At 39.3% G+C, this 144,179-nt stretch overlaps 1 protein-coding gene across 1 annotated transcript; it reads right to left on the bottom strand.

The window, feature by feature from the left end:
- Window positions 1-50,509: 50,509 nt before the first annotated feature.
- On the bottom strand, window positions 50,510-143,236 carry TMEM245 (transmembrane protein 245). Its single transcript, XM_064443269.1, has 17 exons — window positions 142,488-143,236; window positions 131,244-131,361; window positions 129,905-130,006; window positions 128,844-128,951; window positions 121,273-121,485; window positions 115,566-115,735; window positions 104,154-104,258; window positions 102,772-102,854; window positions 100,509-100,599; window positions 99,610-99,708; window positions 96,149-96,280; window positions 88,623-88,745; window positions 81,793-81,938; window positions 63,538-63,638; window positions 61,510-61,684; window positions 58,489-58,683; window positions 50,510-57,546 (listed from the first exon to the last, which is right to left on the bottom strand). Exons 1-17 carry the CDS (start codon window positions 143,106-143,108, stop codon window positions 57,501-57,503), a joined length of 2,628 nt encoding a protein of 875 aa, XP_064299339.1. The 5' UTR covers window positions 143,109-143,236; the 3' UTR covers window positions 50,510-57,500.
- Between the last annotated feature and the right edge of the window lie 943 nt (window positions 143,237-144,179).

The raw sequence follows: 144,179 nt of genomic DNA, 5'->3' as shown, positions 1-144,179 counted from the left end.
AATTAGGCAGCTCAATTCAGAAAAAAAAGGATCAAATTCAATTTAGGTGGGATTTGCTGCTTGAGGTAATTATCCCTTCAGGAGCTGAACTGCTAGCGCAGTAATGCATTTGGGGGAACCTAGTGGAGAACAGAGAAAGACAAGTTCACGTTTCTTTACTAGAATGACCCAAGAAGACTTGCGGTCAGTGACACCTGAAAATAAAGCAAACAACAAAACTACATAAAAACCTTGCACATCTCAACAGCTTTTATCTTAGAGCCTAAAATTTTTCATCAATTATGCACTAGACGTAACACCTTCATAAGGCAGCAGGGTAAACAGCTAAATAATTCACGTTTGCATAAGCAGTGCCCTCTCTGTCACTGGCAGTGTTACACAATTGAGAGGAGGCAGGATGGACATTTCTTGAATACACATTGTGATCCTGGGATTCAACCTCAAACAAACCAGGGAAATGGAAAGTCACTTCAAAACTAAATCTCACAGGAAGTGTTCCTGGCAAAAATTTTTTCTACTCTACATCATGGCAATACAGCCAGGTTAAAAGTAAATGAAAGTCTGCAACTTGTTTGCTCCTGTATGTGGTACAAGAGAAAGAAATTATTGCACATTTAATACACATTCCCCTTTGAGAATGATCGTTTGAGAGGGCATTAATCAGATCTCTTTCTAGTCACATGCAGGCTACCTAGTATTTTATGCACAATTAGCACATTCTAGAATCCAGGTGGCTCAACAGGACTTGAAAAATTTTGTTTGCAATACTTTATGTTGCAGTGTTTCAAACTAATGTGTTAGTGTGCTGTAAACAGAAATACAGTGTCCATGAACAGCAGCATTATAAGGTAACTGAAACACAAAAAACCAGACAGAGATTTAGAGATTTTGAAGTTGGAAAGGGACTGTTACCATCCTCTAGCCTTACTCGAGCACTATTACACAACAAAAAATCAAGATGTTTTGGGGTAGTAAATAACCCCCAGTTTGATGACCTGATTGTAAAGGCAATACACATTTCACTATAGTTAAAGCAGCAGATATCTGTAGAACTTACTAAATTATAAATAGAGGATACAATAAACTGAAAATAAAATAACAGATGGTGTATAAGTCATTAAGAAAGCCACCTCCTTAAACTAATGGATTTCACTGAAGATCATCAAAACCAGTGAAGTGGAAAGCAAGGCAAAAGCTGATGAAAATGCAATAATAAATGCAGAGTAAAGACTGAGAGCAGACACCCAGCTCCAATACAATTACCACTGCTTTTGTGTGTGAAAGGATTCACACACAATGGAAAATAGAAAAAAAAATGAAACCAATAGTAAATACTTCCACGCCTTAATCAGAACAGCATGGAGGAGGGGAAGGCAAAAGGATGGAGAAATTAGTTGAGAAAGCAATAGCAGAATCAAAATCTCTCTTGGTTCCCATTTAGTCACAAACACTACAATGCATGCTGTGGATTCCCCACGCAGCCCACATACTGTTCTGATGATTTGCTGCCATCTAGAAACAGAACTCCATTTATGTAAGCGCTACTTGGCTGGTCAAAGACTTCGATCTCCAAGCAAATCAGTTGAGCTCCTTTTATTAGTGTTAAAGTCTTTTGTCAACAAAGTTGAAGTGTTATGCATATTAAAAAAATACAACCAAATAAATTTAGGCATGAAGTTAAATTCTTCTAAAACAACGTATTAGTAATAATCCCTGAGCTTTACACATTGTTCATAACTGATATTCACTTGCTTAGGTATGTCTTGCACCTGCTGTGTGTCTTCATTGCACCTCCTCCTCACACTTTAGAGGACCTTAGGCTTCTCTACTCGGGCACGTGGCTTGTGCTGGGTGCTAACTGCTGAATTATTAACCAACTCAGATGTGCATTTCCAATGTGAAACGGAACTTATTTCTTAGATAACCATCATACATAGAAAATGTAGAAAGGATTTTCTGTTTAGAAAGTAGCCCCAAGGCTCCCCCAAAGTCACAGAGACAAGTGACTATTCCAATGGATTAGCACCCTGTTAATTTTTTTTCTTGAAAGCAAAGCTCAGATTGAACATTAGCAGTGGTGTTTTCAGCACAGCACAAAAGCATTAACATTGTACTTTAAGGACTGCTCTGTACTGGCAAACTGAAGTTAATTTTCTCCCCTAGCTGCAAGATACTTTGTAATGTGGATCTTATTAATGGAACAAGTTGGGTTTGGTCTCTGCTGCCAAAGCAGAATAATTCCAATGCAGCATATTTCTCATTCCTGGTGTTTTGTGGAGGTTAGAAACAGGCTTTTAGTGTTTATTAAGCAGTGAAGAATGACATTACTCAGACAGCACTGTGACATAAGTCAGCCCAATTTATGATCTAGAAGCCAGCCTGTTCCAAATCAGAAGTTATCTCTGTTCTTGTCCCAGCTGCGAGAGTCTTACAAGAACAGCACTTCACTCTGCTAAGCCATTTCTTAACCCATCCTTACAGGGAGAAAATAGTGAGCTCCCTCGGGGCAGGCCAGGGGAGAAGTCTGCATTTGGGAGTAATTCAGCTCCTCCTGAGGCAGAAAGAGGGATTCATTCGATCTAACCCAGGCAGCTAAAAAGGCATGTAAGTGTGTGCTTTTCCCAAGCCACCCTTTATAGTCAAAGGAGACAAAAAGGTACCTGAAGAAGGAAAGTAATTTCATCCTCAAACTGGTTTCTAAAGCAAATCCATGGAACGCCTCCCTGGAGGTGCCAGTTTCTCTCCAATGACAGTAAATACAGGCTAGGGTAGCTAGTCACTTAGAGGCAGATGTGTAATTTTCAGCTATATAAAGTCAGAAGATATGAATACCACCCTAAGTGTCTGAAAGAAAACCATAAGACTTCTGAAAACAACCACTGAATTACGTTACTTTGGAAGACCAGACAGTGGCGGCACCACCCAGAAACAAAGAGCCTGAACAGAAGGTTTTTTTCTGCAAGTGCTGCTACTTCTCAGCACCTCAAAGATTTCCATAACTTTTTTCCAACTCGGCTTCAAGGCCTCCACTATGAGGACTGTGTCCAATTGCTCAAAGAAAAATCTATTTATTTTATCATGCTGCAAATTAGTTTCATAAGGCTGTTTCTTTCAAAATATTTTTACATAAAGTGCTTCAGAGTCCAGAGGAAGGAGGACAAATAGGAATGCCCAGCTGAAAACATTCAGGCAATAACTGGTGCTTTTAAATAGAAACTTCAATAGTTAGGGAAACTGCTCTTTAACTCTTATCACCAGATTATTTATTCTTATTCACTAGAGCATGCTTCAGACTCAAAGGGAACACTTGTAATAAAAAAAATTGCATAACTCTCACTTTGCTATAAAGATAATTTCTCTTTATTCGTTATACCCTTTAATGAGTTTCAAAATATTTCAAAACCAGTAACAGATGTTAAGAATGTGCTACATCAGTACTGTACATAATTCCTTCGAAGTATTTGTTTTCCCATTGTCCCTCCACAGCACATTCACTAATTACACAAAGTACATGTTACTAGATCTGCTTAACAGTGCACTGTCCTTCCTCTGCCAACTCCAACCCAACTGAGGGTCAAAAACAAAAACCCCAAATCTAAACTACTTCAATTTCAGAGAAACAAAGCAGGGTATCTGATGCTAATGGAGAATCTTGAGATGAAATGGTTTCTAATTATGCCACAATGTTTTAATGAGACTAAGCAGGCACCCAACAATGTCTACGACATTTTCTCTACCTAGAAAATTTTCTTACCTTCTACTTGAACGATTCCCATACTTCAGCTGAAGAACTGAAGTAACAAGGCAGATTAAATAGCACTGCTAGCTCTCATTATATTTTTCAGGTATTTTTAAAACACCGTCCCTACTAGCTTCCATACTCCAGCAACTACATGAGAATCACATCTCACTTCATGGCTACAGAGGCCTTGAAAAGGTGGATTTAAAGCTTGTACAAGTTTGTGAATATAAAAATTTTTCATAATCCTTGAGAAACCAGTTAGATATTTTGATAGGCTTGCAGCAAAAAATAAAGTGAGTTGTCTAAAGTCATATCACAAACCTGTGCAAAGTCCCCAGGGCATCTAGCCAGTGCTCTGCCTAGTGGCTCTCCTGATCTGCTCTATAAGGACAGCCTCTCCAAGACTGGGCACTCGATCTGACTAGCAGTGAGAGCTTCAAATCCCAGTCAAAGGATCCACAGAAAGAGCAGAAAGAGCAGACTAAATTGGCTGTGTTTTAGGAGGAACACCTTGAAAAAATTAGGATAGCTCTGGATCTGATAGCCCCCATCACCTACAGGCCATGTTAAAAATTTATCGCACTGCCTTTCAAGGGACTGTACCACGCACTGAAGTAGTTTTAAAACACAATGAAGAGCACGCACAATAGTTTTGCTTACAGGCACCTAGATCAATTTATAATTGCTACTTCAAAGAGCATACAGCAGGACACCACAGCTATTACAGCTATATCCATGCAAAACAAACAAAAGAAATTGAAAAAGCTAAAGCAAATTAGACATAATGTGAAACTGTCACACTAATAGCAAATGCTCACTTACAAGATTCGATGAGAACTGACTGTTTTATCTCAAAAGTTTCCCCCTCTTCCCTGTTTTCCTTCTCCACTGAGAAAACAGTGGAACTGTTTTACTTTTGGTAAAAGAACTTTTAAAAAAAAGCAGCCAACAGACAGACAATATTCTCCAACAACTGAATATTAACTATGCATTTCTAGAGTGATGCAAAAGCACTTTGTCCTGAGAGTGCTATGTTTAAATAGCTAAATACAGAAATGTGAAAGCAGAGCTTTGTACTCCCAGATCTTCCTGTTACTTCCACTGCAATAGTTACCAGCAAGCACTGCCTATACAAAATGCCTCTGATAGCCGCTACCTTTGAGAGGCAGAGTAAAGGCCCAGGAAAGCTGGAAAGAGGCACAAAGGTCTGAAGACAAGAGTGTGTTTTGAGGAGTATAAGCTAGCATTAGTAAGATATGTTTTTCACAGATGTAAGCAGCCATGCTTGGTTGGTGCAAGAGTTTTAAAATTCTGTAACTCACTGGAATTGTAGTTGCCATTGGTTACGTGGTCACTTAAGCAGCATTTTGCAGTTATGGCACCATAAAAATCCCCAGTGACTCCCTGCTCTGGCAGAAGAGAAAATTATGTTTCCTTGTGTCTTTATTTGATCTCAGAATCCATTTTTTTTCCAGTAAAGTGAAAGGACAGGCCATACAATACATCTATAAGAGATGACAACCTACGTGTTATGAAGTTTAGAAACAGAAGCCATTCATGGTGCAATTTTATGTAGACTGCCACTGCACAAAGCTCTTTCTGCCACCACAAAACAGCAGTTTATGTACAAGAGAGTAGAAATCAACCTCTCCATTTAAGCAGGGATTATTGCTACTGGCTGATACTCACTGACAGCAGAAGAGAGGGCTTCCTTAAGTCCTGGCATTCCAAAGCAATTGTATCATAAAAACCTAAGGTACACCCTTTCAAATATTCAGGTTCCATAAAACATATTTAAAGGCTGTGTTTTTTAAAACTAACTTGCTAAATTCTGCAGATCTCTCTGTGATGCAGTGAAGTTCCTGGAATACTTAACTGGCCCAGAAGCCCTAGACTCTTAAAACATGCATGTAGCAGGTTTAAATCTAAAACAGCTATTTGTTGTAATGACTTTAACAATAACTACACTGCCAGAACAGCTACTGAAACCAGCCAAGATTAGACCCCAATACACAACATCAGCATTATCCTCCCATAAACCCAAAAAAGTCAGGGGCTTAGGGACTAGGAAACTAAATTCAGTCTTCTACCATCACTTTATTAAATGGCTTCTGAAGTGATCAATGCAACAAGGCAAATAAAAACAATTAACTAAACTACTATTTCTGAAAAAGCAGCTGACAGAACTGGAGATAGTGCTCTCAGCACTCAAAAGTTTTTCCTCAACACAAGTACTAGAGTCAAATAAGGTTGTTGAGGCCAAAGTCTCCCATATTACTACACATAACAAGAAGGGACTTCCAGAAATTATGCAGTGTATTTGAGTGTAGATGTCAGAGGTATCAAAAGGAAAAGTCACGCTAGGAAAAGTCACTCAAAACACAGGTCCTTCTAAAACATCATGAATATTTTGGCTTTTAAATCAATTCATATTGAGTGAAACCCCTTTAAATACCCTGGCTGAACCCACATAAACTCTTAACAGTCAAAGTGATCCAAGACCAGCACAGCCCCAGAAGCAGCAGCCCTATCCTACCCCAGATTGATGCATATGCCCCCAACAGCCTAGTGTCAGCACTTCAGTTTTCAGGGTCTGTGGCCCAAACCTGACCTGACTGGAAATTAGCATTTTATTTTTTGTTTGCTTATTTTCAGTAGAGCTATTTTTTCAGCAGTGTCAACTCATATCTATGAGAGAAACAAGTCTCTTAAGCAGACACTATTGCTGCCGGCTAAATTTCACTGACAGCCAGACAGGAAACTTCATCAGCTTCCAGAGCAACCACATAAGAAGGATGCTACCCATACCTGTCAAAACTTCATGACTACTAAGAAGGAGGGTGGGAATAGGCACATACCTTTGATGGAGATGAATTTCACTCTGGAAATTGTCCTTTATTTCCATTTGCTATAAAAGGAGGTGAGAGCGAGCAGCTCAAACATACATGTCTAACTTTGAAAACCCACTTTCCCGAGGTTGGCAAATGAACAGACGATAGGGTGGTATGTCTCTTTTCTCATAGTGTTCTGCTTTGTTCTTCTTCCCAGTTACACTTCAGATACCTTCAGGTTGGATCTATCTGTCCCCATCTTTTTTAGGTGCCCACACCGAGCAGAAGTCAAACATGTGACCAGCTAAAAGTCAGATATGCAAGTTTGAACTGTTCACCATCTCCTCTCCTCGCAGATGGAAAGTCTTCACAAAGAGGAAAAAACCCAAAACCTCAAAATGTATTTAAGCAACAATATGTTTCTTAAAACCAAGGTTGTCATAATACAAAAATGCCCAAGAAACAGAGAAAGATCAAGGTACTTGGTTCTGATACAAAGGAACCAAAAGTCCTATGTGGACAGGCTGGGAAAGAAAGGCTGCAGATGTGAATTGTGATGTAGGCATATTTTTTTTTCCTATGGGATGGATATAAAAGATAAAGCATTTAATAGATTGAGGGACCCATTAATGCTAAAATAATGAATGTTTGCAGCAGAAATACTCCCCCTAGCTATGGAAACTAAAATAAGACTGGATTTGGCTCAGTAGCCAAATGATGACTGAGTGAAGACGGATAAAAACAAGCCGGATTGAATGGTGTGGTAGATTTACACAGCTCAAACACAGGTCAGGCAGCTAGAACAACTGGAAATTATCAGTAAAATTTTCAAAAACAATTTTGGAGCAGACACAGGTTCTTCAATCATTTGCATTTTCTCATGGCCTGAATATGAAGCAGCAACTTTAGCTAGAGACAGAAGCACAAGCCAAGGATTTTGCCACATCAGGCATAATAAAGGTAATACATAAGCCAGCTTATTTTTCCTTTACAGTAGTCAGATTTTTACGGGATGTGTTTGAGGAATTGCTGTAGGACCTGAATTAACCTGGTACTAGAGTTTTCAATCAATGTACCCTTCTCCAAGTCTTCCAAAGTAAACTTCAGGGGCTCTTTTTAATGTGTTGTTCTGATGTGCCAAAGGAAAGAAAAGCCCCAGAGAATTTAAACCGAGTAAATGTGAGGCTGCACAAGCCAGGCAAATAAACCAGAGAATCTCCTCCTAAAAGCTGGAAAATCTCTACAAAACCAAATTGATGATGACTGGAAATGAGACCAAGACAGTAATTGTGAGTCTGTAGAGTGTTATATCGTCTAGCAAAGACACAGAAACATTGTAAGTCAGAGGGATTCCGGGGGGCCTGAGCAACACCGCAGCATTTACAGTGCTTGAGCAGCAAGGCACACCTTTGGAGACTCAGAGGCACAGTAACATCTCTGATCAAATTTACTCTCAGCTGGCCATAATTAGATTCTCCATCAGAGTGCTGACAAAAAGAAAAACGTTTTGGAACCTAAGACAGAAAAGCTATACATGTCAATAGCCTGAGGGCTGGATCTGATAAAGGCTTAGGCGCGTATGGACTAGAGGTTACAATCTCTAACTTCAAGTGCCTGGCTCCCAAAGTGGGAATGAGAGCAGAATGCAGTTTGACGATGGACTTGGAGCAATCTAAGATCGCAATGCTGCAAAACTGGCTGCCCCTCTACCATCCTTCCAGAGCTTCTCCTTTACACAGTCATGTGTCCACTATTCCTATCCTGTCTCACAAAAGAATTAGTAAACCTACGACCACAGTCACAAAAAAAAATGCATTCCCACCACAATCTGTCATCTGATTTCCAATCAAAACAGGGAGTCAATGCTACTTCCCACACATAAATATCACTAACCACACTGATAGAAGAGAGGAAGCAAAAACTTACCAAAACAGAAGTATCAGGGAGCAGCAAGGGCTGACTACTCTCTTAGCCGAGGGTGACCCCAGCGCAGGCAGTGCCCTCACCAAACAGAACCACAGTCCCACAGAAGCTGAACGCAGCAGGCAGAGCCAAGTGCTGGTAACAGACATCACTGTCAGCCCCAGACACTGTGAGGGAGCAAACCAGGTGCAAAGTCTGCCTAGGGATCCAGCCAAAAACAAAAGATGAGGCAGAGACAAGTCTGCAGCCAGATACACCTATAACAGCTCAGGACAAGAATGAAAGCCAGGCATGAGCTGAAACAAAGCTCTTGGATAGAGCTCCCAGGTGAGGCTGGTAAGGGTAATTAATGCCTAGTCGTCCCTGAAGGCCCTGACAAGGACCTCTGCAGCAACAGATCCTGAACACCTGTATGGTACATAGGTGGCAAGATTTTCGTAGGGGGGTGCTGTAGGAGTGGCCTCTATGGAAAGAGGTCAGGGGCTGCCCTGTGCTGAATACAGCCAGCTCTGCCATGGCCTCACTGCTGGCCAAAGCTCAGCCCATCAGCCACATGTGTGGTGCCGGGAAAACATAATTAAGGAAAGGCAGAAAATACCAGACACATGTGCTTCCTCATCCACAAATGCTTTCCGAATTTACCAGCCTTCTTCCCCAAATCCTACAGTTTGTGCAAAGAGCTAAAAAGAGCTAATTTACACATAATGATGAGCAAAACAATTACTCCCTTGGAAAATGGAAATAAAATAAAATGTAATTATTTAAACTAATTAGTTAATATAATTTAATTTATAAATTAGAATAAATGTGTTCCTGCCAATTAGGCTGTAATATAAAAGATGTGTAGGTGGACTGTCATACCACTCTTGCAGCTTTGGAAAGGTTGTGGTCAAATCTGCTTCTTGTGAAACATTATCTGTAAGCAGGCATTAACTGAAATCTGTTTGATCTGATTAAGGTCCTGGAAGTTGGAAGAATGACTGCTCATTTTCTGAATCATCATTACACTCAGGGGACCTTGGTGCTAACAGATCCAGCTTGGGGAGAGCAAAATTCAAAAACAACTCCAGATCCCCATTGATGTGGCAGTTTCAGGGAGCTACCCGTAGGGAAAGACACTTGAACTCCTAGCTCTGATGGGCTGTGCTTTTGAAAAGGAATTGACCCTTATGATCTGTGCTTCTCCAACACTGAACTGGATGATTCCGTTCAGTTTTCAAGCTGAAAAAACAGAGCTTAACTTCTTTGACTAGTTTATCAAACAACTTATTTGCAGCTTTATCCAAGTATAGTGATTGTTTATAAGCTTTCTCATCTGTCACATATTAACTTTTCTGCCAGGCAGTTTGACTTCCAAAGTTCTTTAAAAAATGCATAGTCCTCATTCAGAGAATAAATTATACCACATAGCATTCATGATAAGCAGTATGCCCACCTGCATAGAAAAAAATCTCAGGGTTAAACAAACAGCTCTTTTATTCAAAGCAAAGAGCAAACAATGAAAACTTGGAATGTCCAAATAATGAATCAGATACTTCAGCAGGAAGCCTGACCCTAGCCTTTCCCTCAACATGTGCAAATTGCTGCTAGGCCAGCATTAGCAGTTCATTAGAAGACTTCTCTCCTAATTATATCCCATTGACCAGACCTGAAAGAGTCTAACTGCAGGCAGGCCTGTCCCTTAACACAGAGGAAGCCCACACTTTTTAAGTATTCTATTACCTATCCCAGCAGAAGCTATCACAGCTCTGACGCTGAACAAGAAGGCCCTTGTCTGCAGGATGTTCTTAATGATGCCAGTATAGGCAGCAGGCTCAAGGTCTTCACAGTAATACCAGTCTCCTCATGCCACCCACCACTTCAATCAAAGCCTTTTCACTTCAGCTTATCAACCACAAAAACACCTTCCTAGAGACTCGGGCTTTTAGGCATGCAGAAGTGCCAGTCACTTAAATGACTGTCCCTAAATTGTGGGAGAGGTGCATTCCTTTGGTATTTCATAGAATCATAGAATAGTTTGGGTTGGAAGGGACCTTTAGAGGCCATCTAGTCCAACCCCCCTGCAGTGAGCAGGGACATCTTCAACTAGATCAGGTTGCTCAGAGCCCCGTCCAACCTGGCCTTGAATGTTTCCAGGGATGGGGCATATACCACCTCTCTGGGCAACCTGTTCCAGTGTTTCACTACCCTCATAGTAAAAATTTTTTTCCTTATATCCAGTCTAAATCTACTGTCCTTTAGTTTAAAACCATTACCTCGTGTCCTGTCACAACAGGCCTTGCTAAAGAGATTGTCCCCATCCTTCCTATAGTCCCCCTTCAAGTACTGGAAGGCCGCAATAAGATCTCCCCACAGCCTTCTCTTCTCCAGGCTGAACAACCCCAACTCTCCCAGCCTGTCCTCGTAGGACAGGTGCTCCAGTCCTCAGATCATTTTTGTGGCCCTCCTCTGGACCCGCTCCAACAGCTCCATGTCCTTCCTGTGCTGAGGGCTCCAGAGCTGGATGCAGCACTGCAGGTGGGGTCTCACCAGAGCAGAGCAGAGGGGCAGAATCACCTCCCTTGACCTGCTGGCCATGCTTTTATGATGCAGCCCAAGATATGATTGGCCTTCTGGGATGCAAGCACACACTGTTGGCTCACGTCCAGCTTTTTATTCACCAGTACCTCAGCAGTTTTTGGCTTCCAGAGCTGCATTCTTTACCCATATCCACATAGCACATCAGGATGAGACCAGGATGCGCATCCTTCCTTCCCACTCCCTGGTATCCCTTGAAGGAACTCAGTGGCATAGGCAAGGAAGGAGCCACATGCACTCCAAGATCTCTCCCCTGATCCCATGCAGGGTGTTTAGGGATCTGTGTTCTACCGTCCTCACACTGCAGAAGATAGTACAGGACAGTACGTCTGACACGCCTACTGGTTTTCAAAGCAACTTCATCCTACCACTTCAGCCTGTGGCAGAAGGGAAGAACTCTCCACTTGGGTATGTAAGGAAAGCCCAGAATTGTACCAGCCTCACCTTCCAAATCAAACAAAGTTCTAATAAGAGTGTCCCAACTATTTAGATCTGCCAGAATCCTAAAAGGCACCTGGCACACTCTCTTTGATCCCCAAGCTGGTTCTTCATCTATGTTTGGCTGGAAATCTCACTCATTTTTGTCTGTACTCACCATTAAATCTCAATGCTGAGTTTCCCATATTTTCCCCACCTATGTTTTAAAGGAATGCTACAGCTAAATACAAGTTGCTGAGGCTCTGTTGCCTATGTATTTGTCACTGTTTTACTTGGAATGGCTGCTGTTCTCTGAATAAGAGTTTAGTTTAAACTGGCCACTAGGTTCACATGTGCCCATGTTGCTTGTGGACTAAACTGCCAATTCACGATCAGAACCGGGATGAATGATGATGTTTCCAGTTTTGCCTCACTTCAATTCAGGTTATCTTTTCATGAAAGTGCAGTTTACCGTGCCTCACTTCAGGAAGTAGTGTATGGAGATCAAGGATAGCAAAAATCTCTGGAGAGCCTGGGTACCGTAAAACATGGTGCAGGCACTGCAGTGGCTGTACACAAAGCCAGCTTGTGTACTGAGCTGTGCACCGACCCTCTCAGACCTGGACTATCTCCACAAGACGCAGTGTTGTCTCTGCCCCAGGCTAGTTAACTTCTCCACTTTCTAGCAAGACCCATTAACTTATACACGGTACTGGATGAGGCCCTTAGCTAACATGCAAACTAGACAGCCCACAAAGAATGAAAAGCTCCCTTTTACGCTAGTAGGCAGAAACCATGCTAACTGAACAGTTAACCTGGACAGTATCTCACTAAAATTTTAGGTGGTTTTCAGACAGCTAAAGAGGAATATCTTGGCTTTTTGCCTTTTTCCCTGGGCTTCCTCTTTTTAATAAATAATTCACTGCTTGTACAGTATTCAGTAGAAATTAGTCTTTAATTAAAAATGAACAAAATACATTCCTTATGCTGGCTGGCTGGACTTCCCTAAACAGTCTTCTTATCCTTCCTTGATGGAGTAAACAGCACAGCTACAAATTTCAGGAGCAATTTAATATATTTGCTTTTACTACTAAAGGCGCCTTCATGTTCATTTCCTAGCTTGGAATCAATGCCTGCACCACAAAGACAATGGAACTTTCCTGTAATAAGGTTAGTTGTGCTGGTGATTAATTACTTTTGAGTCTTAATGACTCTCAGCATGGAGTTGCTTTTCCTCCTGCTTCACTGCTTGGAACATTTGAAGAATTTTTTTTTCTTTTTTTCCATTTCAACTGATGTCAAATATCACTGCTTTGGATCTTAATAAAAGCACTTAATTGTTGATCTGATTTTGTTCCTTGCTAAGGTGGGACAAGATACTTTTGGCTCATTATTATTTCTTTCTTTCTTTTTCTTTTTTTTCTATCTTATGCCTTTTAAGAAAGAACTTTCTCACTGCAGGTATTTTACTAGGGTTTTTTTTTCCTACTGGGGGTGGGTTTCTCCCTTTATCACATGTCCTTTCCCGTCTTTCCAAATATATTGTCTCTAATCTACTATCTGGCATGTCTCAATCCTCTGTTCAAATTACTTCAAAAATGATTCCAAGCAGAATATTCAATTAGAATGACATGACTGAAAAATAAAAGTGGAAGTTTAATGATCTAGTCATAGCCCATGGCTACCTCAGCTAGGTTATCTTCAGTTCTGCTTTTGTGAGCCCAACTGTATTCACTCACGTGGGCCACAAACTGTTCTTGCTGTCATCTCTTCATTAGTGTTTTTTTTTTTTTAAAAAAAAAAAAAAAAAGAAAGAAAGAAAGAACAGGAGAGAAAATAAAATGCAAGATGTCTGATCGTTGGTCTAGAAGAAGCTGTCTTGTAGAAGCAGCAACACATCCAGTCATAAGAAATGACGATGGCATGGGGAAGGGGACTTTACATTGATCAGTGTTGATGAGTCAAATGAGAGTTAATTCCTCGCTTTTCAGCATACTGGCTCTTTTAAATCAGTGCCAATGAATCACTCAGTAGTCCCTGTCTTAGCACATGACGTGAGTCACTGCACGGATTCTAGCTACACTTAAAAATAGAGGGGACTGAAACACTATTCGCCAAAATTGAAACAGAGGGACCCCATCTCACAAATTATTTCCTTTTTGTGACCAGCAGCCTCAGAAGACATAGCACACAGACCCTGACCTGGTTATCAGTTGACTTTCATCTTGCAAGGTGGTTATGATTATCTACCAGATTACACTCTGGCAAGAAATTGGAATGCAGAGCTGTACATCTACAGGGCTTGTAGCAACAGTTTACAATGGAATCACCAGGGAGAATAAAAGTACACAGAAACGGAAGAAGAGGACTTTCTCCCATGACTAACTGCATATCTTACAAATACCCAGCTATCATTAGAAGCTATAAATATGACTACTCAAAACAAAAGCAGAAGAGTTCAATATGAACCAGAAAAAAAATGTTTAACATGTTGGTAGTTAGAAGACAGACCAAATCACAAAAAAATTAAATATGGGGGTAAGGGAGAATTCATTAAATGCCTGAGACAGGCGAGTCATCCAGTCTGTGCTATGTTCTGAGGTTTTGTGAACAAGGTGGAAAAAATCTCAGCTGAAATAAAGTACCACCAGGGCCTCCCGCCAAATATAACAAACAGTGAAGGCGACAGTGGGAAAATCACTCCTCAACAACAGGATACGTGCAAAATGTCCAGGGCATGATACCAAAAAAGCTGTATGTGACCAGGAAACCCACAGGAAGTAAAACAATCTACCTTGCTAGAAGATGTTAAAATTTCAGCCTTGAAAGAAAGTGAAGGAGAACAATTATCATTACGGACACAAGAAATTGCCTGACACCAGCTTTCACACAGTACAAGGAAATTAGCTTGCCTAGCTTCTTTCTGTATTTTATTCACATTGGTTATTCTAAGCAAACTGGTTCAAGTGTTATTTAAGGCATTGCAGGGATAAAGGTTAAAAGGATACAGCATGGGTATGTATGCCAAGCCCAAAAAAGCCAATGGTGCTGCCAGAAGGAGTGTGGGACCACAGCAGGGAGCTCTGAAGGTATAGTAGGTAGTGAGAAGGTATAAGGGTATCCCATAGGCATTACCAACTCTTACTACAACTCTGTATTATGGAGGCTTACATGGGCTCCCAAAGTGTTTACATCAAGAAGATGAAACTCAACACTGAAGGAGGAATTAGACAATTAGGCTATGCTAAGCAAGGGCTTCCTGAAAATGTTTGATTTTAACACTGCAATGGCAGAAGATATCATACATGCTATTGCAGAATCAGTTCATAAGCTTAGGAACTCAATGGGATGAAAGTAGGAAGAACTAGTGGGATGGACTTTAAAAAAACAAAATGAAACAAAACAACACACACACACAAAACCACCAAAATCAAACAACAAAAAAACCCCAACTTATTTAAATGCTGTATGATTTTTCCAGAAGTTTGTGTACATGGACACAGGACAGGTACATCAATAAAGTGGGAGGGAGGAAATAAGTAAGATTTTTAAGGCTCTGGCACTCATGAAAGAAGTCGTTAGGGATCAACTACATGTTGCTGCCGGAATATTATCCATGTTGCAGACAATATAGAAATTTATACCAACAGATTCAACAGCCAGACACTGACTGGGGTAATTCACCAGCAGTTTCAGGCTGCAGCATGCAACAGTGTTTAGTATACATTTGCCTTCTTTTGCTATACAGATTTTGTCTATTTGGGTTTTTTTAAACCAAGAGGAGGGCAAAATACTTTTAAAGAGCTCCTGCTGAATATGGGAAATAGTTTTGGCAGGGAGAGAGGAAGAAGTACATTGAGCTCAGTGTCTGTAGCAACTTTGAGAAATCACAGCACAGACGAAAACCTGTTCAGAGTGGTTCTAGTTTTGCCTCCCAGCAAGGTTCTGTGCTTTCCACTCTGCAATCAGTCATGCCTTCAGACGTGAGCCTTTAATGTGTTAAGATCCAGGCTACTTCTATTTCTGCTAAAATACAGGATTTGAAATATACATTTGACTTTTCTGGCTGTAAATTCTTTCTTGGCATCTTTTTCAACATTGCTGCAGAGCACGGGAAACTCTCAGACAGCCTGAGTGGCAAAATACCTCTGATTTCGCTAATCCTTGTGTTCAGTGTGGAGAGGTCACACTGTAATAGTAAAAACGTGCTGACACGTAGGAAGAAGCTATGCTAGAATTAAATTAGAATTCATGCTCATCCTCTCTGAAGCAACTTGATGGCTTCTCTTCTCCTTCATTAGCAGAAAGAGGCTGAGAAGAGAATGTAAGTAAGCGATGGTATAATTTAAGCAGAAAATTTGAAGAGGAAGGAATATGATAAACACAAGTAACCATGATAGAAGGTGACTATACAGAAAATGCCAGCATACAGTCATTTCACTTTCATACATTTCCCTTAAGGAAAACAATACAAAAATTAGATGTTCAAGGAATTTGCAGTTAGAGGAAAAAAAATGCCTTTTGGAGTAGTCACTCTGAACATGTACCACACAACAGAAAAGCTATTCCAAGCATTAGCTTTCAAATTTTACACTGTCTGCACCTAAGGGAAGCCTGGAAAAGTAACAGTGGACTTCTTCCTGTCTAATCACCTACTTAGAAACCATGACATACAGCAAGGGATGTCTAGGGAACACAACCACACACACTATTTATATGTTATTTTTCTAATGAGAACATATCCACAAGGAAAGGGGCACATTTCTAGATTATATTTTGCTGTGAACTTTGGGCATCTCTGATCCCTTTCAGTGTATGACAGGTTGTTTGCTGGGAATAGAGAAGATTGCTTTCAAATGTAGAAAAATGAGTTTGCACACTGATCTGAATATAAAATGGTGAAATCCAACAAGGAATACCCTGAAGAAATTCTTGGGAGTCTATTAAGAAGCCAACCCACCTGGCCTCTTCAAAAACTCCTCCTTCTCCTTGATCTCTATAGGGAACTCAGATGTCTGCTGGCAAATACCTCTGAAGGCCATACTGCCAAGCCTCACAGTTGGCAGCTGCGGGGTTCCTACAGGGCCATTAGAATTTGACTCCAAGCTTGCTAAGTGCTGCACAAAAGGCCATCAGCTGTCTGGCCAGCATATGGGTCACAAGGACTTCTCATTTTAGGAAGAGAAGAATAAAATTAAATTTAAAAATGTGATCTGCCACAAAGCTTTTGAGGAAACAGCTTCCCTGATGTGCAAATCAGAACTAAAAGGATAGCTCTTGCGTGTCCTTCTCCTGTTCTATCTGTTCACTAAGAGGACAGATCTGTATCTTGTGAAAGGAATAGGGAGACCTTTGTAAAGTAATATCAGCATATTCTCATCTGTCACTAGTTTTCAACACATGTGGTTGAAACAAAGGGATGAGCTACTTAATAAGGGATATTTACACTTTTCAGGTAGGAGTATGCTTCATTTCTCACCGGAAGGATGGCTGCTTCCTTCAGACATGTCATGGATGCAGCTAATTGAAACCTCTCAAGTAAGAGTTTAATAGCCCTGTTGCTCTCTCTCTCTTCACACACAAATATATATATGTGCTATATAGATGCTGTATACGTTTTTATAACATATATATGTATATGTTGCTTTGTTGTTTAATAACTACAGTTGCTTTAGCTCTGTAGTACTTCTTGGACAACTGACAGGATCATTATGTGTATTTCACCAGCAAGGAGATATAGCTAAGCATCTGCACAAAGTCATGAACAAAGTCTGTGGCAGGGCTGAGAACTGAACTCTGGGCAGAAAAATGCCTGTTGAGGGAAAACCCAGAACGTTCATTTTCCTAACTCTTAGTGAAGAACAGGTGTTTCACTGATGCAGGTTTGATAGACCAATCTATGCCAGGAATTACAATAAGATTCAGATCCAGGCCAGGACAAATCACGTCCTGTCTACAGTTGTCAAGGTAACAGCAGCCGTAGGTGTTCTAGCTACAGAGGAGCTTTGGTAACTCCAAATTTTTTCCTTCAGGAAGTACTGCTTGGCTGGTTTATGGTCACACTGTGAAATACTCACTGATGCTGCTCTGAAGATGCTAAGTATGTTCAATTTGCCAAAGAATGACAGCACTGTTGGAAAATAATTCACAGAACCTATAGCATAGCTCAAATATCCTACACAATGAAGCCAAGAGTTACATGTATATTTGAGCAGCAACATGAGGGAGTGCCTTTCTTGTTAGGAAAGCCTCTAGTCCCTTTCTATGTATGCAATGCCAAGGAAGGATCATGAAGCTGACAGAAAAGTTACAAGGCTAGTCCCCTCTATAGTCAAGGAAGAGAGAGCTTTCTTTTTCTTTAGAGTATCATTCGGAAGTGAGGGCAGACACTGATGAAATGGAGAAATGAAACAAAGGGTAGCAGCACCAGGATACCAAGGGTAGCCATCCCTTGCAGTAACAGTATCTAGCACCATTACCAAGTCTCTCGGCTTTTTGAAACAGGAAATTACAGCCTTGATATTTTTTCAAAGCTTTATTCACCTAAAAGACATGAGAATTTGCTAAGGGAAGAGACTCTCAGGTAAGTGTGAGGTCGGAAGATGGTAGAAGGGCTACATTACTAGGTGGTGACTAAGGCACATACTGTAGCCTCAAAGGATTTCCTTGAACCTGGGTCTTGGAGTGGAGAGACCTCTCCCCCGTCCTAGTGCTGCCCTATGGTCCATTCCTCATCTCATAACCAAGCACAGCTGCTCAGCAGAACATAGATCAAACAGCAACTAACACTGAGCTGGGCTACAGCACAGTTATTGGCTTTGCAGCAGGATAAAAGACCAGGGCTGACTATGGAATGATGATGCTCATGCACAGCATCTGGCTCATCCAAATCACATGGATTATGGGAGGGGTCTACACCACTGATAGGACCATTCATAGGAAATAGGATTTTATTCATAAGCTGCCATATTCCACATTCCCTGACACCCATAGAGTGAGACAGGACTGGGACACTGCTGCAGAATAGCAGTGGTGCTCAAGCCTTGTTAATCTCCAAAAGGAAGTATTTTCTTCTTTTTTTTTTAAAAAACTAACTGCATTTCTTTCAGCACAGAGAGAAAATTCATTTCACTTCTGTTTACACTTACTGTCAACACAGGGTCAGTCTTTTGTGCTTTGGGTTTTCACACAATCCAGGGAAATGCCTGCATCTTTTGTGTATTTTAAAATGAGAAGGTTTCCCCCCCTTCAGGCATAGTATTTTTTACAGCTTATTTATGCAAGATGTTAATGATGGGTAAGAATTAAACTGACAATGTCTTCTTAAGTTAAGGCTAGTTAATTCTATAGTCTAATAAACTTCAACATTCCTATAAATATATAAACTTCTTCATGTTAGGTCTAGCTTGACTTTGGCAGTCTTTGAGAGAAGGTCATCAGGTCCTTTTACAAAGCTGATACAGGAATGGAGAGCCATCCAAAAACTGGACCACACTTTGAGGGGGAACTCACTAATATGACGAAAAGCACCTGCTTTCCAACTAGCATCAGTATGAATATTGTCTCCTTTCTTGCCAATAGAATGGCAGCAACATTGGTAATATCATTCTTTAAATGGAGATAATTCAGCAGGTCAACAGGGAAACAATGCTAAAAAAAAAGTGGCTTAAGAGCTAGCAAGAGTATGACTGATTAGAGGAAGACCAAGTTACTAAGATACAGCTGCTGTTTAAATATGCCTGAAGAGAAGCTTTCTGGGGAGTATCTTTATGCTTCTGTAATGCTAACAGACTCTCTTAGTTTACTGCCATCATCACTGGCAATGGCATTATTGCATTCATCCGTCATCCATGGACCTTTCACAGAGGAAGAAACTGAGACAGACAGGTCATGCAAGGCCAGCATCAGCAATGTAAACAACTTAAGCACCTTGTGTCCTCTTTCTGTTCTCTATCTGCCTGGTACACTCCATGCCTCTGGTAAGAGCAAAGAGGGGCCTGAATTACAGGCTCATGGTTACAGGGTGCATCGCCTTTCTTTGCATCATCACACAGAGCAGAAAGGCTACCACTGCCTGTTACTTCTTGCCATGTAAACATTGAGATGCTATCCTTGGTTATTTGGATGTAAACTGTTCAGGTGATGGTGCCCTTTGGCTGAGTCCTAATGTTATTGCATTCAAACCTGTCATTCCAGTCTAAATTTTATGTGCAGCTGCCTACTTCAGAATGAGTCGTCTACTTTAACTTTCCAAAAATAAGTATTCACATCCTTTAAAAACATCCAAGCTCTTCGCACTGCCAAGGTCTTTCCCTGTCTCCTTGACATCTCTTCCTGCATTGGGATGTAGGATGAAATTCTCTGCTCCTCAGAAGGACTGGAAAGAGCTAAAATGCAAGGAGAGGAAGAGGAGTTGCTTTAAAGGAGTGCCCCACAAGTGTCTGTAATTTGTCCTCGGATCTGTCCTTGTTCTTTGCTTCCAGTCCCCTCTGGCTTTAGCAGAGCTCTGCTGGAGAGCTTCCAATCATTTACAGGAATGAAAAGTTTAAAAATAAAACAGGAGCTTTGATCAAGAAAGAAGTTCAGCTAGGAAGGAAAAAGGGAAACACAAGCACTGACAACTCAGGCGGAAAGCAAGGCAAAAGCAGGTTCATTATGAGCTGACAGACATTTCTATGCCTGCTTGCAAAGCCAAAACACTCCCTGCTGCTCATTCTTCTTCAAAATGCTCCACATTAACAGTGAAAAATATGTTTTGTTTGCACCTCTGGCTTTCCTCCATGTGCCAGCATTCTTTGCTTTTTCAATTGCAAAATGTTATTTTGCAGGAGCTTTCGACTGTACTAACCTCTGTGTGCGCGCGCGCATGTACGTGTATACACACAGGCCCATACAAGCATCAGTTCTTCAATTTGTATTTATTCATAGCCAATGCTCACTCCCTCTCCTCCATGTATTTATGTCTTAGTTTGCAATAGCCATGCCAGCTGCTGCTAACGGAGAGATGTTCACTATTTTTCTGTTATAAAGGAGGTAACAAAGCTGATGTGGAAAGTTAGACTATCAGCCTCCTCCTAGATTTTTCATGATACACACAACCTAGTACATTTTGGATGACATATAATTGCAAAACCTTCCCTCAAATTCTAAACATCCAAAACAACCTCCACACAAGCACCTTGTTTGTGTTTGTGAAAAAGACTGAAAAAGCCTATTCCTACATGCAGTCTGCGTCATTCAGGACCTCCAAAAATATCAGTGCTCAGGGCATGCCCTAAAATGAAGATGGGGTGAATAGCAGAGCAGCTCTGGAGAGTGCACTTCCAGTAGCTGGGGTATTTATACTGTGTTCACTATGTGGGACACAGGTCAACTGGCTCTTGGTGGGAAGGTGGTGAACATCTGCAGAACAGGTCTGACAGAGACACCTTTGGGCAACAGATAAAAGCACTCCTACCGTTTTATATTAACAACAAAAATATAACCAAGGTTATTGTCATTCTAATCTTCATATTTTCTTAACTTAAATGAAAAATCTGCAAACGAACTCTGGCTACCCCGTCTTGAACCCTTAATTTTTTTTTTTTTTAAAAAAAGCGACAACACAATAAAATTACTGCCGCATCAATTAAAAACACAAGTGAGTCAGAGGAAGATTTTCCTCAAATTCATAAAAGTACAGGGCTCATGTGACTAATTGTTTTGTTTGTTACACTTTCAGATCATGTTTTGATATTGAAAGGAAAAAAGCACACATAATCCAAAATGAACACACTGCCCTTCAGAGTCACAGTCTTGAGACACTGAAAGAGTCCCCAGAGGGATGCCATTTCTTCAAATTCAAATACATGATTTGACCTGTGGGTTGTTTGTTTTCCCGCTTGTTTTTGTTTTTTTGACATTATCATGAGAAATCTAAGACAAAAAGAAAAATTACTGCAAAAATATCAATGAATGCAATTATAGATGGTGGGAATATGGGTGGATTTGAGCAATGCCACACTTCTATTTTGACAATTACCTTTATACACAAAAGCAAATATATTTTACTCCATATGTAAATTAAATCAATTAAAATTGCATGTGTCGGCTCTGGACTATGTATTTTGGAAAAATGTTAATTATTGTGGAAGTATAATCTACTCGCATAGTTCAGTATTTACTATTTTAAAATTACTGCATGCACACGTATGGATAAATGGACCTGTGAAGTACATAGAGCTCTGTGTTTAAAACCAGAAATGACTACTAGATCATTTACTTCAATCTGCTATACAATAAAAGCCTGTCAAGCCTGCTTCAACCTGACAACTTATATTTTGCTATGGTACATCTTGCAGCAAGGCATCACATTCTTTCTTGAAAATTTCAAGAGCCTGTCAGTTTATACCAGTAGTTAATCACTCTCACTGTTAAAAGCACGTGCACTGTTTCTCAAACTCAACTGTTTCTCTCAAATGGAGTTTGCCTATCTTTGACTTCCAGCCTTTGCTTCTTGTTATGCTTCTCTCTGCATGATTAAAGTGCCTTTTAAGAACCCAGAATTTTCTCCTTATAAAAGTACTTGTGAAATTCACTCATCTAGTCACTGGTCCATTCAACAAAGCTAAACAAGTGGAGTTCTGGAAGTCTTCACCAGAAGATGTATCTTACAGTTTTCCAGTCATGTTTTGCAACCCTTTCTCCACTTTTTCAATGTCATTCTTGACGCATACACAGGAGAACCAAGCATGCCATTATTATGGCATCTACTTTCCATTTACATCCTATATACCACATTCCACATCTTACAATTACCTGATTATGAAGCCATTATAATCTTCCACATGTCAATAAATTGCTTCCTATTTTAAAAGTGACAGAACCAAAGCACTGAACAGGATTGGCCCAACTCTTCAAAGAGCAAGTATTAGAATCAGGGTACAAATAGAAGAATAATCTGCTCACAGACCTAATTCTCATGCCTTATATATACACCTAAAACTCATGCCTCCACTACAGCAGCTACGAGGCAATCTGGTACAGTGGTTCTTTCCAGCATTTGATGGGTCTGTATTATGGACAGTAGCAAAGAAAGGGTGGAACTAGAGAGTGCATGACTTTCCCTCCTCCTTGCTAAGCTGCTCAACAGAAAAGTGCCTATATTAGTGACAGACCAGGTACATTGGGCTAAAGTTCAGGAGCAGTTAAGACAGGTGGTTAAAAACAAGAGCAGCTCATTCCCACACCTCCAGCAGGTACCATGACCCAGCTTTCCCCTTCTTGTGTGCTTCAGTTCCCATCTCCTCAGCACCTCTACCTTCCTGCCCTACAAAGCAGCACGAGACACACCACCCTGTCACATTCATCTTCATGCCTAGACCCCACCAGTTTCAGTCATCTATATCTAATCAAGACACAACCTCAAAGTACAATGAGAGCAGACTATTTTCAAGCAGGTTTAAATGGCAATCATTCAAATCTCACCCTTATCTGGATTTACACACGGTACAGAGGAAGTTTTCCTAATAAAAATAACCAACAAAATTACTTAACATTCAAATAACAAAAAAAAAACCAAGTAGGAGGGAGGAAATTGTGAATGGGAAAACTCCAGCCTAATTAATTATCCATTATAAATAAAAGTGAGGTAGTCATAAAACACCTCATAGACTGTCATTAGACGTAACTTGAGATTAAGGTAACAGGAAATGGCACATGTATAGACAGCTGCCTGTATGTGACCATCCATGGCCTGGTTACATTCACATACTGTTTCTGTTTGGATCAGGTGGCTTCCACAAGAGACTGGAGAGCTGCTAGAGGAAGCTCTCACAGTTGAGGGACAGCACCCAGTTCCTGCACAGCGTTACAGAGGGTCACAAATGCAGCAATTCAGATTCCTTGGGCAATCAGTCTTGATTGTTCATGTTTTCCCTTCAGCAGAAAATGATACTGCAAGGTAACAGTGCCCTGGTGCAGGAATAGCCAGAACATCTACCCACGGCCCTGTTGCTCTCCAGTTTTCCAACAGAAAAGCCCACACCGAACAGAAATTAGTTGGCAGCTAAGTATGTGCATGCCAGTTATAATGTATTAATTCCTTAAGCTGAGCAGCTCTAATACCGGGGGGTTTGTATGGTGTTTGTTTGGGTTTCTTAAAAAAAAAAAAAAAAAAAAACAAAACACACAAAACCAAAACATGGCCAAGTTTTCATTCCATACCAGCAAAACAAGAATGTACATAATATTCTCACTAACTTTTTGCTACTGGCACTCACAGCTTGCATTGGTATTTATGGCTGCAGTCTAGAAATTGCTCCTGCTTAACAACCATTCAGCTCTACAGAGAGCTGATAATCAATTTGCTTTCAGAACCTGTTGGATTCTTTACTCACACCTATGGTAATTGCTGTGGAAATCTAGAATGGGTCATTTTACCCTACCCTCCCTCATCTGTCTGGCACACAGAAAACATGGTTGAATCTTGCAATTTAGAAAAGATTATGAAATGGATTGTAGGGGTTTCTTTGTGAGAGTGCATCTAAATGGTGGAGAGAAAGACATTTAGAAAATCATTAGCTTCCTTTTCCTTTTAGATGTCACAGGGTCATAGCAAAGAATCTTGGGAGTTCGCTACTTGCAAACCAGAGATAGGACCAGCACTCCAGGGCAACGGTACAAGTCTTTGTAAGGCAGGACAAGCCACGGGAATTTCAATCTTCTGCCAAACAATACCTGAGAAATTTTTTTCTTGTGGGGGTTCAGAGAGGTAAATAAAGCACAGAATACAATATGTCACCACAACGTGTTATTCAGCCTCTGAGAAGCAAAAGGCAACCAGTTAAAAAGACAATGTCATGACAATAATGACACGCTGCAGTTCCTTGCTTTCCATTGAAAGGTCCCCATTAAGATGTCACCCTGGATGTTCTGGCCTCATTTGTACTTGTTTATGGGGTTCAGTAGTCAATGTCTGATGGAAGAAAACAACATTTTTCACATTGGAAATTATCTCCCTAAATAACTGCCTCCAGCCTAGGGAGGAAGCCAAGTATCCTTACCCAGTTAACACTACAGACTTGTATAAAGGCCTCTGTATAGCTCATGGCACGTACTTGAATGAGGGCTTATATGTCACTCTCCAATGGTGTCTCACTGATTTTCCCACTCAGACAAGTGAGGTGTTGCCCAAAGGCACTCCACACATATTGGAAACAGAAATGAGACTTAAATCTAATTACTTTTGCCATATTATTTTCAGAACAAACAGGCTAAGCCTACAGACCTGCATATGCTGCAAGTCTGCGTGTAAGCACTGCTTCAGCCACCACACTACACCTTGCCAGAAAGTGAAGCTACTGTTTATGATACAGTGGTTGAAAATATGCTGGCTATCAGAATCCCTAAACTTAGAGCCAAAGTTTAGAGATACGTCCCCTACAGGTACCCCACACATGGGAGGAACCATGATCTATTACCATAGTTATTTTAGGTCAAGTGATAGAAGCCTCGGGCAGCTATGTGGAAAACATGGTGTGTTCTCCTATAACTAAGGGCTGTGGCTATGCAAGTTGATCCATGTTTGAATAAGGCTTACACAAGTAACTTGTCCTCTTACATTCACAGTGTTCAACTACACAATTTCAATGTTCTTTGAAAAGTTTTCAGTGTTGTCCCAAGGGCACAGATAAGCACCTCAGAGCCAACTGTCTGCGCCTTACCTATGGGTCAGGATTAAATCCTATTTCCATTTAGATTAGGTGGTGGCATGTGGATGCAATATTTTTTCTCTGTCTCAAAGCTAGCTCATCATTGAACTTTCCGGTAATGAGCAGACTGAGCAGAAGAGATCAGACTTATATGGACCATGGAGATCAAAAGAATTACTGCTCCTAAGAAAATGCCTTAAAATTCCCCCTCCCAAAAGGCATGCTTGCGACATTTATGTATGACAGTCACTTTTGCTAGTTAATCTTTATCCACGCACTATCAAGAGGACATCTCTTACCAGCATTACATCCACACTGTTAGATAAAAAGGGATGGGTGGTGGTATGTGAGAGAATTATCATTAGTGTAAGAAGGGTATTATCTTCTGATTTTTATACCATTTCACACACAGAGCTGCACAGTAGCTGGCAGCCAAACTACTCCAGGAGTAGTATTCTGGGACTTGCAGCTAAATTAAGAGGTCCTCAAGAGTTATGGAGGTCTCCCCAAGCAGCTTCAGAGAGGTTCCGATAAAATCTGATCAGCTAGACCAAAAAAAGAGAGGCCAGAAGATGATACAACAGTCAGAAAATACATCACATAATGAAAATATAGGCCAGATTCTCAGGTTCACCTCATCTGTAAAATCACTGCAGACAGCTTTTTAAAAACTAAAGTTTGGCCCACAAAAAATGTCTGACCCATGTCAGACATTGTTTCTCCCATGAGATCAACAAAAGGCAAGCCACAACATTGCAAAGGTATTCATTTTTCTCTCCAAAATGTTAGATATAAATAAAAAAATTTAAAAAAATAAAGAAAAATAAAAGAAACTGTAGATTGTAAAGAAAATGTCTAAGAACTGCCACATTTTAACCTAATTTATTTCTATGGTCCCTAACCATAAGTTAGGCTGTGTGCCATCCCACCAGTGATCTTTATTGGGCCTGAAATACTCCAAAGCCTCCAGGAATACATGGTTGTTGTTTTGAATTTAGTAATTAATCTATCATTTAAGCTGCAAGGTGGCTGTGAAAACAAAGAAGTTATATTTCTATTTACAGGTACAAATTTCTTAAGGATGTGGCAACACTTCCAGTACATTTGTAACTGCTCTCAGGTGACATGATTTAGAAGTTACATGAAGTTTATACTCTCACTTCCTTTCAGATAGAAGTAAGTATGTGAGAGAAATGAGCGTACCTCAATGGATGACTGGTGAGTGGTTTGCTAAGGTTTGTTGTAGTTGCAAAAGCTCAGACCTAACTCAAATTTTCGCAGGATAATTGAGAAAGTAAATAGTATCGATTTTAGCTCAGTATCTTCTTTCCATCAAGACAGAGAGAAGTGAGACTTGAAACATTCTGACCAAATCACTTTAATGTAATTAGCCTTGAAACATCTCTTTGCCATCGTGATTGTATCACGATAGTGGGAAAATAAGACTGCAAACCCAAAGATATTATAGAAAAAAGGTGGTCATGCAATACAGGTATTTCATACACAACTAGATAAAGCACTCGTGCACAACTTTTTAACAGCCACATAGTTGATGTCATCAACCTGTCAGTCCTCTCCAGAAGAATGTCACAAACACCTTTAGAAATAGTACAAAAATATCTACAGAGTGTTTCCAAAAATTGATGCCTCACTTGTCAAATCTGCCAAGTGTCAGAAATAAATACTTCTGCACACTTCTTTTTATATATATACACACACATATAAAAGACAATAATCTATGCCCCTCATTCTGACCTTGGGAGGAAGCCAGTAGTGTCACAGAGCTTTATTTTTATAGCAATTAAGCCTTACATAAATGTGTGTAAGGAACTGTCTTTGTTGAGCAAGTTTTTACTTTTTTTTTTAAAAAGGAAAAAACCAGAACATTTACATTGAACTTCTCAGAGAAAGTCAAAACAAAAATCTTCCCTGATCATGCCAAAAGTTTTGTCTAAATACTTCCCTAATCCAATTAAAGTGTGAAGAAATGAATTAACAGCTGCTGAGTTATCCACCATGTAACAAATTATACAAGAATGATGTTTCTGAAGGTGACATCAAGAAGTATTTATTAGGAGTTTCTGAAAGCTTTTGGTAATGATCCTCACAGAAGCTTCATTTGGAAAAGTCAGTGGTCAAGCCTCCTCTCATTAGCTCACAGTATGGGACAAAAGCAGGAAAGTAACAGAAACCAAACAGATAAACAGCCAACGTTTTGCACTTGAGCGTAGTCAACAGCAAGCCACACCAGCACGGCTGCAGAGATGAGACATAGTTCATATACTTATTAGTGAATCACAGAGAACATCAAATTAAGTTTTTGGATGACATCAATGTTTTCTAGTTGTTAAACACTGTAAGAAGCTTTGTAAAAAAACAAACAACAACATTGTATTAAATAACTGAGCAGTAAAGTGGCAGAAAATTTGCATTTATAGTAATTAGAGCACTAGCAAAGAACAAGCACTCTTCTCACACATGTTGAGAGGAAGCTCAACATGTAACATAGGTGCCAAAAATTATCCAGATCCCTTTAGTCACTGTTACAAATGTACAGGGCGTTTACAAATTGTTCTACCAAAAGCAGAGGGAGTTTTCAATACCAATAGGGATACAAGTCAGGCTACTTCTACACTTGTGGCAAAATTACAACCAATAGTCATTCCGTTTTCCCAGTCATACCTACACTCCTTTTGGAGCAGGCCATTAAGCACTCCAAAGCAAGATAAGTATCATTATTCCCATTTTACAATGGGGGGGGGGGGGGGGAACCAAACAAAAAACCACCAAACCCTGCACATAAAATCGTTTCACCAGCATCACCTAGCAAGGCAATGGCAGAAATGGAAATAAATTCAAGCTGGAGGAATCTCAGTGAACCAACACAGTGGACACAGAAATGTATGCCCCACTGCCAACCTCAAGCGCTTTAAAAGATCATTAAGCCAATGTAGAATGGTTTCCATTCCTTATCCCACAAAGCTGGATTCAGTCTATAGCTGCCATGGCCTAGGTTCCGTAGGTCACTTTCAAGCATACTTTCAAACCTTATTTTTTTGTTTTCAGCTGCTGATGTTTAAAAAAAACCAAACAAACAAAAAAACCCAACCCAAAAAACATCCACTGTGACATAACAATCACAAGAATAGGTAACAATGCCTGCCTTAGGAGCAGAAGAAATGCAATTGCTTGAGCTGGATCTTTCCTTATTGACTTTTTTTTTAAACCTTGGATCTGTTACATTCTACTTCCATGACTATCTCTATTTCCGCCAACTCTATTACAGAGATTTTGTACATACCAGATTTTGTTTATTATAAGGTCACAAACTCAATCTGCTTCTGTGACCTCAAACAACAGTTTCACAAACCCTCAAAGGCCTCACCCCATCCCCAGATACTGTTGCCTTTGAAAGGGAGTATCAGATGTCAGTTCATAGCATTCCCTGAGGCATCCAAAAGTTCCTCTTGTGCAGAAGTGGAAGAATGAGGCACTTACCCTCTGTTGTAGATACAATCCTGCAGGCAAAGACTAACCCAGACTCTCACCTCCTCTGCTTCTCCCTCTCCCATCAGCATCTCCCATATATTCTGAGTCATAGGATACAGTAGTTGTTATGTGGATCTACAACACCTTCCCTCCTGTTCCCAACCGTGATATAGCTGCATCCAGCCCTCTATACTTACTGAAATGCACTTAAATATTGTATTTGGTACTACAACACAAAGAGGTATCACAATTTAAGACAATTTTTGCTTGGGGCTCAATATTGGTTCCAAAAAACTCAACACGGCCAAGCATTCCTGATGGTCCTAACTCCTCTAGCCTGTAACAGAGAAAAACTTTTCCCCTACCACATAAAACAGAGAATTGCAAAAGGCAAGTTCTTTTTAGCAAGTTGCTTTCTAGGTAAGGGACAGTTGATGCTGTTGCCAGAGATATGAGGCAGCTGCTCCCCTAATAAGATTGGCATGTATGACTACTCTAGACACATCCTGTTAACTCACTCTTATTCAGAGTTTATTGATGCTTCTTCTTTCTCTCTCTCTCTAAAACACATCAAAGTATTTAACTGATTCTAAACATAAGGTCAATCTTCCCCTTTCCTCCTCCCTCCCCCTGAAATATTCTGAAAATCTGGAAGTTTAGATATTCACCACACTAAAACTTGCTATATACAAAACCTGGATTTCACTTTGCTCCAAACACATCTGCATATCACATATATCTTAAAAAATTAAACATTTTATTCTGAAGGATATAAAATATCCCACAAACTTTGTCTCTGTTCTTCAATTCTAAGGATAACACAAAAATGGTCTGGTATTACAAAATCGTCCCCTTTTCCAATTTTCCACCTCTAAATCTTTTATTTGTCTCTTGTTCTGTATCTGCCTTCTCCTTTCCAGTCTCCACACCTGGTCTGCTTTTCTTTCATCTGGCTGACATGCTGAAAATTATCGCAAATGTCCCATGCCACTGCTCCCACATCACTTTATCCCTTGAACTCCCTTATCAAAGTGTTTTTGAAGCACCCACAGCCTTAAGTACTCATTTAAGGCTCTCCAGTTACACCAGAAGCGTACCAAAAGTCATCTTCCAGAAATCCTAAACTCCACTGCATTCACATTTTACTCACCCCTTTCAGTCACAACTCCATGAGGTCTCCTCTGCTGCGCCCTCGGGCGCTGCTCCCACAAAGCTTCAGTTCACCTCCCCTCAGATCCCACATACTCAGACTCTTTTAAGTCATCTCGATCCGAATAGGGGCCATCACAACACCTGCTGGATCAGTAAGTTTGGAATGGAATGCAAAGCAAGGTGGGGGGTGGGGGATGACACCAAACAAAAAAGCCCCACTGAAAGGGGGTAAACTAAAGGTATCCTTCTGAGTTTACCTCTACTTCTTCTTTCAGTGACACTTCCTCACTCTCCACAAATACATGATTGCCTTGTTCCAACTGCACAAAACCGACTGAAGAGGCCTCAGGGGCAGTGCTCATCTCACATTTGAAAAATGTCAAGCAGATCTAGACTGCAGTAGAAAGTGAGAAGTGACAGAAAAGGGTGCATTTGTATTTAGCTCTAATTTAAGTATCTGAAGACCAAATTATCATACCAGTCCAAATGCTCATGCATGATAAACTGAGAAGTCACTCTTCTTCATAAGAAAACCTGTCACTGATCACTTGTCTTCCCTTCACTTGCTAATATCTCTCTCCTCAGCATGCATTTCAAACGTGTTTTTCATCCCAGTATCCAGCATAAATGCAGCATGCAAAGAACCTAATCCCGATGGTTGATGTGGCAGAAGTTAGGCTGCTGAAAAAGGCAGTCTAAACTTGAGACAAGGTCCTATATTTGCCACACACCTTCAGAGCAGCGACAGACCGGGTCTTCAGATTTGAAGGTCTGGGTGTGCTGGAAGAGCCAGGCACACAGCTCCTGCCATTGGGCATGTTACTCTTGCAGAGCTGCGCTCTGACTCAGTGCCCTCACAGCCTCTGCTCACGGAGGCAGAGCCTTTCTGAAAAACAGATATTACAGCCTTATGTTTATACATGGGCTAATATGCCCTGCCCATTTCTCCCAGCTGAGCTCATGAAGCTAAACTTGCAATCACACATGAACAGCCTTTCTCCTGTTGAGGGCAGAATCACCCTGGTGACAGCAGTGCTTGCAGACTCCAGGGGAGGTACTCAAACACTTCAGATGCTGCAGCATAAAAAATTAGAAACACAACTGATCAGAGATTGCTGTTTGGTTGGATATTCTCTTTCTTCACATTCACTGCAGTGCAAAGTCACTTCCCCTTGCCTTAAGCTCTTTTATCAAGTGTTTCCCTAAGGAAATATTTCTTATTACCCCGATCAATATCCACTGAAGTGGATTTAAGAATTTTAAAGGCCTTGATGTTTGCCTTGATGTTTGCTATTAACATCAACTTGGATAGCTATTCAGTTAAACGCACATGCTTTCAGCAGTGATTCATTTGCAAGAGTGTGTATGCCCTGGCTAGTGAATGTATTTTCCATCAGAATCACAGGATCACAGAATGGCAGGGGTTGGAAGGGACCTCTGGAGATCATCTTGTCCAACCCCCCTGCTTGAGCAGGCACACCCAGAGCAGGGGGCACAGGAACGTATCCAGGCAGGTTTTGAATGTCTCCAGGGAAGGAGACTCCACAACCTCCCTGGGCAGCCTGTGCCCCTGCTCTGGCACCCTCACAGGAAAGAATTTTTTCTCATGTTTAGATGGAACTTCCTGTGTTCCAACCTGTGCCCATTGCCCCTTCTCCTGTCATTGGGCACTACTGAAAAGAGCCTAGCCCCATCATCCTGACACTCACCCTTCAGATATTTATAGGTTTTCATGAAATCCCCCCTCAGCCTTCTCCAGGCTGAACAAACTGAGGTCTCTCAGCCTTTCCTCATAAGGGAGATGCTCCAGCCCCCTGCTTATCTGGGTAGCTCTCCGCTGGACTTGCTTGAGCAGTTCCACGTCCTTAAACTGGGGGGCCCAAAACTGGACACAGAATACTTGGTACCAGCTTCTAGAAGGTGTCACAGGACTGTCACTGTTTGTGGCAGAGAACTGTTTTATTTGTAACTAGAGAGTTTGCCTGAAAGCGTTAGGCTTCTTCCACCTATCCTATGCCGTCACCCTGAGACTACTACCTACTTTTGAGATGTTGGCACAGGCAAATCATCCACACTGCCTATTAGATCATCATGAAGCATTCAGAATAGAGAATAAAGTCACAAACAGTTTAGATAAGGTAAATATCACATTTGCCCACATATCAAATGAAGAAACACCTCAGAGATTTATGAAAATGTACAATTATTTTCTTTGTAGGCTTCTGTTTACCTAGGAAACTGGATTTGTCCCTACATTTTCTCAAAAAAATAAACAAAATTGTGTAAGAAGTTACAGTACCTCTGCTCCCAAAATTAGTATGTATATTAACTGTGCATACTTATGTTAATAATACACCATATGACTAATACCTAACACTTAAATAGTTTCACATTCTATGCATGCTGTGTTCACACATTCGTACATCTATCTTCATCAGTGAGAAGACCTAACCACAGAGGGCTTGACCTCCTGAATGCTAAATACTGCTGGCTACTACTGAACTCCCACAGCTGCAGGTGCTCAGCATTTCACAGAACTGAGATCTACAGCTCTATAAAGGTTTTTAACAAAAACGCCTGTGCAACAGGCATCAAAGACTAGCTATATACAGGCAAACACACACTGAGGCCACTCTATAGCTAGGAAAATGTATTAAGCTATACACATGAATATATACTTACTACTAAAAGTAAAAGTGTACATTAAGAGTGCTTCCATTTCTTGTGACTCTACTGCACCCTTTGTCCTACAGTCAAAAGCAAAAAAGCAGGCTGGATGACAGAGCAGCCTGTTGGATACAGAAGGGCCACCGTGCCGTGTTTAGCTCACAGCCTTCTGCCTCACATATCCCAGGCAAAGACATTTCTGCAGAAAGGGGAACATGGCTGAACCAGGCATAACCCAGCTTAATTCAAGAACGTACAAACAGATGGTCACGGGAGTTAGGTTCTTCCGAAGACTCTTTAAAATTTTGGTTGTTAAGGCTCACTTGTCTAGGGAGAGACCCCATCTCAGCTGTTTACATACGTAAGTCTAAGAGGAAAAAAAGTGGCTAACTATGCAAAAAACACAAAGCCTGTTCCTCATGACAATCCGTTAGGCCCAGAGTGTCAAAATACACATGAAGAGCTTAACTTACACTTACAGACTCTCAGAATTAGAGAGAGGCTTGGGTGTTTCTCTATATTTCTTGAATACATCAGCTTTAACTAATTCCAGAGAAAACCTTATAAAAATCAAATCTTATTTCTACCCTCATATATACCTCCACCCTCAGAATATGTAGAAAAGCAAGGCTTAAAGACAGTGCAAATGCAATTAACCTCACTTCACCTCTCTGTTCTGGGAAACTGAGGTTGATGTCTATCAAGCTGAACATATTGGAACTGATGGAATCCTATGTGGTTTTAATCTTTTGAAACTTGCTAATTTTTCTTAAATGGTAGGTGAATTATTTACTTCAGTCTTTATACAAATTCCTGTCTGACAAGTATTCATGCAGAAGAAAGTGAATTTTTAAAATTAAGGAATCTGATAATCCATACCATATGAAACTTCCCAGCAGTGGAATGTGTACAACATATATCGTGAATGCTGCCACAGCAGAGTTTCTAACACAGCTAAAATTGCAGAATTTCACATCCTTATGTTTTATAGTGGGGTTTTTGGTGGCTTTTTGTTTGTTTGGGGTTTTTGGATTTTTTTGCATTATCACGTTACTTAAATCTTTCAAATTCTTCTTGCATATTTCCTTATTTAAATTTTACTGAACACTTCAAAATCAAATATGAAATACTAATTTTATTGTATAGGATTAGGCAAAATGCACCAACATCCTTTGCCCTAAGAGAAAATTTTCTTTAAATAAGAAAATAAATTTAGTATAGTTACATAGCCTTAGCTATACTTTGCACTTGTATAAAAAACAACCTCTAAAGAAAGTTCAATTCTTTATAAAAGACATACTGAACAGTGATTTGGTTTTCTTCCACAGCACCTCATAAAAAACCCATTCAATCCTTTCACAAGAGCATAGCATGAAATATTTTGGGATACTTTTTTTTTTTTTGCTACAGTACTGCCTTTGCACAATTTTTCAGAGCGTGCAAAAGGGAAGCCAAGATAAGTCCATTTGTGTGCCTGATGATGTACTGCACTTCATGGACTCAGAACCATAGTTTGCTAGCCTTATTTCCCTTGTGAACAAGGTTCATCTTAAGAAATCCATACCAGCTACATCTCCCATGCTCCACAAGCCTTTGACTGGAGCGTTCTGCAGATGCCATTTATACAGCAGCTAACCAACATTGAATCTCATCACATTATGAAGTAATTACTATTTTTGTCACTAACCAAAAACTCCCTTAATTCATTGATTGCACCTTGGATTCCTCCCTCTCCTTAAAACTGAAAGCTGCTGACCCTCACTTTAGAAGGAAAGGAATTTTAAGTTCTTTTCTGAAACAGCGCTGGTAAATTACTGTGAAAGCATCACTTATATCACTGCTAGATGACAGGCAGCTCTGGACCCAGCAGCTCCTACTAATGGAAATCAAATCAGCTGAGAGAAGAGAAAAGACATTTGAGAGGTATACATGTAATGAAAGTTTTGAAAATTTACAGCAGAGTGGGGGGAGGGGCGAACCACACACAAAAAGAGTATGGATTAGTAGAATTTCTACCATTTTTCCTTTTTTATCAGTTCCATTACATAATTTCTAGTGAAAGGATATTTGCAACTTACCCATAAAAATTTCTCAAAGCTGAAGTCTTTACCTAGAAAATCTCAACACAAATTTCAGTATCTAGATGCAACTTCAGTAACTTAAAATTATGAACAGACCATTCTTCTTCAAATGCATCGATCTACTACTTTGTTTCAAATCGTCTTCTAAATGAAGAGCCAGCCTATCCAGTAAATAAGTTAAGACAAAATAACAAAGAGCCTGATTGCAAAATCACAATTTCTTATACCAAAAGTGAAGCTCCCAAGGAAGGCAAAAAATTTCTGGAGTGATCATGGGATGATTCTCTCCCGCAGAGAAGCAGCACAACTGAAGTACCTTTTGGCTGACATCTTGTCAGGCAGCATGTAGCTCGGTTAGTTCCACAACAGCAAACTACATTCTTACACTCTAAAAATCTAGGCTCTTCATTACACTGATTCAGAGGAATGATTACAAATAACCAGTTGTATGTAGTCACTGCATTCATCGAAATGGAAAAAATTAGCAGATGTTTGATAACACAGATGTAATTATCACTTCAGATCTTTCAGCTAAAGGTAAAGAAGTTCTTTACTCTCTCTGCAATGCAGGCACAAACACACAATATCTATGATATTCCTTAGACACTGTCCTCCAGCTGTTTGCTCATCCAATACAAAAAATTACTTTATTATTTTGAATAAACATGCTTGATACTTAAAAAAAGGTTTTCTTATTTATTTCACTGCAAAGAATGCAAAAAAATTTCATCTGAACCCTGTTGTCCTTAGATCTCTCGCAGCAGCATAATAAGGCAAGAGGAAATCAAGACAAATTAACATATTACTCGAATGGGTTCCCCTTTCTCCCACACCTCAGAACACCCCTTTGCTGAAGTACAGGCTGAATTCTATCTTTTCTGGAAGCATTACTGAGACCTCAAGATTATCATACACAAAGGATATACATTAGCAGCTCCAAGTCAACTCTTACAGAGCATACCACACAGTTTCTAATTAACAGCATTTAGACTTGATGGCGAATGCTGCAAGCAGTATTTAGAAAAGTCAGAATTTTTAAACTTTTACATTTCAAAAATCTAATTATTAACAAAGTAAATCCAATGGTTTCTTAACTTTTCCCCTTTATTCCTGTTCAAACAGAAATTATAACCCAAATACAGCATGAAACATTTAGATCTGTGTTTTGCTACACTATGCATGCAAAATATGTTTTTCCCCTACCTTTTCCAGAGGTGTCACTTTAGGGCTCAACACATGCAATCAAGAGACCATGGGTCCTATGAGCACTCAAAATAGGTGATGGGCATGCTCTAATACCAGGCAAAATGCAAGGTAACGCAACTCTGCTGAAACACCCTTTATTAAATCAACTCCCCTTGCATTTGCCCTTGCCTAAGAGCACACAAGGACACACGCAGAAATGTTGTAACTCAGTCCCATGCTGAATGCTTGGCCTTCACAGTGTGGCTTTCGGACAACTGCAGGTTAACTGGAGTCAGAGACTGAGGAAAAAGGCAAATCTCTATCCCTGGCCTCTACCTAAAACCCAGTCATCAAACAGGCTGGGGTCACTGTAGCTACACAGCATTTCTCTACTCCTTAAATTAATTGTTAGAGACAAAAGCAGAAATCTGTAGCCTGTCTCTAAAGCAGAGGAGGACCACACTGCCCACCTGCACAAGAATTTCTCCCCTATCACTAGGCCTAGCCATAGGCAAGGACTCGGCTCAGGGTTAGGGAACTAACGGTTGAAAAGCACTCTTCCTTGTCTCAGGTGGATCTTTCTTCAAGGCTACATATAAACATGCAGTCAACGTTGTCTTTCATATTTCCTTGTTATAAATCTAAATCACGTTTAGACGTGTACAATCTTGCTCTGACCTATGTTCCTCACAAAGCCATCTATAGCCTCTGGATTCCTAACTTGTCTTCCTTGGAACACAGCTAAGCTCTCCAAAGGTAATTGGATAGTAGACTACTCAAAATGAAACTTTCCTATACCATTTCAAAATCTCCTTCCAAGCAGTTCATGTCTTCTCTCCTTTGCGTCTCTTCCTTTCTTTCGGCCAAAGGCAAGACAGACAATATAAAACAGCAACACCTGAAAAATCCAACAAAAACTTTTAACACGGTTAAATACCCTTTCTTTGACTGTCTTAAGAACGAAACTGGTAGCAGTGTCACATTTTCTATGAAAAATGTACGACTTGGGGTAGAAATGTTCAGCTGCCAAGGGAATATATGTGTCTATATGAAAAGCTGTAGAAGAGTAGACTGAACAGCTGCCAGCTCCATTATGTACATGAAAGCTACAGTTTAGATTTCAAAAATCTTTTTATTAAGACAAGAAATAAAAAATTACTCAAATGCTTACCAGCATTATTGGTTAAATGCTAAAGCTTTCAAGTGACCTTTACTTTCAGATGTTAATTATGCATCAGACAACACAGTCTTCCAAGCTCTTGCTAAGACAAAGCAAATCAATATAAATAATGTGCCCAAGAAATAGCAGCCTTGCTTTACAACAGCATAAGTCTGTTGACAGCACTGCATACTAAATTCTGAAATAATCCACTGGAAGTAGCAGTTTCTCCAATACTGTTGGCTTGAGAGTTAGCCAGTAACTGCATCTGATGAATACAGGATACTCAGCTGTTCCCAGGATGAAACTATTTGCTGACACTGAAGATCGTGAGATTATTATTATTTATCAAGTGTCAATGAGATAAAAGCCTAATATATGCAAATACAACACATCTCTCCCACGGTATTTACAGTACACATTAGAAAGATAATACAGTTTATCACACCACAGTGAGTAATTAGATAAACTCACTGCAAATCAGGATCTTTTCCTTAGGAGTCAATGTTTGTTATAACAATGTAGAGAGACCGTTTTGCAACCCAAGCTTCTCCTGAACCAAAGGAACTACCTTTATTTTCTAAGGTCAATGCTGAGTCTCTGTTTTAAAAAAAGCTTTTGGATTGAAGTAGTATATTAAATATCCAGCAGGCTTGGAAATTTCTAGCTTGATAAACTACTACAACAAACAGCATATTCACATCCATTTTTTTCTCTTTCATATCATCTGTTTGTAAGCTAAGGATAGGATTGGTAGCAATGCCTTTATGCAAAAATACTTCCATTTACAAAGTTAAAAGCCTCTGTTGCTTTGCTGATCTAGTATCTTTGTGCTTCCAAGATGATGTTGGTTTCCCCAGCAGCACTGTTTTGTTAAGGAAAAAAATATACCACAACTGCAAACTAAGGTAGCCTTTGATTAACATTATCAGAAAGTGACATTGTCTGACAGTAAAGACTGTGCACGTCAAACACGAGCCTTAAAAGAATTCTTAAGAAATCACTTGTATCTCTTTTTATTTACTGAATTCTGTGCAGATTTCTCAAATAAACATTTCCATAACCAATAATATTGCACTATTTCATATCTACCATTGCATTAATCATATGCTGTGACTACAACCTTTGCTTACAAGTAACTCCACATAACATAGGTAAATATTCATATTTAATTTCTAATTTTATTTTTTTTAACAGTTTGCTTAAATATAGTTATTTTAGCTACTGTTCCAGACTGGTCTGAAAAGGAAGGTAGTCTTGAATGAATTTGTCGGTTCATCACAGGTAAGTATTCCTCCTTCCCACTCACCAGATGCCAGACTAGCATGTTTTAACTCTTTCTTTACTTGACCACACAGTATTAGTCTAGGTCAAAATTATCAAGGTGGAGTAAAGCAAGTGTAGAGTCTTGAAGTTTCCTCCTTTCTTCAGAGTCTGCTTTAGACCATCATTTAAGTATGAAGCTGTATGCAAAGCATCTCTCCCATGGTCAACAGCCACTATAGTGGCACACAGTAAAACTGCCTGGGGCTGGCATTGCTACTGTTCCCTCGGCTTACACGAACACTCCTCTAATGGAGTCATCAAAGACACACAGCGTACCCGGAAGATCAATAGACCCAGAATAATCCCTAGGATCTTCCTTATCAGAAAGGACTTTTCAGAGCAGAATCAATGAGAATTTTGACTTTCTGCTTCATGAAACAAGAAGCTTACTAAGATGCATTCTTCCATGTCTTTTGTCTGTTATTGATGAAATTTATACTTCAATCTGGTGTGCCCCACAACATGCCAGCAAGGCATTTTTCTCTGCTGGACTTCTTTGGTTATTCTCCCATATCCTCTGAACCAATTCTATCTTTCCAAAATGGACAACCAAAAATTTTGCATAGATAGTCCTCCTCCCAGAAGCTTCTTAACTGAATTTTTCCCACAGGAATGTGGCAATTCTCAGCAAACATTTCAGATAACTGGTGAGGAATATTCAAGTGATAATAAGGGTTCAACACAAGTACTGCTTCAATATGCAGCCTGGAAAAAAATAATTCTGAAACTTGGTCAATGACAAATGAAAGCAACTCTAAATTTAGCTTTCATGAAAAACACCTTTTTAGTTTGCCATTTCTGGTGGTAAATTTTTTGCATCTTCATTTTGTGCCACTTTCTTAATGGTTTCACTTCCTGGTTTAATTAAAACCTAATTTTGAAATGTCAAAATTATTGCAAGATTATTGGCTTTTCCAAAGAACTGCAGCTCCTAGAAAGAACATGGTCATCAGCACAGCTGCAAACAGCTACGTCAGAACCTGCTAAACACGAAGGTTTCTGTTACGTAAGCTGCCAAGTAGATCTTCATTAGGAATTTAAGTTTTAACTGTGCAGTCTAACCCCACTGTAAGATGGCTTGCTCTTCCATGAAAACAGATCTACTGCTAAAAATGGGGAATACTACACAGCCAACACTACCACACAATCGCTTTTTGGAGAAATGGCTATTATTTGAAAAGCAGTATCTGTTTTTCATGATGTTCTAACCTCTTCAGGAACCTACTAAGCGGATGTTCTGGAAATGGCAAGTTAAATGGACAATGTCTACAGAATTCAGAATCATACATTTCTTACATGCTCCTCCAGCACAGACATACTCTGAGCACTACCTACCGGACATTTACATGAAGGATGTGTTTTACATCCACTTTCCCTGGTGCTTAAGCAACCTTGCTTGGCACCATTGAGGGAACACTCCATTGGGGGAACACTCTCTAGTTTAGGACTAAAAGCTTGGGACCTTCTCCTTAAAGCACATTTCTTGTGGAGAACATCAGGTCTTTTTTTCTTATAAAGCAGCCAAAATGAAGTGTGTTGCATCCAGCCCCTCTTTACCAGTTGTTAAGTGTTTGAACACCTGCCTGAGACGGTTCAATATTCAGCCTAAAGACACTAAAACAGTACTCTCTCTTCCTTGCTGCTTCTTCCATCTAAAGCTGGGAAGGAGGTTTCCTTTCTCAGCTGAAGCTGTTCTGTTACACACTGAATATTTAAATAGCCATTAAATCAGCATGAGGAGCAGTCTCTAGCCTAGGTATAAAAATAAGTTCACTTACTTTATATGAGGTTGTTACCAAAGCAGCAGCAAGATATTAGGATCCTCTTCCACACAGGCTGCTCTCAGGAGGAAGAGTAAACTGAACTTGCATCCCCAATGAACACTTAAGCCACCAGGCTCATTTACAAAGGAAAAAAAAAAACACCACACCATATATAATGCTGATATTGGCTGTGCGTTACAATACAATTGCAGTTGCTTCTCTGTTGGGCCAACAGCCCAAATTCAGAAATACAGACAGGTCTAGTGAGAGTACACGCACTTGACAGAGGCAGAGGAACAACACCAAGTTACAGGTTTGGAAGAGGTCGGGTGCACGTTTGTTACTGAACTGCTCAGGTTTGCCAAACCAATGGGCTTCTAAGATTATCCAGGAATAGATTCTGGGGAACACGGTAATAAAAAGAATAATCCTACAAACTTTAGCTGCCTTGAGGATTAAAATTAACCCAATTGTTCATCATAGCAATTGTGATATTGGGCATATAGATCCCAATTCCCTTTCCAGATCTGACCTTTAGCCCATGCCTGTATTCTGTGACTCTGCGTGGATGTACACCAGCACACAAATAACAGCGTCCCTTGCTTGTCATTATCTTATACTTGTTGGGAAATAAAAGCAAAGGGTTGTCTGGAAAGGAAAAGAGGAACAAAATCCAAAAGATAATTAACACCAGTGGTCAGAATGAGAGCTAGTGTTTCGCGCGTCTGACGGAGCCTGAGGAAACCCTGATGCAGCAGCACTGCCAGAACCATCAGCAGCAGAGCCATGATTACTTTTTAGCCTTTCAGAGGGAAAAGGCAGCTGTAAATGCAATTTGCAGTGGGCAACAAAGAATATTCAATAGTTTACAACTGCCGTGAACATTAAACAAGCCTACAGAAGTTACGAGGGTGCCCATTGTGCCAAAAGACAAATCCAGAACAGATCCAGAAAGGGGGATTCCAACTTCCCACAGGCTGCCCCTATTTCCTGCAGTGCAACACCACCGCTCAGCAGGGAAACAGGCAGCCAGGGGACATGAGGCAGACCTATGCCCTCACCCCATGGGCAGCCCTACCCCTCCAGGATCCCCCTTCTTGCAGCCCCCATCCAAGGTGTGCCCCACACCGCCCAGCCCCGCTGGCTGGGGCCAGGGCACCTGCTGCCCTGCTGCGGCAGGCACCATTTAACACCCAGGCAGAAAAGCTGGCTGCCCAAGCACTTGGGTTTGCCTCTGGTGATTAAAAAAAAATAATTCTGAGAGCTAATTAGAAAATGAACTAGCCAGTTAGCTCAGGCATTGTGAGCAGCTGGGAGGGTGGGGAGTGCACTGAGGCCTCACCCCCCCCTCCAAACAGCCAGGCCCAGCTGGTGAGAGCCCTGCTCAGAAGGGTGGCCACCACCACGGCCACCGGGCCCAGGGAGGGGAGGGAGGAGTGTGTCTCCAACCATGTAGCATCTCGGGGAGATGGCAAACACTGTTTAGGGTGTCGGAGGTGGCTGGGAGTGAGAAAGGGGTGTTGCAGGAGGCCTCATCCGGTTACACCTAGAGGGCTCCTTCAACCCCTGTTAACGCATCTACCCAAATCACTCAGCTTCACCTTTACACAAATCCATGTTATCCGCTGGAGAGGTAACATCCCAAAGTCTGTTTCAGGTAAAGTGGCCTTGGCCTTGTAGCAGGTACACGTAGATGTAGCAGGTACACGTAGACGTAGCAGACATGTGACAAGTGGAGTGCATAGGAAACCAAAATCCCTGATCCCTTCTACCACTGCACCACCGGCTCCCTCCATCTTCAAAGTGAACCGTGCAGGGTGGGATTTCTGAAAATCAGTCAGTACATTGGTTTGACTCTGATGCCACTGAAGTACCCGACTAACCCCCCACTGTTTGTAGTGGAAAGCACAGTTATATCAGCACTGTTTATCTCACCCAGAATTTCCCACTACCTAATTTTATCTGTGAAAAATAAACAATTACCAACAGCCTCCCACTTCTCGGTAGGCTGCGATGTACCGTTAACAAGTTACCCAAACATCCTCATCTGGAGAGAAATAAAAGAAAAAGAACTGTCTAGCCGTAGGAATATCCATCTTTTTCCACAAAGGACTCCATGCATCAGAAAAAATATTGTAATTTTTTTTTTTGTAAAGTACTTGAATTATGAGGGGAAAATGATTTTAAAGATAAGAATTGAAGTCATGACTCTTGCTTGAAACATATGCAAACAGTATGTGAAGAGAGTCAGTCCCCTTACAAAGATAGCACCAATGCCTGTCTCACTTAACCATGATAAAGTGGCTGCAGCCAGCAACAGTTTACCCCATTCCTCTTATGAACTGGATTTCATAGGGAGAAAAAAACCAAAGCCAACAACAACAAAAAAACCACACAACAAAAATCAGTCTGTGCCAGTGGGACTTTCCTATACTTTTATCAACTTGGCAAAGCTACAAGGTCATTCTTGTGCACCCTAGAGCATTATGGATTAGACTGCTCCTTTGCTAAAGAAAAATTAATACTTGGTGGATACTACATGTCATTCCAGAAAACGTACTGGAAAATGAAGCAACACCTAAGCAAGCCAGAAAACTTGACAGTATTTTCCAGCACCACAAGAAACAAACACTGCTATTAGGAGAGATCAAGGCAAGGCATCATTTTTTAGAAAACAAGACAAAAAAAGCAGAATGTTTTTTCACTCAACACCACAGATATTTATTTATTTGGAAAACATGAAAGTCAACAAGCTAACATTAAAGCCACACAGAGCTGAAAAAATTATCTGGCTTCAGCATGACTAGTGAACCTGTTTCCAATCCTAAATCCCCAGTAAAATGCCTTCTTGCAGCCACAGTTTTTGTGTCATAATAAAAAGATACATTAAAGGACAAAGATCAGTAGAATGCAAGGAACTATCACGAAATTTCAGGTGGTGATCCTGCAGCTGCCAAGACAGCAGATGTTGCTTATCTTTGCAGACAACTACAGATGCTTGAAGTACATGAGGGGGTTTAACTGAATGAAACATTCCCTGTTTTAAGCATTCACAGAATTTTGTGACAAAGGAATTGTTCTAGCCCCTATTTCCCATCCTACACAACAATCCTATACAATAGAGGGCATCGGATTTTTTCAGTCAGAAACTCATTTGTCCTAGACAGTGTAACGAATGATTTTTAAATCCTCATGGATGATTAATACCTTCATCAGTGAGATTTCTCCATTGGTTAATTAGTGTTAAAACACGTGCCTTAACTCTAGTCCAAATTTATTTAGAATCAACTTCCAGCCATCTGATATTGACATTTTTTCCTACTTCAAAGAAGGACCCTTTGATTTTTAAATTTGCTTTTACTCAGAGTTTGATCAATTCACCATCAATAACCACTTTCTCGGCTGAACTCCAAAGATTGAGTTTCTTTAATCTCTCATTAGAGGGAAAATTTGTCAGGCCTGAATCAACATTTTCTGTTGTTTCAGAACTTCTACTATTCAACATCCTTTTCAATGCATGAGCCTCAGGTCTAGCCCAATTATCTTCTCAGTTCTCCTGTTAATGTCACAGAAATATACCTGGTGCTTTTTTACACGTCCAAGGATCATATTTGTTTTAACCATCATACAACACCAGGAATTTGCATCCTGTCAGATATCTAAGGTGGACCATAAACACTTCAAGGAGGCACTTGTTTCCAACATATAATCTTCATAACAGATGTATAATTCTGAATGCATCACCTTGCTTTTCACTCTATTAACTTATACGTTGTTAAAAGTAGACCAGTTTGGCAAGAAAGCAAGATTTCTCAGAAGGTATTTCTACCCATCATTACAAATGTTGCGTGTTTTTACATTTAACCTTCAAATAATTACGATTTTTCTTCCTATCTTGATAAACATCAACAATATTGTGATAGACCAAGAACAGTTTTTCACAGGAACCTATTGCAATGCTTTCTAGAACAAGTATTCTCATTTATGTTTTCTACAGTCGCTCAACTAGTGTATAATCCATCTACTTTTCACGTGTGTTACCAATTCTTTTATTCTTGATGTTATTTTTGACCTGGTGTTTGTCAGCTCTCACAGGAGTCTGCCAGGTCAACAAAATTCTTCAGGGTCAATCAAAAGGAAAGTGTTTCCTTAGGCAAGACCTGCCATGTGCATGACTGCCCAGAAGACAGGAACCCCTTTATCAAAGGATCATTTCAGTTTAGCAAAGAAAATAATTTTTCATATTTTATTTAATTCATATGAACATCCAGAGCACATCTACTTCGAAAGATAGGACATAACTGTAGAAATAAGCTGCTGTATCTAGGAAGAAGTGAGTGTCTATGCTCTGTGGCCATGGATATGGTGGATTTTTCCCAGCTGGGAGAACTTAAACTCAGAATAATCGTCTTCAAGTATTTATTCCTGAGAGATAGAGTGAGTAACAACACTTGAAAGTGCACAGGCAAATCTGATGTTCTCATACAGATACTGAGAACTTTCCACTTAGCTGCTTAATAACTATCAGTGCAAGGTAGTTCATTCTGACCAGAAAATGAAATATATTGCAAGTTTTTGTCACCACAAGACATTCATTTGTTCTCATAAGAGAGCAGAAGTGCTTTGAAGGCAAGCTTTTTAATGCTTGTAAACCAGTGGTGATGGCAAGCAGAGAGTTCAAATTAATTGCCATCTCCACAGTTCTATTAGGAACACATAGGCATAAGGTTGACACACTCTCAGACAAATATGGCTAGGAAAATATATAGGACTTCATCAATTTGCAATAATTGGCAATACTCCAAAGATAAAATTAAATTTACTTCATCTTCAAGACAAAAAAAAAATCTTCAGTTTCAATGTCCATAATGAAACTGGCTTTACAGTGTACAGGCAGCTTATGGTTTGTCAGGACGGATTAAAAAAATGGGAGTAGACTAACCACCTTTAGAACGATTGCAATAGTACAGCAGTGACAGTCTAGCTACAACTATCTAACTGTATTTCATAAAGCAAAGAAATAACTTATTACATGTCAGTTACAGACCACTGAGAAGCATACAAGAAAAATATTTGACATTCCCAGTGTGTAAGCTTCTAAATTTCCCTGCCACTGTCTCAGTTCTTGAAAATCTATAGCAAAACCAGCATTTGATGAAAGCCAGTAGCCTTGCTCTTCACAGAACAGAATTTCTTTTAAAATTCTGTAGATTATTACCTTAAAGAAAAAAAAAAAATCTATCTAAAGAACAGGCAACTGTGATTTTCACTTGGTTGAGTTGAAATGAATACAATTGAACTGTCTTGACCAAGAAAAAGTTTCAGAACACCTCAAGAAAAGATGATTGCTTTTAGGATCTTTCTTTGCCAGGGATCTAAGCAACTACTTCCTCTGATAAAAATCAGATCTAGATTCCCCTTCTGAATTGCACAGAATGTCTTTTTGGAAATGCATCACATTTAAGCAAAATCTTATAAGAGAAGCCCAAACCACGTAGTCCTCTTGGAGCATCATACTGTTCTCACTGCAAGACCAATCACCCCATTACCACAAAATACTGCAGCAAACTCCCAACCAGCAAACATAAAATAATGAAGTTACCCTTTAATTATCAATCAATATTATTTAACTATTCTGTCCTATTTTTGGAGATCCACAGGCTTGTAACCTGTGTGGAGACCCTGCCTTGACGCCCACCAGATGTGGTATCATGACATTTAGCCTATAAAGCCTTTCTGTCATCAATCCAATGCCGAAATCCCTGGGATGGTTCTGGCTGGCAGGGTTGCCATCTCCTAGCTTTCCCATCATTACTTTGAGCACTAATGGTTCTGAGGGTAGGTCTTTTCAAGAAAGTTCAATAAACCTGGATAAGTCTCCCTTAAGCAGTACTTATAAACATATATATCATTACAACTCATTGACTGCGGCATCTTAGAAAAGAGGCATTATTTAAACTGCAGCAGGTAGTTACCTCTGCTGGTAAAACACGGGTAGAAGACAATTATATGGAAACACTTTTTTGCCACGATGCTTCTTTTTAATCTGGCAATCATTAAGCTGTTTGCACCATTAGTTTACATAATGAGTAAAAGTTATTTTTATTTCCAAAAAAGTTACTCGTTAATTTCCAAATCTCTGCATCAAATGCTCTTGGCCTTTCAAACCATAATCCCAGACTGGGGGCAGCAATTTTAACTTACCAGCATAAGGGTGAAGAAGTGGTTTCTTCTCCCCAGGAAACTGCTGAAGTTCAAACAAGCCAAAATTACCAAAGTATGTCTTTTCTAAACAAGCCAACTTATACTCACAACAAGAGAATTTTATTTCTCCAGAAAACTGAGAAACACAGACTAAGGTGCAAGTCTTGCAACCTCTCCCCAGTTCTTAGAGAGATCAGTGTGTAGTCAGCAATGGCAGTGCTGTAAAAAGGCTGTGCTCAGTAGGGTCATGCACAGGTTTTCAATTAAACTTTTTTTTCCTCCCATAAAAAAACCAAGAAGGCCTTAAGGCAGGCCAGCCAAGATTATGTGCGAGTTTCCCTAAAACTTGTCAAACGACTTCAGCTGAAATACATTTACCAACAAATTACAAAAGCACCAAAGGTTCTTACAAGTGCTAGCACACTGGTCTTTTCTTTGCTGTTCATCTTCTTAAGTAAATAAAAGCCAGTGTGTTTGCCCCCCCAAATTTGTCTTTATTTTTTATTAATAAAAAACCTAGATTCTTGTGAGAAAGGCAAAATTGAAGCAAAAAGCCTGTTGCAGTTATCTAAGACATAAGGATTTGATTCCACCTGTGAACCAGAATGCAAGAGTGCGCACTGTTCTAGGTCTACGAGAAAAGCGCCAAACAAAACCCACAAACCCCACCCTGCAGAGCTGCTGGCACTTACCTGGCCCCCAGCTTTCACCTGCATGCATTGCAAGTGTCTTCAGTGTTTAAAACTGAGTTATACTGAATGGAGAAGGAAGTAGCTGAGGGAACGGATGGAGTTTTTTTTATACTCATTGCTGCAACAAAGAACCATGTAGAAACAGTGGAAGAGTCCAGTGTGCTTCATTTTGGTTGTGCCTCACCCAGGGGACTGATGCAGGGCTCCTGCCAGGCAGACCATCAGCTCTATTGCGTTACGGTCACAAACACAGTTTTGGACAGGGTGACAGTGAGAGCGATGTCTCCACAAGCAGCTTTCAATAATTGTTGCTGCTTCCAGGCTTTTCCAGACACACTGCCTGGTCTTGGTGCTACTCATGCATATTCTTAGCTTCCCGCTGCGCTTTCGTACTGTGCTCCTAACCTACACACCTAGTCTTAGCACTGGGGAAGATGGCGCAAATCAAGAACATGAAATAAGGAGCCTAAGAGACCAGTAGGGAGTCTGGGAAACAAATACAAATTCTATTATTCCTTTGCTTCATGGCTCTCATTCTATCCCTTTCTCTGCTCTTCTCCACCCCAAGACAACAGAAACCTATGCAACACATTACAAGGCATAGCTCTAGAGAGCCTAGAACTGTTGGGATTTTGTTTACTTAAGACAAGCACAGTTTCAGCCCTACATGAGGCTATGCGCTCCACTGCTGCCACCAAATCAATAACCCTCATGGCAGGTTGTAACTTCCAGAAATACACCCCTCTTTAGTCAAGCAGAGCCATGAGTTTGCTGTTCCCTGCCATTGTGCTCCTGCTAAGCGCATTTCTTGTGTCTTCCTTGAACCACCTGGTATTCACCAACTTGTCCAAAAGGCTTGCAAGCGTGCACGCTCAGAACTTCAGGGAAGTGGAGCCGGGTCCTCAAAGAAGTCGTCAGGGTCCATGACAGCACAAATGATGACACCATTACTGTAATTTCAAAGATTACCTCATATAAAGGAAAAAAACCCAACCCTAACTACTTGCTGTGACATGAAAAGTGAACTTCTTTGTGAAAAGTAATCAGAAAAGTAGTTTTTGATTTGGGACAGTAGAAGAAAGCTATTCATTGTTTGATACAAAGCTATGTCAAAGGATTTAAACATCCTCAGCCAAAGGTGAGAATAAACAATGCTCCAAAAGGAAGCTCAATTCTTTTTACATTTGGTGTGTTAGGATTACATATTTCAGTTGTAGCATGAGATTTTATATGGCAGCATGAGAGACCATCTCGGTGTTTTTCTGAACCGCTTTCATTCATCATACTATTTTCTTTGTTATCATTCATTGTGTGTCACCTAGAGGTACTTGAAAGTCCAGGGTATTTTTTTTCTCCAAATGTTAATTGCTATTTTTATGACTGGTAAAGCCGAAAGACTGCAATTGCCTTGTGAACAAGGGACTTCAATGTTCATGAGATTAAAAAAAAAGTCTTACCAACTATTACTTTTCAGTGCTGTTTAATCAAAGATCAAAACTTCAGCGTATCACTACAGCCTTCTGAAGCAATAAGAACAGTTGAAAGGAGCCTCTGGAAAATTTACCAGTGTTCAGTGAAAGTTTCAATCTGATTGATTTTTCAAATGGAAGGCATTGGCTGCGTCTATTCACTGTCTAGGAAAAGATACTCCCAACCTTATAAAGCAAACATCTTCACAGCTAGCTGTCCACACCTGAAGCTTCATAAAATGGTCTCTTGCCAAAATCAATCTTCACAAAACAAATGCACCTGAACTATATGCTTTGAGTGTACATAAACGTCCGCGGACATACAGGAGAGTGCATTTTGATACAGGCAGACACGGCATTTAGTACTGCAGTCGCTTCTGCCTCACTGACCAGGGAGAGGAAATTCATGTGTCACTACCCGCTTGAAAAACTTTGAAAGAGAAATTAGAAATCAACCTAAGATAAAATTTTGTTCCAATGTAGAACACTTACAATAATTATTTCCAAATGGATGAGAAAATGCAGTACATGATTCAGTTTTAGTCCCCACCAGTCCCCAAAACCCGACAGATTTATCTGGCAAGTAGCAACTAGCTACTTGCCACAGATTTCTTCTCACATTTTAATTAAGTGCTAACAGCTGAAACCATCTGATGGAGGGGCTTTTATCACCCCTTCCCCAGCAATTAGTTTTTAATGCTAAACAAACTGCAAAAAGCAGAACCGAGGAGGGAACGAAGAAGGTGTAAGGCCTTCGCAAGGTTACATATGTTCAGTGCACGTCCTCCTCAAAAAGCAAGAGGCGTTGTAACAAACGCTGTGGTCCTGAGTAGGCAAAGCTGACTCTGTTCTGAGGTTAAAGACAGGTTTTAAAACCAAGAACAAAACAAAAGCCAGCAGCATGAGAGAGAGCTCAATCTCCAAGGAAATCTACTACAGTATAAACTACTAAATATTTGCTCAGATTAACAAACCAATTGAATTCTCCAAATAATAAATTTGTAGTTTGGAAGTGATGATGACTTCTTACAATGAAACAATTATCTTTCAAATTTATCTCCAGATAAGCTCAAAATACATCGATAACATAGTTCTTCAGGCACATTTTTTGCCTATGTATCTGCCTGATAACTCTTTCATGTTCTGTACCCTCCCACCCCCAAAATATTAATGAACTGTGTTGGACATATACCTCCTGAACTACTTTGAAGGAACAGTTGAAACTGAAGCAGCCTATTTGCTCACCGGTGCTACATCATTATAAAGCCTTCTTTGCTATGGGTTCTGAACAGAAATACCTTTTTTCCCTTAATAAAAACAAACACCGTATCTGAACATTAAAACCGCTAAATAACACAAATGAGAGCTAAGGAGCTCAGGGAAGTGCACATGTGCTTGGGGCTGCCTGATCACAGATACATTTGTCTTGGTTCCAAATCAACAGGAATTCTGAGCATCCTGGAAGACTTGCCCCAATTTTCAAAAAAAAAAAAAAAAATCATTATTACGTTACTAGCATCAACTGCTACAAAACCCACCTTGTGTGGACTACACTAAACAAGGTTTGACCACTTCGGAGAACCAAAGAGAAATTAGCTAAAATTGACTGTGCTTTATGAATTACTTCAAGGCAATGAGTCTGGTCATGGAACAGTGAGAGGGATGAGAAGTGGAACATCAGCCATCTCTCTTTTAAAAAGGTGTGAGCAGTCACGCAGGGAGGATTTGATCACTTTTGCTCTATAGTCAATAGAATGATCTAAAATTATGCTTAGACACTAAACATCCATTTCCATTTCAGAGAGTAAGCTGTAATGGAAGTAACTTGAATTACCTACAGCTGCTGAATGCAAGCTTTTGCAGGGTCTGGACGCGTGGTTGTGTTACTGCAGGCAGTGTAGCAAGTTGCCAGATGCCAGCTGAACCCTAGTTACAGCTGAGGCATGTCCTTCCTTTCACTGCAGAAAATGTGAAGAAAAAAAAAAAAGTATTGCTTCTCTCAGTGAAATGAAGTTATGCTCCGGGACTGCAGATCCACTGCTGTATTTGTACGTTGCCTCCAGCAAACCTGTTAGTTCACCATATTAACTGTCGGCTTTGTGGCTCATTCCAAAGATCCCATCATACAAATCAAACTCAGCTTTCTTTACATGAACAGCAATTTATTTCAAAATATATTAACCACTCTGTGCTTACAAAGGACCGCAGTGTGAATACAGTATTAAGTTAAAAGCTTCTTAAACCTGCTACAAAAAACTTTATTAGGAAGAGGACGAGTGCATACAATCGAAATTGTTTAGTTTAAATACCTCTGCAGTCTACACAAGTACTTCTCAATCTTAACTCACACGTTTTTTCCTGCCACAGATGGACACAGGGATTATATTTTCAATATTATACATGCAAAACCAGGTACTGTACCAAAACCAATTATGGTAACATTATTTTTGAACATAGTTCAAGATGTATCACACATACAGACAAAATTTGTGTCAACAGACAACAGAAGTTATTGCTCCAAATCCCCACTGGGTAGGAATGCATCCTTTAGAACAACCCGCACGTCATACTGCAAGAGATCTGCTGTTAAGTTTGAGTAGGGTCTAGCCAGTCTTAGGGCCTAATGTCAAAAGTTTCTTGGATTTGGTGTGGTGAAATTTACCAGAGGGGAAAAAAAACCTTCCCTAGTCTTCCGACCAAAACATCAAACACTAGTTAACATATATATGTGTGTGTGTGTGTATATATATATGGGTAAACACCTAACCATTAGTATAAAAAATTGGTTTCCAGCCATCACTGAAGCATCGAAAATTTGTTTTTAAAGGTAACAATGTGAACAAATATTATGCTTGCAGAATATACCACTGATGACAATGGAAACTGAAAACATTGATCTACACAGCCAGTAAGTTATAAACACCACAAAAAAAAATATCTTTTTTTACTGATAGTTCTTGAAAAGGCTTCAGTTTTGGGCTGAGACTAGCAGAAAGGAGGCCAAAAATCTGGATTCAGTGTTTTCAACCTTCTGGCCTGGATGTCAGTTCTTAAGCTTAATAAACTTCTGTTCGGTGGCTACTTTTTAGCTTTGCGATGCCTCTCTACACCAATACCATGAAAAGTTACTTTGACTTTAGGTCCTCATTGGATCACTGTATACAACAGTCAAGTGGCAAAAAGTGAGGCTAGCAAAAGAAACCAATATTTTTGCATTGAAATCATGGTGTTGAAAATTCTTCAGAGATATACATGGATGCTAGAACACTTACTCTACCTTTATTAGCCTGCAAATGCATCCTGCTGCAAGCAAATATGCCCTGCTTCTAACTCAAACCTAGCTTTGGTATCGCTACATAGTGCTACATTCAAAGAATAATCTCTAATTCAATGCAACATGAATTATGTTTGTCCAAGTCCATCCATATGCAGAGCACATCAAGGATGCATTTACTTGCCAATTAGCAATCCCTTCCTAAACTGGACATACTATTTCAGCATGGACACGCAAAGCATGCCTTTTGGGTCCTGGACTGGATCCCAAAGGAGGATGAAGCAATACTCTCATGTGTTAAAACAGATTCAAAACAAGGTACCAGAGAAGGCATGAAAGAGGTTAAGAGACGGGGGAGCTGAGGACATATTCATTTTGGCAGCTCTTTAGTGCACGTGTGCAAAGACTTCCAGGAACAGTAATCTCTTAGCAATGGATTACTAGGTGGAAGAACAGCTTTTCCCAATTTAATATTAACTACAGCAAAACAGTTCTAGTCACCCTACCAGTATTTGCTTGGCTCTTCCCTGACATTTATCAAGTAAACATTAAGTCTAGAAAATGTTGCTTGTTTTCACTACATACAGGCACTGTTTTGTTTTCAGATATCTTTTAAAAAAAAAAAGATAGGACAAAATTTCAGTTAAAATCTGAATAGGGCAGACACTGCTCATATTTATATATTGCTGCATGTCAATATATACATTTACAAACCCAATGGAGAATCCCTGAAAATGCTCATCACTTCTGGTAGTATTTTGAAACCAGAAACAATAAGTTCATCTTCCACATTGCAATTGTTTTTTTATTTCCAATTTTATCACTTAAAAGCAATTTTGGAAAATTTTACCATAAAGCATTAAGGTCTTTTCCTAATAGTGACAGATAAACTGTATTGGGTTAAAGATGAAACCTCCCTAACGTTTGTTAAGAGTTTTAGGCAATTCTAGTTTTGTAGAAATAGAAATAAGAAGGGAAATGCCAGAGTACGCTTCAACAAAAGGCATAAGAAATAATAACAAGAAGAAACCCTTTGAAATACAAGCCAAGATAGTTTATAAAGATGACACATCCAGGGAGTTAAGAGATGCCAGCTGTCACTCAGTGAAGATTATTTAATTGAGAAACTAAGTTTCTCTTGTAAAATTGCAAACTTCAAGGCAAATCACTGCACCTCTAGAAGAACGCTACCTCTATTATTAAGTGTAATGAATACTAACTCCAATCCCAACAGCTTTCAGCACCTTCTGAAGGAAGTTGTAGCTGTTCTCAGAGGTAGTATCCATAAAGGTGGCACTATCTGTAGTCACTATCTTAAGCCAATATAGTATGAACACTGTGTTTGAATAAAGGCATCTCTGGGAGCATCTTCTACCACTGATGCAAAGCCAAAGAGCGTCAGTAGAATAATGATATTTTCCCATCTTGAGTGTATCAGGTCTGTAGGAAAGGCAGCAGTCTTTGCAGTAGTCTGTCACCAGTACTAGGGACTAGCAGCATAGCAATTCTGCTGCTGCTTTTACTGGAGAACAATTTTATCCAGTTTTGTATTGTCAGGCTTTCTGAAAAGCAATGCTTAACACTGAAGCCATACACCTGTTTCGGAAGTTACACTGATACCCACAATGTATAATACTGGAGACAGCATCCCATTTTCCCTACACAACGCTTTCTCTCTTATTTAATTAAGCAGATTACGGATTTCTTAATCCAGTAATCACTGACAAAATACACATCTTCCTCCCCAAAGTCTTGAACAGAAGCCATATAGTCTTTGAAATCAGACAAGCCTATATGTGTACCCTAGATGAGATGCAAATACATACCATTGCACATGGAAATATCTGACTGCTGTCTCCATTGTTAGATACATGGGTATCACCTTAATTTCTGAAAAATGTATATTCTATACATGACTATAGTGTTAAACTTAAAAAAAAAAAAGGCAGTCTCTCAAAATAAGTCATTACTGCTCCAAGTTGGTCATGGTGCATCTGTGCTGAAATTCACCATATTGTAGTAAGGCTGGCAAAATGAACGTGTGCCAGATTCTCACCCATTGCAATTTCTTGCTTCATGTATTTAATTAAGCCAGTATTTACACTGACCTGAAGTCAACATGCTGGGCTGTGCACTGGCACACATTCACTTCTACCAGCTCTGCTACAGCACAGTAACATTCAGCTAAGGTACAGGAAGGGGAGGAAGGGCTCACTTAGTGCAAAGAACAGTTACCACCAGCCCTTTGGCACTACACTTATTTGTAACAAGCCTGATTTGCTAGAAAAGAATGATAAAAACCAGCACAGTTGTACTTTACAACCCTATGACAGCACATTGTATTAGTTTAACTACAGGCATTCCCTTCTGAATTCTAAATTGTTTTCCCTTCAAACCGAATACTAAATGTACTAAATACAAGTAAGTACCTGCTCCTGGAATGACTGTTTACAGGAACGTTAAGGTCCATCAACTTCCTGCCCATAAGCATTATGAAAAAGATGGTCACTCCTAAGAAAACTGTAATTTAATGCCACTACAGAAAAGGCTGTGTGAGAAGTTCCTCCCCCACCCCTTCCCCCCCCGCCCGAAACCCACAAGCCATCTAAAAGCTTATACCACAGAGCTGCTGCTTGCTTTTGCGGGTGAGGTAACATAACCTGGAACTGGTGCGTTACAATGACGAGACGTCAAAATGACCAGTTTGATTATTTTCACATTAATGTGAGATTGATCTAAACAAAACTGTTCTTAAAGAGGCCAAGTCTCTGCAGAAAAGAATATGGATTGTTAAATATGCAAGGATAAGTTTTTCTTTTTCTACTGGTAACTAAACACTAAAGATAAACCCTAAATAAACAAGGTGTGCTCTTCCATAAGGCGGTGTCCTTTGCTTTGGGTTGTTTTTTGTTTTTTTTTTTTAACATGGCAAAATTCAGTGTATATTTCATATCATAAGAAGATATTATTGGAGGTTTTGTTTCTTTTTTTCTTTTCTTTTTGGCAGTATACTGTTACCGCACCACCACTGAACCATACAATTGTTTCTTCAATCAGGCATGGCACATAGCATGAGCTCCTTTAGCTACATTTAGCAAGAAAGACTATACTATGGATGGTTCTTCATGAATTCTTCCAAATTCAATGAATTTGGAACAGGAAGCATCAATATGAAGCCTTGTTTAAGAGAAGGGCAAACTAACAAGACTACATCAGATATGAATTCTCTATACAAAATAATTTTTCTTCACATTGGCAAAGGAACATTTCAAAATAGCAACATATCTTCTTAGCTGCTTTTACTGATTTGCCATTATTGAAGATAACTGTGCGTGAAATACCATTTTAATCTCCAAAGCAGAGACCATTCTTTGATCTAAGGAGTTTGGGTGAAGGGAGAGAGAGAAGAGGAAAACTTCAAAACAAAAGAATGCTTTAAAATGACTCTTTAAAGTGACTTTGTTGAGTACCACAGGAATCTGAAAGATTATCTCAGAAATAGCTGGGATAGCAAATGTGGACAATGTACATATGATGACCAGTGAGTAAAGAGGAGCTATGGAAAACGGGAAATATATTAAAGATGCATATTGCTTGCGAGCAATCTTTAAATGCTGCCTACAAGAAGCCATAATGAGAACAAAACATTTCAGTGCAAAATTCCAAACTAAAAAGTAATACAATAAAGAAGTTTCCTACGCATCATGGTGGTCTCATTCAAGCTAGCTAGAATGTTGGGGGAATAGTTAGGGACATCCTCAGGTTCTTTGTCACCCTCCACCCTAGCCAGCAACAATTATAAAAATGTGTTTCATTAAAGATTTTAAATGATCCACAAAACCAAGGAAATTAAACCACTGGACAGTTACTTAATTCAAGCAATACATGCTTCCTATTCAGTTAGTTGGAACTGATGTGTAGGTGTTCCAGAATTTAAAATGTTCAAATAGGATGTTTCTGTATTTCAATGAACTTGAGTCAAAATGCTAAATTAAGCCTGAGTCTGCCCTCCACACCTGCAAGTTTGCAAGCGCAAGACCAGCATGCTTGAAACCCTCCATTTAAGCATAAGATTTCTCAGTAAAATTGCAGCAGCTAATTTCAAGAATCTGAGGACTAGGCTATTTGTGTCTTAATAGGCAGCCTGTTTATTGCAAAACTATACCAGGAACCTTCTTGCTTAGTAAGTATCAGAGTACTTTCCAATCACTTTCTATGGCAACATAGTTTTAGAATCAACACAAAAATACATGCAATATCATGAAAATAGTAGCCTTCCAAATCTATCGGCATTTCTGCAACTCAAGTAAAACAAACTTCTAAGTTACTGCGAGCTGTTTGCACACAAATCTTAGGTATCCTTATCCCTAGGTAAGAACAGGTTTTTGTTCCAACAGTTGCATTACCATCAACAATAAATGCAAGGCATGCCTGTATTTTGTTTAACTCAATAATCAAACTCTGAAATAAATACAAGAGAAGTTACTAGAAACTGAAAGGTGGTTCTTTGGTTAAGCATGTGCAACTGCTACTGTGTACCTAGGGCCTCGCTGTATTTGTGGAAAAGCTGTTCAAGTATGAAATTTCTACCAAAAAACCACACTTCCTATTTATAAAAAGCATCTGTTTATAAAGATTCATTGTGTCCAAATATTTCAACAATCAATACAAAAGGCCTTAATTGTCACCAAAACTGCAATTTAAGCAAAAGTATGTATGGAAGAAAAGCACTAGAGTGGTTTGATGCTGTGACCTAGGCAACACACCATTTCAGGAATTTAAGAACTCTGTTTACCAAGATATATCTTAGTATATATGATATATCTTGTATCTTATTAAGATATCTGACCAGAAGCTTACGGGGGCAAAAAACCCCAAACTAACCTAAAACAAAATCCATGAACTCTCCCCTTCCTCTTCGGAAATACATTTAGATTTGTTTGAAAAGCTAACTGAACTCAGCCACAGCATTTGAAAACCAACATTAAACAATCCCCATTCAACTTCTTCCTATTACTGGAAGCAGACATTACAACCGTACATTACCTCTGCCTGAAAACATTTAAGGCCTTTGATTAAATTTAGTTGACGACTCCACTGGGATAGTGGGTGAACAGCAAAATACTATCAGATTTCACTGCAAATGAGGGCAAGATTTAAACTACTTAAACAGCTCCTCCTATTTCGATATGAGGAAAACCCACACTTACCAATCTGCATGTCTACTAATTTCAGGAATATATTAGAAATGCCAGTCTCCAACAACATTAAATTTCAGTGTGTCTAAGAGGATAATATTTACATGTTATTATAAGTTCCAGACAATGGTCAAAGCCTCTAAAGAAACACTTTGAGGAGCAGCAAATAATTATATTCTACTTTCATTTAACGATGAGTGGTTTACACCTTTTTTGTCACCAGATTAACCGAGAATAAATATTTTGGAATTAGCTTTCCTTAAAGCTACTACAATTTAATAACACAAATAACCCAATAAATAAAAGCCAAGTTAGTCATTTCAGCAGATAAGATAATGACTCCAGTGGATATACCTGTCCTCTTAACCCATTCTTCTTATGAAGGCAGAAGGTCTTCAAGGTCTTCAACAAGGCAGCTGAACTGTGTGTTCGTATGCAAAGCCATGGGAAGTAGACATTCTCTCCTGAAGTGGCAAAGTGCACAATAATGTAAGGCCAGCAGATGTTCGAGAAGCGGTTTCTCCTAAAAACCCAAGCTGTGCTTCCCTGTGAGCTGCCCCTAGGCACAGCTAGAAAAGGACACAAGGCCATGGCTGTTGTGAACTCAAGACAGAAGACAGCGACTCTCTCGTGTTGAATAGGTGCAGCACACCACCTTCATCACTCTTCAGCTGTTTTCGTCTCCTCAGGACTCTCTCTAGATGACCTGGGGGGCAGGGAGGGAAAACAAAAAGTGAGACTCAGATCTGTTGAGTGATTACAAACGCCTAGTTTCCTACAAATGAAGCCGGAAACAAACACACATGCAGATTTTTGTGCGTGCTGTGGGAAGCTCTGTCTATGCTGGAAGTCTTGGAACACAACTTCTACAAGTCAGAGACTACAGACAGGTCCAATTAGTGGTTTTTCTCCTAAGTACCCACATGAAAGATGACAACATTACTCATGTGAATGAAGCAAAGGATTATTTCTGACAAGCACAGAATCCTCTTTAAGGTATCTGTATAATGAGCTAACCTATATAATTGAACAAGACAGTAGAGACCTTAAAATGGCTACTGCCATTAATAACTTCACAATATGATTTCTAACGCTAATTAAGTACTCAATTAGGAGTTTATTCATCCCATTCCTTACCTGTACAGTTTAAAGATACATTTCTATATTCCATGTTGGTAACTTCCAACACTTTTAATGGAATAATGGCATATAATGTTATCTTATTTTTTAAATCAAGAATGCTTATTTATAGTTTGCAGTATTGTACAGTAACACATAAAAATGCAGTTTTTGCAGGCAGACTTCTTAAGGACAATGAACACTGACTATTATATATCCATGAATAATAGTTTTACACACAAAAAAGGATGTTCAATCATTTCCTAGCACAATGGCAACATAGAAATTATAGGATACAAAGGTATTATCAGTGAATTTTCTAAGAGCCTTCTGTAAGAAGCTGAGAGACATTAAGCAAACATGTCAGTGAATATTTTACTTTACCATAATCTTCATTTCTAGAATACAAGATAGCTGTATGTATGCACGCTCACACATAAAACTCATGCACACATTCTCTATACCTATATGTACATACACTGATCCATGTAAAAACATAATGCATACACATGGGACACTTACAACTTACCGGTAAATCTGTAATGGCCATGCTGCTTGTGATGGAGTGGGCACTGAATTTGTTGGACTCACCAACATGGCACTATATATGTTGGAAGCAACCACAAGTATACAAAGTAGAATTGGTCCTATGATGGCTCCTTCCAGTCCCAGGTAATATGCTCCACCAGCTACTGCAAGACCTGTCAGGTAAGGATGACCACCTCTGGAATTATGGCACAAGCAGAATAAAATTAAATTAAGAACAACAAACAAGACTACTATCAATTATGAAACATGAATAAATCATAAAGTTTCATTAAGCTTAGAAAATGACATACCTAGCTACAGATACCCATATTTACACTACAAACTGCTGTTTGAATGACTGCACATATATCCCAAGCTGTATTCTGTGCTGCATTTGCACAACAGATCAAAAAATGTTTTATAGCATATAAAGCCGGTAATATCCACAATAGAGTAGCTACTTTATAGACATCTGCTGAAGAGTGTCTGAAGGAGTCAACGGCAAAAACACTTCCATTTTGAAAATGGAAAGATGATTGATGGCAAAGAGCATTCATGCTTTATGATCAAAAATTGTTAAATTTTAAGACAACTAGCAACATGTACTATGAGTGCCCCTGGGCAAAGACATGTATTTACACAATGATAGCAACTTGCATTGCATCTTTCAAAGAGTGGTTAGCATATATTCTTTAAATGAACAGTCGTGTCTTCTCATTTTGTTACAAAAACAACCTCTGACATTGAGTATTTGCTATCATTAGCTTTTAATGCTTTCTGATGAAAAACAAAACCAGATTTTTATGAACATATTAATATTTACTGGGAAGTTGGAGACAATGGAGCTTTCAGTAAGAGCTATTATGGCAGGAAGTAAGCCACACCATTGTTCTTTTCCACATTTCAGTTCAGATGCACGACACTAATCCTATCAACAGCATTTATACAAAACTTGCTCATCACGCTTTATCTTTATAGCTAAAATAACAATGGTAATATGGAATTATGTAAGAAAAGCTACAGTTGAAACTTAGCACCCAATTTTCAGGAAGTTGCTCTAAATTCTGAGTGTACTGGAATGAAGATACCACAGCTAGTCAGTTTAGAGCCCTACCAGTTTCTGCCAGGTTTCTACCGTGGTCCTGACTTCTACCCAACTCCCACATTGGCAATCTTTGCCTTCATCACAACTGTGTGCAGAATGAGACTATGAAACATGACCTAGTACATCACACACACCTCAGTCATGTCTCACCTAGATCATTTGACCTACTGGTAGAGCCAGATTTTTTTTTGAGGGGACAGACTTGACCTTAAAGTTTTATGTTTCTCCAACAGTAGACACATGATTTATGTCTAAACCTTTAAAAACTTCAAAGAGTTTTTTATTCCAGCATTTGCATCAGTCTAAATGTTCTTCTGGCTAGTTTGCAAAATTAAGCAACAGATCACCTGATGAAATAGGACTGCAGTATAAATTTAATGCATTTGGAAAACCCTGCATAACCTAATTATAGCTATTTCAAATAGATTTAATCTAATCTGCGAGACAGCATGGTGCTTACTGTTCTATTTAATGGGAAGAATACAATTTTGCTCCACCATCAGAAAAATCTATTCCTGCCACATAGATTTTCTGGACAGTAAACAGAACCTGCGTCCCCTACAGTCAAAAAAATGTATTCTAATAAGTAGAAGAATTATTGGCTGGTTAAATAGCTACTAGTCTTAAATCTAGCCACAATTTACTGTTGGAAAAAAAACGTAATTTGATTATACTTCACCTGTTAGCTTTAAATCATGCAAAATAACTAGTGCCACAGCCTACAAAAATTATTATTAATATTGTGCATATTATCATTATGTTCTCTCTGTTCAGTGTAATTATATTTGGTGATCAAAAACATTAATTTCTAACTTAACACAGAACTGAAACACTTAATGTCCGTTTTCTACATTAACTCCACTATAATAAAAATCAGCACAAATAAGGGACTAGTACCAGCATGTACCTAAGTCTGAACCATGAAGCTCTCAATTCAAATGGTTTACCAGGATCGTTTCTGATGATCAAGACTGAATTAGTAACTAGAGGAGTACAACTTTACAGCTATTTTGTACATAGTTGTGAACATGTCTTGCACATACAGAACTTGACAGTTCATATCTCTGCCAGCTCTGTTAAAAAGCACTGCTTTATCTTCTAACCTGAATTGCATAAAGGGATTCACTATATATTTCAGCAGCAGAAAATTACAGTGGACATTTCAGTTGTGCTCCAGAGATAACTGCAGACGTTGACTTTGTCTCCAAAGATTGGAGTTTCTCTGTGTGCAAACTCCAGGCTGAAACCAGGAGATATTTCAAGTCAACAGAGGCAGCTAAACACCTAAAAAGATTCTTCACAAAATCTGTGCCCACCTCCCCCAACAGGAAACCTGCACTGGCTACTGTCTCAGTAAGAGCTTATCTCCAGTTTTGCAATTTCACCTGTCTCAACACATTTAAAGATCAATCCATAATCAATAGACTTTTACACTGGGATATGGTGACATAACACAAAGGCTGGCTTCAAAAAAGTCCTTGAAATTCTCACAATCCATTCTGAAAAATTAAGGTGTTTTTTTTTTCAGGTCACTACGTAGCTCATAGATTTCTTGTTTATTCTGCAGCATCATCTGGCATTAGGTGATGTAAAGGAAAATGCTACATGTCTTCAGTCAATGATTAGATAAATAGCAAAGGTATTCTTAGAATTACTCTAGCAGCCAAAACAGTTGATTCTGCTGACTTTGTGAACAAGTTCAAGACCTGTGAAGTGACAAAGTTCACAGAAAAGCAGCTGGGAAATAAAGGCACTTAGGCCAGTAAGACTTCTGACTATGAGGTGGTATCACTACACCTATTCCTACGCTTGAAGATACTTTTCTGAAGCATGCAGAAGAGTAAGTTTAACTGAAGGTGTTGATGATCGTTACGCATTTTTACAATACTAACTTTAAAAAGTCTTCAATGTACTTACCCTGATATATCTGAATAAATTGCTGTATCTACAAAGTAGGTTGGCAAGAGGTGAAAAACCAAGAGCAAAATGGCTTTGCATCCCTGTCCTTGCACAAGCCACAAATCTAGGACCGCAGGGATGGCTGCCCAGTACGTCCCCAGAAATGGCACTGCTCCAAGGATTGCTGCTAATGCTAGAGCACGCAAAAGCAGAGGTGAGAAAAAGACCAGAGAAACTTATTTCACAAATATATTGACAGTTAAATTCTGACGCTTTTCCCACACCACTACTCCCACTTCTATCAACTGCTGTAAATAAGACACTGAAGAAGTGCCACAAAAGACTCTTGGTGTTTTATAGCTGTGGTTTAGATGAAAAAAGATTACATTATTCCCCGTACAGAAAAGCTCATAAGGTGTTACTTCCAAAAGAGGGATCAGGTCAGAAGAATTTAAAGTTATACCAATCATGCACATTTCAAAATTTTATGTAACTACAAATTAGCAACTGTGAGCAAGAAAGTATATGAGCAAAGTCTCATTGTAACTTACTGGATCTCCTGCAGTCAACCATAATAATGTAGGTAGTACTGTGAGAAACCAGGCAAATATAAAATCCATTACTTCTGTATTTCTGTATGCACACATGTACATACAAGCGTACACCCTTCTGACTATGCAAATACCTGTTGCAAACTGAAGTGATGCAGTACAACTGTCTTTCTAATTTAATGCATCAAGAATGAATATAATATAACAAGGAAAAAGTAATCGGTGGGGACTTTTTCCCCTCTTTTTTGGTCTCATTAACCAGAAAGCAAAAACTTTTAATATTTTGCATGTAGTTGAAAGAACAAGAATTACTACCTTCTAAGCAGGTCTAACGACAACCAATGACTTTATGGTAGTTGCACTTTATAATACAGCCAGTTCCTATTCTATTAGGTTTTGTTGCTTTATTATGGTTTATGTTTCACCCTTTTGTTCCCTTGTACATGCAGGTACAACTTTTTTTTTTTTATTACTACTATTATTACTATTTTTAGGGGAAGAGAGGCAGAAGAGGAACAGGTGAGAAGATTTTTCAGTGAAAACTGTTCAGCTGCTTCCAAAGCTAATATTAAAGAACACCAGAAAACCAGAGGCTGGTAATACAGACAGGCAACAGTACTGAGAATAAGAAGCACGCCTGCTGTGCATTTTCATGATACCACATCTTCCTGCATTATAGCATCTTGAAAAATCAGCACCTGTCAACTGTGGAAGAACTGAAAGGCAAGGCAGGCAGAATGAAGTTAAGACCTGTAAAGACTTGGACTGAATAGAAGGGAGAAAGAATTACATCCAGCAAAATAAACAGACATGACAAGTAAAACAGCTGTCAGGGGATGTGTTGTGAAAACAGAAAAAGGCAAGGCTCAGAGATAAGACAGCAATCAGGGGCTTCTCTCCACCCTACCCATGGCCATCCTGAAACACCCCTGGAATAAGTTTTCAGCAGTATTACATACATTCACAAGGTTTTGAAACTAAGAGCCATGAAAAGCTGTACAGTCTTCATAGAATAATTAGATCTATGGTAGTTTAAATTAAACTTGGAAGAATCAATCAATGCTAAGAAGTTCTTTGGAATCACAATGCATAGCACAAAAGTATTAAACTCGTAGTATTTTCATAGTGGGGTTTGAACAATAAACAGGAAATAAAGATGAAGTTACATAATGAACAGGGAATACAGAAAAAAAATCTGAATAGCTACTCATTAAGTTCATACCACATGCTGAGTTCATCAGTAGACTCAGGCGTTATGATTAAAAAAAGTAGCCAATCCTGTAATTAGAAACTGTCTTAAGATATTTGCACAAATCAACTGTATTAAGGTTGTCTATGCAACTCTAATTCTGATAGTTGCCAGCTTCTGATTTAATGTTCTCTAACGATAACTTCAAGACTAATCTTATCAGCAACATTTAATCCTACTGATCTTGTACAATAAATAATTAGGTAATATTATCTATAAATAGATGATAATTGTTCAAATTCTTACCAGATGGTATGAAGACTATGTTAATCCCAAATACAGTGTGAGTCAGCCAAGTGTAGAGTCCATAGAACCCAGCCATTTTGAGGGAAGCATCAAATACACCTCTAAAACAATCAAAGAAACTCTGTTAAAATTTATTGGCAACAGGATCCTGGGTACTATAAAGATATACACAAGCTGCTTTCAAAAACTGCAAAGCCATTAGTGCCACAAATAAAATAACTCAAAATATAACACTAAACTCTTTGTGCATTTGTTTCCTATTAAAAGAATAAGCATCCATCACATCTGTCATTTAGCGTATTTAGACACTAAAAAACCCAGGCTGTTCTTTACTGCACAATGGGTTCCAGGGATAAACTCCTTGAAAGAAACTGCTCAAGCATCAGACCACATCCTCTATCAAAAGTAACCTTTAATCTATATGAAGCAGTAGCATTCAACGTGTGAACCACTTTTTCTTTGCCCTTTTCCACTTCTACCTGTTCATTTACTTTATCTGCTTACAATTTTATACTGCTCATTCTCGTTGGATTAAAACCACTGATCTGTGAAGTGAAACAGGACGCATAAACTCTTACTTTTCTACATACTTACATGGCGTTCCAGATGAAAATAATTGAGCACCTCACCTCATATTTGTTACCAAATTTTAGCCTCAATATCTTTATATTCCTAGCTTTTAGGCTGCTTACTAAAAACCAAATAGAAAGCCTGGTAATCTAATTCAGTCCTCCTGAATCTATATCCAACAATCTGGCCACAAAACAAAGTTCTCATCTCTTAAGTGGGACCACAGCTTCAGGAGACAGCAAACAGGCAGCTAAGTACTGTATAATTTTTACAGCACTAGCGCACTTACGCGTGTGGAGTATTCTGTAACTGAACACCTCTGCCTTCAGAGTACAATCACAAAAATTATACTCTAAAACTGGTATATCTCAGCACTGTATTATGCCAGTCTTTCACTGTTATTTGTGAAAGGCATGAAGTTTCTAAAACCCACTATTTTAGCTTGGATCTAAGTAACTAAATTATCCCTGAGTTCCTCTCCTCAGAACAGTCCTAATAGTTGCATCACTGCAGAAGTGGTGGCACACACACCCTCTTAAGAAAGATAAATGCAAAGTTTGCTGATGTTAACTTCCCATTTTGCATTTCATGCTTTTAGTCACACTGCTTGTGTCTTTGAAGTTTTGGGAACTCTGGCAGAAGGGCAGAGAGGACAGGACGACATGCAACAGAAGTCACTGAGCCAGATGATTAGTGGAAAGGTTTTCATTGCGTTTTGAAGAGGAACACTGTCTGCACAAAAAATGGCCCTTTCTGGAACTAAATACTGTAGGAGTACAGTTTCTTTCCTCTGTTGAGTTGAGAAGGCCTTCTAGAAAATAAGCCTCTGCTATTAAACTAGTAGGTAGAATCTTCTCTTCTGAACTACCAGCAAGAATTCCAAGACTCCCAGTTTTTGCTTCTTTGGGCACTACCTTCATTATTATTTCTGTGGGAAGTTTGCATATTTTTGCCCTCCTTTCCCACCTAAAGGCACACATAAATTCCCAAATGACTGCTAAATCAAAATTATCTTATTTAAAATATACCTACTGGAAGTTATGAGTGCATAATAAACCTCACACATCAACACTGTTGTTCAAAATGTGAGAATATCTTAACAGATTAACCAGGAACAGCTGTTGTCAGCCATTCCCATTCCCCCCACACACACCCCCCGAGGAAAAAAAAAAAAAAAAAGGGAAAGGGGAACATGGAAAATGACCTGAAATAGGAAATCCAACCTTTGACAGACAAATATGTGGGGCATGAAGAAGGGGAAAGAATATTTACAAATATGAAGTATCCTCAGTGAAAAGAGCCTGAATACTTCATAGTTTAGATAAACTTCTACAATATTAAAATGTGAAATCACAGACAAAATATATAGAATCTACAGATTTTGAAGAGTGAAATACTCACCTGTATTTTAGTTATAAGAAAAGTAAGCTTCTGGCATCAAAAAATTTGGCAAGGAGGAGAGGAAACTCCGAAACCAAAGCCACGGTAAGAATGCTAAACGTGAGTTCACATTAAAAACTCAAGATGTTTTCATACTTCAGCTAGTCAAAAGTCTTGATTTTCTGCATTTTCTGTGACATTTAATTAATGTCTGCTCTTTCTGAGGATATCAAAGGAGTATAATGCTTTTGTAACAAGAACCTGTTTATTAGTTGAAACTGATTCTGTCAACCATCAATTATAAACATCATATAAAAAGTGGGGAAAATAATCCATCTATCAACATTTTATTTAAGGATACCTTACAAAAACTGAGGGCTAAATACCAATTTAATCCATACATGCAAATTAGCTGTGGTTGGATTTTAAGAAATTAGAACATGAACAGTTACAACATGGTCTTTGACAATGATCACAAGGGTGCAACAGAAAAAGCCCATCACTTCTCCTGGTTGCACTGAGGGTACATTTGTTCCCACTAAACCCTTATGCTTTTGTCATGCCGACTTCCTCAGCCTTGTTGGTCTCTTAAATCTTAGACCTGTCCCATAGAAACCTCTTTGCACTATAAGGAAGGTATCTCAATTTCTGAAACTCTTCATCGGTGACACAAAGTTTTCAACTTTTTTTAATGCAATTTGTCAGGTCCTTCCAAAACAAAACAGAAAGAAAACCAAACCAAACATACCCAGAACAATTTGTTAGAATGAAACATTAATTCTAAATATTTAGTAGCATCTATGAGAACACAGATTTCAACATGCTAGAATTAAATCTTCGCGTAAATCTTTTTCCTATCAATCAAACAGGAACTGTGGCACAAATACATCTCAGTTGTCAAAAATATTTTAAAACTGTCCTTGAAGTATCTCCTTATTTTTCCCATAAAGAAGTTTTCTGTACTGTGGTAAAATTAACGAAGTCTTAAATTCTGTAACTATGCCCCAAAATTACATTTCAGCATACAGGAGGCGAGGCAGGCATCTGAAGTATCAACTTCACTTGAAATTAAAATATCCATCTGCAACTACAAGACAGACTTACTTTTTAGACAAGCAATCATTTTAGATTTTCCCACAGAGGCTACAAAAGAAGGGAAGACAGTCTTATTATGGTAACCAAAAGAAAGACAACAAACCAGAAAAATTATTCAAACAGCCAGAATGAATTGCTGTGAATTTAACTAAGATAAGGAGTAACTGCAAAACCGCTTCTCATTCACAAGGAAGCATCCAAAACTGCCATTCTAATTTACACAGTTTTCACATTTCAGTTCATCCTCAGATTAATTTTATTCAAATTTAAATTCAAGTTCTGCCATGCCTTCTGCTGATGTAGTCATGCAGCTTATAAGAAAATTTTACACTGTTAACTCCACTACTCATTATAGATGCACTAGCAGAATAACAGAAAAGTCCATCGTGGACCCACATGTCCTGGTCTGACGCCATTCTGCAAGTTGACATGTAATTTGTTTCAATAGCAAAATAGCATATACCTCTAAAAGACTGTAGAACAGTAGGGCATCTCTATAGCTCCTTGCATGTAGCACACACAACTAATAAGCTGAAAGGAGAAGACATCACACAGTGCTGAGAAGCCGTGAGGTGCCAGTGGTCAAGCAGGAAGCGAGAGGAGGCTATACTTGATTTCATTCTCCTCCTCTCCTTCACCTTTCTTTGTGTCAGCCTCAATTAGTCAGAAAAAAATGCACAGGGTACCCTACTTTGTGGCAACTGTGGCCAAGGAGAATTCTGAAGTCTCTGAAGAATCATGTTTGTTACTCCTGTCAGAAAAACTAAGAATCAGATCTTAAAGGCTCTAGAAATTCATATCCATTTGACTTCATGGTTAAAGCAGCTAAAAAAATTATGCTGAAAACACTAACCAGAATCTTCATCAACAGTATGCTTCAGCTTCTCTGCAACTGTGATACCAGATCTTAAAGATTATGTGGTACGCTAGTGCAAATGCTGAATGAATTTATTACCATCTGTAAAATGCAGCCCTTCCTGATGAAATTATGACAGTAAATTAATTTCACCTCTTAATATGTTATTTGCACACATACAGTTTCCTTTTATATACAAAAGTAACTGTATGCTTCAGAAATCAGAAAGTCCAATTGCTGCTCATGTCTCACTTTGGAACTGTATCTGGATGAACCACTTTACCTGCAAGAGCTGTCATCTGCAAATGTGCAATTTATGAGCACTCCATGGCATTTTGGTGTAAGGCATACTTAGACACACACATTCCATTTTACTAAGCTTTGAAAAGCATGTAAAATTAAAAAAAATCCCAAGGACGTGGGTCATACTTGACATTATTCAGATTAAAAATGAAGAAACTTCTGTCAAATTGTCAAGTGTTTCTGCACAGCTGGCCTAAATATTTTTTTGTGAAGTTCGTTCTACTTCACTGAAAAGCTAGGGAATCTGCTTGTAGATATCACAAGCGAAAATGCCACCTTTTCATTTTATGGGCTTTGTGGATTTTAGTGTGTATTTTTTCCCTTTTACTGATTTGCCATAAAAAGGCTACAGCTTCCCCTTTGCTTCTAATGAATTTTACCTTAAATCTACATCCACCTGAATTCAGGTTCAATTCACAGAGCTTGCAGGTAAGGTCTGTTCACCATTAGTGACATGATGAAATCTCAAAAATGTCAACCTAATGCTGCAACAACCCCAGTTCAAAGGAAAGAGGCAGAAAAGTGAAGACTCCTGCGATGCAGAACATACCTCAGAGCATTCATTTTTCGACCTCAGAGTTAATTTGATTTTCTAGATGTGTCTGTTCCCAGAGCACTGGAGGAAAGAAGAGCATAGGGGCTGAAATTATGAGAAAACGGAATTTCCAGAAAGATAAGGGTAAGCATATAATAAGTTCAGATGAGAGGTTTTCTGGTTACTATACTAAATTTATAATGAAGGCATATTTACCCTGGCCGCTGAATGGGCGTAAGAGTAAAAACCAGACAAAAGTGACATTTGTCTTTGGAAACGTTTGCAAGAATTAGCATTTCCCTAACAAAACACTTCACAAGACTTACAGTGGTTTACAATCCAATTAGAACACAAGTTTGCTAACAGGAACACCCTAACCCAAAAATACTACCAGAAACAGACAATTTCACTCTTTCATCATCTTCGTTACACCACTGATGTTTGGTATCTTCCCACGTTCTCTAAGCAGACATTACAGGGACTGTACTGTATCTTTGTTGCAAAATATTCCTGTATATAGAGCTGACAAATTCAAAATTATGCTTTAAGAAACTCCAGCTGTTCAATTTCTTTTGAGAATACAACCTTTACATCTTAAAAGTAGAGGGTTCAAGGTACAAAACCAGATGCAGTGCATTCCAAACTTCACAGCACAGTTTCACAGTTTATTTCAAACCAGGTTAACTCAACACTACCACAGGAAAAGAGCCCTCTCATTCCCCTGTTCTCAAGCATTCATTTCTGCCCCAGGCTACCCTTCCTCAGCCTACCTGCCAGCAGAGTCTCTTTTGTGTGCCATGACAGTTTTTACAACTAATTCAGCCAATAATTTTTTTTTTTTGTGCTAGGTTAGTTTTAACTAACTAGCTCAGATCTCTGCTAGCCATCCAACTCATAGAGCAGTGGCATAAACAGCTGTGTTCCGACCAGGAAAGAAGCCAGCATGCTCACAGCTGGAGGGCAGGAACTCTTCTTTGCACGGTAGTGCTGTCTTATCCCAGCTGAAACGAAGAGCCGCTGTCACCAGAACTTCAAAACCAAATAATGCATTTTCTTCCCTCAGACACCACCAAGATGCATTGTAAAAGACAAGCTACCACTGACAATCAAAGGGAAGCTATTATCTTAAAAAGACTGAAGTATTACTCTTCTACAATGATCCCCCAAATTTCAAGGGATCACCAGGAGAACACTGAAGAATGAAATGACTCAAAGAAGTCCTTTTGCAAAAAACCTCTTAAGCTGTTCTTTGACTTTCTTTAAGGGTACTGTTCTTTTAGGAATAAAAAAAGACCTTCATTATTTTTCAGTTTCAAATGACACATGAAAATAAGCAAAGAGCACCAAGATATATTCCTGCTATGAATAAAGCAGAAGTGGCAGTGTTTCTTGACAGAGTAAGATCATCTCAGGAGCAATACAAACACGCAAATGATTCAGAGATGACTCCTTGACAAGTTTTCAACAGTTTTTGCCGTTGAAACAAATTTCTCTGTAAGAATGACAGAACTGAACAAAGAGAGGTATCAGCTCCAACATATGAAAGCTAGTAATGACACTAATCAGATAAAGTGATATAGTTTTGAATAAAGCATAGGTCCTTGAGATGGTGTAACTGATGCAAATATTATACCTCTCAAGGTAAGGTGGTGACTGTATCAAAACTTCAGACTTTTAAACGACGGCAACTAGCCCAAAAGACAGAGTGGCAAACTGACCTTCTTCTCTAACAGAGAAATGTCTACATTCTCTGAAAAAGAACAATTAACATGTAGTCCAACCTGTAAGGAATTCTACATCTGATTATTTCTTTGGAATGCTTTCATATTCATAATATTCTTAATTATTTTCTAATTACTATTTTGGCCTGTTTTAGTCACACATAAACTTACAATTATTCTGAGAAGCGTACTTTTGAAAGCATTAGTTATTCCTGAATCAACTATTTCTAACATTTCCAGATTTTTATCATGAGATGACCACGACACTTACTAAGGTACAACACCTAACTCTTCTTAAAATGGATCTTGGAACAGAACATACAAAAGCCCCAAACTAGTTCAGACCAAAGGTCTGTCTACCCAGCATCCCATCCCCAGTAGAGGCCAGAAGCAGATGCTAAGGGAACAAAAGAAACAGAACACACACACTTAATCCCCCTGAAGATTTTTCCAGCCTCTATTTCCACCTTGGGGATATCACGAACGTGATGCAGGCTGTCTATTTAGTAATCCTCAATTAATATCTGTTCTTAGCTCTGTCCAATTCTGCAAGTTGCTGCAACTCCAACATTCTTTGGCAAGACCTTCCCCATGTCTACTGTGTGTTGCATAAACCAACACACCTTTCTTGTTTTTTGAAACTGCCTGCTTGCTTTTTGACAATCCCAAGATCTTATGTTGGAAGAGACCATGAGCACCCCAACACCAGTCGTCCTTTACACATGGGTTCTGACTTTGCAAGCCTCAATTGTGTAACATCCTTTTTCCAGGCTGAAGGGTCCTAACTAGCTCAGACATTCCTCGTACAGAAACTGATGCATACCTTAATTCCCCTAGTCAGTCTTACTGCCCTCCTAGCTTTCCAAGATGCAGGAAGCAGAAAGGTGCACAGTAATTCAGGGTATAGGCAAACCATAGATTCATACAACGGGAGTAACATTTTGTGTTTCTATGTCTGTTGTAACAAATCTTATGGTTTGATACGCCTGGCAGATGTCTCTAAGCGTTACCAAGCACTGAGCTAGCATGCCTACCTGAAAATATAGCTCCCAGGTGGTAAAAGTCAGCACAGAGGCCCTCAGTTTATGTGTGAAGTTACGACTGGTTTTCACCTGCATGCATCACTTTCATTTACACTACTTTTCATCGGCCATTTTGTTCCCCAGACACTGCTGTCTTCTGAGGTTATCTACAATCCTGCTGCAATTGCATAATCAGTTCTCATTCTTACTAGCTCAAATAGTTTCGCAGCGTCAGTATGGTGTCCCTTTCTAATTCTTTCCCAGGACAATTATGAATAGATGATAGTAGAGGTCCCTACCTCAACACTATCATTTATTCTTGCCCTCTCTTTCTTATCTTTTTAACTGACTATTTATTCATGCAGAAACCTTCTCTATTATCACTACTTAATTTCCTTGAAAGTCTTTGGAAAGAGATGCTGTAAAAAGCCTTTATGAAACTTCAGTAGAACATAGCAGTCTGATCAACTTAATGGCCTTGCTTGCTGACCACTTCAAAAGGCATGAGAGTAAGGCAGAACTTGTCTCTGTGAAAACTCCATTGATTCTCTGCAACTAAATAATATTCTCCAGGTGCTGATATGTCCTTAACTTCAGTTCCTACTAAGCTGCACAGTACTGACGTCCAACCTACATGCCTGCACTTCCTGGAACTTTTTCTTTTTTTTAATTTTGCCTTTGAGTTTTCTTTGGTGAGTTAATATAATCCACCCTCAGCAATTTGCTCTTGCTCATTTCATCTGTTTCTTCTACAACGTCTTCTACAGCCACTGTAATTTCTGAGAGATCCTGCTGCAGCTCACCCAAAAGAAGGGTTTTACAATGTGACTCCCTCCACTTACCTTCACAGCAATGAACACCACAGCATCAATTTACCTCCCCCCACAACAGCCTGCAGCAGCCTTGTTGTTGCTGAGTACTCCTTGTCATCCCTCAGCCCCCAAGTGCTTCTTGCTTCTGCTGCATACAAAAAATGTTATTTTGGTTTAATAGCATTTACTGGAGCTTTGAGCAAATGAATCAAACTCCCCCCTTCCCTCCTTAGGCCTATTTCTATCTACTAAAGTTTATGATCCTTCTGTTTTCTTCATTTAGCTAAAAATTCAGCTTTGGAAAGGACAGTTTTTCATTTCCTGTGGCTTTTGTTACTTTGCTGTTCCACCATGTGGTCTTCCCTTTAGCCTTACTCGAGCCTTTCTTAGCTGTTACTGTACATTGAACATTTATTATTCTCCACACTACCTGTAAGGATGTAATTCTTTTAGAACCCTGTTTTAGCTTGAAAAGTTCGTGAATGAGAGCAACAGCTAGCTGGACTCAATAAAACTCAAAATCCACTGCAGTCTTTTATTAAGAAACTCCCATTCTGTTCAGATTATTACTGTTATAAAATTATGAATCACAAGCACAGAGAAGAGGGTAGTTTGACTGCTTATGCTGGTGGAGAGAACTGACCTTATAATTCGACCTAATATGACAAAAAAGCAAAAAGCTAAAGCTGCGATGTGAAATCTTTGAGATGTTAGGAAATCCTTTTTTATATCAGCCTTCATGCTGCCTTCTTAGACAACAATAAATCTGTATTTTGAATAGCAGAAATCTAACTAAGGTTATAATAATATATACTGCAACCTTAACTACACACATAAAGAATTATTAGACACGCAAGCATAGACTCCTGCAATATGTTATATTAAAATTAATTCTTACAGTATCCCTTTATTCTTAGAAATGCCTGATAATAAATATATAGGGAAGAGATCTAATTCTTTCAGCAATCTTTGTCTTTCCATCCCTCCCAGTTAGCTACTAGGCCTGCCTTAGAGGCAAAGAGAAAAACTAACTGGCTGAACTGAATTCCAGGTGCAAGTTAAGTGTCACTGTTCTTAATGATACAGTCTATGTCACATCCCAACTAAACTTTCATTCAAATAAAGATTCTAAGTCCTGACATACAAATAACTGTTTTTAAAAGTTGATGTTGTAGAAAAAGCAGCCTATATGTGTAATTGCGTTACGTGCAATATGTAATTAAAAGACTAGTATCTAAGATGCAGTGTAGTTACATTATTCTTAAAGATTGCGTGCAAATCGGCTGATGTGTTTAGAAGTGCACACACAGACACACACAATAACCCACATCCTCTACACGTTTACAGATACCTTCAGTCTTAAACAAAATGTACAGTCACAGAATTATAAACTACAAAAAAGGCACTAAGAGAAACTGCTGTTATAACATACAAAATGTGCCATCTGGAATATGAAAGAAGCAAATGGCAGAATATTGGCACTGCCTGATATAAAACAAGGAAGCCCTCAATAACCATGCAGACTGATATAGTGTATTTTGAAACGCATTGACTGGTGTACAGAACAGAACTGTGTGCTTCAGCATCAGATTATGCACTTATATAACCTTGTGAATTCAGGGTAGTAAACTCTAAAATTCCTACAGACTTTGTAACATGCACAACCCAAATTATGTGTGTACAATAACAAACATTTTTTCACAGTTTCAGGTAAATTTGGAAAAAGAGTAAAGATTAAGCATGAGCAAATCAATTATTTTCTAAAATTTTCTTTGGATACCTGTTTTTCTTTGAATTATTGTTTGAATAACATTTTAAAGTCATGTGTACATAAAGCAATATACAGACAGCTGTGTTTAATAAGAACAAGTATTTTCAATATAAAAGAAAATACACACACCCCGAATACACACAGGTTGGAAAAGACCCTTAAGATCATTGAGTCCAACTGTAAACCTATCACTGCCAAGTCCACCACTAAAACCATGTCCCTAAGCACCACATCTACACGTCTTTTAAATACCTCCAGGGATGGAGACTCAACCACCTCCCTGGGCAGCCTGCTCCAATCCCTGACAACTCTTTCAATAGTAGTATTGAAATATTGACAACAATAGTAGTATTTCCTAATATCCAGTCTGAACCTCCCCTGACACAGCTTGAAGCCATTTCCTCTTGTCCTATCACTAGTGATTTGGGAGAAGAGATGAACACCCACCTCGCTACAACCTCCTTGCAGGTAGTTGTAGAGAGCAATAAGGTCTCCCCTCAGCCTTCTCTTCTTCAGACTACCCAGTTCCTCTCCACCTCTCCTCATAAGAGCTGCTCTCCGGAACCTTCACCCTTCTCTGGACACGCTCCAGGACCTCAATGTCCTTCTTGTACTGAGGGTCCCAAAACTGCACACAGTACTCGAGGTGTGGCCTCACCAGTGCCAAATACAGGGGCACGATCGCCTCCCTGCTCCTGCTGGCCACACTGTTCCTGATACAAGCCCGGATGCTGTTGGCCGCCTTGGCCACCTGGGCACACTGCTGGCTCATGTTCAGCTGCCTGTCAACCAACACCCCCAGGTCCTTTCCCTCCAGGCAGCTCTCCAGCCGCTCCTCCCCAAGCCTGTAGCATTGCATGGGGTTGTGACTGAAGTGCAGGACCCGGCACTTGGCCTTGTTTAACTCCATACAGTTGGTATGTTTACATACAGGTAAAGACAATTTTTTTTTTTTTTTTGCTTACAGGAGAATATTTAAGACTAAAATAGTGGTATGAGCAAGTCGTGGTTATTGCTACTAAAACAATCAGCTTATAAATACTACTGTCTATCCCACTAGGATAATCAGGTTACAGTTACTGTCAGTTTGGTTCTACAAACATGCTGAAATATTGCAGGACCTCTTCTATATTTATAGACAACATACTATTTTTTTGTCAGTAACTCAACTGAAGCTTTCCTTTCCTCCATGTAATTTAAAAAAAAGTATCTGTTATTCCCAGTTTTAGACTAGAAAATTATTCCATTAAGACAGAATAATTTTCAATCCTATTCTTATCTCGTAAAATATACCATGAGTAAAGTCTATAACATTTCAGTAAGGTCTTATTAAATGCATTCTTGAGACAAGAGATTTCTGCAAGAGATACTCCTGCTCCTAAAGAACATACGTTGCATGCAAAAATTCAGTCAGAACGTGATCAGTTAACAGTTGTCTTAAAAAAATTAATCTGAAAGACATAATTAACGTTGCAGTAAAATAAACAAGATCGCACATTTTGCTTTTTCTAAGCATTAGCTTAACATGCTGGAAGATTATTGTTTTCTGTGGGAATTGTATCACCACCTCATTTTCTCCATCATTACTGCTGGGATGCCACAGCAAACCAGCTAGATGCTTAAACAGCTGAGATTTTTTTACTTGTTTGTTTGCATGGTAGCTCATTTCCGATCTCTTTAAATGTTAATAAATAAAAGTTGGAAAACCCATAAGAACCTATTTCAGCCATCAAGGCACTGTAGCTTTTCTTCAAAATCTCTCTTTGACTTTCTGGCAAACTTCAATTAAGGATATGATTACTATTTCCTCTTTAGAAATACCTAATATTTTAAGTAACTTTTATATAACCAATGAAAAATCTGATCAAATTTGAGGTGCACATGGCAAATGAAGAAAATGAAGCAAATAATGATAGCCCTTCTCAAATTGAAAACAAACAGTACTCATCTTCCTGGCATTACAGAACAAACTTCCACTAACACGTTTCAAGGCATTACTGAAAATACTGATCTGATTTTAAGGCCATTTTACAATGTAATTAGGCCCCACCAAAATTGAAAGCTGCAGTAGCTTTAAGCCACAGCCATACCCGTGTGCATGCACTCATGTGAAAGTATCGCACACACTAAATTGCACTGAGGCCGTGACAACATGCAACTTAGTAATGTGCAATATCTCCACCAGAGCAAGCAGAATGGGAGCTTCAGGGAAGAAGGGTATGGTGCATTCAGGAAGAGAACAACATGCTGCTCAGGGAAAGGAAAATGGTTCAGGCAAAGGTGTGCATGCCACTACTTTGGATACCTGTGAATTGGAGACTTACTACTTCATCCATTAGGCGGGGTGGGGGGTATAAAAAAAGGAAGGAAGGAAGAAAAAAAAAAAGATCCAGACAAGAACACCACCTCCCTATTTCAGGGGTAAAGGACAATTTTCCTACTTATGCAGTGAGGTAGGTGACTTATGAACTAACTTGATTTTACAGAACCATTCTGAACAAAGCAAATTTCACACTGATATGTGCAGATAACAATTTCCCACCAACCCTCAAAATACTACATTATTGATATAATTATAATTACAATGAAAAATTTCACTAACTAGTATTGAGAACTAAGATTAGCTAAATCCACTAAACCGGTCCACATGGTTCTCACATTCCTAAAGCAAGTAAACTTGCTAGCCCTGACCAAGAGTGCTGCTGAAAGAATTCCTGTGGCTCAACCTACTCTGGCATAACCCTTCTGCCAGTCGCCAGTCGCCTCCCTATTCCCCTTTCTCCACTGCTTCCTGCAGATGACTTTTAGTAGTTTTAGTGAAAGAAAATCATGTATTTACTATATTCACAGGCCGCTAAACACCACTGCCAGTTCAAGGGAGACTTCTGCACACCATGACAGTGCAACACTACCTTCACAATTCTTTGCATTCTTGTGCTGATACTCACTTACATGTTATGGAAAACAGGAAAAAATAAAAATTAAGAACGAAAAGAGGGACAGAACATCAGGAGAGACAAAAGGCAAAGGGCAAACAGAGAGTTTATGAAGGATAAATAGCATCAGAGTGTAGCCACACCAGGAGAGTTAAAATTGGACTGAGAAAGACCCGAGATTGATTGCAAACCAAAGAAAAAGAGAAACAGATAAACCAGCTCAGCGTGAAAGACCAAAACTATTAGAGAACAGAAACTGTATTGCTACTGAGACATTAGCAGTATTCAGGATTATTAACGTTTTCCTAAATTTTTATTTCCCACCTCATTTGCGGGCAATGGCACATCAAATTCCTGCATGGAATTTGGCATTGTGAATTCTGAGTTGCTTTATTTGAAGTAGCACCAGTACTTCACACATGAGTCAGAAAACTGTGTGGTCACACGTGCCTTTGGCAGTGATCTTCCTCTCAGGCTTTTTACTGTTTTTTATGGAATCATCACAGAAATATTGATCTTCTCTCTCCCCACACAGATTAAGTGCTGCTTTCCCCAACACACAAGCGATCAGGAGGAACAAAGGTGGCACATGGCAGCAAAGCACAAGTGTTTACTCTAAAATAATAGGAGCATTTTCATCATGAAAGTTACTCAAAATTGGGAATTTATGAACAGTTTGCAAAACAGCATTTGTTCTGTAGTCCAAACACTGTTGGTCCCCTCCCAGAGGGTTGTTTGGAGGCCAGCAGGACTTACCTGTGATAACTGGGACAACTCCATCAAAGGCAGATATCTGGGGTAGAGGCAAATGCCCGGCTTACAAACAGAATCATATTCACTCGCAATGTGGGGCAAGACCAAACCAGCAACAGGCCATCCCTTCCATTTCCCTTTGCCTCCTTGTCCTGGGAAAAGCCTAAAAAAACTGAATTATGCTCCCAAGTGGAGAAGCTTACCCTGAGCAAAGGCACTTCTTGCATCCCTCCCTTTCCTCTGCCTGTCTAAAGTCTTAGAGGAGCAAGAGGTTCTTGAAGATGAAGCCAGGCACTCCGTGGCAGTGCACAAAGAGTAGCAACAGATCAAGCAAAGATGTTAGAGAGACAGCTGTTGCTTTGGAAAAGCAGACTAGGGCTCTGCCAGGAAGAAGTGCTGACGTCACCCTTAAGGTACCTTCTAGGTGTTTCATTAGGAATTCTTTCCAAGACTGGACGATAAAGAAAAAAACTCTGAAAAATTAAACCAACAACAGAAAGAGTAAAAATGCCTCCTCTCTTATTTGGCACTTTGGAAACTTCATCTGGACTCCTTTGTACCCTCCTGGGTCTCTCCACAGTCCAGGAGAGATTTGTTATAGGCCCAGCCCAAGGCCTTTGAGATGGTGAGGGGCACACAAGGGCAGACAGAAGGAGCTGCCTCTGGTCTGCATGAAGAAGGGAAGGCTTTGGCCTGGACCCGACTGGTGACTATGGTTGAACAAGTGGCACTAGCCCCAGGAGAAACCCCAGCTAGACAAAAAGAAGAGATTGTCACCATGAGGCTGCTCAGGCCTGGCACAGAGGCCCAGAGAGAATGTGGAGCCACCGTCCTTGAGGGTATATAAACATGACTGAACAAAATCCTGAGCCACAGGATCCAACTGGGCTGCTCTGAGCAAGAGCCTGGACTGGAGACCTCCAAGCATCAATCCCAACCTCTGTGCTTCTTTGAAAATGAGCTGTCCTGCCTTCCTCAGACACGAAGGGACACCCACAAGCTTGCAGAAGGTGGCCTGTCCCACTACCACCCAGGCCCTTACTTCAGACCATCACCAGCATCAGCCCTACCACTGACCTGAGGCACACCACCACAAGCAGCTGCCCCGTAGGTGGGATTTGTCCTGTGGAGCACAAGGCAGTGGCCCTTCCACTGTGCAGTCCCCTTCTCCTGTCCACGCCTCACCCATCTGGATACCATAGAGGCTGCTGTGTCACGGGCCTTCCTAAAGTCAGAGTAAATGGCAGTCACTGCTCTCCCCCATCCTGCTAGGGCAGTCACCTCCTCAAAACAAGGCTCATGTTCATCCCAGCACAACTTGTCCTTGGTGAAGCCGTGCTGGGTGTTCCCTGATGTCACCATGTCCTTCCTGTGCCTCCAAGTGATCTGTCATTCACTGCTCTGCCCCTGTACTGCTAGGCTAGCAAAGCAAGCTCTCGGGTCAGGCAAGGCATGACTTGCCCTTGGCTAATCCCTGCTGGTTCCCACCACCTGATTCGTGCCACTGGCATTTTGCCTCCCTTGTGTCCTGGGTGAACAGATTTCCCATCAGGAAATGCCAGGAGGGCATTCCATCCCATGGCTTGCAGCAGGTAACCCTTAGATGTCCTTCAACTTCTTTAAAACTCCTGCAGCGTCACCACAGCTGCATCATTTTTCTCCCACTACTTAAGTGCAAATTTAACACAGGTATTGTGATAGAAACAGTCAGATTCAACACTTGGCTCAAAATAGGCTGGAAACTGTTCTTACCCCAACACAGCTCACAAATCAATCCGTGTGAACAGAGAACTGTCACTGCCTTTGCAAACTCAACACCAAGGGAGTTAGAAAAATATTTACAAAATCTATAGCTACTTATATTCAGGACAACAAAAGTCACAACACAGCTCCGATGAGAGAAACTGCAGTGGGAAAAGGTCTTGGTTTCATTAGGTGCTTGCTGGATAACAGCTTCAAGTTAAGGGATTACTTGAGCTACAGAAACCATTTGCTGTTTGTCCTCCTCTTCTTTCCCCCTTGCTCTTTTCTTCTCACAAATAAATGGCAAAGGACACAAAAGGAACAGACTTCCTTGATTGTATCCAAATTCCTATTGCTTTGCATGAACACATTTTAAGTGAAAGAGCAACAGAAGTGACTGACAACATGGAAGAAGAGTATTTCTGTGTCATTTGGTCCATGAACAACAGAGATTTAAGTGCATCTCTTGCCAGGAAGATCCCCTGCACTCTTAGCTTTGTGCACATGCTATGCCCTGCTGAAGAGTGATGCAAGCTGGAACACAGCTGCTGACTTTCAAGATTTATAACCTTATCTTTCTACTTTTGGTCAACTTGAATGCGTGAGTATTTTGAGGCTGAATTCATGTTGTGTAATGATGTCATAGTTTAATGATTAAAGTGACTATAGAATTTTCATTATTTGATAATTCATAATACAAATAGAGCATCTTCCTCCCATCCTACCACCAAGCATTAACATCCATTTTGCATATCTTTTATAGATGAGGTGAACAGGCCATTTTTAGGTTCCTACCCCTCTAGCAACAACTCATCTTCAAAGACGAAGGATAGCTGCTAATTTGTGACAAAAGAAATGGCTTGCAGTAGCAATTCTTTTTCATATGGTAACAAATTGGGCATGCATAAACTCAAGGGCATTTGTTACTATAGTCTTCATATTTACATACTGAAGATCACAGTGAGTGTTGAGTGGGAATGCAAGCTAATCTAGAAGCATTATGATAAATCCTTAGGTACAACTAAGCAAGAGAGAGGAACTTCTGCAAATCTCAGAAGAAGCATTCCAAATAATTCATCAAATAAGGCACCAAGTACAGGCTATTCCAAACAAACAAATATGGATGATTGATTCAGGCTACCTTAGCATACTGGCTCTTTCCTATTCATTTTCCTATGGCTTCTCTAACATTATTTTCTTTCTTTCTTTCTTTCCACCATTTTAACTCTGACAAATATCTTGGGATCACATGTCCCAGGCCTATAAACTTAAAATTGCATTTAATACAATCCTCCTTGCAGGGTATCCATGCCCAGAGAAGCCATATCCTGTTTTTTGACACTGTTCCCCTCTGCCATGGGCTGAAGAGAACAATTTGTGGGACAAGTTTCAGTTTTAAAATCTGCTTGCATTCTTCAGAAGAGACATATATTAACCACATGATCAATGAAAACTCAATAGCAGTCACTCAAGAAAATGGTTTTATTAACTTTTTGGCAGAATTCCGAATTTGTTGCTTTTTACCTGGATTGCCCCTTCATTTCAAACAACTACAGTGGTTATCCCTGTTGTTCAAGATCTTACATAGCATGACATGACCCTCTCATTCTTAAAATGTACCCAGAAACAGCTTAATTCCAGCAACAGATAACAACGCTCACTTGTGAAGTACACCGAAGAACGAACAATGGCAAATATTTTGGCAATGAGTTTGGAAAGCAGTTTTAATACAGCACTGGTTTAAAGTCTATTCATGTTTTGTATGTATGCACACGATGACACAAAACACAGTGGTGTAAGAGACAATGGCTATACAAAATTTAGCATGGAGTCGGTTGACTTTGCCCAGTCCACCTGGTTTGTTTTGGTTTTTTTTTTTTTAAAAAATGAGCTATGACTTAAATACCTTATTTAAAATCAATTTATTATGTTACCAACATGTGAGCATTTCAAGCTTCTAACAGGTGAAAGCTGACAGTTTCATTCATCTGTGATGAATGAAATACATTACTGTACCACCCCAAAAATTGCTTTTTTTGTGAAATCTCAGCGAACCATACTTAAACACACAAAAAAATCCTCCTTCAGTTACCGTAGTAGTTTAGAGGTGGAACATAAGAATGGTAACTAAGCATGAAACACTGTGGATGCACTCTGGAGGTGCAGTACAGTAGTGTTTTAAGTGGGATAAGGAGAGCGCGCCCCTGTTGTTCCCTTCGGTGTAATTTGGTTCATGGAGATCATGAACTAGATTTCTCTCAGATGAAACTGAACTGGAAAATGCACTCCAGGAGCATATGTAATACACTCCAGCTGAAAATGGCTAATTAGTCCCCAGGATTAGACTAAAAATAGTTCAAACTAAATAACTCTGAAATGTGTACAGAACAGGTGTCAGGTCCTCCATTTCAACTGTTTGCTGTATGAATCTGCTCCTACTGAGCTGCACTAGCTGTTAATACCAACATAGCTGCAAACACACTGCTTCCTGGTGGGTTAGGGATGTGATGGGTGTGTCAGTTTTATAAAATACTAGTATTCACTACAGCACAGGCCTCTGAATTTTTTTAGGTGAGTACAATCAAATTGCTATTTCAACAATCAAGGGGAAAAAATCATCAATGATAGGTTCTTGGAAATCTTTGAGATTTGCAACTCATCTCTGAAACATGAGCTGTTGCAATTGTTAAATGTTTGTGGTCGAACATAAAATTTAAAAAAGAATTTTCCAGAAAGTGCAAAAAAATCAACAACATACCTTATTGCTTCCTCCACAGATTGGCCAACTATATTTGAGGAAGGACCTGGCTGAGACAAAGGTGTCAGGCTTATCACCCACTTTACTGGCTTGTAGTACTCATCACTGGAACTCAATAGGTAGAACAGTGTGGTCAGAAAAATCACCTACAAAACAAATCGGAGTTTTAATTTAAAAGGCAATAAATACTTTCCAGAACTATGGTATGAAGCTATGCTTCAGATACTGAACTTCCTTGGAAAGGCACAAAATACTATTCCACAAGCTTGGATTTAGAGAAATAAACAGAGCTAGAAGAATCGTTTTCTCCTCTGCTCCACAAAGGACTTAACAGTTACAGCTAAACATTATAAAACTTCTAGCCCTGTTCAGCCTCTTCCCGAAGTCACATCTAGATCAAACAACTAGAATGTTGATCTGGATCAACATTTTCATTGGGTTTTTCCCAACATACTTAGCAGACCAAGGAACTGAATAGTATTATCTATTCTTAAAAAAAGAAAAGAAAAAGAGAAATCTGAGCTGTCTCAAGAGTCATTATGCAGCTAGATAGGAATTAAACAAGAACTCATAAACAGTAAATTTATAATATTTATTAGGCTAGCAATCCTGACTGAAAACTCCTCTGGAGTTTGAGGATGAGACTCAGCAGAAGTGATGGCAATTCCATCTCTTCAGTTTAAAGACCAAAAAAATACAATCAGATTGTATTAGTCTCCTGTATGTTGCAGTCTACTATGTTTTCCTTTTTTTCATGTTAATGGGCTCACCATCTTCTTAGGCTAAGCATACATCACAGAAACACGTCCAGCTTGAAACAATACCTCAAACAAGGAAAATCCATTCTATACACTCCAGTGGTAAACTATGGCTTATATTTGCTTCATCTGCAAGCCTTAGATCCTCCTTTCTACCCGAGATGAAAAATAATTCTTTCACTTTCTTCTTTCCAACCTACTCATATGCTAGAATAAACCACATCTTAATCTTTTTATAAGCCAAACAGCCTGACCTCTATAAATCCCTTAATTTCAAGCATTTTATGCAGTCTCCAGACACCTCATGCCCTTTTCCTGTATTCTTTCTGAACACACTCGGGGGGGGAGCAGCCAGCACAATATGCAGTATTCCATTAGCAGTCTCAAGAATGCCATCCATTTGTCTCTGTTCCCAATTCCTTTCTACTCTATTCCTTACTTTCTACAGTGAAATGTTACTACTACTTCTCCCTACCCTTCCAGCCTTTAACTTGGAAGTCACATGCAGCTGTTTACCTACTGTGACCCCTTTCCAAAATTATATATATAGGTGTAGGCTGTATTCCATCTTCCCAGGTGTTTAACTTCTGCCCTGGGTGACAAACCAATCTATCAACTAAAACAAGTCATTACATCAGCACATTTAAACAGCAAATTGTTAACATTCTTTTTGAGATCATTGGTTTAATGAGAAACAATCCAGCGCCAGTAGCAATATCAGCTATGTTTTGTTGCAATTTCAGATGAGTAAATCTTAAAACCTGAACCAGATTTTAGCATCCTCTGTAATGCTGCAAGTGTGGTTATTTTCTCCTTGATAGGGCCTGCCATTTCTCCTAAGTTACTGCAATATTTCCTGATTTCACTACAAAACTCCCTACACTGAAGCAGGCATCCAGGTGGTGTTTTGTCTTCCCTTCACTGGGAACCACCTACAGATCCTTCTTGCAGTGCAGTTTTCAATGCAGAAAGCAGCATATTGCTCTAAGTACAATATCTGTTCATCCTGACACTTACAAAAAGCAAGGTGAAAAACTGCTCCACTGGATCTTGTTTTATTAGGACAGCCTCAGTTAACTTCTGAGGATATTTCTTTTGAAAAGATTACGGCAGCCAGCGAACAAGCAAATTAACTGCAGCAAACAGGCAAAGTTTGATTCCCTGTGGTATGAGAAACATACAGGGCTGACTTGAAGCAGGCTATGAATAAGAGCTGGGGATTAGTTCAAGTGGCAACACACACGGCACCTGTACAGACTGGAAAAGCTGTTCTTCCCCAGTGTTTACGGAAGAAACTTGATTTCTTAGGGAGTAACAAGACTCCAACATACACAGACCCACCTGAACTGGAAAAGCCAAAGTGACAGCTGAGGATGAACAGCAATGGAGTCCAAGGTTCTGAGCATCCTGACCTAGTTGAAGATGTCCCTGCTCAATGCAGTGGGGTTGGACTAGATGACCTCTAAAGGTCCCTTCCAGCCCAAACCATTCTATGAAAACACTGTTAAATTGAACTACAAGCTAGACTAGGAAAAGATACAAACCTAACTAAATGTCTGTTAAAACAAGATGCATGTAACCACAGCACCATACAAAAATCAACTGAATTTTAGATTATCGGCATTTTGGAAAATTAACATATTTGCTTTAGCTCAATAGGTACAGAAATGCAAAGAAGCAGTAAATAATTTATTACCAAGTAGCTTGCTGACTCTTCAAACAAGTAGAATAGCCTCAACATTCAGCAGCAAAAAGATATGTCCTACCCTATATGAACTGGAGTCTGAAAGTTTTCGGACCTCTTTTATAGGATAACTGAATTTTCAGACATTACCTAAATTGTTTTCTAAGCAACAATTCAAGATCCTCCTGATGACTACACAGGGAGGAATTCGCCAAAGATAAAACAATAAGATCTTTCCATTGTTAAATAATTGCTGAATTACTATTTCTTGATGTAGAATTTGTTCTGTAGCCCAAAACATTAAATACTCTAATTTGAGGGGGGGATAGAGTGAATTGAGAAAGCTATGGGTAAACACTCGTATACTAAAAGGGTAATTCAGCATTTCCACATATATCAAGAAACATATGACTGAATTGCTTTTGCATCAGGTCCATAGAGACGGGAAATATTTTTGTATCTGCCCTTCATATTCAATTTTCTGCCCAAAAGCTTTGTTCCTGATGGTTTAGTTCTGTGGTTTGTGGTTTTTTTTTTTAATTACAGCATCGGCAATTTGCACATGCCCTGCAAGACCGTAGATGCCCATCACCCAAATGGAGCTTTTCTGTTCCAATCTTAGTAAAAGTAGGAGTAGTGTTTGTGTGCGCGCACACACGCATGTGTGAGCGTACATGTGTGCCTATATATAGACACATACACAAAGGCATATACATACATCCACGTGCATGTGTGTACAGACAGGAACTTGTATTCAGAAGTGAAGTAGAAGTGGTACTCTTGTAAATAATGATCAGTTTTCAAACATCTGTTGAAGATGTGAATAGAGTCTTATTGGATCATGGATGGATATGCTACACAGACTACTTCCTACTGAATGTTTTGATGGAAGATGTACTTTTCAAAACAGAGGTTCTGAACAAAGTGTCTGTTATTTCTGTGTTTTAAAGCACAACTTTTTAAACCATTTATCAAAATAAAATTCACTATTTTAGTTTTTATTCAAGATGACTAAAACGGGACTGAATTGTAGTCAGTTGAAAAGCTAATCACTTCATTAATTATCTTGTAGGAAAAGTTTAAATTAATTTGTGCCACTTCAAACTAGTAAAAACTCTTCTGTAGCAACTAAGAATCCTGCAAAATGAAAAAGAGTACAGTTAAAGCTGGAAGAGTGCTTTCTTTCAAACACAGCTCTACCTAGGCATAATTTGAAAGAATTCCTTCTGTTTCACATTTAGGAAAAAATCTCCCTCAGTTGCCCATTAAACATATCTTGTCAGAAATGGCATTTTCAAGAGAGTCAGCTTTTTCAGCTGATACTGCTGGCTGGACCACAGCAACACACAACTTGTGCTCAGATGCTGCCTACCTACCTTTGGGGTTCAGTGCATTCAAAACGTGAAAATTGCACTCCAAAACTGCATTTAAAAATAATTAAGAAGGAGATGGCCCAAAGCATATTGGGCCAGGTATCAGTCAGATGCAGAAACTAAACTAGAACAATCAAAAACTGTGAAATTATTTGCCTTCACATTCAAAATAACTCTATACAAAAGCTCTTTCTCCTTACTGCAGAATAGTGAAAATTTCCCCAGGAAACCATGAACTTCTTAATTCAAGACTTTCCAAAAGAGAGCAGAGGCAGATCACACTGAGATCTCAGCTTAAAGAAAAACTAAATTGTAAAGATACCCACCCTTGGAAAGCAAATTATTAAAAAAAAAATCACTACAGCTGAAGATGCAAGTATGCCTTGAGACCCCAGAAGAACAAGAACACTGTTACGGTCACTTCTGGTCATCATCTCCTCACTTGGAGAGTGGTTTTCTTTAGCTCTGAAGGAAGGAACGTGAATAGCAGGCAAATCTAACAATGACATAATACAAATTGGATTCAGTAACACTGGACAGCACAAAAGTTAAGAAAGCAGCAGTGATTTATCCTAGGGCCACATCTGGATTTTTTCTGCTTATTGCATTAAGTTGCAGCAGGGAAAGAGGAAAAGAAAAAGAACAAGGAAAAATTAAGAAGCGGTTATATTACTTCTACATGGACTCCACAACAGTTAAGTTATCTTAAAAATTACTTTAAGGCTCAACTAAATTCTCACAACAACTAGCATTTTAATTTACTTATTGCCCCAAATAATGGCCTGTATTAATCTTTATTTAGTGCAGGCTATTTACTGAATATCCTAAATTTAAGTCCTTTCTCTTTCAGTCATAAGCTGTTAACAAACTCACACTAAACATTATTAAAACAAGTTCCATTAATCTATCTTTTTGCGCTTTAAGAAAATCTGTTTGGTTTTTTTAAGGAAGAACCTTTGCAAAAGACTTCCATAAAGATGAGAAACCACGCCTCCGAATAGACACAACAGCCTTTGAAATGAACAGTGCAAACAAGTCTAAGTTATAGCACTCTCCCACAGCGTTTACCAGCATTAATAACCACTCTTCAGGTAGGCATGCAAATACTGAATGCCTTCAAAAGAGGTAGTTCATACAGGTACAAGAACACCAATGCTTATACACAACATCATCTGTGCATAGAAATGGAGGCAAGCATATCCCTTTACCCTAGCATATTTAAAGTACAGTTAACAGGACAAAGTTGTTCAGCGACTTTTTGCCTTATTTCTTAGAAGTTGAAGTATTTCTAATTCAGCAGTTCTTCTGCTTGCATTTCAAAGGTATGATTCTCAAGAATCTGCAGAAAGAACTTACACATGTATTAAAACAAATCTTTCCTATAGATGTAAGATCACCAGGAGTGCAAAATGGAAGCTTATGGTCAAATTCAAGAAACCAAGAGCACCTGACTGATGTGTTTTGGTGGGGAAAGCTTTATATGACCATTTTAAGTTACATGTTCAACCTACAACAGAAGTGGAGGGAACAGAGTAGCCTTTAGGGCATCTAATCTTTAAGAGAATTCCAGCACAGCGATATCCCAACGAGCTGTGCTAAACCAGCTGACTGCACAGTGCCCCAGCAAGTGGCAGGACCCTGCTGACAGACAAAAGGCAGGATCACGCATCACAGCAACAGCGTGTAATGAACTTGGTATAAGCCATTATGCGCCTAGAGTGAAATTTTGTGTCTGAGCAATGAGTGCACTGAAATCCTCTGCGATTATTGTCCAACCTTGTAATTTTTAAGCATACTAACTTCTCAGATGCTGTTTTCAATGTGTCATCACGGGTGAAGTTGTGAACTAAGAAGAAAAGAAATTAAATACCCCCGTGCAGTCTTTTCTTTACTAACTGAAAGATAACTGGAGAACAACAAAATTAAGTGGCACTGATTTTCTTCAGTTCAAGATAGCCATTTGATTAAGTCTTACTGGGATTTGTTCTTTCTTAAATATTGAAGAGAATCCACACAGCTGCCTTGAAATGCTGTTAAACATTGTTTCAATTCTGCAGCTCTGTCTACAACAACCTCTCTCCTGAGCAAGCATCAAGGAAGGCAATAAAGTTAAACTGGCAAAACACTTCGCTTTCTAATAAATGTTTTTGAATCCTGAACTAAAAACCACTACATGGATTTTGGTCAAGCTTCCAAGACCAGTATTTGTTTAGTTAAAACAGGAGAAAGTCTCAGGCCAGTGTTTTAGGAGATTTTGATCTTTATTTTCAGTAACAGCTGTCACAGCAAATATGATGAAAGAAGTTACTTCAACCATTATAAATTACTCCACACAGCTGTGGCACTTTGAAACAAAAGAAACTATAAACAACTACCTCACATAATACACTAAAAGGTAATACATCCTTTAAAGAAAACACCTTTAATAAAAAGGTTTCAGAGACTACTACTCAGCACAGGCAATAACATTAATAAGAACTAACTTTGTGCAGGAAGCATTCTGCAATTAAGAGCTCACAGAGGTTAAATAAAAACAATGCAACAACCCCCTCACACAGATTTGCTGAAGATACTTCATTAAAAGATGGAATATTAAGTAATCCTGTGAAACTAATACTTACGCTGACATTTCCCTGTAACAATTTTTCCCCTCTTCTGAGAGCATCGGCTTGTTTAAGGATATGCTTATGAGGACGTGGCATACGTTTTCAGTAGTTATGTACGATATCACAAGTTACAGCTCGATATCTTCAAGGCCAGAAACAAGAGTTTCCCATGAACAGAATAATAGGAAGACTGCCAGCTCCTTAATGTGGAAGCTACACAAATCTTGCATTTTACCTAGAATATCCCCAAACAACAGATTTGAAAGTTCCAAAATCTTAAACAATTTTGGTAATAGATAAGGTTAGATGAGGTTTTCTATTCTTCAGGTTTGAGTTTTCATTGTTTGAACATGTCCGATTTGTTTCCTTCAGTAAGACTGACCACGTAAACTGATGACATACTACTTACCACTGAAAGCACAAAATTGAGTAGAGCTGTCCCGCTATGGAAGAGGATTGTCACTAATGTTGTAACTGTAGTAAACAAGAGGCTCACATTGCGACTCATCACTATCCACAGAGACTCCAGGATCTGGAAAAGGAGAGGGAAGAGAAGACAAAGTCAGGCATTGGATGGTATTAGCTAGGACAGAGAACTGCTTACAGAGTGAGTCATCTCCATCACAGCATACAAAGACAACATTTGAAAAAAAAAAAAAAAAAAAAAATCTTGCCTCACTCCTAAATTACAGCAGGTAATACCAGGTGAAAACATCTACTTTACCCAAGACAAATTTCTAGGTAGATTATTTAGTAGGTAGGTAGTTATTAGGTAGGTAGATACACGGTTTTAGACTTTTTCTCCCAATGCTCAAAATTATTCCATTAGGCAAAACTGCATAAAAACCTAGATGCAGTGACAATTGTTTATTGCGATTAACATCACCATCAATTGCAAGCAGATCTTATCTTGGGGGAGAAAACTCATCTTTTTAAAAGTAGAAGTGCTAAAACACAAAGAACAAGGAGTAACATCACAAGGTAAAAATAAGTCTGAAGACAGCTTCAAATAAAAAAAAAAATAGAATTACTACTTTAGTAAATCTGTTTTAAAATATTTGATGGTAATGAGACACATGATTTTTATAATGTCTGCAGACAACTATGCAAGTTGTGATTTTGAGTAGGGATGCATCAGTTAGTCAAGCAATTATGGAAAATAAATCAAACAATGCTAGACAATCTATTAAATCTTGTACTGGCTTGGGGAACTGATTGCTTATTAGTTACAGATAGTAAAGAGTAGTTTTGAGACATGCCTTTAAACACTACAGCCAAATTAGTTTATGTCTGAATTATTATCATCTGAATAGGGTAGCAACAGCAACCTCATGAGACGTTAAGGACAAAGGCATGGCACAACATGCACATGGAGGCATCCTAAACACAATGCACAGTAGTTTCATAACAAATATTTCATGCAGAAGGCATACAGTAAGAATGTATTTGCCAAACTGATTCAAACATACAAAAGAAGCAGGGTTACAAACAAAAGCCGTACCTTCTTTCAGACTAATATAACTAGAAAAACGGTAAAAGCTCTGACACAAAAGCTCTTCTCCAGGGTCAAAGCAGTAAGTGAAGACTTCAAAACTAGCAACAGTTACTCTTGGTTTAATGAATATATTAATCATTAGACTGAATTAAAACTAAACAAAACAAGATAAAACCCAAAACCCCAAACCAAAAAAAACCCCAGTAGTTGGCATTTGTAGCGCAGTCAAAGGAGTGAGCCATGTGATTGCCTTTCCTTTTGAATAGAATGAAACATATAGAAGATAATTTATTAAGCATAAACTTGGGAGAGAATAATTGCTGGGGGAAGTGACAGAGAATTACAGCACATAGTAAAAACAGAAAGATCTACTTAGTTCATGCTTCTTACAATTTAATGGGAATTATGAATGTTAAGGCTCATCTTTTGAACAGATTTTATTAGTCCCTCTTGAGAATTCGAATGAGGTTAGAGATGAAGATGACATTCTGCTGAAAAATACTCTCCCACTGGTATCCATCCCTTCCTTTCTTCTACGGATTAAGAATTCCTTCTGGGAGTGCAGCAGTGGTACAAGTTCAGGCAGCCGCCAGGTAACTTTATTAAACGTACATTACACTATGAGGGCTGTAAACACAGAGGACAGTGATTTTTGTGGGAACAGTTTGTAGCTAAAGCAGAGGCCCTTCAGTTGGTATTCAGTAAAAGTTGACTACCATTGCTAATAACAGACCATAAGTCGTATGCTAATCGTGCAAGGCTCCAATCCTAGATGTTACCAGAACTTTGTGCGTGAACAGGAACTTGGTGTGACAGGTCTCCTGTTATGATGTGGAGTTTAATCACAGAACAGCAGCAAAGGCCTTGAAAATAGCGACACAGGTTGAAAACAAAGGCCCCTGAACCACAAGCAGTTCATTGAGGAAGAAGGTGTTGAAGATGCACAACCTTAAGCGCTAGGAAAAGACTGCTTTTGCTTTAATAAAATGTGGTAGTAACTAAGGGATGGGGGAAGCCAAAGAGGCAAGCAACTGGATATGGCCATGATCTGAAAAAGCCATGGCATATAGCATACAGTCCAGGGCGGAGGTCAAGGGGTGGGAGCTGTCCAGAAACAAAAACACATTATAAAAGGACAAGGTCCTTAATTTGAGGGAAGATGATGTCCATTTCAGTTCCGGCTTTGTTTAAGAGCTCTTGAGCCTGCTCACTTTGACTTCTGTGGCTCAGACCATCAAGAATAGTGGCCATTGGCGCCAACTAGACAGTGCCACCGAGACGGTATTCTATCCTCACAGCTCATGTAATATCACATCCTGTTAAGGACTGACCACTTTGAATACATAACAGTAACAATTAATAGATTATAAAACAAACCATTAGCATGAAGTGTGTTGTTAATGAAAGTTGGTCTAGTAAAGTTTTGACTTAAAAATTAAAACTAGCCTGATTTATCAGCCTTCTAAAATACTAATTCGCAGCAATTTTTAATTCCCTCCCTCACACACCCTCCCTTGCAACACATCAGCTAAGCTGATAACAGGGAGCAGTTCACAAGGAGATGGGCTTGGTCCATCTGCTACAAGACAGCATACATCTAGTGCAAGCTGTGAAAATTTCCTTCAGTATAGTTATGCTACTCCAGCATAGGTCATATTTGTTTAATACTTTCCCTAGAAGCTTTAGCCTATAACCAGGTGTCATGGCTAGGATGAGAAGACAGACATAGCAGACATTAATCATAACTAAATACAGTATCAGAAAGTGCTCAAATACTTCACTAACGGTGACAAAAATCTGAATACATGCACCTGCACCTAAGAGTTCATAATGCTGTTTGATTCCCAGAGCATACTGCAGCTGAGTTAATGAGCTCGGTTACTATGCATAGGCAATTTCTAACACCTTGCCAGCTGAGACCAGTTCTCAAAAACACAACTATGTGTGAACAGTTATACAATAATGATACTTTTAACATTAGATATTAAATAACTGAAAAACACACCTCCTTCCCCAAAATACTGCTTTGTAAGTAGTCTTAAGAGATCTGTGTTTAAAAGAGCTACAAAGCTGCACAGAATTCAAGAGTCCCTGTGCATCACACCGTGATGCGTCACCATCAGCACTGGCTGCTGTGCCTTTCTAATCTGTAACAGACAAGAAATCAAAATTGCACTTAATGTTCTTAGCCATCAAAGGTGTCCCACTGGCCACTTAACCTTTGCTTTCAGGTACTGGTCAGTTTAAAAGGCACTTGACCAAAAAAAGTTATTTGCTGAAAACTCCAACTCAACAGACTTCTGGAAGCCAGGTAAATTCATATACCTAATTTGACTACAGAGATCATTCACAGATTTATAAAGGGAAGAAAAATGGACACAAAAAGGTATTAGGGAAAAAAAACTTGTCCTTCTGTATGCTTTTAATTTTTTTCTGTTCAGAAAGATGTATCATTCTGACAACTCAAAAATTACAGCAACAGAACAAGTCAATAAACCTTTAAGGAGAAAGACAAGCAATGGACTTTGTGAAGAATAATACAGTATGCACAAGATCACAGGCTTTCTGCTCCAATTAAAAGCTGATTTCCAAATAAATGTTTACACATAAAGTTCTGGGCTAACCCTTCAGGGCTCAACAGCTTATATTTTAAAACATCTTTGCTTGACCTTTACATGAAATGGAGACAAAATGGCAACAGAGAAAGGACTATCCTCCAGCATCGTGCCTTTGACTTTCTGACTGTAAAGAAATCCACTCTTCCTCTACAAATATATATCAGGTTGAATTTCACCTACCCTGAAAAAACCAACGCCCATTGTGAAGAAGAGAACATCAAATCTCTGAACGCCTACCTTACTAGAAACAAAAATTCAGTGGTAGCTGAATTATATACTGAAGAATGGACTGTATTAGCTATGAACTTAGGACACCACTTGAAATTCTCAGGACCAGAGAAAACATTAGGATATGTAGTAACTCACTGAAACATTTGAGAAACTGACTTGATTTGGAACACAGATCAATCATGCTAAAGGCATGGATACAGAAGCCTAACTGAGCTGAAGCTCACTGTATGTGTCTTAATGGAAGGTCTTTTGTCTTCCCATCTGGGAATCTCTGAATGACATACAGGCTGCTGGTGGAATGATGACTATTCTTGTGCAAGAAGCAAAAAGATCAATTTAAGGAGACATTAGCAATGTCTCATATACCATCAAGGGAGTTCTGAGTCATCACTCACAGATTTAGCCAGCAGCAATTTACTTTTTCAAGGTTTCAAGTCTTTGAGAAATGGAGGAAAAGGGTATGTATTGTATATTTCATTCACCTGAAAAACTACCTTAGAATAGAGCATGGGGTGCAAAATTTGAGGCAAGGCATAAGTGAGGATCCGCTTTAGCTCTCTCCCCAAACTAAGAATAGGATGAAATAAACCCCACTTCAGAAGCACATCACTGGATAAACTAGTTTATAACACTACTGCTTCTGAACAATACTGGAAAAATCCAAAACTGAAAGGCAGCAGTGCTGCTAACACCAAAGCTTTCAGAAAAAAGCAAACTGATGATTTGGAAGAGCTTATCTCCATATTAAATCTTCAGGCAATTTACATGTTTATATAGTGAATTACTTTTAAAATAATTAAGGTCTGCCTACATCAAACTAGAGCTAAGTACAACTGCTACAATGAAAAGCACATTTTGAGGGGGGTACAGAAGCCTTCTGTGCTTTATCTGATCCTCATAGTTAAAGCACTGAATCAATGCATATTGTTACAAGATAAATGAATGCCAGAAATTCCCTAGTATAGCTATACCAGTGATTTAATTACGTGCTTTCAGCTCTAATATGAAAGCTCCTTCCAGTATGGGAAAAGCCTGAAGTGGAACACTTGCATCTATCTTCTAACATTTTTCTTACAGCAAATGTTCCTTCTCTTACTAAAAAGAATGAACACCTTCTATGACTTCCATCAACAGAAAAGAGTTTTCTGCTTATGATTGCAATATGACACTGTCAAATAGCTGTATTTTCAGAGAATGCAGAGTCACCTGAACTATTGCAAAGTATAGTGTAATCTTATTCTTTTCAAAAGGTGGAGGAGGTCTCACTATAGCTGCATATTCACACACACAGTTCTTTACAGTTATTTGTCTTTAAATGGTTTGTGTTTAAAAAAAATGAAAAAAAACCCAAACAAACAACTGTCAAGGCAGTTTTGGGACATACTGTGTCTTGCTATATTCTTAAGAATTGCAGGTTAGCATTGATTTCAAGCATCCAAATGCTGAAACATCCAACAGTTTAATTATAGCTAACCTATTTAAACTCCCCCACCAACTACCCTTACAGCCCCCCACCGTACATGACACACAAAAAACACCTACCCAAACTCCCACAAAACACAACAAAAAAATCCCAAGAAAAACCAAAACTAAAACACAAAATACACCCCAACGAAAAAATAAAGCCCAATAAACAAGCCACCTCAAAAGCACCCACATAATTTAAAATATTGATCTTTCCCATTCAACATGCCATTCTAATAACTCATTGTTACTTTTCAAAATACCATGAGAAAGATTTTCATTCTCTGATAAAAACATAAATCCTGAATACAGTAAGCTTCTGTTGTATCCTAGGGTAGGTAAACAACTTGCTTAGAAACACCAGGCTTAAGTCAAAACTATTCTTATTTTCATCATCTCGAAGTTTAAATGACCTAGACAGGCAGAGAAATCAGGTTTTCATCAATTTTAATTTGAAATATCAGTGTAAGTAATATTTACGCAACGCATTGTAGATCAGCAAGCCAGCAAAGAAAACACTGCCCAGTAAGGATGTGAAATCAGGATTTATAGCTATATACTACGCTGACTGGTTTACAGTCTGTCATTAAAGATGAGTGAATGGAGAAAAAAGACAGGTGTTTCCCCACAGTTGATGAGTAATGAGTTCATGGAAATAAACAGGAAAGCAAGTCAGCTGCTGGCACTTCTTCCCTGAACTTCTAAACTGGATTTCAGAAGTAAAGCAAAGCATGCTAGCTAAATGAAAGTTTTTATATTACATGTATTTCAGTCTTAAATATTTATTCTCTTTACACTATTTCCTGCATTATTCTAGCCTATTTAGATTACTGAAGTAATCATCATGGTTTCTGAGCACTGTGCAGCATTTTTGTAAATGACGGGGATAGCGCCTATCATGCAGTTTCTCCTCATTCTCTCCCTCTTGCCTAGAAGGAAACTCCAAATTGATTTTAAGTGATGATGTGGTGTGCATTTTTGTAACTCTGCCTCAAGCATGCATGGTCAACTTCGAGAAATTATTACGTAAATTTCACTATTAATTGAAAAAAGGTTCACTACAATAACAAGTTTCAGCTTTTCCTTGTCTCACATCATTGTCTATGATAGAAACTGTAACCATTTAAGCAGCGGTTGAGGGAGGACAGAAAAAGCACACATGCCCATCAGTCTAAACCAAGAACTGCCTCGAGGCAAATACTAGCTTAAATTGCATCCACAGAAATGTTATGTTGTGAGTTACATATAAATAATGTTCTTCCAAAACAGGTAAATAGTAACCTGAAGATACTTCTGGTTTATGACAACAGCTCAAGTCAAAGATGAACTATATTAGGGATTGACTCTGTATATTAAGCATTTCAGACTTAACATCACTTTTTAGAGGTAGGTAGTTGCTTCAGTCTGAATTGCTTTCAGTACTTTTTCTTCTCATGAGGTGAAAGGTCCTGTCTATTGGATTCAGGAATTCACACAGTATAAAATATTAATTTCATTCTCCCCAGGACTTTCATAAAGTAAGAGAGAAATAAGCTGCTTTCAACTCAATGAATAATAATTTGAGGAAAAAAGACTACAAAAAAATATTTTGTTTTCACAACCTCTTGGTCAATAGTTTCCTCAGTTATAACTCAGACAAATCGGTCCCTTTTTTAAAAAGAAAAGCCACTAACCCCACACTTGCCAAGCATTTTCAGAAAAACAAGCCTGAAGCAAATTAATATTTAGCAAACACCACAATTTTCTAGCTAACACAGATGAAGTGAGAGAAATTCCAAACAAATGACCTCCAAGAGCAGACTACATCATATGAAGCATTTAAAACCAGCTTGCAAGTGACACAGGTAATCGTACAGTAATAACCCCTCTCAGGAGGAAGTCTGGAAAGCTAGTATTAATGAAGATGCTGAAATCAGGAGAGTTTCTTCACCTCAACCAGTTCTGTTTGTAGTATGGTTATATCCTTAGTAGGCTTAAAATAATTGCTTAGGTAATTGTAAGTAACACTAACAATGTTTCCATTATTTTCCATGTACTTGAAATCCATAACCTTAGTGGTAGTCCAAGGAGGAATCATCAGCAGTGAAAACTAAGACCAATTTGGTAATAAGGGCAAAAAATACATACCGAAAGAAATGTTTCAATGTTATCATGAACAAATGATGCAACATCTTGCCAATCCAGAATATCACCAAGCCAGCTGTTTTGACGGTTTATGTGCCATTTGTGTCCTTTGTGTCTTCCAGAATGTGTTACATTCTTAAAAAGAGAGACAAAGATGTAAAGAAACCAGACATTTTAATAACTTACAGAAATGAGACAGCTGAAGACTACTGTTTCCTTAATGAGGAACAGATTCAACATGCATCCAAATACTTAGAGCTGCTTTAATTGGCATCCTCAAAAATACCTGGAATTACTCTGTCCACTGGAAAAATTAAAATCTGACAGCAAACCACGGTTAACTATCCCATATAATTAACAGTTCTGCATATTGTACTATTCACCTCAGTTAAACATTAGCTTTACTGCTTGACTGATACAATGGTATCTATCTTGCTCTTTATGAAAGCACAGAAGAAAGAGGTAATGACTTCAGTTACTGCCTACAGAATTTACCGTTCACAACATACAACTTTTCCCAGTGCAATTCACAAAGGAAAATACAAGCAGAAGCCAAACCAACTATTTTTCTCACAATTAGTGTCTATTTTTCCACTGGTAATGGTCAGTCACGTAAAATCTAAAAGCTAAACTGGAAGCATGGAGGATTTCTTCTGACCGCACAGCTTTGCAACTGCAACACAGCAAGACAACAGGAAATGGCCATAACCACAGCTGCTGTTCCCTTAAGTGGCTTCACCCTAATGATGAAGTTGCCTATTGTCTAACTGAATCACACCTCATCACCATCTAGCATGAGAGTATTTGACTCAGTCTGGTGCTGTGACAAGTGTTTCAGAGAAGCATGCCAAAATTCCAACGTAAGCAAGTCTAAGCAAACCCTTTGACTACAACAGATCTCATCCTAATCTTTAATAGCAAGAAACTTCTCAAGTTCTCAGCTCTGATATTTATAAGCGTCCCACTACTTCTGTTAGGATTTTCCAAAAACTTTTAACCTTACCAGCCTGCATTCAAAATGCCAGCATCTTTTTTTGGCATACATAGCAAGTTGTATTCCAAGTGAAGTCCATGCACTGATTTATCCAAGAGCATTACATTTTCTGCTTATTACCAGTTCTCCCTGGATGCACTGTTACACTTTATGATGCACAATTTGCAATATTCTTTAACAATCCACAGCAACATGGAGATCTTTCTTCTGAGCTGGCAGTTTATTTATAGCAGAAACATGAGTAGTCAAAAATTTCCCTCCAATAGGCCTTTTGTATTTGTAAACTGTATCAAGAATCTATTTTCTGTTCATCTAGTTCTACTTTCAAAGACAGCTCTCGCTATTAGCTGCAGAATTAGGTATCACTTGCAAATTTTGTAATGTTGCTATTCCTACACATTTCAAGTTCGTTGTTATTCAGCGACCATATCGTTATAGCACCTAAGGTCTCAGGCGTTGATAAATCAGGGATTCGAAGAAAGTGTCCACTGTTTCCTCCTCAACAAATTCACTAGATCTTAAAAACAAAAACAAACCCCACACTTGAATAGACTGGGAAGAGGAGATTCTTGTCCTTGAAAAGACCCACTGATTGCAGAGTTATGCCATCATCTTCCAAGTGGTTTATCATTCTGTTACTATTTTACTTCATTGGGTACACAGACGCAATGGGAACTGATCTATTGCAACATCTCTAGAACCTTCTAAAATATACACCATTTGGTACTGGTGATCTTCTCAGAAAGCAGCAGTTAACGACTGAATCCACATTTCATTGGCAATTCTTCCTCAATTCTACAGCTTTCATGGAAGAGTATCACCTGAGCCTGGGTTCTTCAGTCACCTACAGACTAGAGCTACACTATGCAGGCCTCAAACTGAGGTGTAATTATTACGTTCATACAACTGAAATAGCAAGGAGCTGAAAGCTGTACTGAGAAAGTTAGATATAATTGCAGTGTGGAGGATATCTGTACATCACCTAGTTTACCAGTCTTCAGATACATTGGAGAACGACGCAAGCCTATTGTAATATTAGAGGAGGAAATAGCCAGGTGGAAAGTGCTCAGATGCGACATTTACGTGGATATGGAGTGTGACAGAAGGGGCAAGATTAGAAATAGACTCTGGAGAAGTTACCCACAGCCCACAGATATTCGGTTGCAGCCCAGCACACCAATGGTAACGTAGGGAGTCTAGTATGCAAACAGCAACCAGGGGAACAGACTTCAAGACTGCAGGCAGTGAGCATCAGTGTGTGCTCCTGAAGCTCCTTCTGCCGTTTTAATTGTTAGGAAAGCTATTTCTTACCCTACAAGAAGAGCATCTACGAGAAAGAAGCCTCATAGTATTCCCTCAAGTAACAGCTGCAAGAAAGAAATCACGTAACACAACAGACGGACACAATCTGTGCTGCATACTGCAGCAACAAAAGTACTGATACAGCACGTGCAGCGACCCAGAGCCCTGCTGAACAATACAATGCCACGAACCATCTGACACACAGGTTGTATTAGTAAAAGCAACAGGTTTATCAGTATAACTGTATCACAAGCAGGTGCTTTTCTTGGTCAAGCATTTAACACTGAATACTCCCAAGTGCTTAAGGCCAGCAAAATCTATTGTAGATAACAGCTTTAACTCCTCCTCACTGGGCCCATAGGCCTCAACAGCATTGTGTTATCTCTCCACATGCTCTTCTACAGCATTATCTGGTCAGAAGAAGAAACTGATTCTTTCCCCTTCTATTTTGACTACTATACCAAAACTCTTCTTTTAATACAGAGATTTTGGAACTTCAGAGGTACTTCAAAAATGACCGTATGAAGAAAAGTGTTAATACACTAAAATTGTAATTATTTAAATATACAGAAGTATTTCAAGGGTATGACTTTTGGATTTTGATATTTCCATTGCACCACGACTAATGAATTGCTTTTTCCTTTAAAAGGCAAACAGCATTGGCAGCATGGAAATGATTTAACTCTTAGGAATTTCTCAAGATTCATTGTGCAGAACCCATTATAGGAATGCTAGCAGAGTTGGCAAAAATGCATTGTAAGAAACTTTGTGAAAGGACAATTTCTTTGTCGTAATTTCAAATTAATAAAAATTACACAAATTGTGCAGAATACTACTTTCCTTTTCTTAACTCCTCAAGGTCACAAAAATTCAACAGAAAGCTCTAAACTATGAAACACCAAACAAAAAGCGAGCAAAGTGTAAATTAAATGGCAAACATAAAACCACACAACTACTTATGTGAAGCATATAGGTCTGGCTGTACTCAAACAGCGACTGTGGAATGATCTATCTTATCCACTTGAAAATTTTACCAGCTTTTTATTAAAGACCTTTACGCAGCATCCCAACTTTCTGCTAATCTTTCTCAGAAATGCATACTCAGCATAATTATCTCAAAGCACTAAGCGACAGTTTATATAAATACCATTTAAATGAAGTCACCCACCTTCACAAACCAGGAGTGATAGAGCCTGTCCCAGAGTTCCAGCACTTGTTTTTCAATCACAGCGGTGTTATTCACTTTTTCTCCTAAGATCTTATGGAGCTAAAACATATAGAAATCTTTTATTTTACAGGACAGAATGAAGCTGGCATCTACTGATGAACTCCAAGCTAGATGAATCACCTATGGTTGTCAGTAAAGGCATGCCTCAAACCCAAAAGATTAGAAAAGCTGAGAATCAGTATGGAATACACACTTCAGACAACATGGTTCACAACATGAGAAGTTTTTCTGTAAATAAACCTATTCTGCTGCACTAAGCTGAGAACTTCTTTCTGCGCTGAAAAGCCATCTCCAAAAGGCTTAATCTGAAAGCCTTGATCATCTTTAGAATAAGTATTTCCAATAACTTGAGATGTGTGCTAGATATCAAAAACGTATAAATAAGAATCTTGGCAAATCCTCTTGAAGAAAGTCAACTTAAACAAATTATAATTAAAAAAAAAAACTCCAATCTACCACATAGAAATTAGAATACCAGGGCAGGGGGCGGGGGGGACTGGTGGGGTGTGTATGTTTCTACATTGTCTAAAATTGGACAGCTAGAGCCAAACAAAAAACCTACTCATCTTTATTTGATGCATTTTCACTGGCAACCTTATTAAAATGACGACAGATTTTTCAGCTCTTAAAAATAAATACTCCTCTGAGCAGAACAGACTACTGAAATCACTCCCACCCTTCCTCCAACTCACAAACTAGAGAGTGGAAAGAATAGATCTGTCAACAAAACAGTTAACCAACCAGAAGAAAATCACTGACAAGTATCTTTGAACTTCTTTTTACTTTTATGAAGTACAAGAAATGAAAACATTAAAAAAGGTGGGGGAGCTCACTCTTACCTTATGTGTAATCCATTCTCGGCCATATTGGTATACATTATTAGCTGCCGAATTGAGTGCCTTCTGAATAACCTGGGCTTCTGGGAGCCAGCTATGTTTTTTTTTAAAGAAGGAAAACAAAGTTAACTGCTACGTATTTTACCCATTTCATTACACCCAAAACACATTACAAATTAACATTTGAAGCAACAACCAACAGTTAAGGTAAAATACATACAAACTTCCTACAACTAAAATGTTTCCCTTTACATATCAGGGAACAGAATTTCTCACAAGCAAAGCACAATTAAATCTAGGGCACGTCACTGCATTTGGAATTCTCCAAGGTTCCTGAAACCTTAGTTAAATTGGTATCTCAACTTTTGAAAAGAGATCTGCTCTTCAATCAGTATGCATGCCGTTCACACTACATTCTTAGAAATTTTCCTAGTATTCCAGTTTTCCGAGAACACTCTATGAAGCAGTCTTGTCTAGCTGCAAAGGCAACCTTCTGAATTACAAGCTGAATGTAAATTGTTAATATAGTTTCCCTGAAAGAGCAATAAGTTTGGGCACCAGTTATTTCTAAGTCCCCGTGAAACTATCTGCTCAAGAATTTCTTCAGGTATTCAGGTAACTTTCAAGAAATGTACCTAGTTAGTTGCCAGCATTTCAAACACTTGTGAATACAGGGCACACATTCTCTGCTTTGACTTTCTACATCTTGATTCAATGGCACACGTTGGAGCCCTTCCAAAACAGGAAAGCATTCAGGAAATAAAACTGCTGCATTTGTTCACCTGACTGAAGATCAACGTGGAAGCTTTTCTGTCTGTACAACCCTTCAGAAATGTCCTGCACTGGAATTCCAAGACATTTCAGTCACTCACCTCTAAACACAATGTGAGCATCAAGCTCTGAAAGCTGGTGAAGCCTGATGGATTTGGCAAGAGGTACACTTCTAAAAAATTAAAGGATAGTGTTTTGGATGCTTCATATCTGGATGCAAACACCGGAAGTAAAAATTTTAGCTAAAATTCTGCTAATTACTCAACTAGTAATCCAGTATTTTCATCATGTGAATGAGCTCCTGGCAGTCAAATTTCCCTTTTCATTAATCCTACTTATTTCCATCTTACAACAAAATGGAAAGGCCAAACAACACAAGAGATGCCATGAAGGAATAAACAACACATTTTTAAGTGGTTTCTGTTCTCTTGTTTGCGATGACTTAAGTATTGCTAAAGCACATATTACTACAGCATTTATTAACTATGTCATTTTAGTTCTGTTTTTGAAAATGTCTCTTGCTTTTATAATGCAGCATGCACTTTGTTTCAATTCTGTTACACCATCATCACTTCTGTTTAGAAAGTGCCCTCGAAAAAAGTCAACAACCTTATCCAGGTGACAATTCTTTTTTCCTGGGAAGTGTCTGGACTCACCTTTCCTCAGTATCTGTTTAGTTGAAGCAGAATGAAAGCAAACCAGGACACCCCCCAACCCCCCCCCAAAAAAAAAAAAAAAAAAAAAATTCACACTCTTCAGTCTCACCTATTCCCCCCTGTGCTCTTCATGCAATCACTTCTTTGCTCACCACTGTGCCCTTTTTTTTCTCTACAGGCATTTCTCTCAAAATCTTCTCTCTCCCTTAATATTTGCCTTGGTGCTTGCTTTAATCATTACATAGACCATCTCTCACAATCTTCCCCACTGTGTACACTATACACACTTGCTCTTGATGGGAACAGGTCTTCCCCACTGATTCATACCAATCTCTCCCCACCCAGCATTCTTTTCACTCTCAAACTCTTCTTCAGTTCATTCCAAAAACATTTTCTTCAACAACTATTCCCTCAAGGGCATTCTGCAGCCAGCTCCCCACACTGAAAAAATAATTGAGCTCACATCTCGCAACCTTCTATGGAGAGCATGCTTTGCCATTACTTTTCTTTCACAGGTAAAAGGGAAAAGAATAAGGACCTCTTTATTCTCTGCAGTACGCAAGCTTTTCTGTAAAACTGTAACTAGAGAATGTTATAGAGCTGTCCTCCTCCTCCAAAGTTCAACCAGTCCTTAAATATGAGATACCACATTGACCACCCTCCAGAGTAATGCATAAACACCACTGCTGCCTGAGAGTTTAGCTTTTACATCTGCCTGCAATGGTCACTCCCATTTCTGTTCACCTAGGGGATTTTTTTTGAATTAAAAACTATGCATAAGAGCACCTGGAAGCTTGTTCATCCACCCTATACTATTCGCTTAACTTCAGCATTCTTACTTTGCCCATTCTGGGTGACTGGCTACTGTCTCATTGATCAAGCTGCTTGTGACTTGAATCATGTGAACACTCTCTTGATGTACCTAAATTAAATATAGAGAGGAGAAATGTTAGGCAATGCAAACGAGAACTCTTCCTACGTTCACAAAGGCTTGGGGGGGTGGGAGGGGGAAGGGCGGGAATGGGGCGGGGACAGGACATGGAGATGGGAACACCAGTTTAGACATTTAAAGAATAATTCTTCCAATGCAGACAACCCATTATGAAGAACGAAGTGCTGTTAACCCAAAAAAGCAGTCAATAAAATAATCTTCAGTCTGTTCTGAGCATTTTGGTCACACACTGTGTGACTAGTAACAGCAAATGGAAATTTAAACCTTATCTCATCAGTGGAAAAAATTCTAACAATACAGCAGTTCTGTCAAGGGAAGCACTAAAATACAAAGCACAGTTTCAGATATATCTTTTAAGCCATGGATCAAATAAATGTAAAAATTAATGAATGCTCAGATCTTACCATGACCAACCATGGTATGAAGTGCCTCACCAAATTAATTCTTCAATAAGAATGATAAAAGACACCTTTTATAAGTATCTTAATGTTCCTCTTATTAATATAAGGAAGCTTAAGGCAGGAATGGTTGCACAACTTTTAAAGCTTTCGATTTTAAGTACTCAACATTGTATACACCTATATTCTGGAGAAAGGAGACTGACATCAGAACCCACTGATTTTTGTTCCGTAACTGTATTCAAAGCTAAACATTCAATCTCCATTCATTGTTTCAAGTATGAATACAGCTCCATTAAAAAAAAATTTTAAAAAAGTACATGAGTGACCTCTTCTGGTGAGCAAAAAAAAAAACCCAACCACAAACCAAAAATCAGTTTCAAAGAACATGTGATATGAATCTCAGCACATTTAAACTCAGAACAGGATACCATGAGGTTATTATAGGCAATTACACAAACAAACTGACAAATACACCTTAAGCATTTTGCAAATACATTTCCGATGCAAGGTAAATCAAAAAGAAAAAATTCTACGTGGCTCTACTGTTGAGAGGAAAAGTGTAACAGGATGCAAACCAAATCTGTTTCTGTAACATAAGCTAGTAATTCTTTTACTAAATTTTGTATTTCCAAACATCTATATATTAGGTTTGTCATATAGGTAAATAAACATACAAATACAAATAAATATAAATATATAGATTTTTATATATAAAAGTCTTGGAATGGTATCAAGTTCAACTACAGAGCATTTAGCTGCTAAACTTTTCAAAAAATTCTTTAAGCTACACAATTTTGATTATATACCAATAACTTTCATTCAGCAATTAAAAATGAGCTCTATGATTACATTCCTTAGCACACTGTACCTTTGCAGTAAGGAGCAGGGCTAGTAGAAGGGTTCCTATCACTAGCAAAAATATTATGAAAATGCTGATTATTTTATCTAGCATTTTCTCCAACCACACGATCATCTGTGCAGAAGAAAAAAAAAAACAAATCAAAGCATATAAATCAATCTTTAATGAAAGCAATGCTACATGACAGTATTGTTATCTTTATTTACAACCAGAGTGCAAAAACAGGCTCTAATCAAACAGCATTTATGCCCAAGCTTGGAGATGAACAATTAACAAGCGATGTTAGCATGATTAAGGCCATGGTATGACATGTGATTTTGCAAACAACATTTACACGCTACCACAAGACACAGCAAGCTCTCTGCAAAGCAAGCAATAATTCAACATTTACTCACTAGACCTAAAGAAGCTAGCGTTCGTGTCAGCTATGAACCTAGATACTTGTCTTTGTTTCTTGTCCTTCAGCAACTTGGAAACTTAGATACTATCTGCCCAGGACTTGGAAGCTATCAAGGTACACCCTAAAGTACAACCATGACTTTCGAATTTGAATAGCTAATGGCCATCTAAATTACAAACGACGTATTTCTGCAAGGGACCAAGTTTTTAAAGCTGCTTGTCACCTTCTGAACTGAAATGGGGTTGGTGGTTTTCTACGTTATTGAACATCAGGCCAATTATTCAGCACCGGCTATTTCTATCCTCTCTCAATCTTGAAAGGATGCTCAGCATTAAAGATGCATGAGCTGAACCTACTGATACAGGAAACAGGCGTGTATATTGTTCTGTGGGTTTATGGAAAGGCCCATTCTATACATATCCACAAACAGATGATGACACCACTTAAGATTAGAGAAATTCTGATAACGTCATTCAAAAATAATAAAACTACTCAGCCACGTGCCTATGCAGAGTGCTCTAGAATAATGCAAGCTGAGCTTCATCTCATACACAAATTGATTGTTTACATAAAAAGCTGTGAAAGCCTATGCAAGTATGACCAAATAAATTTTCCTAGCTTCTATGGTTCAAATACCAAGGCTATTTCTTCTCCCTCTGGCATTACTGCAGGAAAAAGCAGCAGCAGAAGTCCAGCTGTAAAATCTGTGCTTTAAGAGAACTGAGGTCAAAGCCAACGTGCAGTAGATGAACTGTTTCCAAGTGAGTACAACTTATGTATTTGGAGATTAGGCTGGTAACTTCTTAGAGATCTTTCAAAACTACCAATATGCTTGCAGGTTGTTTACATTAGTTCTTTCTTCATTATTTATCCTATCCTTACACATGAAAATGGCCCTGGAACAACTAACTTCTACGGACAGCTGTGTGACAACTGAAATGGGTAACACTGAAGCTATATCCCCTATCTGAAAAAAAAAATAGTAGTAAGGATTATTTTTTTTTTTTGGCTGCTCATCCTGTATCATCCGAGCAGGTAATGTACGTTAAGCGATTACTTTTAACCTTCAAGTTCTTTTACAACCAGGTCCTTGTCTGATCTAAATTAACACAAGAATCATATCCAGCATTTTAGAACTGTTCAGAATTATGAAGAAAACTGGAGGGAAGCAAAATCCTTTTAAAAGAAACAAGTGTTGAGCCAGTAAGTTTTATTTGTAAAGAAATCTGTATTATGACCTGCAAAAAGGAATTCATAGAACCTGGAACGACCTGCAAAATCTTTTGTCTTAGATATTTTTAACATTGCTGAAATATTTCAGCCGTCAGAAATGCCTTGCCAGTGCTAGAGGGAGGCTGGCTACCTGCCTGCAGCACTACTGCAGCTTTCTTGAGTAGCCTCTACGTAGGGCTGTTACCTCTTTAGAAATAAGACTGAAAACAGGGTTTGCTGTGCCCTTCCAAGCCTCACATACATCTAAGGATTATGCAAGGGAAGCATGAAACGTAAGTCCCTGTTTTAAAGGTCAGAAATGAAAACTACCACTGAAAAACACTGGATGGCCAGGGGATAGAAATTTCATAGCATGGGCTTCAAAATGAAGCTATTAAAAATTAAATCTGACCTTGTTATTTCTTAGTTAAAGTTCAAACTAATCGTTATTTACTTTCTAAGTTAGAGATAAAAGAAATCTGCCAGCCAGTCTTACATATAGCACCTTAATCAGACCAACTGAATCCAAGAAATTGGAGGTACTGTCAGAGATTTCAAAAAAAGCTAGCCTCAATGATTGTGTGAGTGGTATCCAATAGATGAAACCTCAGTGCAGCTGAAGCTGGATGCTTTAGGTGTTTCACCGTGGTACCAACTAATGGAAGATCAAGCTCCAAAAGATCAGGATGAGGACTCTCTCTGAAGTGGAACACAACCAACAGGGGATCTTTTCTTGGCCCTCTTACTGTGGGTTGGAGTATGCCTACAATGCCATCAAGGTGCGGCTGCAGTACACGAAAAGCCTGAATTACCTTTAATCTAGTTAGTAAACTACTGGCAGCACTGATGTTGTACCAGTACAGGCAGCAGCCTCAGCCACCCAAGCCTACCTTGTGTTTATTTACTTGGGCAGGTAGCCCAAGCAAGACAGACTAAAGCCAACTCTGGTATGCCTACAGGTACTGCAATTACATCTCTCACCACAGTCTTAGAGAAATCCAAGTTATACCACTGGTACAGACAAATCACAGGAGAAGACTGAATTGGATTGAGCATTGTAAAAGTAAAAGCAGGTTCACAACTTTCATTTAGGGCTATATTTACTCCCTTCCCTTTATTTTGCTTGCTATTAAACCTCCCTTCCTCCTTCTACGTTTACCCACAATACTTCCTTAGGAAGCACTCACCTTTGCACGCTCCTGCTAAATAACGCACAGGTGCTCTCTTACTGCAGGTAAGCTAGACTGTTAAACCCCTGTGTGCTCGTACTTACCGCTGAATCAGGTCCAGACTTTGTTCTTACCCCAACCCTGTCAGACCTCCCTTTACATCCTTCCTGTAAACCATGGGCATGCACACAGACAAACATATACTGACTAAACACTAGTGATTAGCCAGAGATCATGAAGTTTTAAGTTCAGTTCCAAGCTTCTAGTCTAAAGGTTAGTCAACAGCGGGAAGCTGATGCTGCCACAACAACCAAAATTACGCAAAGGTAAAGGAAAGCCAGGCTCCTAAGCTACAGAAGGTCACACTTGTAAAACCAAACCAAAACATTACTGACTTGTGATAGGCTCTCCACAAAAAACTATCCATAATGGTCACAGTTGTGAAGGGAAAGTTATTAACTTTTTAAAAATTTTTAAAATTTAGTTCACTGTGGGAAGCAAGTTTTTAGAGATGAGTTGCATTCTGTTAAAATGCTTCTCAATAATTTGCAAGTACTCCCTGCTTTCAACTTTTGGGTGATGATACAAACCGTATCATGCTGAGCTGTAATAGAACTACAGCTCATGCTTAACAATCAGGAATCCTGCTATCTAGACAGGTTCTCCACATCATACAGTAAGACATATTCATATTTTCAGATGTTTCACACAGCATTGCCATCCGAACACTAGTTTTTCTAGTATGTTTTATCTTCTGCATTACCCACACAGCGAAGCATACCTGGACATTTACTTCATTTTCAATTAAATCTACATGAAATTACCAGAAGGGACCACTACTTTTATTTTTTTTTTCTTTAAACAGCTTCAGTATCTATCAGGCTTTTTCCAAAACATTTCTTAGACTTGTTGACATTTCCCTTTATTTCAGCTAATGTTTGAAGATATCTTATTTATATCATCTGATGAGAATAAGGGGAAGCCTGTAATCAGGACACATCTCAGGGTTACGTTGAAATGAGTCAGATGAGTAGTTAAATTAGGGAAGAACAGTGCGTACAAGGTCTCAAGTATCCTCACACCAGTGTCCCTCCAACAGCAACAGCAGAGTTGAGCAATTCTGTCTAAAGACTCCTGCCATAGACTTTATAAAGAACAAGTCATGCTAGGCCAACTGAATCCATTCTATATTTTGGACTACATATACCACGTTAAACTATATGATCATATACTATTCTTGTTTGGCAAAAAAAAAAGTTTCAAGCAGGTCTTTGACAGAAGCTCCTAGAATAGGAAGAAAAAAAACCTAAGGTTTATCACTAGCATCCATAATCAACCACCATTTCAAGCTGTGCCATCTCTAGGTGGTGTATTTTTAGTTTCTTTGTGGATTATCAGGAATTTACCTTGATGTCCTCACAAGTACTTCCCTTCAAAGACAAGCAAAAAGGAGAAAGGTGCAAAGGAAGCAACCTTTTAACTGCACCCAGTGTTCTGTATTATAAACCTCCTCCTTTCTTTGCCTTTAGTAGAGTATGATTTTTTTAAATGTAATTATTTAGAAAGAAAAAAAACCCAAAACCTAAAACACACCCCAAAGCCTAAGAGCTTGATATAGTTTGCACAGTATTTTTTTTGCCTTTTTTTCCATCTTGATTATAATAATACTTGCAGTGCTGACTCCTGTGCATGAGCATGTAACACTACCAGACTTTCAGGATGTCTTCCTATGAAAATGTAAAGTAAAACGGTAGTTTTCAAAAATAGCTCCTAGGAACTAAGAAAAAAAACAACCCTCTGTTAAAAAAACTATATCCACAGGGTTTTGCCCAATAATGCAAATCTCTGAAAATAAAATCCAGACATTTTAGAGTACAAAGTAAATACAACGAAATTGTTTTTGCAACCTATCAAGGAAAAAAACATTATCTACATACATTAATTTTCAAACAAGTAATTGACAAACTCAAAGCCAGAAAAAAAAGTAGTTGAGATTAAACTTTCACCTGAGGCTTACTGAGCTCAGCTCTTTACCTACACTGTGCTAACAAACCAATACCTAAAAAATTTTATGAAGGGTTATGGCTGCACGTGTTTACTAATCATAAGTCACTCGCATATCACAAACATTTCAAAGTCAGGAAATAAAACATAATTTTAAAACAACCAAACTATATTCAAGGGCATAAGAATATTCAAAATTTGCCCTCTTAGTGGACAATTCTAACCGAATCATGAAGTAGAGCAACTCTACCCCCTTGTTCAGAAACACAGAAAGCCCCCCCATGATATAACCCTGAGCTCACCCATTAAATACTGAAGATCAAACTTTCTAAATTCTTTACAGCTGTTCAGCCTGGACACTTCATGCAGCATATTCCCCACCTGCCACCCACAGCAGATACTAGCTGTGCTGCCCCATTTCCCAGTTTACAAGAAACTTTTTGGAGAGCTGTGCCAGTGTCCCCGTGGCCTGCACGCTCTGCTCTGTTCTGCTTGTTTTCAACAGCATTCAGAATGACAGTATTTCAGGTGTCTTTCAAAACATGCAAGGCAGATCTATGGTTTCTACTGTAATTGTTAATGAATGGAAAGGATGGGCTGTTGTTTATAAAACCACAGTAACCATTCTGACTGTCCCACTAATACTGAAGTGGTGAGCTGCTGATGGAAGCGTAACCCATTTCCAGATATGGTATTTGATTTTTTTCTCTTTCACTTAATGACTTGGTTTTCATATATTTTATCACATACTAGATTTTCATCTCTAAAACTCTGAGGTCCTGCAGATGTACACAGGCTACAGGCATCCCCCTCCAGCTCTGTGCTTGTCTGAAGCAATGACACTGCCCAAGTCCCGGCGAGATATCACTGCACTGGGGAGCTGTCCAGATATCAGTCACACATGAGGCCGAACACGGACTGAATCAGTTTTAACTTCTCTTGGGAAGACAGCTCCCCAAAGAACAATAGTTAACTCTAGTGGAGCAGGATGAACCATGGGAACCGAGGAGAAGATTTCTTACAAAACACATCACACTTTTAAAAGCCACACAAAAGAAAAATTATTTTAGCTATACCAGCTGCTTTAATTATTTTTTTTTACTTCTGTTTTTTTTTTTTTTACTAGCCCTCACTTCCCCTAAGACTGTCATTAGATTCAGCAGTTCTGAGACCATGAGTATTCTCATTTCACTCCTGCTACGCTGAATACCACTGAGTATCCAGGCCAGTTTGATACTTCAAAAGTGAAAGAATAACAGCACCGACTGAAGCCAGTCAACGTGCTACTTGCAAGCACTTATATTCATAGCTTTACAACTGTGCTTCACCCTCACCGCTCCCATCTTAATTCAGTTAACTGATGCTTTCTCTGAGCAGAGCGCAGCTCTCCAGTCCAGGAGAGAACTGGTTTTGTTACGCATACAAGCAGAGACCAGGTGGAGATGAACTGTTCTTAAATAAAAGTGCCACTAAATCAAACCACCACTTCAAAGGCTAATGCAATGTTCTGCTGTACAAAACATTTTACTATGTGCATTCATTTTAGTAGAAGAGATCAGGCAGAATTATATGACCTTCAGTAGCTTATATCAAGAGCTGGAAAAGAGACACTTGGGGTAGAAAACTAAGAAACAAGGCATGTTAAGGAGTGATCATGCTGGAAAATAAAACCTCCCCAAACCACAGAATCCATTAGTTGGAATCACAATTTTTCTGTTTATTTACCTTCTTATTAAGCCAGTGCCACAGCTTGTCAGTGGCAGAGGGAGATGGAAGAAAAGGGAAAAAAAGACAAGAACACAGTGGAAAATTATTGAAAAATGCAGTAATAGAGCAGGGAAAAAAAGCAATGAGAGGCAGGCAAAGTCATCCACAGAATGAAAATGAAATTGTTCCAGACACAAAGGTAAACTGCAATAGGAAGAAAAGATCGTAACGACTTCTAACCCAAGAGTCTAGATTTTACTATTAACACGTACTTTTTGAAACAAAGAGGGATATAAACAAGTAAGAACAACTTTAGTGATATTAACAGAGCTATCAGCATAATCTGGGCAGTTCCAGTTGAATTATACTGAAAGCAAATATTTCAGACTTTAGAGCAGAACTTGTAAAAGTAGTCTGAGGCGGGCACTTTACCGAAACATCAAAACTTATCACAAGACACTTGTTTATTGCATTAACACTCCCATTCAGGCAGTTTCCTATGTACTTCGAAACATTCTTACTATGTCAACCACTGTTAAACAAATTTTATACACTTTTTTAGTACCACATTCATATGATAAGATTCACATTCAATGGCACAATATCAAATATGTAATTAAATTTGAGATATACACAACAGCAAATTGTAGGTCAAATAAATGTATGGATTTCATATAATTTTATTGGTTGTACAGAAGGCTCTCTGCATGTCTCAACAGTCAACTTCTTTTGCACTGCTGTTATTTTTCCTTACTAGTTCTCAGCCGTACTGCTCAAGTACACCCATTTTAGGACCTAGTTTATGTAGGACTGTTAATTCTAGACAAAAGTAATCAGTTAGCAGCATAATCACAACAGTGAAAAGCTTTAATGTTATTATTCATCTGTGTTAGAGGTTAGGGTCAAGTAAGTGAAGTTTGTTTCTCCCTGTAAACAAGATCACTGAGAGCTCAATAAATCTGGTGTTCTTACCAGTTTCCAGAAATTGTATTAGCTCCCAGTGAAAATAAAACGTAAGAACCTTTCAAATTTTAAACATCTCATAGTGTTGATTAAGTTGTATCAGAAACAAGAAGCAGATTTACTAAGAAAAACGAACATCAGGAATCATGAAAATAAAATATGTCACAAAGCACCCACTTCTACTAGCTTTTATTACTCATGGAAAGAATCACAGTAATGGAAAGCAATGACAAAGCTTAAAAAGCTTCAAATTGACACTGTAGAATTTGTTTCTATTTTACATCTTTGCCTATGGAATATTTCATCAGTGAGAAAAGGTAAAGTTCTTTACTATTTAACAACATACTTTTGCCTTTAGCTTTACTTCTGCGTATTAAAACCCACTAAACATTAGGTTCAGTTTGGAAAAAAACATAGATCTCATGGCTGTATTTCTACTCTATTGCAACTCCAACACAACAAAAGCTAGGGCTCTATTGTTAGCCTGAGATTTATGCAGAATGTGAAAGGAAGTCTTTGGTATTTTTCTGTAATTTCCGCCTCCTGGAATTGCATGATAAATACAGGAACTACAAAATAATATAATATGTCAAAAATAAACATTATTTAAAAATTATTGTTAAGACAATATCTGGGAGGATCTACCTGCCTACTATATTACCAATACTGATGTTTAAGTAGTTCTACAAATGTAATCAATCTACATTTAAAAACAGGCTACAGATTATTTCTAATCTTCAAGTCATCCAAAATTAATACAGCTACAGACACTTCTCCAGTATTTTATTGGAAAACTATTTATATAAGACCTTACGAGTCTATGGAAGTATTTCCTAGAATAATATATGCAATGATAGAGATTCTTCCCATTTTCTGTGCTTGCTTTAACTATGTGCTACACTTGGTACCAGAAGAACCAAACCTTGGCTTTACCCAACGTCCAAACTATATATTACAGTCCTCCATATATAAAATTCTAGTACACTATACCTAGAAAAAGCATATAACTACATGATTCTGAATCTGTTCATGAAACCCCTAATCAAAATAAAACTACAGTGCCCATATTAAAAGACAACAGTCGTCTTTTAAAATATATATAAATAATCAGTGAAGCAAATTATTAGTTCTCGACTGTTGATAAAAACATGCATGATACCATATCTATCAAGTTTTAAGATGACTTGATGGATGACAACAGAAACCTCCCTACTCTTTCCTCCAGGAAGTCTCTCATACTTGAACTGCTGCATCTGTTGGCTCCATGGGGCAAATGCACAACCAGGGAATAAAGAACACAGTACCGACATCCCGTTTCCATAGTCCATCTTTAATGCAGGCCTGCACATACAGGCACAGCTTGACCTACTGTTTACAAAGAAAATGAAAAGCAATGCCCTACTTTCTTTCCTCTTGATCAGAACTTCAGTTCAAATTTGTCTGCATTTCCAAGGTAACCAGAGGTTGATGAGCAGTGGGAAAGAAGATCGGTTCTTTTCTTACTGCTTTTATTTAAGAAACAGACATGATCAGTAAAGCTCAAAGATTTGCACGCATGAGCAGTACTCTCCCATAATTTCTCACAATTAGTTATTTTCCAGACCATCTACACTAGCCTCCTAAACTTTGCTTGGGAGAAAAAGACATGCCACTCTAAGATGCCTTCCTTGTCCTCACTACCTTTTACTCAAAACTGGAACTATTCCCTAATCAGGCATATCACTTTTGAAAGACCAAGGAGTACCACTAGCTGTTTGTGTGAAACTGACCTTGTCAATGACTTGTACTCCGCTAAGAGCCCCAACACATGCTGATGCCGAGATTCAGTCTCCAATTAACTCAGTATACAAAAAAAAAAAACCAAAACCAAAAATCAAACTAAACGATCACTAGGCCACTTCAGCTCCCAGGACAATAAAGTACAAATGAAATATTAAAAAATTAAACATCTAATCGCAAAGGAAATGATCCTTCAATCTTGGTTCCTTACACACACACACATATATAAAAGGTAAGCTGTAACGATTTACTCCATTAATTCCTATTTTGTGTCTGCCTCTCTTTACTTCAACAGTGCCTACTGAAGCCAAAATGTTTGGTAATCCAACTTAAAAAAACCTCATCCATCCTTTCTTAAAAAAAAACAAACAAAAAACACACCTTACAAGGATGTAATTTTCATTCCTCTCCTTTCCCTGTCCTCACAAAAATCACAATTGCCAATATCCTACGGCATTGCTTCCCAAATCTCAGAGATAAGATGCATCCATGATCCTACAATGCACAGAATAAGCATACCCAGTAGAACTTAAAAGATATAAAAGCACTAACGTGATAAGCACTGGAAAGCCACATATAATTCCAGCCACCCATGATAAAGCCAGGTGAACTGTAATTAGAACAGTCACAAACAAGGACAACAGAATCATGCAGAGTATCAAGGGTCCATCTTATAAAGGCTAGAAGAGCTTGAATTGCTTTAATACACACAGCACAGACTCAGAAGGAATATGATTGTCACCTAACGAGGTGCAGAGGAGAGGGGATATGGAGAAACGAGTTGTGCCAACACTGCTCTTATGCTTAGACAAGTACAACGTGAATATAAACTGACCTTAAATACACTTAAGCTGAAGAGTAGGAAGTTCTGCTGCACATTATGACAAAAACCCTACCTTCTTTAAGGAGAAAAGACTCAGTGGGATTAGGAAGGATACTGTATCATATAGTCATGCAATACCAGGATACTAAACTTGACAACTCATGAAATACAATACAGTGTTGTGTCTAGAGAGTCTTCTTACTTACAAAACAAAGGCTTCTAATAAAAAGCTTTGTATAATGTAAGCTTTTATCCTAACATGTTAATACTTTTCACTGCCTTTGGAAACCCCTTTTATCTTGTTCATAGCTATATTCTGAAAGGCTTTTGCCTTTTTCAAATTCTTCCTCAATGAACTCTGAAATCGTTACTTGTTTCCTACAGCCATTTTAATGCTTTTGTTGACCTTTTGACATCCATTTTCCCATTAGATTTGCGCTTAAGCTCTTCCTTTTCCTGTAGGAGTTCAAATCTATAAACTGCAAACAGATCTGCCAAGGTACAGATGCTCTGACAAACATACTTACAAGGGTTCAGGTCTTCAGTTATAGAAACTCTGAGGTAACAGCTTTTTCTAAAGCAGAGAATACTTCAACGACACAGTTACGGAAAGCACATTCTTAAACACTGGCATAGCTATTACAAACAAAATAGTCTATCAAGTTAAGTCAAAACTTACAATTCTGATTGGAGGAGCCTTCAAAAATTGGATGGAGCTTTCCAACTCTGCGATTTGCAATGCAAGTGTGGGCACATTTTGAGCTGGGGTGAAGGGAGGGGAGCATGGAAGCCTTATTCTATGACACTTCCCAAATACCTTATCACACATATTTATTCTCTTACAAAGGGAAGCCTCCCTTCTGTACCACCATGCCACTGTGTTGAAAAACTATACTTCCACACAGTATAAACAAATGTGTTTGAACTAGCACAGGCCCTACTTATAGAATATAACAGGTTGCTTTTTAAATTAATGTTTCACAACAGAAGTAGGAAGGTCTCATCCTTCAGATTAAAGCTCATTACATTCAACTTCAAAATCTTTGTAATCAGGTAAGGTGACTGAACCATGAGAAGTCTGCCTTACTCAGATAAGGAATCTTCTACAAGCTAACTCAACATTTAACAAGTGACTTCTGTCAAGCTTTGCATGTAATCTTTTAACAAAGTTTAACTGTGTACTTAAATGTGAATAGTGACAGAAGAGACATGGTTTAAAATACACCATAAAACAGATATAGTTTTACATGAGAGACATGTCCATTAGTGACAGACATTTATTTTTAGAATTAAAGCATCTCAGCATACAGTGAACAGAGAATAAAACAAACTTTCAGGTTGCTTAAGGAAATAAGTAGAAATACCTTACTGTCAAGCTTTAGCACGACTCTTCCGAGCCCTCTGATGGGCCGTGGAGCAAGAGCTTCCTGACGTTCCTTTACAAAACTTTCAACAAGTTGCCACCAACTTTTGCAATGGTTTGCCATGAAGTTCAAAACTCCAAAATGAACCACGATTTTTTTAAGTGCCCAAACTGTAACCACAAGATGGAAATTTAAGTATTAGAGATTTCAGAGGAGCACCAAAGACTACACATCTATTCCATTCTGAAAGACCTATGAAAAAGAAAGAAAAAGATTCTTGAGTTTTATTTCCCATTAGAAACCACTTCCAGAATTTTCAAGTGGTTTTAGTACTAATCTCCTCACTCACTTTACAGATGTGTTTATCCACACGGAATTTAGATGGCAGGAGAAGAAAGGTGCCGGTGCACCACCCGATTATGCAGCTACCAGACTTGAGCTAGGCCTGGAATAAACAGGTACCACTCCACAACGTCAGTACAGTGGATTTATCACATCTTCACACAAACACCATGACAGATGACTACATCTATAATACCATATTCAGAACTTAACAGTATGCTGCACATAAAAGAAAATTTTCAGTCTCAATTCTTAAGTTTTAGGCTTTCTATACTGTTAAAGCTCTATCTTTCCTTTAAGAACTGACAGCAGATCATGCATAATTTCACAGTAAAGAAGTGTTCATTTAAGCCTTGAGCTGAAATACAACTGCCAATTAATTTTGCTATTAAACATCAAAAATATTATTTTGAAAGCAGCTTTTTATCTTGGCTTGAAGATGATCACACAATGCTTCAGAAAAATCCGTACCACTCCTCAAAACCAGACAACAGAAGAAATATTGACAACGTCCCCCCACTCCACCCCTGCCAAAAAAAACATTTTGCTACCAGAAACAGCTTTTCTCCAACACTCCTAACATATATCCACTATAAAATAAAGAGCTTCTCAATAACACTAGAAATGTCTAACATCACAGTTACAGAAATAAAAGCTCATATCTGTTTACTTGCTATAAAATAAAGCTCAGAGACTTTTGCATAAGGCTTATGGTTTCAATTCTGCGATGGCACTGCTCTCCCTCACTTACTGAGTATACATGCAAAACTCATGAATTCTCACAATGAGAAATATAAAAACAAAAAAGCATGATACATATAGAATTTCCCTCAGAAGCTACTAGAACTTTAATAGTCATAAAATATTTGTCATATTCTTTTTTATTCAACAAAATGTTACACCAAATTATCTATCTCCTCATCACTGAAAAGAAGAAAAGCGAGTAATCTTCCAAAGCCACTAGCAAATTTAATTAACTGCTCTGTTCTGATGTTAATTCACATTATAAACAAAGATTTGTATTACAACTGATTTTACTGGAGTATTGATGCAAACATACCAGTCACAAAAACATCACTACAAGACACATAAAGGATCGTAATTATTAAGTTGATATGTAGCAGTAACAGACTGAGAGGTCTCAAAACCCAGTCCTGCCATAAACTACTGATACCCAAACCTCTAAAAGTTATGCTGCATCCCCAAAAACCGGAAACTATGGTTCTAAAGGAAAACAAAGTGAAACTAGTAGCAACAGAATCACATAATTCTCCTACTTTCAGATATAGAGCCATCTCAGACACGTGGCTGACAGTAAACCGCATGGAACAGTATCAGACTGAATACAGAGGAGCTCTATTTTGGATAAAAGATGTGTCTCAGGAGCTGGATCCAGATCTTTATAAGCAGATGGAAAAGTTCAGGAAGGTATGACGTTTCACAGAAGGGGATAGCTGATGAATGACAATGAAGCATGTTTTTGACTCTTCTGAGGAAGACATAATTCAACACTAAGGATGTTGTTTATCATAACTAATATTTTCTGTGTGACAGACAGTCTGACATGGAATATAGTATCCTTCACAGAGTGGGCTGTAAGGAAAGATACAATAGTAAGAAACAGCATTCAGCCTAGAGAAGAGGAGACTGAGGCGAGACCTCATTGCAGTCTACAACTTCCTCACACAGGGAGGAGGAGAAGCAGGTGCTTCTCTCTGGTGACTGATGATGGGTCCCAAGGGAATGGCAGGAAGATGTGCCAGGGGAGGCTTAGGTTGGATATTATGAAAAGGTTCTTCCCCCAGAGGGTGGTGGAGCACTGGAACAGGGTCCCCAGGGAGGCAGTCACGGCACCTAGCCTGAGAATATTCAACAAGCACTTGGACAATGCCCTCAGACACATGGTTTGAATTTTGGGGTTGTCCTGTGCAGGGTCAGGAGTTGGACTCCATGATCCTTGTGGGTCCCTTCTTACTCAGGACATTCTATGATTCTACGATTCTAATATTTTTTTAAACCAGAATTTAGTAACTGTGAACATCACATGCAGGTCAAAAAAAATTCAGTTGTTAAAAATTCTACTTACACAATAAAATAACTTTCTGTGAAAATGCTAGCAATAGTCCTCTTATTGTATCGTATTTACCGCAACATTTGATACTGAACGCCCCATCATTATATTCAAGAGTACTTTTAATAAAGCCTCTTTTTAATTATGAAAGACTGTTCTCCAGACTAGATTCATTACTTACTGCCATGCATCAAGACCACAAGAATTCCCTCATTCTCAGAAATTCACATCATGCTTCTACTTGTACATGTGCAAAATGATGCACATAGCCGAAAAGGTTAACTTTAATATCCACAGGGCATTTATCCAAGTTCCACAAGAGCCTACTCTCTGTAAGCCACTCCTGTAACAGTTGGCATTCTTGTTCATGGAAAGTGCTTTCAACAATTTACTGATGCTTGGTTTACTTACCCTCTGGCACCACCATGTGGCAAATACGGGATTTCTTCTCTTGAAGAAATAGAATAATAATCTTTCTGCTAAAGATAATATGGCAAACACACAAAAAAGGACAAAATACAGTGTGAGTGCCCGCACCTAACTTACAGGCTTACATTTTGTATGATGAAATGCCACTCATGGTAAACACACAAACTGCTCAGCAAAACAGGGCAAGCTTGCATTTTAAAAGGTGAACACCATATCTGAAATGGCATTCTAACCTTCTGCTATTATTTAAAAGTGTTTAAATAATATCTTCTAAAATAATTAGAGCATACACTCATTGCAAAGGTGATCTCGGGAGGTGCTACAGTCAATCACCCAGCTGTAACTACATTAGGTTAAAAAGAGGCAAGAGAGAAAAAGCTAAAGAAGGACTGTTATTAGGAAGCTGTGAGCTAAAGAAGAGAAAGGCTGCATAATAAGAAATTCTAAACATCTCCAGGAAGCAGAAAATGACCTGAAGACAAAAGCAGAATTACAAAAAGGATGCAGCAGAACAAGCAAGGAAGTAAACGAAAGATCCTAAAAATAGACAATACCAGGATTCCCAGGCTCACATCACTGAGTAAAATGCTACAAGTGTTCCACAACCTGATTTATTGCTTATCTTTTGAATTCCAAAGCCTTTTTTTCACCTTTTCATTAAGCAGTTTTAAAAGAGCATCTTATTCTACCAAAGTACAAATGCATTCAAGGAAAAAAATGTTAATGGTACCACGATATTTCTAATAATCTAAATGCTACTTCATGTAAGCCCTGTCTACCAATATAATGAACTATGGTGAAATTAACACCTTTCCATTTAAGGTTTGGGGGGGTTATTTTATTTTTTGTACATACTAGAAGCATTCTCCTTAAGGTCTCAGAAGTGCTTGAAGTTATTAGTCTCCTTAAACTTGAACAGTTGCAAGGAAACTTGCTTTATAAGCCTTCCTATTTTCCAGTACTAAGTATTTTTAATACCACCTCTTTTTTAACAATCCAGGTTATCGTCATTCACCTTCTGACACTCAATGTGATCCGCTGTTCTAAATTTGGCTCTGTTCATCATTTTATTACCTTTTTATATGTGGTGATCTAGTTATACTCAGCTACATGCCAAGAAAAAGCACTTAATGGCCAAAGTGTCACTGCTAAGGCAACAAGTCAAAAGTATTCTCAAAATTATATTTTGTCATATCATTTGGGGACCTATTTCAGACCTAATGACTGGCAGCAGCAGTATTCATCCATCTCAGTTATAGATTTGCACTTTAATCTAGATTTGTCTGGCTCAAGCTTAAAACCATTCATTTTTGTCTGCCTAACTGCGAAACTATTGCATCCATATTTCCTCCTACCCAAGCAGGTATTTCTAAATAGTGGTTAAGTCACTCCTTGACTTTTCTCTTCAATAAATTAAGCCACTTAAGCTTGCTTCTAGTAAGTCTAAAATTTATTTTCTAATCCCTTTATCATTTTTGATTTGTTTATGAGCTCCAACATCCAACCTGCCATCACCATTTCCCATGATGCCCAGACACCAAAACTGGGCAGTTTCTTCTGCAGCAACTACATTGGAATGAAAAAAAGATCAAAACCCCTCTCTCCTCTCACCCTGTATCCAGCTATTTATGTGCCTAACCATCACATTACCCTTTAGCTGCTGCTACAGTGCCACAGTCAGACATGCAGCTCCACGATGGACCCACCACAGGCCAAAGCAGAGCCTATCAGGCATGGGTGTGATACCTCTACAAAAATATATTTAAGAAAGGGCATAAAACACTAAGGGGGGAGAAAAGGAGGGAACACAGAAAGAACAAGTGTATAGAGAGGAAGAAGAAACAGAAGGAATAAAAAAGCCAGGGGAGTAGAAGTGCTCCATGGTGGAGTAGGCACACCTCACAGGGGACTGTGGCCTATGGAGGACCCATGTAGGAGCAGATGGACCCCTTGAAGGGACTGTGGCCTTGGGACAGGGAGATGCCTGAGCTGGCACCTCCCCAAAGGGACTGCAGCTCATGGATGAAGCCACACTGGAAGGCAGGAAAAGATTGGCTCCGAGGGTACTTGGCCACTAGCTGGGGCCAAGCCACCAGACATGGTAAAAGGGAAAAATAGCTACATTTACATGTTAACTATATTTAAAAATGCTGAAAAACAGCATTTTAACTGAAGTTTAGAGAAAGCCTAAGCAAATTAGGAAACTCACTTTGTTTACAGTAAGGGGATGTGAGGAAATGCCTTCAGATTCATAGTAGCTCATGCATGTTTTCGGAGTTCCCATCTTCACTATTCATCCCCCAAAACAGTATTGGAAAAAGTGGCATTCAGTTTTAAAATAACCTCTTTAAGTACTCTATTCTTGCTTGATATGTAAGAGAACAGATGCATGTAGATGTTAAGCAACAAAGCTAATTAACCTCAGAGCTAGAATTAGAATGAAATTTACCTTGTGACTTGTCCACAGAGCCTAGCAACTCATTTTCAATGGAAATTAAAAGTTAGCATGAGCTAAAATATTCTTTATCTAGGGGTGCAAAAACATGAAAGACATGACATCAAGAGAAATAAAAATGAAGTACTCTAAACCAGAAGTATTCTTACAATGTAAGGTATGGCACTAAATTATTCCAGGTAACTACAATAGCCAGCAAAGCAATTTTACAGAGGCATCTACTACATGGCAACAAACAGTGCACAGCAATCTTCCTATCTGAAGCTAAAATTTATCTCATCTTAACTAAAAGTCTTGAAAAGTTTGAAATTAAAACTCATACAAGCCTTTCCTTCTATTTTATTCGACACAAAGCCTAAGGCTATCCAAAGTCATCATTTAACATATATTTCTAATAGTCGGATTATTACCTGCAAAAGGCACCGGCAATAGCTGCACAATCCAGAAATTTAGCCAGATCTGAACAATGACAATGGCCCACACGAGTGCAACAAAGTAAATATCACTAGTTTTCTTTTTTCTAAGAAAAGATCCAGTCTCAGGTCTTTGTCTGCCCCCAGAAGAGGATGAAGAGGAGGAGAAAGATGATGAAGCATGTGGAGGCTGATCACCTTCTGTTGCTCCTAAAACAAACACAAACAAAGCAGTGGAAGTTATCACATTAATGTTCACCACAGAATGCAATATGCTCCCTAGTCCCAAATTAATCTTTTATTTGGTTTATTTTTGGTTTTGGGGGGTTGTTTTTTTTATTTTGTAATTTCTCTAAAACACAGGTACAGCCCTGGCACTGATCTGAATTTTGAAAGCTAGAACAGGGCTGCGTAAGCTCTCCCACATCATGCAAAACCATGCCAGGCAGTTCTGGGAGAAGGAGAGAAGAAAAGATGCTACAGCCTCTAAGAGGCATTCGGTCACTGTATGTAAATTACAGGCCAAATGTGTTTTATCAAAGAACTGTAAAACCCTGTAAAACAAAATGTAATTCACTTCTAAAGGAAATATAAAGTCTTAAAAGAAATCTTTGATTTCTCTTTACGTCAAGTATTCAAAAAGAAATCTTGGATTAGCTCAAAGCTCATTTAAACAAAAGACAAATGCAGCATACATTGAAGAGAAAGCTTGTATCTTACAGATTTCTTACTTCACTTTTTCTTTTCCTGAACACTCAACGTTACAAACACAGCACTCACCCTGTGGTCCTAAATTACTTGCTTGCGTAACATATTTTAGTAACAAGAGCAAGCATAAATTACTGGGTAACAAATGTTGTCATTCTCTCAATTTCATGTTTACTAACTTATAAATAAGTTCAAAAATGTGAACTGATGTGTTAAAGGCACTTATAAATAAACAGTAAATAGCTACATCAGGCAAAAATATTATGTCCAAATTCAAATTCTTGTATAGAGAACATAGTAATTTATTTATTTAACTTTTTATTTGGTAAATCTGCCTACTATGGGTGACACCAAATCCATCTTCAGTAGCTCCCTGAAAACACTAGCATTAACTTTTACTGAGGCCCCATGCTGGTGGCGAAATGCACACACTTCCCACACACCACTACTTGAGAAGAATTTGCAGCCATGATGTAAGAATGCACACACAAGAAAACGTGGAAAGTTACTCTCTGCTGAAGAATAAAAGGCAATTTGTTATGTTGGTACATACTGCAGCAGGTAAGCAATGAACACAAGTCTTTCACTGAACTTGTGTCACATCAACACCAACCACTTTCCTCCCACGAAGAAAGACTGCTATAAAAACTGTATTATAATATACTACATGCATATCAGTCAAACAACTCACGTTCTACACATGCGATTTCAGCTGCAATGTGTCACTAGAGCCATTCCTAGCCTAAAGCATGACAGCTAGAATGCACAGAAAGAGAAGACAGATTTGTCATACGTGTACAGTAGTGGTAAGTGACAAATCCTGCAGCCTCACACACTGGATGAACACTCTTTTGTTGTAGAGATATGTACTGGTGTTCTACAAGTAAGGAAACTATTTTTAGAGCTTATAAACACTTCCCCACCACACTAACACAGTACGGTTGATCAACAGATTCTCCCAATTGATATACACCGGGGTGATGCCAGAAACATCAGTTGATTGCTGGTAACATATTTGGTGGAACTTCAGAATACTCCCGCAGGAATTACAGCGTGCAACCTGAAAGAAGGAACTCTGCAAGCAGCTAAACACAGCAGAAGCTTCAAGTGGAGTGCTTCCTGGCAAATCAATTTGTGTCTTAAAAGCATGAAGGCCGGCCCTATCATATACAAACTACACTCTGGAGAAAGAGACATGAGTTAATTCTTCATAAAGGGAAAGAGAGTTACCTGCAAACAGAAACTTTCCTAAAAAGATAGACAGAAGTGGTTTTGTCATAAGAAATAGAGGGTCTATCATTCCCCTGTACTTCTCAGTCTATTTTTAACTAAGCAGAAGAGCACCAATAGAAACATATGGTTCCAGCTTATCATGCCCTAAAGGCACACAAATATGAAAGCACTACATCCATAATTGAGAATTCTCCCCTATCAATTGAGCTTACTCAACACTTTTCACTTTTTTGCTCCAAAATTAATATAATAAACGTAAGAAGTAACATGACAACAAGCAGAAACTCAAATATTTATCAAAGGGAAGGAAGAGCTAAAAGCCAAAATAGAAAAAACAGAAATTTAATATGCTTAAGTCTATGCCTCAAGATCAAAGTTATCTGACACTCTTTGCCCCAAAAGCCCTGAGGACATTCACTTCTTTTGGTAATGAAAAATGTGATCAACGCATTTTTGCAATGAAAATACTTTAAGTAAATAACAGCAACAGTAATGTTAAGAGTAGTACCAATTAAACTGCCTCATCCTCCCACAGTTTCCCTATTAACTTGAGGGGACTGTACACAGAATGCAAAACAGAGATGGGAAAGACCTGACAAGATCAAAACAAAAAAAATATTAAAAAAAGGGAAGACAAAAAGAAAAAAAAAAAGACTGTAAACTCCTTGGGGATCCCAAGACAAGAAAGGTTTTTCAGAATCCAGTTCTGCAACACTTGAAGCCAAACTAAATTGGCACTGCCAGTGACCCAGTATTCTCCCATGACAAACACAGACTCCTCAGCATCAGAACTGCCAGTCAGATGACTGTATCAGAAGTCAGTTCACAAAGTTGATCCACCTGAAAAAAACCCACCAGACTTTGCAAATTAATAGTCACATTTTGTTGGCAAGATATGCTCTGCAAACCTTTGCCCTGTCAAGACAAATAGGAAAAAAAGGACTATCACAATACTGATTTAGAATAACTTCAGGTTCTGTAAAGCCCCATTTAGGGTGCTTCATGATATGTTTAGAGATGGAACCTGAAAAACATCCATCTTCCAACTAACGAAGGCGTGACAGTCTTTCCCAAATAGCTAACATAATACCCAGTAAAGTAGTCTAGCAAAATCAGAAAGTATGATACTTATTTGAATAAAAACAACAAAAAAGTCAATTTTCCAGGCTGTCTTAAGACATGTTCTTTTCTTCACACAATATATTCTCTGTCAAGTCAACTTCTTGCTGGCATAGCATTTTGAATTATTGTCCTCCCCTTCCTTAAATAAAAGGAGAAGGAATGGCAGCACAAACAGGAAGGCAAGTGTCTGTATCTCTATAGAGCAGAGTATCAGAATAAAATCTTCAGAGTTAAATGAAACAGTGATTTTTTTTTTCTTAATCATTATTAATGAAAAAGTCTTTCAGAACACCAGGACGAAAGTAGTCCTTCATGAATAACAACATCTTTCTGTAATTTCAGGAGGAAAACTGGGGGATTGTGTTGTTTTGTTTTTGTTTGTTTAGGTTTTTTGTTGTGGCTTTTGTTGGGTTTTCTTTTGTTTTTTTAAGAAAATAAAATTTAGGGGGAAGGGTGGGTAAGAGGCATGACTACATTTAAGGATTTCAGTATCTATCATATTTAAAACCAAAAAGACAATAGAATCTTGCCTACAAGGTAGCTAACAAAATACTGCAGCAGTATCTGCTTCTTAAGTTGCAGGCTTCTGATTTGCTGTATACTCTGGAAATTCTTGGGACACCAGGAAGGACAAGTCAGGCCACCTTCACTGATATCATTAAATTTTTCACCCCCAACACTAAATACCATTATTCAACAACAAAATAATTAAAAACATGAGTGTTCAGAAGAACCTATAAAATCAATATGGCTTATTTCCCCTCCTGATTTTTTTCATGAACAAATTTAGGGAGAACAGTGAAAACATGAAGCATTGGTTGTTCTACAATTGCTTTTAACACAATATAAGCATAGTTATTGCTACTGACAATCAACCTGGACTGACATATTTAGGATAGATACAAGGAAGACCTCCTCCTGAGGTCTGCTCTCCACCTGTCTGATTCATTTCGAAATCTGAAACTTTACATAAAAATAGATGTGTGCTGCATTACAAGTTCCAGAGCAAGATAACAAAACATCCAAAAAACACTGCAGAGGAAAAAAAATAGAATTGCAATTTCTTAACCCTGCAGGTAAGCTTTTTGCTATAGAAGAATGTTTCATCACCATTCACACAGAAGTTCCAAACCAAAGATGACGAAAAGGATGCTTAACATGTATCACAATAGAACGCTAATTCCCAACGGACTGCTGGAAGATTATTTCAACTATTCTTAGGAGTAAACAGGAAACTCCGTATTTGTTCTTTTCCTGCTGCGAAGGAAAACAACAACGGAACATTGTCAGGGTATGCAGAGACACAACAAGGAAGGCCAAGGCCCACTTGGAACTAAATCTGGCAAGGGACATCAAGGATAACAAGAAGGGCTTCTTCAAATACACCAGCAGTAAAAGGACGACTGGGGGAACTGTAGGCCCGCTGCTGAACAAGTTGGGGACCCTGATGACGCAGGATGCAGAGAAGGCAGAGTTACTGAATGCCTTCTTTGCTTCAGTCTTAGCTGCTACGGCTGGCCCTCAGGCATCCCAGCCCCCAGTGGTGAGAGAAAATCTGGAGGAAGGAAGGCTTCCCCTGGGTTGAGGAGGATTGGGTTAGAGATCACCTAGGCAAACCGGATCCTCACAAATCCACGGGCCACGATGGGATGCATCCCATGCATGAGTGTTGAGGAAGGTGGCAGATGTTCTTGCCAAGACACTCTCCATCATCTTTGAAAGGTCATGGAGAACTGGAGAGGTGCCTGCAGACTGGAGGAAAGTAAACGTCACTCCAGTCTTCAAAAAGGGCAAGGAGGAGGACCTGGGAAACTATAAGCCAGTCAGCCTCACCTCCATCCCCAGAAAGGTGATGAACAGTTCCTTCTAGAGGTCATCTCCAGGCATGTAGAGGAAAAGAAGGTTATCGGAAGTAGTCAACATGGATTCACCAAAAGGAGATCATGCTTGACCAACCTGATAGCCTTCTATGATGGCATGACTGGCTGGGTAGATGAAGGGAGAACAGTGGATGTTGTTTAGCTCAACATCAGCAAAGCTATTGACAATTTGTCCCATAACATCCTCATAGACAAGCTAAGGAAGTGTGGGCTGGATGAGTGGACAGCAAGGTGGATTGAGAACCGGCTCAACAACAGAACTCAGAGGGTCGTGATTGTGTCCCTGTACTTGGTGCTGGTGAGTCCACACCTTGAGTATTGTGTTCAGTTTTGGGCCCCTCACTCTAAGAAGGACGCTGAGGTGCTGGAGCATGTTCAGAGATGGGGAATGAAGCTAGTGAAGGGTCTGGTGAACAAGTCTTATGCGGAGCAGCTAAGGGAACTGGGATTTTTTCGTCTGGAGAAGACAAAGCTGCCGTGCAGCGAGACCTGGACAGGCTGGAGAGCTGGGACAAGGGAAATCTGATGAAATTCAACAAAAGCAAGTGCAAGGTCCTGCACCTGGGGAGGACCACGCACCAGTACAGGCTGGGGGCTGACCTGTTGGAAAGCAGCTCTGCTGAGAAGGACCTGGTAGTGCTGGTAGACAGCAAGTTGACCCTGAGCCAGCAATTGTTGCCAAGGCGGCCAAAGTTATCCTGGGGTGCGTTAAAAGGAGTGTGCCCAGCAGATCGAGGGAAGTTATCGTCCCCCTCTACTCCATCCTAGTGAGGCCACATCTGGAGTACTGTGTCCAGTTTGGGGCTTCCCAATTTAAGAAGGACAGGGAACTACTGGAGAGACATCAGCAGAGAGCTACAAAAATGATCAGGGCTGGAGCATCTCTCTTAATGAGGAAAGGCTGAGAGACCTGGGTTTTTTAAGCCTGGAGAAGAAAAGACTGAGGAGGGATCTTATCAATGCTCACAAATATCTAAAGGGTGGGTGTCAAGAGGACAGGGCCGGGCTCTTTTCATTAGTGCCCAACGACAGGACAAGGGGCAATGGGCTCAAGTTGGAACACAGGAAGTTCCACCTCAACATGAGGAAAAACTTCTTTACTTTGAGGGTGACAGAGCAGCGGAACAGGCTGCCCAGAGAGGTTGTGGAGTCTCCTTCCCTGAAGACATTCAACACCCGCCTGGCCATGTTCCTGTGCCCCCTGCTCTTGGTGTCCCTGCTCAAGCAGTGGGGTTGGACAAGATGATCTCCAGAGGTCCATTCTAACCCCTACCATTCTGGGATTCATAAGACAAAAAATACATCTGGTTAACTGTCTCAAGAAAGTAAGTCAAAAAACATTCACCATAAAAGACACCTTTGTAAAAGCACTGTGGTTTTACAAAGTGACGTTACAACTTAAAAACATAAAACAAAACTGTCTTAAGAGAAAAAATTAAAACTGGTGTGTAAGTTTAAAAAAAAACCACAAGCAACAAACAAGAACACAGCCACTTACATAGCACATTTGTAGGAGACCGTTGTTTGACCAAGTGTTCAAAATCCAGCTAAAAAAATAATCTAATTTCCAAAATGAAATATTAGAGACAGCAATATAAGAGAACTGTCACCATGATGCTCCACTCCTGAATTTCAGGACATATGCCCATAGGGTTCTGTATATATTTTGATAGTAGTCATGTAAAATGTAGTAACAAAGATAAGAAAAGAGTAAGTTGTCTAAAGCTGTCCTTTTTATATTTAAAAATGAAACATGTTTTGAAGTACAGCTTACACTGACATACTTAGAATTAGGAAGTGCGTTTATATTTCATGGAAGGGTTTCTGAAGAGCTTGTTCTACACCATTTCACCTGGTGTCTGAAGTTACTTTTAACTTTCATAAATGGTGGCATTTAGGGAGAAGTTTTTAATGCCACATGCTCAAAGAATTCTTTCCTGCACAATCACCATTTTCTCCTCTGGAGCACAATTTACACATTACAGACAATATTAAGAACATTCTGTCTTGAAGCAGATGACTCTCAGACACAGCCAGTTTCAAAAATGAAGTTTTATAAGTTCACAGTCTGTCAAGTTGAATGACCTGTTTTGTCTGTTTGCAGGAAATGGAAGAAACCTTTCAATTTCCAGAGATCCCTGTAACAGCTTATTTTTTTAGTATGCCATTCCATCAAAGGCATACCCAGAAAAATGGTGGTAAGGTTCAAAATCAGCAATGGACATCTAAATACCTTCTTTGCAACTTTTCCAAGCCATTTCTTACAGATTTCTAGGTGTGTTATTGCAAGTGAAATTACTGTGATTCAAGCTACAATGTCAAGTAAACTCACTACAGGAAAGAGACCACAGACTACTCACTACAGGTGGGGTGGGGGAATTCTTACAGCCAGGCCTTCTAAATGTACAGCCAGCCATGTAAACTACCATTTGAAAGATAGCTTTTATATTATTGTCTTTTTAACATTTTTAAAAACAGATAAACCTGTTTCACAAGGTATGTATAAATGTGCTGTGTTGGACAGGATGAAGAGGATAGGGACTACTCTGAAATTTGTTCTTAATTCCCTCCGATTTCATGCCTTTAGAGCAAATTCAGATGTTTTCTTACAGAGTGTTCAGTCACCTGAGGGTTGTGAGGAACGTTCATTACTGGACTCATCTTCTGTCATTGAAATTGCCATGGCAATTGTTGAAGCAGCTATGGAAATCATCTGCCCAGGAAGCTCTGCCCCTGTAAAATATATATGTGTATGTAAATAAAGAAAAGCTTAAGTCTTAAAATTTTTTATTTGTTGCTTGATACCCACTGAAGCTGTCAAGCAATAGAAATTCTATGGATAGACACTGTTAATTTTTAATATGTATTATAAGTAGTCAATATGATCAAGCAGGAACAAGTGCTATCAATTTTAGTAATACAATACACCTGGAGCCAAAACACAAAACCAGTTATTTGCTTAGCACTTTGATTGCTAATGAACTATTACTGACCAAGTCATTCGCAGCTGCTGGTAGTCTGATTAATCTAGAAGTCTCTATACCAGATAATCAATTTAACTAACCAAGATTATGACAACTTTCAAGTAAACTAAAACAACAAGACAGGAAAGAAGTTTCCCAAAATAATCATACAGCTCATACTAGAAAGGAATACGTGGCATTTGCTTTTATGCAAAATCAACCCACAACAGGCAAAACCTAGTTTTCTCAAAGTCTAAACACAATCCAGAGTTTTATGAAACTGATATTTTAAAAACAAAATGACTAAATGCAAGAAACTTGCTGGATGGAGTTGTCCCAGTTTATCTCATATTTAATATTATAGGAGCTACTAAACCCACATTGCCCATTTCTTTCAAAATTAGCCTCTGATTTCAAATTTCCTGGGCTTGCTTTATGCTTGAAACTACATACAGGATTCTGTAAACAATTGGGCTTGATAATGAGAGTCACTACATTGCTAAGGAAAATAAACATCAGTCCATTGCAAAGATTTTCTGTAAAGAATCAAAGATCTACTCCGGCATGCCTAAACCACTTGGAAACAAACATACTAAAAATCTTCCTGTAAATTCTTGCAATCTGTATGATACTGAATTTACTGTAATACTGTCCAGATTCTTTCACTTGACTTTACAGAACTTTTGCCTCCAACAATGAAAGAAATAGTGACGCATTTCTTACCAGAAGACTCCTTTCCATTCTGCTGTTCATGCAACATGCCTATGGTCATCAGAACAACTATAACCAGAAACACAGGAATTCTGCAGGAACCTGCCACAGAAGCTGAAAGACACAGGCTTTGTTTGGTTTTTTTTCCAAGAGAAATTGCACCATTAACAAACCCTACATTTAGCAAAACCAAGAAAGGCACCACGTCAATCAAGAACAACATGGGCAGAAACTAAGAAGTGTGATAACGAAAACAAGTTTTCTACATTCACAGAAAGGAGAATAGAAAAAAAAGAGACGTGAACAGGTTTCTCAATGAACAAATGAAGTCGCTACCATTCCTAACTTCAGTAACTTTAAACAATGCTGGTTGACTTTAGAGAGCAATTTTAAAACCCATGTGCAAAATTACATGCAAATACATACAAAATAAAAACATTTTAGATATCAGAGGCAAATCAAGTTACCCCTCAAAAATCTGTATTTATGTTAGATCTCCACAGAGTGACATCAAGCAGTGCCTTCTTGGGTTTTTGCTTTTCAGCAGTATTTCCAACAAATACAAGACTGTCAAAATGTAAGCAAATGCAAAGCCATTACACGTAGCTTAAAACCTCGGGAAAGCTTCCCCACATGGTCAGAACAACTCTTGAAGCCTGCTGCAAAAGCAAAGTAAATCATGAACTATGCTGTGAAACCTTACATCGTGATAGTCTTCTACCATTTGTATGATACTTCCAGCATGAACTCTGATAATATTATCTGTTAATGTGTTACATTAAATATGTAAAATAAAACTAACACAAATAGATTACTATAGCCTTGTATTAACAGATTATACAGATTACTGGTAAGTTTATTTGATATTGTTATCATATCGACGTGCTTGTTGATTTCTGATAGAATTTTTTTTTTTTTGCTTCTGTTACTAGTATTAAATGCATTTTACAGCTTCAGCCTTGGTTAATGAAAGGCTCTCAAGAAAATAATACTACTATTAAAAATCATCGTAAGTGAAAGTCTAAATCCACCCACATGTGACCCCAGCCCTTCCCCACTGTCAGGGAGTCAGTACCAGGTCTGTAAGCCATATAAGGGAAAACCATGGGAAGTACAAACTGGGCAGGAGGAGTGGAAAACACATGTTGCTCAGCATCTTGACACCTTCCCATTCCCTGCTCCAATGCTCCCCGCTGGCCACATGCAGCCAGAATTACTGAACAGAGAAAACAGCCTGCATCTCAGCTAAGACTCCACTACAAAGATTTAGCAGAGAAGCAGACGAGTAGCTTTGCTTGCACGACAACAGAATCCTTGTGGGCGCATAGAGTAATAACTTATTGTTACTCACCTAAGTGAAACAGCAGCATAATCCAGACAGGGACGGAGATTGCTTTTAAGTAACGTTCTGTGCTTATAGTCCACTTGAATGAAACCATCAGCAGGTAACCAATTACCAACGTCCATATCTTTAAGAAAGAGATAAGCACAGGTATGTACACATACACACTACAATACAGCTATATTCTGATGTGTGTGTATACGCACACGCACGCACCCCTAACTGCCATATCCAGAGAACTGAAGTCAGGTTCTAATTCTTTAAGAAGCCTACATTTTAGAACTATTAATTACAGCAGCTTTTGTTCCATGTAAGGGTAACGTGAAGTTTGTGTGAAGTATAAGGACAGGCTAGGTGTACCTTTGGCCTGCCTTCAGTATGGTTCTAACGTGAGGGGGTATCCACGCTTTGCCAGACACAGACCCTGAAGGAAGACATTTCTGCAGCTGAGACCAAGCAATTACTCTGTAACTGAAAGGTGAGAACCTAAATGAAACCAGTGGCACCAGTGGGGCCTCTGGGAGACAGAGCCAGCAGAGCACCACTCATTCCAGGACAGAGCAGCTTGCCAGCTCCTGTGTTTCAGTCCAAAGAGACAAAGTGGGGTTTAAGCCAAAGATAGCCATGAGGAAGCACAACAAAAACTGCTGTTCCTCAGCAGTGCTGGTCCTCAAAAAAGCCATGCCTTTAAATGGCTTGTGCCATGTAATTTTATCAAATATTTAACTAAAAACACTAAAGAGACAGAAAAATGTCCGTAACAACGTATCAAGAGGCAGATGTGGTCATTTTGGTTTTGCTGCTTCCAACTGCCTTCTACAACTCTGCCCATCAGATGAATCACAGAGAATTCCAATTAAGAATCCTGAGCTGAAGAATTTGAGCTTGAAAATGCTGACAAGAAGAAAGCAGAAACCCAAAGAGGCAACAGGAGGTGAAAAGCTGCTACTCATCAGATTATGTGAAAAGAGGTACGAAAACCTGTAAAAATAAAAGCTGTGTTGCATTCTTATTAAAAAAACAAAAATCCTCTAACATTTCTGGCTCAAAGTCAACAAACATTCCCATAACCAGTTAAGGCCACGTTCAGATTTACACTTATAAATCCTTACATCCCAATGAATTGTAAACAGAACTTCTATTAAGAGCATTTGCTGAATCAGAAGTCGCTGTAAGAAGTTAGAATACACTGGCAGAGACACAAAACAAGCAGTTAGACACAACACACCAGAAGAGCTTTTACCTCTTCACTCTGTACTATATGACTTACGCTGAAGAGAGAAGAGTCCCTGTGAAAAGCAGGTTTGTGCGACTACTCCCATGTACTCAACTGGTGTAGAGGAAATCTTAATTGTACTGAATTCAGCAGACAAGCAGTGATGGACCCCATTACTTCAGAGGGAACGCTCATACACATGAGGTAATTTGAAATGGCATAAAAATGTGAAAAAATATATACCCTTTTCATACTAATCTTTCTTATCAAAGCTGATCAGTCCAGCTTTTCACTGCTATCTCTAGTTTTGCATCAACAGCATGTAATGCTAATGGCCAAATATGGACTCAAGACAAATGTCTTTAACACACTCTTAGACATTAAGACAAAAGTCAAACAAAACAAATTTGATCTGAAATGCACGGCAGCACTCCTTTAACAGTATATGTTCGTAACAAATTCATTCACAAGGCACGTTACAACACAACTGTAATTGCAAGAGGTAACTCAGGCTGAAGATAGCATCCTACTCGCTAACATCAGCTGCGCATCATCTTCGTATGATAAATTTGCATTGATGCTGAAATTTTTTCTCTTTAGCTTTTAAATTTGATGATAAATTACAAATAGGAGACTCTAAGTTCAATGAATTAACCTTTCTGATTAAAACTATGCCAAAGGTAGGAGGCTAACAGGGCATAAGCCTATGTTTAACAGCCAACAAAACAAAACATGTTGCACTGCTTTTAGCCATGCGTGTAGCCGAACTAAAATCTAGCATTTCTGCATTTAGGATTCAGTAATTTTTTGTATTGTAAGTTACAATAATTCATCAAGTCTCATTTCTACAAGCTTAGCAAATGACCCAAGTGAAAGTATTTCTTATTTCTATTGAATATAGAAAAAGAGCTCATTATTTTAAAATAAACAAGTCATCTTGTTTTGGAGATCAAACAATAACAGTTCTAAAGCCCAGTAAAAATCCTATGAATTCAACTGACTGGTTCAAGAAGTTTAATTTCAGTGACACCATGGAGTAATCAGTTCCTTATCAGATAATGTTACAGCCATGCACTTCCCTACGCTGCAAGAAATACACTGTATGGGAACTAGGGTAGCCTGTGTCTCTAACTTGGGTAGCCTACTTCCAACAATTCATAGCTGAAAGCAACTGACAAAGCAAATTAACTTGAAAGGACACAGACTAGTATTTCATCCTATACTAACTTTGCAACAGCCTACTTTCCCGCACACATACCTTAACCCTTTAAATGCATGTTATATAACCTTTCCCACTGTTTTTCTGAACGGTCTCCACAGGCTTTGGTTACAAGAGTGTGAAAATATTAACAGCCTCTTTACTATTACATGTCCATCTCAACAACTTGACACCATGGGAATAATGGATACTGCCTACGTTCATTAAAATTAAGCTACTGTAGTTATTGCAGTGAAACTAGAATGGATACAAATTCCATGCTAAACCAAAATGCCTATAAATTTGATTTATAAGAGTGTGCAGCTAACCAGATAACTAATACACACACTTCAGATATTGAAGAATGCATTAGCTACCATTAAACTATTTATCAAGTTCAAGTCATTTGCAGATGCCTAACTTTTACCATGTACTCCAAGATTTTAAATGCCTATTCAATCACAATTACTATTTATAGACATGCATACTTCCCAGACATCAGAATTTTAGGATGGTTTAATCCGGTAAGCATTCCTTCTTCTCTCTTCCCTCAGTTTTATCTTCATTGTCTGAACAGATAGCAAAGACCTCTTTTCTCACATCTCCTTTGCATTTTGTAGCGTCCCTCACAAATTGAGCAAAGAGGTGGTTTTGCCTTTAGACATACAAAATAAAACTGCCTGCTTCCCAGAATAAACACCTACTAAGACTGCAGTGCAACTTCTTGGAATTCAGCATCCACTTTTCAGTTGCAGTGGTAAATTTGAAACGCCAGATTTAGAGACAGCTAGGCAAGCCTGAAGGGCTTAAATTGCAAATTGGAGGCAAAATTACACAATAGAAAGATGCAGTTTTTATGTTAAGTTCAAGCACCTGCTTCAGCATTTTGATTTTTCTTTTAAACTTCAGTGTTGGAAAGTCTAGTATTTATTGGCATGACCATATCACCAATGCTACTGAAAGTCTGTTCCCAGTTAAGTTGACAGAATTTGAGAATCTGAGGCACTCTTTTGGCTGTGGCATGATTATTCACTGAGAACGTACTCTTTCTTACCACTCAACTCTTGACAACATTTGTATTGATTTATACTGAAGAGTAAAATTCTTTACACAGTTCACTCCCTTTTCTTCCTATCAGGAAGTTAATCTCTACGGGACAGGTTTTACAGATGAGCTCATTTAATAGCTCACTGCAACTGAAAGCGGCAGTTCATTCTCTCCCACGGCCAGTCACGCAGTCCCACCTCCTCTGCACACCAGCTTCAACGTTCACCCAGCCAGCTCAAGCTCCCTAAGCTGATAAAAACCTGTGGGGGGTGGGGAGTTTATAATCTAATTCAGCTAAACAGGCTTACAGAGCTAAGAGGGGTGCTGACAACAGGGCAACCAAAACATATGTCAGAATTGAGGTAAGCACAAACAGCCCCTCACAGCTGTTGGAAAGGCTCAGCCTTCCAGCATTGCCCCAACAACAGCACATCCACCAAGGAACACATTTCTCACCTGCTTTGTGTAAACCACCTCATGGTAAACACAACAGTGAACACAGAGCAGAATAGCCCACAGTCACTTCTGTTGATATACACCCTGCCAACCTTCCGAGTTTCCAGTTTTTAACAAGTCAGGACCTACCAAATGGCGTGTTTCAACCATTTCAATCTCTAGTTGTAGCTCTACCCTCTCCCCTTACCATTTCAAAATGTTGGTTTTCTCCAGGCTGCTTTTTTCCACTTGCAAATCATATAGCAAAGTTTTTTAGGGTTTCATTTGTGGGTTTTCTTATTTTGTTTTGGTGACTTTTTTGTTTTATTTTGTTTGGGTTTTTAATAGAGATTTAAATTTAAAGCTGTTTGATAAAACTATGGATCTGATTCAACCAGTTTCGTATTTTCCAGATTGCTTCAGGGTTAGGACAAAAAAAAAAAATCCTAACTATCTCACTGCTTCCCTTTAACATTTAAAAATAAAATTTTCATTTGGAAATAAGTTTTTCATTAGTTTTTCTTAGAATAGGAAATCCTTAAAAACATTGACCAAACAATCACATGGCACTCTTGTAAACTTCTAAAACAGTGCCACACCGAGTGAAGCTGCTCAAAGGAGTGACCTTAGGACAGCATTTCATTATTTCTACCTCTTCCTCCTCAGTGGCAATGCAGGCTGGCGAGGGAAAATGAACCTACCACAAAAGCTGAGCAGAACAGTGTTGGACTTTAAAAACGAAGCAACTCAAGGTGCTAAATGCCTCACTAAAAGTCAAATTATGTTTGCCATTATGAACATCATGGTGATTTCTTTACCTGTCTGTTCACTGGAAAATGGTTTTCTACACAATAAAAAAAAGATAATATGGAGGCAGGTGAGGAATTATCAAAATGTAATTTTGATTCCAGTTTTCAGAACCAAAATTAATTCCATGTGGCTTTACTGTATATCCCACAGTACACAAGGGGAGATACCAGACAACGCACAGAGTTTGGCAGAATGAAGAAAGTGTAACTGCCCGTCATTTAGCATGGAGACAGTCTTTGTCAAACAGACACCTCAGAACAAACTCAACCACCTCTTCCCTTCACTAAGGAAGCTGTCATTTACCTAAGCAGGTAAATGACACCCTGATTTCTTTTCCTAAGTGCACACAAGTAGGCATAAACCTGACAGACTGGGTTATTCCTTGTCCTAAGCCCAAAGGTCTAGAACAGCATACCAGTTCTGTTTCTTCTAGAAACCCCAACTGTGCCATATATCCATGGGGATGTGATTGCCATTAACACGCCCAGGCTGCTAAACCACATGAAATGGACAGAAGCCTGGCCTTTAGTGAGACTACTCCTTTTTGAAGGGACGGAATTATGAGCTTGTAACTAGAATCCTAGGGTAGGGGGGAACTGACCATCAAAATCAACACTGCCACACACGGGTTAAAAATATTTATGTCTTGCAACACTTCCTACACTGTGAATTTAAGGAAATCCATTACACCCGAGATATGCAGAAGACTGCAGCTATGGATGTTGAAAACGCTGCTCCTTTAGTTCACTTTTCCTGTCTTAATGCAAAAGTTATTTATGATAACTCTATTAATGAAAAGTTTTCTTTCTGAATACTGTTTTTAAAATTCACTTGTGAAAAGAGGTTTTTCAGACCACATCAAATTCCCTGCCGACAGAGCACCACTCCTCTGACATGCTTCAGGATGACACTTTCACAAGAGATGGCTCCTCAACATACACAACTTCTTCACCTTCTTGCTTTATTATAGAAAGCACAGTTACAATTTTGCTGGACAGTTCCATAACAATCATTCCCTTCAGAAGCGGTAGAAAAAGCAGTATCATTGTGTTCAAATAACGCATATAAATACTGAAAGATAACTAACTTTGTGTAGCATGTATCATTAGGCTCAAGACTAGCATCAGCTTAGTGCCTGGGGCTGCATATAAATCTAAACAAGCTCCTAAGCCTTTTCAAGAAAGGTACCTCACAGCAGGTTCTCCCAAATCTGAGGGTAGGCGTGGAAAGGAAAAACAAAGGTGGAAAAGAAAACACTATCAACATCTCAGTCTTTCTCTGCCCCTCCCCTTCTTGCTTTTAAATAGGCCACATGTGGTCTCTACAGAGTTGATCTCTAGCAAGTTGTGAAAACAAACCAAAAAACAGTGGTTTGGGGAAGATGTGTTTACAGTCAGTACCTGGCTGTACAATTTATAAGTCATGATACCAAATAATGAAAGAATTATTATAAACAGCAGAAAGAATACTTAAAGGCTTTTTCAGGTGTGGGTTTGTTTGGGTTGGTTTTTTTTATGCTGGCCAAGTTTTAGAAACCTGCAAGCCTGCTCTAAGAAGAATGGGAAGGAAAAAAAACCAAAACCCAACACCTACCGGAAACACTCAGAAAATAGGAACTATATGCAACTCAAAAGTCAGAACTGTGTTTTTCTCATTTCTAGTTATTCTAACATAGCCAAACTTGACCCCTTCTTTTGCTAGAAGAAAAATTGCCTCATCAGGTGAGCATCACAAAATGCAGGTGCTTTTTCACCTCCACAGGTGATATTCAATAGCACCGTAGAAGCCAAGCATCTTGGAGCCTGTGACCCAGAACGTCTGCCAAGAAGCATGTTTGAGAAGTCCAGTCTGCCCAGGTTACTTGAGGGACTGCTGACACCTAGTGCCAACACAAATGGAGGTTTCCCTGGTGGATGTCTTTGATAGCTTCCCTGACAGGGAGCCGACAGTCGACCTGCCAAAATAGACAACATCTACTTTGACAATATTCCAAGGCAGTGGTTATGACAAATGGTGTTTCTGGATTTGCCCAGCACTGCAGTGAGGAAAGGAACGATTAGGTCCTCTAACTGCATGCTAACTGTTAGGACAACCTAAGTTGTACCTAGTACAGTCAGAGATTTAAAAATACACCAACAAACACACACACAAGTACACAGTTCTGACCCTGATCAATAACCTGTGGCAAACTAAGGAAGAAAGACTGGCCATCAGGAAGATTTTGACAGCCCTGTAACCAAGTTCACTCCAGAGAATTCTGCCAGTTATATCAGATTTCATTTACAAAGATGAACTTCAGACTCAATGTACAGCAGCTGTATAATTCATTTAATCTGCTGTGATCTAAAAACTATTTTCTAAATAAATATGAGCATGTGAACCCTCTTAAAAAATATTATACAACCAATAGCTGGCATTTCCTGTTATTACTGTAAGTGTAAAATGTCAGGCTAAAGTAGTTTGAACTCTTGCCACAAAGCAGAATTTCCCATACCTTAGATACAGTGCTGGATACAAGCATAATCCCTACAAAACTACGACACCAAGTCAGTCCAAGATTAGTCTTCAGGAGGTATGCTAACTGCAAGCACAACCATGCTGAAATTGCCATGGCGTATAAATGTCTAAGGATATGTTCAGTCTGCTATGGGACAAACTCCCCTCCTTTGCAAGAAAAAAAGATAAACATTCCCCTTCCCTATTATGCATAACTTAAGTTCATGTAGAATACGTGCCCTCTACGTAAGACTTCTGGGAGTCAGAGCAAGGAACTCATCTGGAATTTATAACCTGCTCCTAGCTTTAAGGCCCAGCAGCCTACGACATTTCTTGAGCAAGCTTCTTCAGAGATGATGCAGGAACTGTAAAGCACAAAGGGAAAGAAAAGGAGACAGTGGGAACAAGATGCTTGTAGACTAGCCTAAGATCTTGGACTTAGTTCTTCAAATGCAGTGTTTTGCGATCACCTATCAAGCAGTCCTATGACAGAGGTATCTAGGATTCCTAATTCCTAAATTGCAGGTACGACTTAACCACAGACAGGAATCCATCCAGACATTTCCAAATCTTCACTCATCAACACCACAAATGGCTTTCCCAGATTTGAGGACAACAGTACAAGAATGCTCTGTAACATACTGGTGCCAAGATACGGTTATGTCATTATCGGATGCAATTCCTGCATTTGGAGAAGACTTTTTTCTGGAACTGAAGAGAATTTCTGTCTCTGTATCATGGCCTAGTAGATACCATAAAAACACCTTCAAGTTAGAGAACATCAAATTGGTATCCCAAAACCCCATAATTGTTCTCAGTCCAATTCTAATGATAGGCATCCTCACACTTCTGTACAGCAGAGGGAATCAGAAACGGAGAAGACAACCGTGTATGTTCTTCCTTTCTGTAAGCAGCAGAGGCACCCAGGTGGGGCAAAGCTCCAAATAAGAATAAATACACTGTACATGTCTGCAGCCCAAGGTAGAATCATTGGTGGCTGAAGCACAAACATTCATAGTTCACAGGATGAAAATTACTATAAACCAACGTGCTACGCTAGTCAGACACTGGTCTCACACTTCAAACAAGCCATGCTTGCTCGTCTCTTTTATGCTTTTAATAAATGATTCGTATATCATTTTCTTGGCAAGAAAGTATTCCTTGCTGTCTAAGTGGAAAATTATTTATTTTCTGTTAGTCAAGTTATTCTGTATCAAAACACAGAAATCTAGATTGGCTTAGTGGGCTGCTAAAAGAAACAGCGCAAGAAACTAAATTACCATTACTTTTGCTTATCACATAGACTACCTATAAACAAAAATAGCTGTAATCTTCACGCAAGATAACACACAGAACAAACCATGGAGGATTCAGATCCCGGAGAAGAACAGTACAATGGAGGAAACTGACTTGTAATATCCAAAATTCCTATGCAGCTAACAAGCATGATGTACACATGCAAACAGAGCCCTGCAATATAACATGGCAATTAAACGGCTTTAAAACACAACCGAAGTTACAGCAGATACTATTAACTGATCCAGCTCAAAGCTCCTCATCAGTATCGATAAAATTAAGTTATCCTGCTATGGCTCTGAGATAATACAAATCAGGTAATAGCAAAATTCAAGAACTGGAATAGGAAAACACTGTAAGGTATATAGCTGATGCCAGGCTGAGCTGAGGTTATTTACTAAGGGAAGCCCCACAGTCTCTCCCTCATACAGGGCCCCAGAAGCTGCATAGGCAGCTTGCTTAGAAAGCTACGGCAGCTGGTTTGCTTAAGTAAATCCGTGGTCAGTTATTTTGAAACGAACCCCAAATCTTCCCAGGGAACTCAAGCCAGAAGAGTTCTGGGAGCCTGCTGTCTTCTGCCCAGTTAAAATCTTAAGGCACTTCGGCAAACACAAGTGTCATATCAGAAACAGGGGCGCAAAACAAAAGTATCAGACACTGCTAAACAACACTGCACTGAGCACGCACAGACGTCCAGCACTGCTTTACGGCCACAGTTATGAGGTTGAATCAGTGCAACTTCCTTTAGTAATCTTACATTTACCCGGTGGAAGTATAGCTTAATTAACCAAGTTTGAATAAAGGACCAGACTTAGGCAAGTTGGTTAGTGTAGCAACATTGCTGATTTGTTAAAAATAAAACAGGTAGGCCAATGCAAATAAAAATCTTAGGCTTATCAAGTAAATTGTGTGGCAACTAATCAAAACTTCCCACCGGTACCAAGCCATTGTTAGATTCTTCTACCACTCAGCTGAAGGTAAAGAAGGTTGTTTCTTGCCTCTTTGTAAAGAGTGTCTCTACCTACTCAGTCTTAATTATACTTCTGAGGACAAAACAGACCAGAAGCACATCTCCCCTGACGGTTTCCAGCGCATGACAACACTTCAGAATAGAAAGTCAAGAAAGTATTTTCTTCCAATGTTTACCTTCAAAAGACAAAACACATTCTCCAGTTCATCCTGTTCACACTAGGAATATCTCAAAATATCAAGAGAACTATTACTTCTGGTAAAGTTATCAAGAAAAAAAACCACCAGGAGAACTACTGTTTCTGGTAAACACCTCCAAAGTTGTGTTTGAGATATCAGCATGCACCGGCTCCACCAAAGGAATAAAACTAGTATTCAAAAAAAATACTTGTAACTCAAAATCAGACACCTGGACAAACTTGGGAGAGTGGGTTTTTCTTCTTGACAGTTTGTTTCTCTTGCCCACATAAGGTGATCAGTTTTAGGTAGTTCCTCAGTTTCATCTCCACATATATCCCTACTAAACCTAGTGTATGCCATTTTCCACCCAAGGTGTATGTGGGGCAGGTGTCTTGTTTTGCTTTTTCTCTTCTTTTAAAAATAAAAAAGAGCTAGAGCAGCTTCAAAAAAGTCTCTGCCACTAAACAGCCTGAACACGCCAACTGTACTTATATGTAAGTAGAACCATTTAATAAAAGAACACCTTACTGATCTTCTGTGCTTTCACATCTCCATTTACCTCAGACATGCAGTATTTTTTTGCATTTTCAATTCAACGTTTATAACTAACAGAGTGAAAATGAGTTCTGCCACAGGTTTTAACTAGCCTCCCTACCGAAGACAACACAGGGAAGAGTAGTCTCCCAGAGTCTTTATTACCATAAGTAAAATTGGCAAGTTAAATAAAGAGCTTTACTTTTTAACTGTCAAACTGAGTTTGCACCGTTTGATACTTTAAGAAAAAAAAAAAATCAGCACACTGATACTTTGATGAAACAAGCCTTATGATTCCTTCCCCACACCCTGAAGTCACTTGCAGAGCCGAACTGCTATTTCACAACACTTCAGACCCATCCTGCAACCCAACAGAGCCGGTGTTTGCCCAAGACCTCCCTTGAATCACCCCTGATTTAACAGCATCTCAAACACTGGGGCACGACTAAACCACGGGCGCCAAATACCGCCAGAGGAGACGCATCTGCTTCCGCCGCACCCACTCGATTACCCACAGCACCTCGCCGTGCCCCGGGTTACGGCTCGGGAGGCTTTTTTCAAAGCTGTTTTACACGCGGTTTTACAGCGAAGGCTGGGTTCGCCCCGCACCGATGCCGCGACAGCCGGCGGCTTGCCGCCGCACCCCCCGAAACGCGCCCCGCACCCGCCCCGCTGCCAGGGGAGCTTCCGCGCCCCTCAGTGTAAAAACAGGAGGGAAAAAGAAAAAAAAAAAAAAGAAAAAAAAAAAAAAGGCGAAAACTTCAAACAGGCGCGTTACGACTGTAAACGCTCGGGCCCGCAAGCCTTCCCCGCCGCCCGCCAGCCCCCGCGCAACAAGTGAGATGGCGGCCGGCACCGCGCCCCCTCCCCTCCCCGCCCCGCGGGGCACCCCCCGGGCCGCAGGGCGAGGGGGGCGGCCGAGGGACACATCCCGGCCCGCCCGGGTGGGCCGCGCACCCCCCGGCCGGGACGGGGTGGTGAGGGCCAGGGACGGGGACAAGGGGCGGCCGCCGCGCCCGCAGGGGACCCCCGGCCAGCCCCGCAGCCCTTCCCGCCCGAGGCGGGCACTCACCCACTGGCTGCTGAAGTAGTCCAGCCCCTGGCAGATGAGGCGGGCGGCCTGGGCCAGCAGCAGCTGCACGCCCAGGGAGCTGCCCAGGCAGTACAGCCCGTAGAGCAGCGGCCCCCCGGCGCCCAGCAGCAGCAGGAGCCGCCGCCGCCGCAGCACCTGCTCGCCCAGCGCCTCCACGCCGTAGTTGGCGAAGCAGATGGGGAGGAGGAGGGCGGCCAGCAGGACGGGGGTCCGGGAGCGGTGCAGGCGGCCGAGCCAGCGGCGGCCCAGCGCCGTCAGGGAGCTCTTGAAGGGGTGCAGGAAGGTGCCGCAGAGCACAGCCCAGAGGAGCGGCCGCAGGAAGGCCTCCAGGATGAAGTAGACCAGGACGGCGGCGCCGCAGCACAGCCCCGCGAACAGCAGCGCCCCGGTGTTGTAGAAGGCCTGCTTGATCGGCTTCTCCAGCCGCGGCAGCGACATCCCCGCCGCCCCGCCCGGGCTGCCCAGCGGCAGCCGCGGCATGGCCGCCGCCGCCGCGCCCTCCGCCCCGCCGGCTCCCGCGCTGGGGGCGCCGCCCGGCTGCCTCCTCTGGGCCGGCGAGCCCGGAGGGGCCGCGGCCGGGGCCTCTCCGTTGTCAGCCATGGCGCCCGCCCCCTCCCTGCTGCCCAGCGCCGGGCACGGCCGCGCCGCCGGTGCCGCCAGAGGCGAGGGCGCGGAGATGCGGCCGGGGCCGGCGGGGGCTGTAGTGCCGCCGTGCGGCTCCGGGCAGGGGCGTGCGCCCAGGCCGGCGGGGAGGGGTGCTGGGAAATGTAGTCCTGCTCCGGGAGAGCCGCCCGCCGCCGCCCTCTTCCCCGCCGCGGGTCCCGGGGGACCTCGTCCCGACCCTCCCTCCCGGCGCCTCCGTTACTTTCGCCCAAGAAGAATTTCGGGAAGGGCTGGAGTTCGAAGGAGGCCGGCAGCACGCCTCGGCCCCTTCGCAGCCCCGTGAAACCCTCTCCCGGCCCTACTGCTGCTTTGGAAACCTGAAAATATTCACAAATTTGCAGCACGGAGAGCCAGACCGGTTAGACCAGCTGGAGAATTTTGTCTTGTCCGAACCTGCTGTGGCATCAAATCGTCTAACAAGGAAGCACCTGGAACTAGGCCCACTGAAAAAGTAGTTCTGTCTGGTTTTTTACATCCAGCATTTGTGTTGTGATGTTACGTAGCATCAAATGTTTGTGGTTTGTTTTTTGGTTTTTGCAAAATATCTCAGGAGGAGCATGCACCTGGCATACACCAGACCTCTGTGTCCATGTGTGAGGGTGACACCTAACATGTTACATCTGGTCTAAATGCCTCTGTAGTTAATATGCTTGATTTAAACGACTCTTCTGAGGGCTGGAATGCATGACATTTGAACTAGCTCAGTGCTGGCGCTGTGCTACTCAAACACTTTTCCTTTCACTGTCTAACACAACCTTTCATCAGGTACTAAAGCTCTTGGTAACGCTACCATAAAACCCTCACAGGGATATTCCTCTTTCTTCTGAATGAGAGATGCAGCATATCGTCTACAACCTATTAAAGAGGTTGTATACCTCTGAACATGTGAAGACTGCATAGGCAGGGGAAATTGATATTTTTTTTCTTTTGTTTTTTCCTTTTCAGGATTTACATGCAAGTTTAACATGATGTAACTTCAGAGTAAATTTGTGTCTGCCAGGACTGTGG

This window comes from Phalacrocorax carbo, chromosome 2, assembly GCF_963921805.1.
Source record: "Phalacrocorax carbo chromosome 2, bPhaCar2.1, whole genome shotgun sequence".
In the NCBI taxonomy this organism is placed as follows: Eukaryota; Metazoa; Chordata; class Aves; order Suliformes; family Phalacrocoracidae; genus Phalacrocorax; species Phalacrocorax carbo.
Note: the sequence above shows the minus strand (reverse complement) of the source record. Positions and strands in the feature narration are given on the sequence as shown.

Bases quoted from the DNA above. Each gene is read 5' to 3' on its own strand.
- TMEM245 (XM_064443269.1), bottom strand. From the start codon at position 143,108: ATGGCTGACAACGGAGAGGCCCCGGCCGCGGCCCCTCCGGGCTCGCCG. The intron at 131,362-142,487 runs GTGAGTGCCCGC...TCTTTCTTAAAG, and splicing joins ACTACTTCAGCAGCCAGTGG to ATATGGACGTTGGTAATTGG. The intron at 63,639-81,792 runs GTATGTTGTTGA...TGATTGTTTTAG, and splicing joins TCTGTGGAGGAAGCAATAAG to AGGTGTATTTGATGCTTCCC.